The 144,179-nt window shown below is 43.2% G+C and overlaps 2 protein-coding genes across 3 annotated transcripts; one reads left to right on the plus strand and one right to left on the minus strand.

Moving 5' to 3' along the window:
* Positions 1–11,722: 11,722 nt before the first annotated feature.
* LOC121550383 (thyroid hormone receptor alpha-like) lies at positions 11,723–103,905 on the plus strand. Of its 2 annotated transcripts, XM_041862611.2 has the most exons (12): positions 11,723–11,999; positions 22,492–22,596; positions 58,888–59,315; positions 76,710–76,992; positions 90,118–90,179; positions 90,883–91,004; positions 92,653–92,800; positions 92,969–93,174; positions 98,156–98,302; positions 99,435–99,693; positions 100,084–100,328; positions 102,289–102,407. In XM_041862611.2, exons 4-12 carry the CDS (start codon positions 76,937–76,939, stop codon positions 102,319–102,321), a joined length of 1,278 nt encoding a protein of 425 aa, XP_041718545.1. In that variant the 5' UTR covers positions 11,723–11,999; positions 22,492–22,596; positions 58,888–59,315; positions 76,710–76,936; the 3' UTR covers positions 102,322–102,407. The 2 variants fall into 2 exon arrangements, with proteins under 2 accessions (XP_041718545.1, XP_041718544.1); XM_041862610.2 differs by lacking the exons at positions 22,492–22,596; positions 100,084–100,328 and adding an exon at positions 102,500–103,905 and having other exon boundaries at positions 102,289–102,415.
* A 16,945-nt stretch (positions 103,906–120,850) lies between these two features.
* LOC121550384 (prolactin-like) lies at positions 120,851–132,754 on the minus strand. Its single transcript, XM_041862612.2, has 7 exons — positions 132,655–132,754; positions 132,382–132,494; positions 131,221–131,328; positions 130,507–130,689; positions 129,154–130,340; positions 121,518–121,734; positions 120,851–120,963 (listed from the first exon to the last, which is right to left on the minus strand). The coding sequence occupies exons 1-5, from the start codon at positions 132,692–132,694 to the stop codon at positions 130,152–130,154; spliced, it is 633 nt and encodes a 210-aa protein (XP_041718546.1). The 5' UTR covers positions 132,695–132,754; the 3' UTR covers positions 120,851–120,963; positions 121,518–121,734; positions 129,154–130,151.
* Between the last annotated feature and the right edge of the window lie 11,425 nt (positions 132,755–144,179).

A 144,179-nucleotide genomic window follows, 5' to 3' on the forward strand; every position in this document is an offset into this window, starting at 1 on the left:
CCAGTTCGTTTTGTTTCGTCAAGCCTACCAGCGGTTTTCCCCTTGGTCCTGTCATTTTCAAGTTCCTGTTTTCCCGGTTTTGTCCATTCTGCCTGCCCTGAGACTGCCTGCCGTTCTGTACCTTTTGGACTCTGATCTGGATTACTGACCTCTGCCTCCCCTTGACCTGTCGTTTGCCTGCCCCCTGTTTTTGTAATAAACTTTTGTTACTTCGACACTGTCTGCATCTGGGGCTTCTCCTGAAACGTGATAGTACGAACTGGCCATGACTGACCCAGCAGACTCGGACCAGCTCCGCAACGCCATCTCCTCCCAAGGAGCCACCATTGGAAGGCAAGAGGAGTTGCTTCGTGGTCTCATGGAAGGGTTCCAGACCTTGGCCGAACACATTGCTGGAGCAATTCCGCGGCTTGTCTGTTAGGCAGCCTACCACAACGGAAACCTTCCAACCCCTCAGTAACCCGACAGTTAGCAGCGCTGCCTCCCCGGCCATCCCGGTTTCCCGAGAACCCCGCTTACCTCCCCCGGAACACTTCGCTGGAGAGTCGGGAACCTCTCTGGCATTTCTCGCTCAATGTTCCCTCATCATCGAGCTGCAGCCCCCCTCCTTTCCCTCAGACCGCTCTAAGATAGCGCACCTCATCACGCTGATGTCCGGGAGGGTTCTTGCCTGGGCTACAGCAGTGTGGGAACAACAGTCGGGGCGTATGCTTCAGTCTGGAGGAGTTCATGCAGGAGGTAAAGGTTTTCGATGCTCCATTGTCCGGAAGAGAGGCTGCCCGGAAGTTACTCCAGCTTTGGCAAGAATCCCGCAGTGTGGCAGACTATGCAGTGGATTTCTGCACGTTGGCAGTGGAGTGTGCCTGGAACCCGGAAACGCTGTTCGACACGACAAGTATCGGAGGAAGTTAAGGACGAGCTTGCAGCCCGGGAACTACCGACGGATCTCGACTCACTCATCGCCTTGACCATTCGGATCGATGGACGACTACGGGAATGAAGGAAGGAGAGGAAGTCCGATTCCACCTCGCCTCCGAGGCATCCCGGAAGTCCCCGACGGCTCCGTTGCCGAGAGAACCCGAGGCTACCCAAGTTCCCCCGAGAGTCTCCGAAGTCTGCCGATTCACCTCTTCCCGAGTCAATGCAAGGCTCACCGGTAGGAGCCTTGCATTGACTCACCGGTAGGAGCGAGTACTCTGGTGGGCCATATGGATAACTTTTCCTCTCCCCTTACTCGCACCCCCTTTCATGCTGTCGTGCTGTGGGGGAACCAGTCAATCTCTCCGGGTACTCGTCGACTCTGGGGCCGTTGAGCGCTTTATGGACGCTACCCTGGCATCTGAGCTGGGCATCCCCACTCAGCCCCTCTCCATTCCCATAGATGTTAGAACGCTGGATGGGCGCTCTATAGGCCGGGTCACCCACAATACCACCCCCATCAACCTACGAGTATCAGGGAACCACAGCGAGACGATCCAATTCCTGCTAATTAAGTCGTCTCAGGTTCCCGTGGTATTGGGTTTCTCTTGGCTCCAGCGACACAACCCCTTTATTGACTGGTCTACTGGTGCCCTCATGGGCTGGAGCCCGTTCTGCCACGCTCATTGCCTGAAGTCTGCGCAGCCTGCCCCGGGACGTCCTGGGGGCTCGGAAGTTGCCTCGAACCTCTCTGCCATTCCCGCGGAGTACCAGGACCTCTGGGAGGTGTTCAGTAATGCCCGGGCCACTTCGCTTCCGCCACACCGACCCATTACTGTGGAATCGACCTTGTCCCAGGCACCACTCCACCCCAAGGATGACTGTACTCGCTGTCGGGTCCGGAGACCAAGGCTATGGAGAACCTACATTGAGGACTCCCTAGCTGCCGGGTTCATCCGTCCTGCCTCCCCCTGCTTGCGCAGGGTTCTTCTTTGTGGAGAAGAAGGACAAAATCCTGTGCCCGTGCATCGACTACCAGGGCCTCAACGACATCATGGTGAAGAACCGCTACCCGCTACCACTCATCTCCTCTGCCTTCGAGCTGCTCCAGGGGGCCAACGTGTTCTCCAAGCTGGACCTATGGAACGCCTACCACCTGGTGCAGATACGGGAGGGGGACGAGTGGAAGACTGCCTTCAACATGGCCAGCGTTCACTACAAGTATTTGGTCATGCCATTTGGCCTTACCAATGCTCCAGCTGTGTTCCAGGCCCTGGTTAATGATGTTCTCCGCGACATGTTGAACCGGTTCGTCTTCGTCTACCTCGACGACATCCTCGTCTTCTCCCGCTTCGCCCAAGAACATGTGCTCCACGTCCGACAGGTCCTCCAACGCCTCTTGAAGAACCAGCTTTTTGTGAATTCCATCGCTCCACCATCCCCTTCCTGGGCTACATCATCGCTGCAGGAAGTGTACAGATGGATCCCGGGAAGGTGAGAGCGGTGGTGGATTGGCCCCAGCCTATGTCCAGAGTACAGCTGCAACGTGTCCTGGGATTCGTCAACTTTTATCGCCGCTTTATCTGATGTTACAGCACCCTGGCTTCCCCCCTGTCTGCACTCACCTCTCCCAAGGTTCCGTTCACATGGTCCCCAGCTGCTGACCGGGCCTTCCAGGACCTCAAACACTGTTTCACCACTGCTCCCATCTTGGTTCATCCTGACCCGTCCCGCCAGTTCGTGGTGGAGGCCGATGCTTCGGATGTCAGAGTGGGGGCGGTCCTGTCCCAGCGTTCGGCCCTGGACCTCAAGTTACATCCCTGCGCCTTCTTCTCCCATCGCCTCAACACCACGGAGAGGAATTACGATGTGGGGAATCATGAGCTTCTCGCGGTGAAGATGGTGTTGGAGGAGTGGAGGCACTGGCTGGAGGGGGCGGAACATCTGTTCATTGTGTGTCCACCCGAGATCTGCCCCTCCTGGTGGAGTCCCGCAAACTTACCCCCCGGTTTATCGGCCCTTTTCCCCATCTCCAAGTCATTAGCCCCTCTGCCGTTCGTCTTCTTTTGCCCTGTACCCTCCGTATACATCCCACTTTTCATGTGTATAGGATCAAACCCATGTCTCACAGCCCTTTGTCTCCTGTTTGGATTACTGACCTCTGCCTGCCCTTGACCTGTCAAATCAAATCAAATCAAATTTTATTGGTCACATGCGCCGAATACAACAGGTGCAGACATTACAGTGAAATGCTTACTTACAGCCCTTAACCAACAGTGCATTTATTTTAAACAAAAAAAGTAAGAATAAAACAACAACAAAAAAAGTGTTGAGAAAAAAAGAGCAGAAGTAAAATAAAGTGACAGTAGGGAGGCTATATATACAGTAAAATAAAGTGACAGTAGGGAGGCTATATATACAGGGGGGTACCGTTGCAGAGTCAATGTGCGGGGGCACCGGCTAGTTGAGGTAGTTGAGGTGATATGTACATGTGGGTAGAGTTAAAGTGACTATGCATAAATACTTAACAGAGTAGCAGCAGCGTAAAAAGGATGGGGTGGGGGGGAAGTGCAAATAGTCCGGGTAGCCATGATTAGCTGTTCAGGAGTCTTATGGCTTGGGGGTAGAAGCTGTTGAGAAGTCTTTTGGACCTAGACTTGGCACTCCGGTACCGCTGGCCGTGCGGTAGCAGAGAGAACAGTCTATGACTAGGGTGGCTGGAGTCTTTGACAATTTTGAGGGCCTTCCTCTGACACCGCCTGGTATAGAGGTCCTGGATGGCAGGGAGCTTTGCCCCAGTGATGTACTGGGCCGTACGCACTACCCTCTGTAGTGCCTTGCGGTCAGAGGCCAAGCAGTTGCCATACCAGGCGGTGATGCAACCAGTCAGGATGCTCTCGATGGTGCAGCAGTAGAATTTTTTGAGGATCTGAGGACCCATGCCAAATCTTTTTAGTCTCCTGAGGGGGGAATAGGCTTTGTCGTGCCCTCTTCACGACTGTCTTGGTGTGTTTGGACCATGATAGTTCGTTGGTGATGTGGACACAAAGGAACTTGAAGCTCTCAACCTGTTCCACTACAGCCCCGTCGATGAGAATGGGGGCGTGCTCAGTCCTCTTTTTTTTCCTGTAGTCCACAATCATCTCCTTTGTCTTGGTCACGTTGAGGGAGAGGTTGTTGTCCTGGCACCACACAGCCAGATCTCTGACCTCCTCCCTATAGGCTGTCTCATCGTTGTCGGTGATCAGGCCTACCACTGTTGTGTCGTCGGCAAACTTAATGATGGTGTTGGAGTCGTGCCTGGCCATGCCATGTGGTCCTCTGTAGCTCAGCTGGTAGAGCACGGCGCTTGTAACGCTAAGGTAGTGGGTTCGATCCCCGGGACCACCCATACACAAAAAAAAAAATGGATGCACGCATGACTGTAAGTCGCTTTGGATAAAAGCGTCTGCTAAATGGCATATTATTATTATATTATTATGCAGTCATGTGTGAACAGAGAGTACAGGAGGGGACTGAGCACGCACCCCTGAGGGGCCCCCGTGTTGAGGATCAGTGTGGCAGATGTGTTGTTACCTACCCTTACCACCTGGGGGCGGCCCGTCAGGAAGTCCAGGATCCAGTTGCAGAGGGAGGTGTTTAGTCCCAGGATCCTTAGCTTAGTGATGAGCTTAGAGGGCACTATGGTGTTGAATGCTGAGCTGTAGTCAATGAATAGCATTCTCACGTAGGTGTTCCTCTTGTCCAGGTGGGAAAGGGCAGTGTGGAGTGCGATAGAGATTGCATCATCTGTGGATCTGTTGGGGCAGTATGCAAATTGGAGTGGGTCTAGGGTTTCTGGGATTATGCTGTTGATGTGAGCCATGACCAGTCTTTCAAAGCACTTCATGGCTACAGACGTCAGTGCTACGGGTCGGTAGTCATTTAGGCAGGTTATCTTAGAGTTCTTGGGCACGGGGACTATGGTGGTCTGCTTGAAACATGTTGGTATTACAGACTCAGTCAGGGACATGTTGAAAATGTCAGTGAAGACACTTGCCAGTTGGTCAGCACATGCTCGGAGTACACGTCCTGGTAATCCGTCTGGCCCCTGCGGCCTTGTGAATGTTGACCTGCTTAAAAGTCTTACTCACATCGGCTACGGAGAGCGTGATCACATAGTCATCCGGAACAGCTGGTGCTCTCATGCATGCTTCAGTGTTGCTTGCCTCGAAGCGAGCATAGAAGTGGTTTAGCTCGTCTGGTAGGCTTGTGTCACTGGGCAGCTCGCGGCTGTGCTTCCCTTTGTAGTCTGTAATAGTTTTCAAGCCCTGCCACATCCGACGAGCGCAGAGCCAGTGTAGTATGATTCAATCTTAGACCTGTATTGACTCTTTGCCTGTTTGATGGTTCGTCGGAGGTCATAGCGGGATTTCTTATAAGCGTCCGGGTTTGAGTCCCGTTCCTTGAAAGCGGCAGCTCTACCCTTTAGCTCAGTGCGGATGTTTCCTGTAATCCATGGCTTCTGGTTGGGGTACGTACGGTCACTGTGGGAACGACACTGTCGACACTGTCTGCATCTGGGTCTTCTCCTGAAACGTGATCAAATCTAAATAAGTTCAGGAGTAATTTTGTCTCTTAACAAGTCACATAAGTTGGATAGAATCAGATAATAGTGTTTAACAAGGCACCTATTGGTAGAAGGGTAAAAAATAAATGGACATTGAATATACAGAACTAGTCTGTTTGGTAACTTCGCTAATAGACCAGACACTAACTAGAGGTAAGAGACAGAACTAGTCTGTTTGGTGGCATCGCTGGTGGACCAGACACTGACTGGAGGTAAGAGACAGAGCTAGTCTGTTTGGTAACATCGCTAACAGACCAGACACTAACTAAAGTCTATTAATCTAAAGTGGAAGTTGGGAGAGTTATATTTGAGTGTTTCAGTGAAACGTGAGGGAGGCCCCGGTCTCTCGCTTTCCCAGATGCTTAGTTAATTTCATTCCGATCTCCTTTGCATTTGTAGCCTTTTCTGTAGCCTGTCAACTATGTGTCTGTCTATCCCTGTTCTCTCCTCTCCGCACAGGCCATACAAACGCTTCACACGGCGAGGCTGCTGCCAATCTGGTGGACCCTGCGCGCACGACCCACGTGGAGTTCCAGGTCTCCGGTAGCCTCTGGAACAGCTGTTCTGCGGCCAACAAGGCAGAGTTCATCTCAGCCTATGCCACCCTCCAGTCCCTCGACTTCTTGGCGCTGAAGGAAACATGGATTACCACAGAAAACACTACTACTCCTACTGCTCTTTCCTCGTCTGATCATGTGTTCTCGCATACCCGAGAGCATCTGGTCAGCGCGGCGGTGGCACAGGAATCCTCATCTCTCCCAAGTGGACATTCTCTCTTTTCCCCCTGACCCATCTGTCTATCTCCTCATTTGAATTCCATGCTGTCACAGTCACTAGCCCATTCAAGCTTAACATCGTTGTCATTTATCGCCCTCCAGGTTCCCTTGGAGAGTTCATCAATGAGCTTGACGCCTTGATAAGTTCCTTTCCTGAGGATGGCTCACCCCTCACAGTTCTGGGTGACTTTAACCTCCCTACGTCTGCCTTTGAGTCATTTCTCTCTGCCTCCCTCTTTCCACTCCTTTCCTCTTTTGACCTCACCCTCACACCGTCCCCCCCTACTCAAGGCAGGCAATACGCTTGACCTCATCTTTACTAGATGCTGTTCTTCTACTAATCTCACTGCAACTCCCCTCCAAGTCTCCGACCACTACATCGTATCCTTTTCTCTCTCGCTCTCCTCCAACACTACTCACTCTGCCGTCGCAACCTTCGCTCTCTCTCTCCCGCTACTCTCTCCTCTTCCATCCTATCATCTCTTCCCTCTCCTAAATCCTTCTCCCTCCAATCTCCTGATTCTGCATCCTCAACGCTCCTCTCCTCCCTCTCTGAATCTTTTGACTCTCTATGTCCCCTATCCTCCCGGCTGGCTCGGTCCTCCCCTCCTGCTCCGTGGCTTGACGATTCATTGCGAGCTCACAGAACAGGGCTCCGGGCAGCCGAGCGGAAATGGAGGAAAACTAGACTCCCTGTGGACCTGTCATCTTTCCACTCCCTCCTCTCTACATTCTCTTCCTCCGTTTCTGCTGCTAAAGCCACTTTCTACCACTCTAGATTTCAAGCCTCTGCCTCTAACCCTAGGAAGCTCTTTGCCACCTTCTCCTCCCTGCTGAATCCTCCTCCTCCTCCCCCTCCCTCCTCCCTCTCCGTGGATGACTTCGTCAACCATTTTGAAAAGAAGGTTGATGACATCCGATCCTCATTTATTAAGTCAAATGACACCGCTGGTCCTGCTCACACTGCCCTACCCTATGCTTTGACTTCTTTCTCCCCTCTCTCGCCAGATGAAATCTTGCGACTTGTGATTGCCGGCCGCCCAACAACCTGCCCGCTTGACCCTATCCCCTCCTCTCTTCTCCAGACCATTTCCGGAGACCTTCTCCCTTACCTCACCTTGCTCATCAACTCATCCTTGTCCGCTGGCTATGTCCCTTTCATCTTCAAGAAAGCGAGAGTTGCACCACTCCTCAAAAAACCTACACTCAATCCCTCCGATGTCAACAACTACAGACCAGTATCCCTTCCTTCTTTTCTCTCCAAAACTCTTGAGCGTGCCGTCTATAGCCAACTCTCCTGCTATCTCTCTCAGAATTACCTTCTTGAACCAAACCAGTCAGGTTTCAAGACTGGTCATTCAACTGAGACTGCTCTTCTCTGTGTCACGGAGGCTCTCCGCACTGCTAAAAGTAACTCTCTCTCCTCTGCTCTCATCCTTCTAGACCTATCTGCTGCCTTTGATACTGTGAACCATCAGATCCTCCTCGCCACCCTCTCCGAGTTGGGAATCTCCTGCGCGGCTCACTTTTGGATTGCGTCCTACTTGACAGGTCGCTCCTACAAGGTGGCGTGGCGAGAATCTGTCTCCGCACCATGTGCTCTCACCACTGGTGTCCCCCAGGGCTCAGTTCTAGGCCCTCTCCTATTCTCTCTATACACCAAGTCACTTGGCTCTGTCATATCCTCACATGGTCTCTCCTATCATTGCTACGCAGACGACACACAATGAATCTTCTCCTTTCCCCCTTCTGATAACCAGGTGGCGAATCGCATATCTGCATGTCTGGCAGACATATCAGTGTGGATGTCGGATCACCACCTCAAGCTGAACCTCGGCAAGACGGAGCTGCTCTTCCTCCCGGGGAAGGACTGCCTGCTCCATGATCTCGCCATCACGGTTGACAACTCTGTTGTGTCCTCCTCCCAGAGTGCAAAGAACCTTGGCGTGACCCTGGACAACACCCTGTCATTCTCCGCTAACATCAAAGCGGTGACCCGATCCTGTAGGTTCATGCTCTACAACATTCGCAGAGCACGACCCTACCTTACACAGGAAGCGGCACAGGTCCTAATCCAGGCACTTGTCATCTCCCGTCTGGATTACTGCAACTCGCTGTTGGCTGGGCTCCCTGCCTGTGCCATTAAACCCCTACAACTCATCCAGAACGCTGCAGCCCGTCTGGTGTTCAACCTTCCCAAGTTCTCTCACGTCACCCCGCTCCTCCGCACACTCCACTGGCTTCCAGTTGAAGCTCGCATCTGCTACAAGACCATGGTGCTTGCCTACAGAGCTGTGAGGTGAACGGCACCTCCTTACCTTCAGGCGCTGATCAGTCCCTACACCCAAACAAGGGCATTGCGTTCTTTCACCTCTGGCCTGCTGGTCCCCCTACCTCTCCGGAAGCACAGTTCCCGCTCAGCCCAGTCAAAACTGTTCGCTGCTCTGGCACCCCAATGTTGGAACAAGCTCCCTCACGACGCCAGGACAGCGGAGTCACTGACCACCTTCCGGAGACACTTGAAACCCTACTTGTTGAACCCCCCCCAAAAAAATAAAAATAAAAATATATATATAAAACAAATTAAAATAAAAAATATACTCTAAAAATTAACAAATTAGATTTTTTTTTTTTTTTATGGTAAAGTGGTTGTCCCACTGGCTATCATAAGGTGAATGCACCAATTTGTAAGTCGTTCTGGATAAGAGCGTCTGCTAAATGACGTAAATGTAAATGTAAAATGAATATCCCTTTGAGCATGGTGAAGTTATTAATTACACTTTGGATGGTATATCAATACACCCAGTCACTACAAAGATACAGGTGTCCTTCCTTACTCAGTTGCCGGAGAGGAAGGAAACCGCTCAGGAATTTCACCATTATGCCAATGGTGACTTTAAAACCGTTACAGGGTTTAATGGCTGTGATAAGAGAACTGATGACTCAACAACATTGTAGTTACTCCACAATACTAAACTAAATGACAGAGTGAAAAGAAGGAAGCCTCTACAGAATAAAAATATTCCAAAACATGCATCTTGTTTGCAACAAGGCACTAAAGTAATAGTGCAAAAAATGTGGCAAAGAAATTAACTTTATATCCTAAATACAAAGTGTTATGTTTGGGGCAAATCCAATACAACACTGAGTACCACTCTAAATATTTTCTAGCTGCATAATGTTATGGGTATGCTTGTTATCGTTAAGGACTGGGGAGTTTTTCAGGATAAAAAAGAAATGGAATAAAGCTAAGCACAGGCAAAATCCATGAGGAAAACCTGGTTCAGTCTGCTTTCCACCAGACACTGGGAGATTAATTCACCTTTCAGCAGAACAATAACCTAAAGCACAAGGCCTAATCTACACTGGAGTTGCTTACCAAGAAACCAGTGAATATTCCTGAGTGGCCGAGTTACAGTTTTGACATATATCTACTTGAAAAGCTATGGCAAGGCCTGAATGGTTGTCTAGCAATGATCAGCAACCAATTTGACAGAGCCTGAAGAATTTTGAAAAGAATAATGGGCAAATGTTGTACAATCCAGGTGTGGAACGCTCTTAGAGACTTACCCAGAAATATTCTCAGCTGTAATCGCTGCCAAAGGTGCTTCTACAAAGTATTGACTCAGGGGTGTGAATACTTGTGTAAATGAGATATTTCTGTATTTCATTTTCAATAAAACATGTTTTCATTTTGTCATTATGGGGTCTTTTTTGTAGATAGGTGAGAAAAAGATGGCCAGAGCATTTTTTATCTGGTCCAACCAGCTACTAGCCGCATACCAACAGCTACAATGTCTCAGAACTTTCCAGCTGGGCAGTAAGTAAATTAAATCATGCTATAGGCATTTGTTTGTGTAATAACTGGGTATTTGTGATAGGTTCTTCAATGTTTCATAGTTCTCTGACTACATACTACACAAGACCCATACATTCCAATGAGTTCCACATTCAGCAACTTGTAAGAGAGGATACAGTTGAAGTCAAGACCTAGGCCAAGATTCAATCCGACAGCAGGTTGTCGACAATGCAGCTTTTAAAGGCAATGTTTCCGCGTTCACAGGGGGGTCTCATTCATGCTGCATATGTCGGCTCAATCGGAAATTGCCTTTAAACGCTGCATTGTCAACAACCAGCAGTCGATTGCTACAATGTTTAAATTGTTGTACTGTACACTATACATTGTCCCAAATGTTTGTGTAAAGGTAATCTCTTAATATCTGTAACTGAGATTAAACAAACATTTGGATATTGTCAAATTTAAACAAAGGACTGACACAAATAAACAAACAGTGGACCACACCCCAAACTTTAACAGCACAGTTTAGCCTACACATGACCTTCAGGGACAAAGCGCTAATCTGGACAGGTGTACACTGTAAGGGCATGATTTTATACAATTTTAAATGTTCCCCACTAATAAGGGTCCCTTTGGAAACACTGACCAACTTTTTGTTTCCTACCCTGTCATACTATTATTTAAAGGCAGTCAAAAACATGATTTTCCTGTGTTTTATATATATTTCCACAATTGTGAAAATGTTGATAATACCCTTTTAGTGTAAAAGCTGTTTGAAAAGACCACCTGAAAATTGCAGCCTGTTTTGGTGGGATGGAATTTTGGCCCACCCTGGTGACATCACCAGGCGATGAATTAGTTAATACACCAATAAAAAAGAGAGATCCAAATCTCTCTGCCAATAACAGCTAATTTTCAGTTTCCCCCTCCCCACTCAGACCACTCCCAAGTGTCACGTCTACTGCCTCTCCCCCTCTCCTGTGCTCGAGGTCACCAGTTCACTCATCCTTACGCACACCTGCCACCATCTTTACGTGCACCTGCACTTAATTATGGGACTCACCTGGACTCCATCACGTCATTGATTACCTCCCCTATATCTGTATCTCCTTCAGGGTCATTCCCCAGTTATCGTTGATGTTATGTTTCTCGTGTCCAGACACTGTTCTTGTTTTGTTCTATGTTTATTAATTATTAAACACTCACCCTGTACTTGCTTCTCGTCTCCCAGTGTCTGCGTTACACCAAGACAGTCCTAGCGAAATTCTTGCTTGAAAAATTGCTCTTTGCTCAGATGCTATTTTTGTTTCTTGTTGACCAGTTTAATAAAAAAATATTACAGGAATGTACTTAATTATTACCCAGAAATGATTTAATATTGAGATAAAAACGGCTGCATTGGACCTTTTGAAATAAAACATTTCGTGTCACTGTGCATAATTCAACAAACAGTTGTACTCTATAGGGTTGTCCTATAGCTATGGGGTTGAACTGCAGCTTTAACATTGCCCTGTAGAGAGCAGTAGACATTTTGATAAAACTCTGTTAGTTTCACACTGCACGCAGTCATACTGTAAAGGGGGAGGGGCCTATGTAGTATTGCTGTATGTTACATTTCCCGGTCGTGGCAGCTGAACGTGAACGTGCTAATATTTCGACAGTGGAAAACCCGAGTATTAAGCGCTCATTTACAGTTTCTGAAATCGTCTGCTCAACGCAGCATGCTTACAGATGGTTAACGTTTGACGTCTGATAAGTTCTAAACTGCGCTGTGCGTTAAATTCCTGACCGCGAGCTATCGTATGACTACCACCGGTAGCCAGGGAGGCTGGTTGGATTTGACACTTGTATCCGTCCGTGACTGTCACCGAGAAGGCACCTATTCGTCTGCGGCAAGGTGAGTGCTGCTGTCCTCATGTCAACTCGAGCTGTAAAGCCCATACGAATGGTGTCCGTTCATTACTAATGTTTCAATTCTTAGCAGCAAGGTCAGTCTGTACAGTCAGACATAATCTAGAATGCGAGGCAACACTTTGCTACCACAGTTTGGCCTCGTTTTGTAGACGTGAAAAGAGCGCTTAATCACTCGGTGGCTAGGCAACTTGCGTGGCTACTGTAACATTGTGAAACTGTTTTGTCACGGGGTGGCTAGGCAACTTGCGTGGCTACTGTAACATTGTGAAACTGTTTTGTCACAGGGGGCGTGTGATCCTGACATAGCCGTAATGAGAACATTAGTAGTGTAGTTATTTTTGATGCAGTGCCTTTCATATTAATGTCTTCCCAGTGAAATGTGTTTCTGGTTTGCGCGGTCAAAGTAAACATTCCTTTGGAATGACAGCCATAGCTTTGCCATTGGGGTTGTTGTGAACGTGGAAAGCCCTAGGTACTTATAGAATGATCATTTTAGCCTACATGAACTGGCGTCCCTATTTCCCCCAAATATAAAAATATTGGAACATTTAAAACTACACCAAATATATTCTGGTCACCTATTGATTAACCTCTTTAGGATCGGACCCTTTTTCAAAATGTTCGCCTAAAATGACATACCCAAATCATCTAACTGCCTGTGTGTAGCTCAGGACCTGAAGCAAGGATATGCATATTCTTGATACCATTTGAAAGGAAACACTTTGAAGTTTGTGGAAGTGTGAAATTAATGTAGGAGAATATAACACATTTGATCTGGTAAAAGATTATACAAACAAAAAAACATGCGTTTTCAAAAAATGTTTTGTGCCATCATCTTTGAAATGCAAGAGAAAGGCCACAATATATTGCAGTTAAGGCGCAATTTAGATTTTGGCCACTAGATGGCAGCAGTGTGTGCAAAGTTTCAGATAGATCCAGTGAAGCGTTGCAATACTGGACTATTTTGTATCAAGTCTGCCCAAATGTGCCAAATTGGTCAATTGATAAATTTTTCAAGTACATAACTATAGAGAACATACACAATTATATGGTAATACAAAATGAAGGTTTACACATTCTCTGGAATGTCATACATGATGGATCATTACTTATACACTAACTTTCACACATCTAGATGACCGGGTGGGGTGGGTGTGGAGCCAGAGACAGCAGGGGTTCAAACTGTAGAACCCAGTTCCTACATTTGAATATAAAAATTGATTTTATCAAACAAAACTGTGCTACATTTTATCTCTGGGACCCTTAGGATGACAAATCAGAGCAAGAATGTAAGTACATTATTTACCTTCAGAGGTGAATGTATCAAACCAGTTGCTGTGATAAGTTTTTTGTTGTTGTGCACTCTCCTCAAACAATAGCATGGTATTTTTTCACTGTAATAGTTACTGTAAATTGGACAGTGCAGTTAGATTAACAAAAATGTAAGCTTTCTGCCCATATAAGACATGTCTATGTCCTGTAACGTTTGCTGTTACTTACAACAGTCATGCTAATCACATTAGCGCACGTTAGCTCAACCGTCCGGTATACGGGACACCGATTCCGTAGAGGTTAAAACACACTGTTTTGAAGTAGCCTCAGCAGCACTCTGTAGGGTAGCACCATTGTGTAGCCGGAGGACAGCTAGCTTCTGCCCTCCTCTGGGTACATTGACTTCAATACAAAAATAGGAAGCTCTTGGTTCTCACCGACTTCCATAGTATTTATGACAACTTCCAGAGGACGTCCACCAATCTTCCAAAATTAAGGAGAAGCGAGAGTGAGAGAGAGAGCTATATTTGGTTGTATTTTTTTAAACTTTCACTTAGCTAGCTGAATGCAACTAGCTAGTTTAGCCTACTCAAACACCTGGCTCAAACAGAGAGGGATGTTATGTTAGCTAGCTGGCTATGGCTATCCAACACTGGAACTCTTCCAAGTCAAGGTTTTATTAATTTATTGCCACTGGGGCCCGCCAGTGTAACTGCTCAATTGCGTTCTGACTGTACAATGTACTGCATGATTGTAGCAGGTTTTCTAATGTGTTAGTTCCAGTAGCTATGTTGACTATGAGGTGACCACGATGTAGGCTGTGCGTAGCGGTTAGCACTCATGATATGGTTTGGCTTGAAAAGTTTTTTTTGCCTGGTCACAGACAGCTGATGTGTTGTGCACTGAAGTCCACAAGCGAAGGGAAAAGGTGAGAGGAGGAGAGCGCAAAGATAGCATCATCACTTTGCTCCTTCTAGAAACTATGTTTATATACAGTGGGGGAAAAAAGTATTTAGTCAGCCACCAATTGTGCAAGTTCTCCCACTTAAAAAGATGAGAGAGGCCTGTAATTTTCATCATAGGTACACATCAACTATGACAGACAAATTGAGAAAAAAAAATCCAGAAAAATCACATTGTAGGATTTTTAATGAATTTATTTGCAAATTATGGTGGAAAATAAGTATTGGGTCACCTACAAACAAGCAAGATTTCTGGCTCTCACAGACCTGTAACTTCTTCTTTAAGAGGCTCCTCTGTCCTCCACTCGTTACCTGTATTAATGGCACCTGTTTGAACTTGTTATCAGTATAAAAGACACCTGTCCACAACCTCAAACAGTCACACTCCAAACTCCACTATGGCCAAGACCAAAGAGCTGTCAAAGGACACCAGAAACAAAATTGTAGACCTGCACCAGGCTGGGAAGACTGAATCTGCAATAGGTAAGCAGCTTGGTTTGAAGAAATCAACTGTGGGAGCAATTATTAGGAAATGGAAGACATACAAGACCACTGATAATCTCCCTCGATCTGGGGCTCCACGCAAGATCTCACCCGTGGGGTCAAAATGATCACAAGAATGGTGAGCAAAAATCCCAGAACCACACGGGGGGACCTAGTGAATGACCTGCAGAGAGCTGGGACCAAAGTAACAAAGCCTACCATCAGTAACACACTACGCCGCCAGGGACTCAAATCCTGCAGTGCCAGACGTGTCCCCCCTGCTTAAGCCAGTACATGTCCAGGCCCGTCTGAAGTTTGCTAGAGTGCATTTGGATGATCCAGAAGAGGATTGGGAGAATGTCATATGGTCAGATGAAACCAAAATAGAACTTTTTGGTAAAAACTCAACTCGTCGTGATTGGAGGACAAAGAATGCTGAGTTGCATCCAAAGAACACCATACCTACTGTGAAGCATGGGGGTGGAAACATCATGGTTTGGGGCTGTTTTTCTGCAAAGGGACCAGGACGACTGATCCGTGTAAAGGAAAGAATGAATGGGGCCATGTATCGTGAGATTTTGAGTGAAAACCTACTTCCATCAGCAAGGGCATTGAAGATGAAACGTGGCTGGGTCTTTCAGCATGACAATGATCCCAAAAACACCGCCCGGGCAACGAAGGAGTGGCTTCGTAAGAAGCATTTCAAGGTCCTGGAGTGGCCTAGCCAGTCTCCAGATCTCAACCCCATAGAAAGTCTTTGGAGGGAGTTGAAAGTCCGTGTTGCCCAGCGACAGCCCCAAAACATCACTGCTCTAGAGGAGATCTGCATGGAGGAATGGGCCAAAATACCAGCAACAGTGTGTGAAAACCTTGTGAAGACTTACAGAAAACGTTTGACCTGTGTCATTGCCAACAAAGGGTATATAACAAAGTATTGAGAAACTTTTGTTATTGACCAAATACTAATTTTCCACCATAATTTGCAAATAAATTCATGAAAAATCCTACAATGTGATTTTCTGGAATTATTTTTCTCATTTTGTCTGTCATAGTTGACGTGTACCTATGATGAAAATTACAGGCCTCTCATCTTTTTAAGTGGGAGAACTTGCACAATTGGTGGCTGACTAAATACTTTTTTTCCCCCACTGTATATACTGCATTCTATTCTATAATATGTTTCTGTATCTTAGTCCATGCCGCTCTGTCATTGCTTGTCCAAATATGTATATATTCTTAAATCCCATTCCTTACTTTTTTGTGTTTATTGGGTATATGTTGTGTAATTGTTAGATATTACTGCACTGTCGGAGCTAGAAGCACAAGCATTTCGCTACACCCCGCTATAACATCTGCTAAACACGTGTATGTGACAAATACAATTTGATTTTATATAGTGTAGTGCCTATGTTATAAATAGTATTGGTTTCAAATCTATTTTAAAGTTACAATTATTTTTTATTTCTCATAGTCGTCCATTTGGGAGAGATTGACAGTTAAATCATCGTATACACCAGACCCTAAAAAGGGACATCGACCAATTTCAAATTTGTAACCATGGTGAATATAGGATCTTATAAATACTCCTTTCTGGCAGTTTTTAAAGGGAATGCCCCATTTTTAGACCAGAGCTGTGTTCGAATACTCATACTAACTACACTATTTGTGATGTAAATTGAGTGTATAGTATGCTTATTGGCCATAGAATGGATATAGTTAGTATGACAAAAGTTCCCAGATGTCGTACTACATTCGCCAAAATACGAAGTATACAAGCAGTGGACACTTTTCGTGCTTTTAGGGCCCATAATGCAATTCTTCAGAAAATGGGTGTGGCTTCACGTTTTCAGATTTGAAGAAAATGGCAGATAATATGCAGCCAAAGTCCAACGAGAGCGGATATATACAAATTCGTTGCTTTAACTAATTATGACAAATGTTGAGCAATGTAATAAAGTAATTACTTTTCAAATATGTTACCTTACACGTTATGTTGGCTGACAATTTGTTAGCTACGCTATCCTTACGAACCGCATATCATTACATCCAGTATGTACCGGTATGTTAGCTAGCTACCTAACGTTAGTTGGCTACTAATGCATCGAAACTTGCCAGTGTATTAACTATATGCTATCTAATTAACTACCCAACGTTTATTGACTTCATTATTCCTGCAATTGCGTTCTCAATGGACATTCGGGGGTGTTCGTAATTTTGCTCTGGCTATCTACTCCGATTTCAGAGCACTCTCGTCTGAGTGTACCTATGCCAGAGCTCAGAATAACTGTTGCATTTATGAACGCTCAACACCCTTTGATTATGGCCGGTGTCAGTAAACGTCGGTAAAAAAGCGTAATTAAATTGTTGCCAGCAGCACAGTTACAGTCACCAACGCTCTAGATAACATGAAAACAGCCTAACCAGCTCTGCTAGGGCGAGTAAAATGGTCAGAGTGAGGTGTTCTCTCATTTGTGTCTGGAAGTAGCTAGCAAGTTAGTCAGTTAGCTTGGGTGCTTGACTGCCGTTGTGAGGTCAGAACGCTCGGATCAACCCTACTCCTCGGCCAAATCGTCCAGTGTGCGCTCTGAATTTATAAACGGACAATCTGACAACGCTCTGAATTTACGAACGCCCAGAGCGCACTCTGGCATTCCAGATTTAATTTAATAACACACCCCAAGTCGTAAAATGTCTAGCTAGTAATTTGTTATGCCAACAAGTTAGCAATAGGTTGCTCAACTGAAAGGATACTGTTCGTTTACAGTATACTACAATGAACTAATAGTATATAGTATGTAGTATACAGTATGTTCTCCCCTGAAGGATACACTTAATCACGCCACTCCTTCTCATGGAGTTAAAATGGAATGGCTGGTGAAAGAAGCATGGTGAAAATAAACTCCCATTAGCTCATGCTTACACAGATCCAATGCTGTCCAGCTTCTCATGTACAGGGTGAAGACAGGGACAACTGATCCCAAATCTGTTGTTTTGCATGGAGAGTAATTGGAGTGGAAGAAATCTCTTGATTGGGTAAACCCTGTTTTCCCCGCTCTGCATTGGGTAAACCCTGTTTTCCCCGCTCTGCTCGGCTTGCCCTGCTATATATAGATTTTAAGCCGGTCATCAGAGTTAAAGGATAAGTTCACTATTTTACAACTTGATGTTAGATGGTTCCTCACCCAGAAAGTAGTCTATGGGCCAGGGGAAACTGTAATCCATAGTTCGGTTCTCTTTAAACAGCCACCAAATGTGAGTTATAGATCTGTCATTCTTATTGGAAGCTAGTCTAAGAAGCGGTAGATCTGTAATGTGAGCACTATATTTATTTTTGTGTCTTTTAACTTTCGGTTTTGTACACCAGTTTCAAACAGCTGAAAATACAGTATTTGTGGTTATTGGAAATACATTTCACATCGGTTTAGATGGTACAATGATTCTCTACACTACATTGCTTGTTTTGTCACATAAACTGAAATTAGGCGAACTATTCAAATTTGAGCAACCAGGAAATGGCAGAGCGATTTCTGCATATTGCACCTTTACAAGTGGCCATAAAAAAAATAGAAAAAACATGCTCACATGCCCCCATCACTTCCATTGATTTTTAGCTAGCGGTGGCTAAAGTTAGCTGCAGTTTTTAACTGCTGTTTAATGAATACTTAACCATGTATTTCAGTTTCTCCTGGCCCATGGACTACTTTCAGGGCGAGGAACCATCTAACAACAAGTTGTAACATTTTGTTTATTTATTTTGAAACAACTAATTGACCGATGTCTGTTCAATCACTTGATTTCCATTTAGTAATTTTTTTTGTGAGCTCAACGCACCATTTCTTTAGAGAGAAATCCTATCAAGCACGAGAGACATCAAATCAAGAACGAACTGTGGGATGCTGTAGGGAGTTGTAGTTTTCAATAGGCAAATAGTCAACCAAGTTTAGCGTAGAACATTTGGTAGTTAACTACAATGACCGGAATCCTTTGCTCCTATTCTTCCTGGCACCGCACACAGGCTGCATCAACTATGACAGACAAAATGAGAAAATCACATTGTAGGATTTTTAATGAATTTATTTGCAAATTATGGTGGAAAATAAGTATTTGGTCAATAACAAAAGTTTCTCAATACTTTGTTATATACCCTTTGTTGGCAATGACACAGGTCAAATGTTTTCTGTAAGTCTTCACAAGGTTTTCACACACTGTTGCTGGTATTTTGGCCCATTCCTCCATGCAGATCTCCTCTAGAGCAGTGATGTTTTGGGGCTGTTGCTGGGCAACACAGATTTTCAACTCCCTCCAAAGATTTTCTATGGGGTTGAGATCTGGAGACTGGCTAGGCCACTCCAGGACCTTGAAATGCTTCTTACGAAGCCACTCCTTCGTTGCCCGGGCAGTGTGTTTGGGGTCATTGTCATGCTGAAAGACCCAGCCACGTTTCATCTTCAATGCCCTTGCTGATGGAAGGAGGTTTTCACTCAAAATCTCACGATACATGGCCCCATTCATTCTTTCCTTTACACGGATCAGTCGTCCTGGTCCCTTTGCAGAAAAACAGCCCCAAAGCATGATGTTTCCACCCCCATGCTTCACAGTAGGTATGTGTTCTTTGGATGCAACTCAGCATTCTTATTTTCCACCATAATTTCCAAATAAATTCATTAAAAATCCTACAATGTGATTTTCTGGATTTTTTTCTCTCATTTTGTCTGTCATAGTTGACGTGTACCTATGATGAAAATTACAGGCCTCTCTCATCTTTTTAAGTGGGAGAACTTGCACAATTGGTGGCTGACTAAATACTTTTTTTCCCCACTGTATGTTAGCTTCATGAAATAGCTAAGAGAACATTCAATTTAGCCAAAGATTATAGGGTCCCTTAAGAAACACTTATCAACACTTTGGTTCCTACCCTGTCACAATAACTCCTCCCTGGCATTTTCATTTGTTGTCATGTCAAACACTGTAGTCAAAGTGCCCACTATTATATTATTAACTATAGAATTAGAATAATCATTTTATTGCCATGATTCCAACAGTTCACCCAAGTGTTTTGTGGTCCTCTGTAGCTCAGCTGGTAGAGCACGACGCTTGTAACGCCAGGGTAGTGGGTTCGATTCCCGGGACCACCCATACACAAAAATGTATGCATGCATGACTGTAAGTCGCTTTGGATAAAAGCGTCTGCTAAGTGGCATATTATTATTATTATTTATTATTATTATTTTGCTCGAAAGCAGAAGTCCAATTGCAACATTTGGTAAAAAATAAGGCCTCGATTGTTTTCCCATATCGTGCAGCCCTACGTGGCAGTGTGTAAATGATCTCAAATTAGTGCAAGAAATGCAGAAATTGATGAAAATGCTGTAAATTATTTTTGGTTGAATTGAACAGTATAAAACAATCAGAGTGGAGAAAGACCCATTGACATCACTTTGAATGTCTGTTGCCACCCTAGGGTCACACACTATTCATAAAGCAAATAATATTTTGAACTTTTATTATTAAAAAACATAAATACTGTCCAATTTGTTTGAAATACCGTGATATTATATTTTGGCCATATATACGTCCAGCCCTATGGCAACTCCCTCATTCACTCACTCACTACCATGTTATCTCCATAGGGCCCAGTCAGTGTACATATGCCGTAGCTTAATTTGACCCAGTTTTTCACAGGAGGACATTTTCATTATTTTGTGGATTATAATTAATGTACATTTTTTGTATGGGTTGTATGCGTGAGTTGCAAATATCTCTAACAATCTCCCCACATGAGTTTTCTTATGCGCATGATGTCAGAATTCGCTCTTTGTTCCAAAATGTATTGTTTTGCAACAGGACAGTTAACCCGCGCTGCCCTCAAACCAAGGCACACTGCCTGCTAATTATCTATAGGTTATGTTTCAACTTGTCAATTTTATATGATTTTCTAACAACCATTTGAAATTAGGTGCATTCAGCCTCACTAATTCACATAGAAGTAGCCCATTTCACTGTGGCGGACAATTTACGTTTGAGGCATGCTATGCTAATGTAGGCGAGGATTAGCTAGATGAGCCAGACAAACTTCTCTCTTCGATGAGAGCCCAAGCACTCCCCCAGTGTTTCCTCACTCCTATGCATTTTTCGGCTGGCGCCAGCATTGTCTTCATTGTTGTTTTCCTTACTAATAATTACTGTGTGCGTTCTTATTAAAGTAAGTGCCTTATTACCTTATACAGTTTATGTTTATCGTGTTATGTCATTTTCTATTGTAGCCGACCGTATTTATGTATGGAGCATAATGTATTCTGTGTGTATTCCTTTATAACCGTGGACACGCGAGGTACTGATTTCATAATCTTTTATGGTGTTATACTCAATTGTGCTTATGTAGTTAAATTCTTCTATTAGTTCTGTAAAACAGTGCTAATGGCATCAAAGAAGTATTAGCTTGTGTTGTATCCTTTGAAGCTGCCCTTATACATTGGCATGGCATGTTAATTTAGCTTGTTTAGCATAGCTCTGCCCTGCCCCCTTGTGGAGACCTTGTGGTGCCCTTGTGGAGCTCTTCAGTTATTATGTTACTTCATTGTATTATTGCTATATCCTGATTTTATTCTAATGACTAATAAATCCTCTTTATTCTGTACTTTCAGAAACCACACACAGTATTGATAATTGATAGTATAACTTGCCAACATCATAACTGGAACTGGACATCTTTCTTCCTGGAGATTGACAGCTTTTGCATGCTAGCAACATACTGTTTAGAGAGGGAGTAGGGAGGATGAGGGAGAGGAGAGGCTAAATATGATGGCTTGTGTTAGCTCACTCTTTACTCCGTTAGCGCTAGGACTAATGTAGCCTACATTTTCCGATTTGGATGAGAATTGTTATGCTGTTGCTTCTTTTGTGAATGTCTGAACATTGCATCCAAAAATAAGCTGACTCTCATTGAGGACATAACGTTGTAAAGACTGTTTGTGCAAAATGTTTCTGTGGAAAAAGTGCCCAGCTCAAACGCTCATTTTTGCGTCAATCGTAACTAGACGTTCTAATCACTGAAGGGACCACTGTAGAATGATCACACCTGTGTGTTCGTACACATCAAAGAGTTAAAGTGAAAATTACAAACTTTAGAAGCCTTTTTTAACCTTCAATACACTAAAAGTTTGCATTTTCTGCTGTGCAGAAAAATTGCTAAGACTACAGGATGATCAAATTAAGATATGGCATCTGTAGCTGTGCCTCTGTTCTCCACAGGGCTTGGTACAGCTGAGCCTGGCTGTCACTGCACTAGAGGGCTCAGTGGTGTAGCTGCATGGCTCTTCTCCTCTCCTCTTGTGGAGGATTAGTGGGCCCGTCTGTCGCAGATGGCTGACTTAGTATAGGCCTCCTCCTGGAGCTGTTCCTACAAACAGGCCCTCGGCTCTCTCTGCCTTGCTGCAGTCACAGTGATGTAACTCAGAGATGCACATATGCATCAGGCAGCACACACAAATTATCTTTGATATCATGTTTGGGTCATTTTGATGTTGATTTATATTTTCTGGTTACATTTTCTGAAGCCGAGCTTAACAAACGAGACAACCATTCAAATGATCTCTATGCAGCGTATAGCCTAGTAGATGGATGTTGATGTGATTTAATGGTAAAGGGATATTCCCAATCAGCAGATGCAGGACAAACAATACTGTGGCCCTGGACACAGATAATTAAGGGGCAAACCTCCACTAATGTCGCTGTATAATGTCTTCACTTCCTGTTTAGGGTGGGGTTAACACCTGATTGGTCAGCGGCAGGGCTGTACATTTCTCAACGCTTTAATGCATAGCATACCAGGCAGCCACTCTTGACTCCATTCCATGGAATAAGGTGAGTGTTGTTCACTTGACTCTTTTTATTTTTTCATGCCGCCGCTTCTGCAGCTGCCAAATTATTATACTGAAGCTGTAGCCTATGTTTTGTTTAAAAGTGTAGGGATCTTTTGAAGTTGCTGCACACAGGCGTTGGCTATACATTGAATTTGGCCAAAATTGTGGGTGTTTTTTCTTCTTTAAGAAAAAACACCTCAGATTTACTACCCAAAGATGAGGAAGGATAACTGTTTTGATGTGTGTGTGTGTGCAAGCACATTTGTGTGTGGAAATATGTTTACCACAGAATGACAGCAGTAAGCTACATCCCATCCTGTATTATGTTCTATTTGAGAGCCTGTTCTGGCAATGTACAAGATGTTGGACTCTGGGAAACGACATCACGCTCCCTCACACATGACAACCAGCTTCACCTGGAATGCTGGAGTGACAGCGCACATTTGACAGCGCACATTTGCATTCATTCTGTTAAATCTCTTAAAATAGAAATTCCACAAATTAACTTTTTAACAAGGCACACCTGTTAATTGAAATGCATTCCAGGTGACTACCTCATGAAGCTGGTTGAGAGAATGCCAAAAGCGTGCAAAGCTGTCATCAAGGCAAAGGGTGGCTACTTTGAAGAATCTAAAATCTAAAATATATTTTGATTTGTTTAACACTTTTTTGGTTACTACATGATTCCAACCCAACCCATTCTTTAACGCCCTGGAGTCGATGTCTGCGCCCCAATGGAAATCAAGTTAGTATGATAAAAAAATTCCCATTAAAATCTGTCAGTTTAAGCTAGAGATCAGTTTTTTTGCATTGGATGAGTCTCAATCCGGCGATGTCGCACTTCCGTATCTGCGATGAAAGGTGACAGAGCTAGAGCAGTGTTTGTCAGACCATGAGACATTCCGAAAATCAGTCTGCTCACAAAATCGTATCTAGCGTCCGAACGGTTTGGCCTTCAAACCTCTCTATGGAAACATGAGACTCTCACGAACACGACGGTGTTCTCCGTTTTGCTCTACGACCCCCACAAGCATCTTGGGACTTCTGTCTGTAGTTTCCAAACAGTTTGGGCTACACACTAATATGACCCCTCTGTTGAAAGGTGAGACTCGAACATGTACACTACCGTTCAAAAGTTTGGGGTCACTTAGAAATGTCCTTGTTTCGAAAGAAAAGCATTTTTTTGTCCATTAAAATAACATCAAATTGATCAGAAATACGGTGTAGACATTGTTAATGTTGTAAATGGCAGTAGCTGGAAACGGCTGATTTTTTTCATGGAATGAAAAATACATAGGCGTACAGAGCCCCATTATCAGAGACCATCAGTCCTGTGTTCCAATGGAACGTTGTGTTTGCTAATCCAAGTTTATCATTTTAAAAGGCTAATTGATCATTAGAAAACCCTTTTGCAATTATGTTAGCACAGCTGAAAACTGTTGTGCTGATTAGAGGCAATAAAACCTTCTTGAGACTAGTTGAGTATCTGGAGCATCAGCAATTGTGGGTTCGATTACAGGATCAAAATGGCCAGAAACAATAACTTTCTTCTGAAACTCGTCAGTCTATTCTTGTTCTGAGAAATGAAGGCTATTCCATGCGAGAAATTGCCAAGAAACTGAAGATCTCGTACAACGCTGTGTACTACTCCCTTCACAGAACAGCGCAAACTGGCTTGAAATAAATACATTTTGCCCTAATCGATGGATTTCACATGACTGGGTAGGGGCGCAGCCATGGGTGGGACTGGGAGGGTATAGACCCACCCACTGAGGAGCCAGGCCCAGCCAATCAAAATGAGTTTTTCCCCACAAAAGGGCTGTATTACAGACAGAAATACTCCTCAGTTTCATCAGATGTCTGGGTGGCTGGTCTCAGACAAATCCCTCAGGTGAAGAAGCCAGATGTGGAGGTCCTGGGCTGGTGTGGTTAAAAGTGGCCTGCAGTTGTGAGACTGGTTGGACGTACTGCCAAATTCTCCAAAACGACGTTGGAGGCGGCTTACGGTAGAGAAATGAACATTCAATTCTCTGGCAACAGCTCTGGTGGACATTCCTGCAGTCAGCATGTCAAAACCTGAGACATCTGTGGCAACAAAACTGAACATGGCCTTTTTATTGTTCCCAGCACTAGGTGCACCTGTGTAATGATCATGCTGTTTAATAAGCTTCTTGATATGCCACACCTGTCAGGTGGATGGATTATCTTGTTAACGGAGAAATGCTCACTAACAGGGATGTTAAGAAAATGTTGCCCAAAATTTGAGAGAAATAAGCTTATTGTGCTTATGGGATATTTCTGGCCTCTTTTTTTATTTCAGCTCATGAAACATGGTAACAACACATTACATGTTGCGATTTATGTTTTTGTTTAGTATATACAGTGCATTCGGAAAGTATTCAGACCCTTCCTTTTTCCACATTTTGTTACGTTACAGCCTTATTCAAAAATGTATTCAATACGTTTGTTTCCTCATCGTTTTTTTCCTCATCTACACACAATAAATACCCGATAATGACAAAGCAAAAACAGGTTTTTAGAAATTTTTGCAAATGTATTAAAGATAAAGAACTGAAATAGCACATTTACATAAGTATTCAGACTCTTTACTCAGTACTTTTGTTGAAGGACCTCGGAAGGCTACTGCAATGACTCGTGGCAGAACAGCTGCTTCATAAACTTATAATAATGTTAGCATTAGCTGGACTACAGTAGCTTGGTATCTAGCTTTTGTTGGAAGATTCAACATTGTGTGTGCAGACTAGGCTAATTAGGCAGCTGGTTTGTTAGCGACATCATTTCAGTGACTGGCTCAGCTGGCAAGCTAATGGACAAATTTATGCTAGCTTTCATGCCTATAGTCAAATTTCAGAAATACTGTTTATTGAAGCACAATAATCCTTAGCTAGGTGTAAAATGGGGTGACTAAGACTTCCTCAGCAACAAAACGTTATTGACATAGCCTATGTATTGTTTTAGCTTAGATTAATTCAGACTGTTTTGAGGGAGCATACGATGTCACCTAGGTAAAAAGGTCAAATGTTAGACTGCACATTTGTAGCTGAACCAGGGATACTTTAAGGAATCTGAGGCTGAATTTCTTTTGATCTATCCCATTACTCTTTGCAAGATACAAGACCGATCAGTGCAGGCAGAATCGTCACACTATCTGACGTAAGACCCCTTGGTTCGATTCCAGGCTGTATCACAACCGGCCGTGATTGGGAGTCCCATAGGGTGGCGCACAATTGGCCCAGCGTCGTCAGGGTTTGGCCGGTGTAGGCCGTCATTGTAAATAATAATTTGTTCTTAACTGACTTGCCTGGTTAAATAAAGGTCAAATAAAAAAAAAAAAAAAAAAATGACAATGTAACATAACATAAATACACTGAGTGTACAAAAACATTAAGAACTCCTGCTCTTTCCATGACAGACTGACCAGGTGAATCCAGGTAAAAGCTTTGATCCCTTATTGATGTCACTTGTTAAATCCACTTCAGTCAGTGTAGATGAAGGGGAGGAGACAGGTTAAAGATGGATTGTGTATGTGTGCCATTCAGAGGGTGAATGGGCAAAACTAAAAATGTAAGTGCCTTTGAACAGGGTATGGTAGTAGGTGCCAGGCGCACCGGTTGTGTCAAGAACTGCAATGCTGCTGGGTTTTTTACGCTCAACAATTTCCCGTGTGTATCAAGAATGGTCCACCACCCAAAGGACATCCAGCCAACTTGACACAACTGTGGGAAGCATTGGAGTCAACATGGGCCAGCATCCCTGTGGAATGTCTTTGACACCTTGTAGAGTCCATGCCCCGAATAATTGAGGCTGTTCTCAATATTAGGACGGTGTTCTTAATGTTTTGTACACTCAGTGTATATATTATATAGTAACAAATATAGAATGTATAATATTTCATATGTAGAAAAAGTATATAAATAATGTAAAATAAAAATACGAGGTAGTATATAGTTTAGGCGCTCGGAACAAGGTAGGCTGACCACACAACGTTATGTCTCTGCATGCTGGTTGAAGGTAGTTTCGCAAGCTATTGCTAACTAGCGTTAGCGCAATGACTAAGTCTATAGTTAGTCATTGCACTGATTCCAAGAGCTAGATGCTTGAATTGTCAGCTATAGGTTCCTGAGAACGTGACCCCTTGAACTCTAGGACTTTTTTTCTACATGGGAGCGATACTGTCTTTACATTGAAGTGGTTTGGTGGTGTAGAGGTAGCGTGAGTGGAGGGTTGTTTGTGGACAGTGTAGTTTTTCCTACGTTTTTGGTAGGAAGCCTCTAATGCAGGCGCGCCCCTTTTGTAGGCAAAATGTGTAGAATGGCAGGAAATTAGCTGTAAAACTGCATGTTGTGTGAGTATGGATGTGGGTTTGCAGATCCGCAAGCAACTGCGGCCCCTCATGATGAGTTTGCGCTTGAGTGCAGGCGGGTGTTTTCCAAGTGTGTGCGTACTGTGTGTGTGTTATTGTCGCCAAACATTGCTGCAGAGGAGGAACTAGGTTTGTTGCAACCCTCAACATCATTACAACATTCCTGCTGGTCATTTTGACTCACAGTTACACAGTAATATGGTATTCCATTATCCATACCTCATGGAGCTATGCACTCATATGGCTTGAATTACAGCATAGAGATGTGCCTTGAATTACAATGTATTCTTGGCCTATTTGGTACTAGTACCAGCCAATGATGTACACATATCGCTCATAAAGACATGATAATGATGGTACCAGCATACTAACGATCAACTCAGTCGAATGTGTGCTTGAACCAAAAGATTGACAAACCAACAGATTTAGCCTTTTTTTAGGGCGTCTGTTTATTTTCCTTTTCGAAAGGTGGGTGTGTTAATTGATTGTTGATGTGGTGGTTAGTTACCCCCATAGACAACAAAAAGCACTCTTGAACCTAATGAAAAAGCACCATTGAAAATAATCAATAATCCATCAATGTGATTGCAAAAAATCACTGGTGTGTAAAGTTGGCCTAAAAGCCACAAACCATAACTTTTCCTGCCATTTTAATGGTCACTTCAATTGATTCTGAGGAGTAGGTCTATAAACTATGCTTTATTGGCTTAGTACGAATATCTTACCCTACCATAACACCACATCTTTACGTTGTAGGCTATTACTCCAAAGTTTTTTTTGTCATCATTTGAGTCTTTGCAAGCAAACAATGCGTAGGCCTAGCTTTCAAATATGGTTTAAAAATAGCATGCCGATCTAATGTCAGTCCTTGCATCACTCGCTCCGTCTACAAATTTTGAGGGTAGTTATATTTCCCAGCAATGTAGCCTAGCTCATTCTGTTTCAAACCAAGTTGTGGGGGCTGCTGGCTGCAGTTGGACTGAAACACAGATTTCAGTCTTAAATATTTGGCTTCCTATTGGGAACATAAGCCCACCGACACAGTAATGAGGGTTCATCCATAGAGCCCTGTCCCTGTATGCATTCTTGCTGAATTAGAGAGTAGGTCTACATCACGTTGGACCTTTGCCCAATGCTTTGACAAGCAGATCAAATGGGGAGACCACCAAACAAGAGACCTCTTGTCACCCCCCACTCCCCCACTCGAAACACCCTCCATTATCTGCTTTCTTTATCAAACTGCATGATTGACTGGTCAGAGTGTCTATTACAACACAGAAGGCGAACCCACACGTTCCTTGTGACATTTCCTTTCTCTGTGACATCACCGACATGTCCATGTGCCCATCATTGTCTTACATCAGATATTGCACTGATCTGGCTTGTATCTCTCAAAGGGTAATGGGATAGATCAAAAGTAGTCCAACTACAATGGACTGCCATAATATATTCAAAAATATTACCTAGCTGACATCATCTGCTGAACCCCATTTCTGCCTCAAAACTGTCTGAATTAATCTAGGGTAAAACAATAAATATGTAAATGTTGAGGGTTTTTTTTTGTGAGGACATCTTAGTCGCCCCATTTTACATCTAGCTAATCAAGGATTATTGTGCTTCAATTAGCACTATTTCTAAAATTTTACTATGGACATAAATATGTCCAACAGCTGAGCCAGTCACTGAAATCATCTTTGACTGAAACGATGCTGCTAACCAACCAGCTACCTACTTAATGCTGCACACACAACTACTTAGTGCTGCACACGCAATGTTGAATCTTCCAACAAAAGCTAGCTAGCAAACTACTGTAGCTAGTAGTGCTAATGCTTACATTATTATGAGTTTTCATGAAGCAGCTGTTCTTCTGCCACAAGTCATTGCAGTAGTCTCCCAAGTTGCTCAACTGACCCAACGATATGATCGTGTAGAAACATGCTGATCTATGGACTGATTTCTGATAACAGTCAGTTCCTCTTAATTGTGGGGCTGCATGTCTACAACTTTAGGGTAATTTAAACATGCTAAGCAAGCTTTTTATGTCAATGTTGGAAGAGCTAGCTGACTAGCTAGCTAACTACAACAGTTAGCTACGCAGCTGATCAAGTCACTGCACTGGCGACCAACGTCCTTGCACAGAATTTGTGCAGGAGATAGCCACTTTCCAGCTTCAGTTTGTGAACGACAGTGTCCTATGCCATTTTCTATGCCAGGCGAAATCACGCCTCATTAGCTCATTGTTATGGATGCATCCAAATAAATGTCACTAGAAAACAGCTTCAACAAATTCAAATACAGCTACTGTTGTTATTCTGGCTGCTCTGTTTGACGTGACTGCAAGTTAGCCGTAGTTGGCTAGCTAGCAAGCAAGGGATGGCAATGGAACATTTAGAATGAACGACTGGGTCGGGTCCATAGATACAGAACAAAAAGACTGAATGACTGGGTCACGTCCAATAGAACGAACGACCAGCCGGCTTAGGTAGCAACCCTAGATTTGTGTCGTGACTATATCTTGTGGAAGGATGAAATAGTATGAATAAATTCATCAAAATAACGTTTTTTTATGAAAATATGTCAATCCTTATTTGACTATGTTGGTAACCCGTTGTATAAAAGTGATAATGCCCTTGAAGACGGTGTTTGGAGGATATATTGGCACGGATAACAACACCCGTGCCAATATATCCTCCAAACACCGGCTTCTCGGGCACTATCACTTAAAAAACGCACAGTATATCAGCACGGCAGAATTCAATGGCTATAGTTCATTCTTACATGTTTTGTTTGAGCTGCTTTTGAAAGCAAAAGTCGAATTGAAAACATTGGCATTGTTGAATTCGATTTTCATAATGGCAAGCTAGAGCTAATGGTTTTGTTAGCTAAACTAGCAAGTCTGTTAGTTTGGTTACCACGGCAACTACTGTAGCTCTAGTAAACTTGCTAGGTACTTCATTGGATGTTGAACACATATCTACCAATTTCTAGTGGCAAATGTGTTGACTTATAACCATGGTATAAAAGGGATAATCAACTCGGGTCTGTATGCGTTCTCTGGAAAATAATGCAACTACGTGGAAGGTCAGTTCCACTCCGCTAGCACATCGTGGAAACACCCACGTCGTTCTTTATTTTCCATAGAACGCAATAGCCCCTCGTTGATTATCCCTGCCTTATGTGCTTTTCTTTACTGTACTGTTCTCTACTGTTTTCTACTGTACTGTGATGTCTATGGTTGGTTCAGATTTGGACTGACCAAATGTAAACTACTTGTCAACTTCCATGGACGTCCAGTGTCGGTCGGTGCTCAATGGGTGAGGATGCTTGTTACAGTAAATGGAAAGATGGTAGATGGTAGGTGTCATGGTAGGTGTCAGTAAGAGCTGGGAGAGGTGACATTAACTGGAGAGAGAGAGAGAGAGAGAGAAGAGGGAGCGGCAGAGAGAGTGAGAGGGAGGGGTTGTCCAGCAGTTGAGCTGAACAGTTATGAGCTGAACATAACAGTAGGCCAGTGAAAGGGAGGACAGTAGCAGGTGACCCAACTGTGGGTTTGACTACTATGATTTCCCATTTCAGCCAATTCAATTGTAGTAATTCTGTTACTGAATTTTTGCTAATTCTGTTACTGGTTTGGTAACAGAATTACGAGTTTTAATCACTTCATAATTCATAAACAAACTTGATATCAGTAAAAACACTAACTAATTGGTAGGTCTACCTTTTACTTGTTACTTCTGTGAACTTTCATTATCCTCCCTCATGAGGGAGAGAAATGTGAAAATATCTTAAAGAGATTAGAAGGCACAAGGCAATGTTTCTTAAACTTACAGAAGGCAAATAATTTCTCCAAAACTAAATGTGTCAATATTAGTTGGCAGGGGTCTTTAATTCAACGTCTGTTTTACCAGGAATCAAAGCCTTTGCTTATTCCTAATGTGTATATGCCTCAATTTCTAAAACGATATAGACTCTTAGCTTTCAGACTCTTAGCTTTCAGACTCTTAGCTTTCAGACTCTTAGCTTTCATTTGACACCCAATTTGACATGCTCTTATAGTGTTGCACGGCATACCAAAACTTCAGTACATTTTCGATACTAGAACATGAGAAACAGTTCGGTACTAGAATTTTTTTTACTTTACCTTACTTTTGTCAAATGTGTCTCGCAGATCAAGTCTGTCAATCAGCGCTGCTGATGTCCCCCTTATAGCGCGAGGCGCGCACCATGCTTGCTCCACTCAGCCTGCCCTGGGAGTCTGAGCTGCATCATATTAGCTCCCCACTCATGCTGCACAGGAGTTAACACACTTGAATAATGCGACATGGCATGTAGAAATGTTGAAACCGTTAACTACTGTTTGCAAAACAATGTACGTATCGGCTAGAACACTTTACAATGCAAGAAGATACGGGTAGCTTCCAGCTTTGTAGGTTAACTTCCCTTGCTAGCTTACAGCTGAAGCTAACATCAATTCACTACCCTAGTACTTTGTTTGTGATTAATATGCAAACCATAATGCAAAATATGCCGATTTCAAAGCTGATTACCACCAAAACTTTATTCATTTACTTAATCGGTGTCTCACGTCTCTTCCAAAGATTATCTGTTGCCTCAGGGAATAGGGCTTCGACCGTCCTACAGGCCGCCCCCTCTTGCTTGACGTCATTACTGGTTAAAGAGAGCGCAATTTTTTTATCAAATAAGCTACTTCTATACAATTGTTGTTGATCAATACAATAAGTCCCAAATGGAAGGGAAACAGTTTTTGTCATCTGTAGTACCATGATTCCCTAATAATGCCGCCACCTTTACGCGCGAGAGAACCATAAGGTGTAGCGAACCTACTGGTCTAATTGGAAAAAGCATCTACTTATCTTATCCACAATTCTCCATGCACTGTAATTTACAACTTGATAAGAGCTAGGTAAATGAGTAATCCGTTTGGGTAAGGGAATTGTGTGTATATATACAGTGCCTTCAGAAAGTATTCAGACCCCTTGACTTTTTTCACATTTTGTTACGTTACAGCCTTATTCTTAAATGGATTAAATATTAACATTTCCTCATCAGTCTACACACTACCCAATAATGACAAAGTGAAAACAGGTTTTTTGGAGTCCACCTGTGGTAAATTCAATTGATTGGACATGATTTGGAAAGGCACACACCTGTCTAGATAAGGTCCCACAGTTGACAGTGCATGTCAGAGCAAAAACCAAGCCATGAGGTCGAAGGAATTGTCTGTAGAGCTCCGAGACAGGATTGTGTCGAGGCACAGATCTGGGGAAGGGTACTATTTCAAAGTCCCCAAGAACACAGTGGCCGCCATCATTCTTAAATGGAAGAAGTTTGGAACCACCAAGACACTTCCTAGAGCTGGCCGCCCGGCCAAACTGAGCAATCAGGGGAGAAGGACCTTGATCAGGGAAGTGACCAAGAACCCAATGGACACTCTGATACAGCTCCAGAGTTCCTCTGTGGAAATGGGAGAACCTTCAAGAAGGACAACCATCTCAGCAGCACTCCACCAATAAGGCCTTTACGGTAGAGTGGCCAGACGGAAGCCACTCCTCAGTAAAAGGCACATGACAGCCCGCTTGGAGTTTGCCAAAAGGCACCTAAAGGACTCTCAGACCATGAGAATCAAGATTCTCTGGTCTGATGAAACCAAGATTTAACTCTTAGGCTTGAATGCCAAGCGTCACGTCTGGAGGAAACCTGGCACCATCCCTACGGGGAAGCATTGTGGTGGCAGCATCATGCTGTGGGGATGTTTTTCAGTGGCAGGGACTGGGAAACTAGTCAGGATCGAGGGAAAGGATGAATGGAGCAAAGTACAGAGAGATGCTTGATGAAAACCTCAGTCTGGTTTTGAGAACACGAGTTGAGCAGTCAGTTGACGAATCTGCTGCATGAGCCGCTTTTGTACATTTTGTTCTAAATAAGATGTTCCATAGTATTTTCTGGAAAGTTTAGCAAATTACCAGAAATTAAATGATAGTTGATGACATGTTTCTGCAAAACGATGTATCTCTCTGTTGAAAATGCTTCCTCTCTCTCTCTCTTCCTTTCCCTCCCGGCAATGGTAGCCAAAATTGGATCCGCATGTCCCCCTGGCTACACACAAAGAACGGACAAATACTGCAATATCCTTGTGAACTAACTTCCTCCTCCCCCCAATTCCCTCGGGCTAGAGGAGATGAGACATAACTCTTTGTGAAGCTAAAACGTATCATAGATCATAAGGGGATTTTAAATACAAGAACGTTTTGTGGAAGCTAATCACAAACAATTAGTGGTCTGGCCATCTGGAGATCGTCCCTCGCTGCTTGGACTATTTTGATCTATGCTTTCAGGCACACTTTGTTACTTGGTCATATGCACTTAATTTAACTGTATTTTCTTCTTCTGGCCAGAAGTAATTTGTCATTATGGAGGCATGTAGTGTTTTTATCATATACAGTTATTTGGTCAGTGTGATGGGGTCAGTAAAATGGTTCTCCATGTAGTTGGGTGACAGAAAGTTGGTAGGTTATGCTATTTGTCGTTGCAGGCTGTATGTTTAGCTAAGTGTTTTTGACTCTGCTTTTTTTGTCCAGTTCAGACTCGTGAGACACGTCAAACCGACTCAAATGTACAGCTCAGGTTTGGGTTGTGGCACTGTCTTTTGGAACAACCATACCAATGTTTTACACTGTTCAGTTACCAATGGATAGGGCCTAAATCTAACCTGAAACACATTCGTCCCTTGAACATTGGTACAGTCTTTAGACTCCAATGCCAGGCAGTGTCATGCAGTGTCCATATGAATTTGACATTGGTTTTAATGTATCTAAGGCATCTGGTTTGAGACTGATTTCTTCATCCCACTCCAGCTTTTCATACCGCACCCGTCTGCTCCCGCTTACTTTCTGTCCGACTCCCACCTGCTCCTGCAAGAACTGGTCCCGAAACCAACCGCAGTCCCGCAATGTTATTTTAGGCATATGTGACACAGCTCACTTGCCAACCATGGTCCCAGCAATTTTGCACCCTATAGGCAAAATCAAAATGCGGAAAAATAACCTAAAAAATAGGTTCAATTACCAGAGATGATCAAGTGGCCCATTTATATTAGGCTTGGCTATATCAGTATTACTGGACTATATCAGGCAATGGGCTAGACATACAGTCGTTTGAAGAGAGCACATTTGGAGAGAGAGTGGACGGACACTTTCTCTTGAGCTACGTTTTGCATATAGCCTACCTTTTTAAGGAGTGTGACGACTTTCAGACGGAGACAAATATGGGTGATCAATATTTATTTCTATGCAATGTAGTCTATAGCCTAATCATATTTAGGAAGTTAATTTCATTGAAGAGATAACTGCCCTGTGTTTCTCCGCCCATGCATAGCCATAGCCTACTCTATTTCATTGAGACCACATGCGCACCTGAAGAATGATGAGAGCAGACACTTACACTTTCTCTTGAGCTACGTTTTGCGTATTGGATATAGCCCTAACTTTTAGGAGCAGGACGATTTGCAGGCAAAGACAAATGGTATGCGCGTTGCACATTTTCCTTTTCAATGATGATCAAATTGTTTGATTGCACCTCAACTCACGTTGGTTGAGCGCCCTCCACTTCTTTCCATTATCAATATTTATTTACAGACACTCTAGTAAACTATAGCCTAATCATATCTAAGTTAATTTCCTTGGAAAGATATCTGCCACGTGATTCTCTGTCCATGCATAGGCAGCCTACTTTATTTCATTGAGACCACACATTTATCTTGCACGTCCAACTAGGAGAGGAGAGGTAGGCTACTAAACTAGGCTACTAAACTTGAAGTAGTGAATTCTACAGTGTGTGAAATAATGCGACAAAGATGTGCTTTTAATACAATAGGTAGGCAAACTCATACAAAGCAGAAAGACGACAGTTTCCCCTCCCCCCCAAAAATCATCCCAAAGTTGTCTGTCTGACCACTCTCTCCCGCAGCATGAAAAATGACAACCATGCCGCGATCTCTGTTTGGACCCGCAGGTCCCGCGTGATGCCCTCTAGCGTGAACCCCATGGAGGTCCGAGGTTAGGACCCATTACTGTTGCCATCCAGACCGAGACTGTGGTGAGGAGCAGGAGGGACACACTCCAACACACGCGTGCGCACGCATACACACACTCCAACCCGTCTGCTTTTGTCTGGAGCAGGATTCTGTAAGCAGGATTCCTAGAGCATGTTTCTGTAAGCAGGATTCCTAGAGCAGGATTTTGTGTTTCACCCCTCGCTCAGGAACGGGGACACGGCGTGGTATCACCTTTCATTAACACCCCCCACAAGGGTCAACAGTATTTCTGTTCCTGTCCGATGGAGGTCATCCCAGGCGCTCATCTGTCTGGCTATCTGACCCACAGCGGCCATACCGCTGGCGTTGGTAGCCATGGAGATGTTGAGGTTCATTCCGTTGCCGTTGTACATGGTTGCCCCCCTGTTGGTCTGTTGCTGCTGGGTGAACTGGGGCGGAGACTGCTGCGTACTGAACATAGTTTCCTTCCATAGTCCCCTGCGGCGGCCAGCCGTTAATGTCAGGTGAGGCCTGGAAGGCGGCGTTGCCCTGGCTCTGCTGTTGCATCATGGGAGACTGGGTGTGGGCCATCCTGGGGGACAGCAGGGGACTCTTGGGCATGGTCTGACCCACAAACTCTCTGTCAGGCTGCTTGGACATACCTGAGTTTGGGAACTGAAAGGCACTGTTCTGCTGTATATAATGAGGGCTGACTACAACTGTCCTGCGCCCCCCATGCAGGGCTGGGGGAGAAGGGGCTGGTAGTAAGTCAACGTAAGGCTGTAATTGCACCCTATTCTTCCCTCCGAAACACGACCCCGCCAAGACACACTGCTCGCTTAACCCGGAAACCAGCCGCATCAATGTGTCGGAGGAAACACTGTACAGCTGGCAACCGAAGTCAGCGTGCATGCGCCCGGCCGCCACAAGGAGTCGCTAGAGCGCGATGGGACAAGGACATCCCAGCTGGCCAAACCCTCCCCTAACCTGGACGACTCTGGGCCAATTGTGCGCTGCCTCATGTGTCTCCTGGTCACGGCTGGCTGCGACACAGCCCGGGATCGAATCCGGATCTGTAGTGATGCCTCTAGCAATGCGATGCAGTGCCTTAGACCGCTGCGCCACTCGGGAGGCCGAATTGGTATCATTTACTTAAATCTTTTGAACTGAGAACTACAATAAAAACTAGCTAAATGGAATGGATGTCCTGTTCTGATTTTTTTAATCATTGTGGGAAATTAGAGTTGAATCAAGAGGCATTCAGACATGGCATTGTAAACATTTTCGTTTGGTAAGCTAGTTAGCATAATTACCTAGCTACTTCTGTGCAAATTACATTTTTGCTGTTACTAAAGAAACGTCTGGGAATGTGTTTATGGTTGAACTTTCTGAAAGGTTTCTTTCAAAAGTATTGCTCAAACCTGCGAGCATAGTGCAGAGAGAGACAGACAGTGCTACAGCCGCACTGAGGTATATATCCGTATGAACGGTCAGCAGAGCGTGTTGTAATGTTGTCACGATACCAGAAATGTTACTTCGATACCAATACCAGGTTTAGTATCACGAATCTCGATACTCAATACCAAAACGATACCACGGCAAACAAATAAGCCATGTTAATCAAAGTCACAGAATGGCAGTTCAATCGTTGGGCATCTTTTGAGTTCAATATCATTACATTAGAACATTTTTAAGTCAAAATTTTTCAGAGACTGCCATGTATGCATTAATGAATAATTTATACAATCATACAATCAATTTGACTTTGTTTTTACCAATCTAACTACATAGCATAATGGTAATCATTTATATGAATGGTAAATCACTGTCGATAAACTGGGTAAATTAAGATGTAGTCTAGGCCTATTCACAATACAGTTGAATGCATATTCAATAGGGGGTTTTACATGCATTGAGTTATTGATCTTGTTTTGGATGATTTCATGGGGCTACAGATGACAAACTTATTTTATTGTACTGATCAACAACATTTGCATAGAAGTGGCTTATTTTATAAAAGTGCCGTCTGTCTCTTTAACCAGTAATGATGTCATTCACGAGGCAATAGGGGGGCGGCCTGTCGACGCTATTTACAGACCGTCAGTTCGCTGAGGCAATAGACAATCTTTGGGAGAGCCGTGAGAGAGAGACTGATTCACTTTAAGTGAATTAATAAAGTTTTGGTGGCAATCTGCTTTGAACACTTTGAAGTGCGGCTTGCAGGCAGCCTAGCAGTTAAGACCATTGGGCCAGTAACCGACAAGGTTGCTGGTTCGAAACAATGAGCGGACTAGGTAAAATATCTGCCTCTGCCCTTGAGCAAAGCACTTAACCCTAATTGCGCCTGTAAATCGCTCTGGATAAAAAAAAGTTATAATAAAAAAGTCACTCTAGATTAGAGCGTCTGCTAACTGGCAAAAATGTAAATGATAATCAGCATATTTTGCGTTATGGTTGGTTATCACAAACAAAGTACTAGGGTAGTGAATTGATGTTAGTTTTAGATGTAAGCTACCAAAAAAAGTTAGCCTACAAAGCTGGAAGCTACCGGTATCTTCTTTTAATTGTAAAGTGTTCTAGCCTATATGGACGTTGTTTTGCAAACATTAATGAACAATTTCTACATACCATGTCGCATTATTCAAGTAGGTCTCCTGTAGCTCAGTTGGTAGAGCATGGCGCTTGCAACGCCAGGGTTGTGGGTTCGATTCCCACGGGGGGCCAGTATGAAAAATGTATGCACTCACGAACTGTAAGTCGCTCTGGATAAGAGCGTCTGCTAACTGACTGTAAATGTAAATGTTAACTTCTGTGCAGTATGAATGGGGAGAAAATGCAGCTCAGACTCCCGGGGCAGGCTAAATGGAGCAGGCACAGTGCTTTCGCACTATACGGGGGGCGTCGGCTGCGCTGATAGAGACACATTTGACAGAAGCACCAAAAGTTTTTTTTTGTAAATATAGTACCAAACCGTTATTCATGTTTTAGCCTCGAAAGAATACAGACGTTTCGGTATACCATGCAACACTAGCATGTTGTGGGTTGTGCTTAAAAAGGTCAGTACGGTGAAAAAAATGTAAATGTGATTAATGGGAGCAAAAAAAAATTACGCCGTTCAAATTTGTACGCGTTATTAACAGCCAACTTTGACAGCCCTAGTTGATATTGACAGGATCTAAACAAAGGTAGCGCTGCACTTGGATCAGCTTTCTCTAATAAAATCTTACTTTAACATTAGAATGTATGAAAAATGTATGCACTCACTTAACTGTAAGTCGCTCTGGATAAGAGCGTCTGCTAAATGACTAAAATGTAAATGTAATGAGCTTTTTTTTATCAAGTAGGCTTACTCTTGAAGGATCTCGTCTCCCTCACCTTCAATCACTGGTCTATTTCATCCATCCATGTAAAGACCTTATTTAATCCCATAAAGACATGAACCCAAACAGACGTGTTGACTGATCTCTTCACCAGGAAAAACCTCTTAACTCCCTCCACAGTCATTAAAGGTGCGTTCCCACTCCCTCCAAGTCCCTAGAGTGTGTTTCCGTTCAACACTGACCAAGGCTGCGTCCCAAATGGCACCCTATTGCCTATATAGTGCACTATAGGGCTCTGGTCAAAGGTCCCACTATGTAGGGAATATTGTGCCATTTGTGACGTAGACTAACAGTGTGGAGATCCTTTGTGGAGGACCTATGCTCCTCACATGGTAAACGGTTTTAAGTAAGTAAGTGTGTCCTGAACTAGGCTTAACTCTGAGCAGGACAGATCTTAGAGGAAAAAATGAATTGCAGTACCACAGAACTGACCTTCAATAGATAATGTGCTGTCCTGTCTCAATGTAATCTTGTCTCCATGTTACAGTTGATTTCCTTGTCTCTGGGTCGTTCTACCTCAAAAAGCACAAGAAAGAGGATTTCCACACCCACCATCTGATTGTTCTAAAATCGTTTGTGTTAGAAAGCGATAACATTTGCATTCCTGCAACATTATTCTGTTGAAATATAATTTAATCTCTGAGAAATTTAGATTAAGATTGCACCCAAATTGGCCATTTAAATTTATAGGATTCATATAATATTTAATAAATATAGTACCTAACATCCAATTTGGACAACTTTTTTTCTAACAATGAGTTAGACTAGAAATTGTAAAAGTCCACCCACGGACACCCCGCGTCAATCCCACCCCAACAACGATATATATATATATATATATATAGTATCAGTTCTCTATGTCTGACAAGTAGTATGGAGCTGCGGCTCAGAGTCATTTTTTTATTGAAGTTGATAGGTTCATGTCCCATCCAACATCCCGATATTACCAGGTTTTAATATGATAACTGGTGATCAATGGGCCCCACCCCAGTCGGTAATTCGACCATGCTTAGTACAAGTTTACTGTAGATAGCTGGCCACTAGACTAATTAAGTGACTGCTGATGCAAAATGTGGCAAAGCAATTCACTTTTTGTATTTACTACACAGTGTTATATTTGGGAAAAATCCAATACAACACATTGAGTACCACTCTGCATATTTTTAAGCATAGTGGTGGCTGCATCATGTTATGGGTATGCTTTTAATCGTTAAGGACTGGGGAGTTTTTCAGGATAAAAAAGAAACGGAATGACGATAAGCACAGGCAAAATCCTAGAGGAAAACCTGGTTCAGTCTGCTTTCTACCAGACACTGGGAAAGGAATTCACCTTTCAAGCAGTTCAATAACCTAAAACATAAGGCCAAATCTACACTGGAGTTGCTTACCAAGAAGACCAAGAATGTTCCTGAGTGGCTGAGTTAGTTTTGACTTAAATCTACTTGAAAATCTATGGCAAGATCTGAAAATTGTTGTCGAGCAATGATCAACAACCAATTTGCAAATGTTGCACAATCCAGGTGTGGAAAGCGCTTAGAGGCTTACCCAGAAAGACTCACAGCTGTAATCGCTGCCAAAGGTGCTTCTACAAAGTATTGACTCAGGGGTGTGAATACTTAAGTAATGAGATTTCTGTATTTAATTTTCAATAGATTTGCAAAGATTTCTAAAACATGTTTTCACTTTGTCATTATGGGTTAATATGTGTAGATGGCAGAGGGGGAAAACATATATTTAATCCATTTTGAATTCAGGCTGTAACACAACAAAATGTGTAATAAGTCAAGGGGTATGAATACTTTCTGAAGGCACTGTAATTGTATGTGTGGGTACAGAGATGAGATGATCATAACAAATCAGGTTAAACACTTATTGCACACAGAATCCATGGAACTTATTATGTGACTTGTTAAGCAAATTTTTACTCCTGAACTTATTTGCCATAACAAAGGGTTTGAATACTTATTGACTCAAGACATTTCAGCTTTTCATAAAAATAATAATAATTGACATTATAGGGTATAATGTGTAGGCCAGTGACACCAAATCTCAGTTTTATCCCCTTTAATTCAGTCTGTAAAACAACAAAGTGTGGAAAAAGTCAAGGGGTGTGAATACTTTCTGAAGGCACTGTATGTCTCTTATGCCTGGAACCAGCCCTGACCATGGAAACAAAGTCATGCCACCTCAGCAAAAGCCTTTATCATTTCTGTCATAGATGATTCAACGAGTCACGCTAGGTCTATAGGCTGTCTTCCTCTTTTTGGGCATGTTTATTTCAATTAAGGACACCAAGCAGAAATTTTGTTCTTAGTTACTAGTCAGTCAGTATGTGAGCAGTGGCGAAAGGGACTGTATCCCAGCTAACATGTTTTGGTTCCCAGAACGGTCTGGGAATGTACATTTCTTTGGTTGTGGGAATGTTCCCTGAACGGTTTCTAGTGATCTGGAGGCAGATGACCTCCACTTAAGAGATGAGTGCTGCATTAGATCACAGGTTAAAAGTCAAAAGGGTATTTTTACTGTGGAGACCAAGCCGTCTGTAACTTTCCTCAACAACCTACTGTACTGCAGATGCCAGCGTCAAAGGTAAGGAAGAGTCAGACAGCTCGTTATGTCTGGCCCGTACGATTTAAATGTATATGAAAATCGAATGTATATTGCTATGAAATCGACTTTGTTGCGGTTTCTCTATTAATTTTCTATTGAAAGTTGAGCAACATGGGTCAGTTAGGTTCAATGGTAAGAGAGTCTCGGTGAATCTGTGAGAGAAGAGTTGTCCTGATCATAAACCTTATCATTAGGTTATAATACGATGGTTATGATTTCTCTTTGCCATCGGATTTGGATGATTATAGAACGGTCTGTACAGGCATGCCAGGGTAACATTAAAAATGAATAGTGCACATTGCACAGTAAGTTGCAGGATCTAGGCTAACCTACATTACTTTTAGAAGTTGGATGAAGGTGATCTAAGCTCAGTTCTTCTCCCCCTGAGGTGAGGAACTCAGTGTGGGTAATCTGATCTTAGATCTGTGCCTACTACTAACATTGAAGATGTATCATCGATACATACACACACACACACACACACATACCATGCAAATGGACATGGAGACACCGATATGAACATGCATGAGGACACACACACTAGTGATGCATGGGCTGTTTGTTCCACACGCACCCACCCGCAATTGCTAATAACCCATCCGCAACAGCCCAACTATATGTATTTTACCCCCGTTTTCTCCCCAATTTTGTGGTATCTAATTGGTAGTTACAGTCTTGTCCCATCGCTGCAACTCCCTACGGACACGTGAGAGGCGAAGGTCGAGAGTCGTGCATCCTCCGAAACACAACCCAACCGAGCCGCACTGCTTCTTGACATAGTGCCCGCTTAACCCGGAAGCCAGCCGCACCAATGTGTCGGAGGAAACACTGTACACCTGGCGACCGAATCAGCGTGCACTGCGCCCGGCCCGCCACAGGAGTCGCTAGTGCGCGATGGGACAAGAACATCCCTGCCGGCCAAACCCTCCCCTACCCTGGACGACGCTGGGCCAATTGTGCGCCGCCCCATGTGTCTCCCGGCTGCGACAGAGCCTGGACTCGAACCAGGATCTCTAGTGGCACAGCTAGCACTGCGATGCAGTGCCTTAGACCACTGCGCCACTCGGGAGGCCCATATAAATTGAAAATTTGAGCCCCGCACCCGACCCTAACCCACAAATATAGAAAATGAGCTGTACAGTCAGATGGCAGAATTATTTTGGGACAGGCCTTTTTAGATATGCTTATGTTTCTGCTTATTTAGGGACCAGGGAGAAAATGCAATAAGTCAACAGCAACAAAAAGGAATGATTTTCCGTGTAAAATCACCAAATAACATCAGTTTCACCAGTGTTAAGGAAATTGAAATCTGTTAAAACGACCCAACATGTTTTAAGATTTCAGTTCGGCTTCAATGCATATTTTATGTGGTTGAAATACTATCAGCTTTTAGGATGCTGGTAAAGATAGCACCGCCACCACACATTAATTCTCTCAAGATGCTGAAAGAAAGAAGTCATATTTCTCTACTCCTGTTTCTGAGTCAAAATGTACATTTGGTGTATCATTTTACTGCAAGAAATGCTTAATTCTGCAGGAGTTAATATTATATTACGCTATGTGAGAGGTTATAGACCTACAGTCCAGATTTCAGTCAGGCTAATATTCCATTTAACCCATCGGAACAGTACAGTTCCCTTGACGTGCCATTTTGAAGTCCCCGTCTTGTGACTGTCGAATTTGTATAGCGCCTCACAATTATCACACATAACATACACACTGCTATCATCCTCTTTTACCACTTCACCAAATCCTTTCCAAACATTAGATGACTTTTCTGGCCCTCCCTTCTATTTATTGTCAACTCTCCATTTCGCAGCTTTTCTCTTATTTAACTAAACTCCGACGTTGTCCTTTATGCCTCAGTGGATCGACGTTAACTTTTTCTACCCAAGTTCCCAAAAGCATTTAGAAATTGGCGTGTATTTGGCACGCTGCAGTTAGTGCGTAGCCTAAGCTTTAGAGCCTAGCACCAAATAAAAAGAATGAAAGAAAACCTTAGCCTATAGAATTGCACAATAATTATACTTATGGGGATTTTTGTTATGCATTGTTTTCTCTTTATTCAACCCACCACACAATATTTCATGGCCCCAAACTCGCCTGCCCCGTGGATATACCTGTGTATCACTAACACACACGGGCACAGACACACGCATATGGACACACGCATGAACACACACACACACGTATGCTCCTTCTCCTACTCCTCCTTTTTCTTGTCCTCAGCTGTGATTTTGGCAATGCTCAGTTACCAGCATTGTGTAACTAAAGGGTAGCCGAAAATGACAACAGCCCTACCTCCTCCTCCTCTGGTTGATTTTGCCCGGCACCCACTTGGACTATCGCCACGGCAGCCAAGGTTAATCAGACGTACCGGGCCCCTCTGTGCCACCTGGGGCGACGTGTGTGTACTGTATGTCTCTGCGTCCGTGTGTGTGTCGTTTTTGTTTGTGTGTGTGTGTGTGTGTGTGCTGATGCTATGTATTGGCCATTGAGAGCTTTGACGCCACCGGTCAGCCATATTGGCACTCTCCAGTAGGAACAGTCCTCCATAGGAATGAATGGAATTCTACAGTATTTCAATTAAATGTTTCAAGGACACAATTACAAGTATTTGTTTTGTTGTGGTGGGGACAGTAACATTTAGTCATCTCAAAAAATTACTCTAAGGAAAATACCAAAATAATACCAAAAATAAAGTGTATCTATCTTACATAATATAATTTTAAAGGATCTATTAAGGCAGGGATCATCAACTACATTCAGCCGCAGGCCGATTTTGATTCTTGAGCGGATGGATGGTCGGGGGGCTGGAACATAATTACAAATAATTTGTAGTCCGCAAAGTGACTGCAAGAAGCCCAAACCGATATAATATTAGACTAAAACAAAATCATTTCAAACCGTACTTACATTTGTATACGATCACGTGTCTCTGTATTATGTTTGGAAATACTTGGGAACAGATTGCCTAACTTAAAATAACTTGCAGCTGGTGCTTTTACAGTCTATTATGGCCAGTAATAATATATACAGTTGTTCAGAAAACTTTGGGGGCCAAATAAAACCACCCGCGGGCCGCCAGTTGGGGAACCCTGCATTAAGGTGTCTGTAATAGAATAAATGTGGCAAAAACGAATGTAGACATTAATAAATGCATTTCTATAGGTAAAAGTACAATGGTGGGGCAGTATCAAGATGGCGGCATGGTGGCTTTACAACCCCCCCCCATTAGTCATCTAGTGTATATAAAAATCATTGGTGTGTCGCTCTGCGTCTCTCTCTCTGTGTGTGTGTGTGTGTCTCTCTTCTTTACCCATTTGCGTAACACACCCGAGGCCTCCGCCATTGAACTCTGTTATCGCCTCACCCATCTGCAAAGGCTTCGCACTGAGCAAACGCTTTTATCAGTGACCTCTAATCCACTCGCTGAGTTAGTGTGTGTGTGTGTACTCTCTGCATCTCTTAGTGCCCCGGAAAGGACATTATGTACTAGTGTTAACCCCACCCCCCCCATACATAGTGTCCAACACTTCACTCCCTGTACAGTAAATTCAGTGTAATTGTCCTTTTCTCCCTTTACACTACACCAGGGGTTCCCAAACTGTATTGCTTCGACACACCAATTGAAGTGTCTTTTGATTCGCGACCCACCATAATGGTTGAGTGGTGACAAAAACATACACAGACCAAGAATAAGTAGAAAATATCATCTTGGCAGCGAAGAGAAAATGTTGCAGTTTCAAAGCTAATCTCCTGCAATTCCACACATCCTGCCATGGAGCTGAAAGAAAATTGTGCAGTTCTTAAGCTAATTTCCTAAAGTTCAACACATTTTGACATAGGCTAATGCTGTGTTCTTATGCTCAAACATAACAATGGGGGCCTGATTGTCTAGCTTTTATTTTGTTTGTAAATTCTCAAAGATTATAGACTATTATTGGAGAATATATAGGTATATTGTCTTTTCTACATACTTTCTATTTTGTTTTAGTTCTTTAAGTCTACACTGAAAGTGTTTTCCCATACAGAACATTTAAATAAATAGTAATTTGCTATTCACAAACAATGTCATCCCGCGACGCACCTGGACCCCTGCCTGGGTTGAGACCCACACTACAAAATGAGACTCGCTCTCGCTCTCTTTCTATTTCTTTCTCTCTCTCTTTTTCTCACATTTTTTCTCTCTCTCTCTCCTTCTCTCTGTTTCTTGCACGTTACTGACTGGTAGTTTAAATAAACAATGCACCAATAAACATGTCATCCCCCGCGAATGATGCAGCACCCCCCTTGGGCCAATTCATTTTGTAAATGGCGGCTCTCTATGCGAAGACGCATCATTCACCAAAGTTTCGTACAAATCGGGCCAGTGGTGCCTGAGATATTGCGTGGGTTAGCTAGACTCATATTCCTGAGCATGTGTGCCAGATTTAATCACTCCGAGTCAAACAGATCAAGAGATATAAACATGTGCCCATTATAGCACCACCGTGTGGTCAATGTGAATCTTCTTGCATATGTTGAGTATTGACAGTGTTTGCAACGTGTACCAAATGTTGTTACAATATGAATACCTTTGACTGATTTTATATGCATTTATGTGCCAGACCACACGTGTTTATTGGTCAATATTGTATATTGGCCATGTTTTTTAGGTACTAGTCTGTAAAATATTGCGTTGAGAGACCTTTGTCCATAAATGCCACATATCAAGTTTCGTGCAGATCGGTCATTCGGTGCTAGAAGAGTAGTGTTTTTCACAAAATTCTAAATGGTGGAAAATTCATCATGGGGACCTTATGGGTCAAATTTGATCATTGTGAGGAGAGGGACCGATGTACCAAATTTCATCAGGCCAATCAGTGTAATTTTGTAAATGCCGGATCAAGACGCATGATTCACCCAAGTTTAGTCAAAATCGGGACAGTGCTGTCTGAGATATTGCATGTGACTAACGTACGAACGAACGGAGACAGATCCACACCCCTCCCCAATTTCATTGTGTGGGACAATTAACAAGTCCAGTGTTTTAATTAAGTGTTGGATCTGACGATCTACTAAGATAAACACTCTCTAAAGATTAGGCTATGCAGTAAAGTATATTCTCACTCAAATGTAGGCTTCTCTCTCCTCTCGCTCTCTCTACTCGTTCATCTCTCTACTCGTTCATCTCTCTACTCGTTCATCTCTCTCTCTCTCTCTCTCTCTCTCTTTTTTTTTTTTTTTTTTTTCGGGACACCTAAGTCCAAGCAATTTAATTATTTTGATTATACATTTTCGGGATGGAAAAACACCTTCAGTGTAAAATTAAAGACTAAAACCAAATATAATGTAGAAATGATATGGACCTATATATTTTTAAAATAAAATCATCTTTGAGAACTAACAATCACCAAGAAATAAAAGCTAAACAGTCAGGGGAATTGAAAATTCACAAAACAATGAATTTAACAGTATTGATTTTGTTATTAGGTTTGAACAAAATCACACAGCATTATCCATGGTAAAATGCATATAATTGCAGGAAATTATCTTTAAAACAGCTAATTGTTCTCTCAGCTACATGGCAGAATTAGTAGATTCCCTGGAAATTTGCTTTAAAACTGCAACATTTTCTCTAAGCTCCATGGCTAAATGTGTAGAATTGCAAGAAATGTACTTTAAAACTGCAAAAGTGCACACAAAAAAACTAAACAAAAACAAGATGAGGCCCAAAATGTTGTCTCCATGTTGTCAAAAATGAGCCACCCAAGCCCCTTTTTGATCCAGAAAAAACCCCTGTTGAACCCCAGGTGAATCTGGCTATGACCCCTTATTGATCTCACTTGTTAAATCCATTTCAATCAGATGAAGGGGAGGAGACCAGTTAAAGAAGGATTTTTAAGTCTTGAGACAATTGAGACTTGTGTATGTGTGTCATTCAGAGGGTGAATGGCCAAGACAAAAGAGTTAAGTGCCTTTTGAAGGGGGTATGGTAGTAGGTCCCAGGCGCACCGGTTTGCAAAATGGGGTGCCACTCAATATTACGAAGTTGTTCCTAATGTTTTGTACACTCAGTGTATATGGCAGTGATGTAGTTGAGTCACTAAACCTCGAGGTCGAGTCCCAAGTCCCCTGTGCTCGAGTCCGAGTAGTCATGAGTCCCTTTGGCAGAAGACAGAGTGCAAGTCAGTCACCAATGATAGTCACACCGCCACCAGATGGCAGTATATCAGCACGCCATCATAAAATAAAAAACGAATTTACTATTCATCACTACCTCACAAGTTCTACTCAAATGAATGGTAAGTCAGCTACTTTTTTGTATGCCTGGAAATTGCCAGGGACGATACTTAGGTGCCAATACGATATGTATTGCTATTCTCATGATTGTATATGTATTGCGATTCGATACTTAAATTTCGATGATCCAAACATTACTCACCATATGTCTGCTGCAGAAGGACATGAGAAAACAAGTTTTGATCAGTCATGGAAATAAAAGTGCTGAAAACAAATTGGTTCCCTATTTAAAAAAAGATGGCGAACAAGCTATGAATGAAAAATACTGGAGTTTTGGTGGAGGTACAGCCAACGAGCGCAAAAATAATATTGCGATATTGTCAAAACAATACAATATATAGTCAAAAAGAATATCCCCATATGTCACTTTTTCTTCTACCATCACTAATTTTTTGTAATCGCCCACTGATTTTTGTGTAGTTTTTTTTTTTTTTTTTTCAGTGTGAAAACTAAACGGGGACTTGGCTATGGGATGCAGAGGGGAAAGTGGGAGGGCAGAGCGAGATGACAGACAGCCTAATGTCCTATACTCAAGGGGAGAAAGAGACATAGCTAGACTGTTGTTTTACTATTAAACTCAATTCTAGTATTGTTTTCAATTTCGTAAAGCAGTTTGTGTTTATTAACCAGGCAAAGCTAAATAGTAGGCTGGTGACTGGTAGTTACGGGGAAGCAAGAGCGTCGCTTGCGCGATGTGTAGCCTATGATCGGAGGCAGAGCCAGAGCCCACAATCATTGCTTGCTCCCATGCAGCTCACCAGCTTATGCGGGCTGCGTGTGCTGGTTGTGGCGCGTCCATCCCACTGCTAGAGAACAGAACCCTCACTGCTCTGCGCACCCAGTGCTGCTAATATTCAGTGGAGGCTCCTCATGAGGAAGGGGAGGACCATCCTCCTCAGTAAATTTCATTAAAATGTAAATAGTGAAACATTTTTTAAAGTTATCCTTTTTAGATAAATATATATTCACGTCACCAAATAATTGATTAAAACACACTGTTTTGCAATGAAGGTCTACAGTAGCATCAACAGCACTCTCTGGGGTAGCACCTTGGTGTAGCCGGAGGACAGTTAGTTTCCCTCCTCCTCTGGGTACATTGACTTCAATACAAAACCTTGGAGCCCCCTTCCATAGACTTAAACAGTAATTATGACAACTTCCGGAGGACATCCTCCAACCTATCAGAGCACTTGCAGCATGAACTAACATTTTGTCCACCCAATCAAAGGATCAGAGAGTTAATCTATTAATGAAAATATTAGGTACAGCTAGCTAGCGCTGCAGTGCATATAATGTGGTGAGTAGTTGACTCAAAGAGAAAGACAATAGTTGAACAATTTTGAACAAATTAATTTCTTCAAAAACGAAGGAGAATCAAGAGAGAGAGCTAGGGGCCCGCCGGTGTAACTGCTAAACTGCTTGCTGTACACTACTGTATGATTGTAGCGGGTTTACTAACGCGTTAGTTCTAGTAGCTATGTTGACTATGATGTTAGCTAAGATGATGACAACGATGTAGGCTGTGTGTAGCGGTTAGCGGTTATGGTATGAAGGTTTAGCTTGGAAAGGTTTTTTCGCCTGGTCACAGACAGCTGATGTGTTGTGCACTGAAGTCCGCAAGTGAAGGGAAAAGGTACGAGGAGGAATTATACAACGAGCAAAGTGATCATGCTGTTTGTATGTGGCTGCTATGACGGTGAAGTGTGTTTGCGGGTGATCAGGGGTGTATTCATTCCTCCGATTCTGTTGAAACGATTCTTAAACGGAAGAAAATGGAACGAAACAGGGATAAACATACCTGAATATGTCCAATAGAAACTATTGTTTGCAACTGTTGGACTAATGATTACACCCTAGATCAGCTAGATGCAGGCAAGAGTGTGCAAGGCTGTATTGAATGTGTCACTGTCGGGTCACATTGATTACTAAAATGTTTCTCTCTACCTGTGCACCTACGTTGTAAACTTTCATTCATAGGCTAGGTTGTAGCAACCTCATGATGGGTATAGGGAAAATGTGTGTATCATGTTTGTAGCCTAAACCTATCGATGTTACATTGAGCTGGGAGAATGGAATATGACTGACAGTCATCCAATATGCTGTTGTAGAAATAAGGCCATGCTCATAAAAATTGAAAATCGTCCTCCCTCATCGACCGCCACTGTCTGCTTATCGTAGTAGCCTATCCAGTCCAAATGCAAATACAAAAAGTGCAAGTGCACAAGTCACGAGAAGGCGAGTCCAAATAGAGTCACCAATGGTCGAGTCCAAGTTGAGTCACCAGTCAGGAAACATTTCTGTTACCCCTTTTTTCTCTCCAATTGGTAGTTAATCTTGTCCCATCGCTGCAACTCCCGGCACACAATTGGCCCAGCGTCATCCGGGTTTGGGCGGTGTAGGCCATCATTGTAAATAAGAATTTGTTCTTAACTGACTTGCCTAGTTAAATAAAGGTAAAATAAAAATAAATAAATAAATAGACCGCTGTTCCACTCGGGAGGCCCCTTTTCAAATACTTTAGCTGGGCTTGTATGGTGCAATGGAAGAGAATAGTCGTAAAACTGTAAACCCCGCCCATACAGCACTCCAGGCAGGTTAAAGCAAACGCTTAAAGTATTTGAAAAATGTCCAATAGTATTTGAACCCTGTTCTGCTCTTCTCTGCTCTAGAGGTCTTCAATAAATTCACCTCATTAGCATGAAATAAATATGCTATAGGCTATGCAACACCGTGGTCGGTTCCACTTGGTTCTCTCAGCTGTAGTTACATAGTCCTGATGACAATCAAACAGGACCGGACCCAAGGGAAAAGTACATTTTGGGTCTCGGGTATTCAGGTTCGGGTGGACCCGTGAAGACCTCTGCTCTACTCTCCTCTCCTCTGCCCTCTATGCTCTCCTCTCCTCTGCCCTCTATGCTCTCCTCTCCTCTGCCCTCTATGCTCTCCTCTACTCTGCGCTAGTACTACTCTACTCTGCTCAAGTACTACTCTACTCCGCTCGCTCTGCTCTGTTCTACTCCACTCTCCTCTCCTCTGCTCAGCTCTATGCTGTCCTCTACTCTGCTCTAGTACAGCTCTGCTCTCTCTCTTCTGTTCTGCTCCGCTGGCTCGGCAGGTTTTTTTGTCCATCAGTCCTGCTCACTATGTTCCCCTTTTAGGAATGTTTGGACACATTCCAAGGGACCTAAATCAGGCCAGGAGCAGACCCTCGCCATCCTCAAGCCTCCCCTCTCCCACCTTATTGTTGTAGATGGGGGAGGGGGGGGTATAATATAAGTTATGTATAGGGAGAGTGCCTTTTTAGACAGAGGGTGGGGAAGGGAGACGGAGGGAGGGAGGGGGGGACGGGGGGACGGGGGTCGAGAGGGAAGATGTATCCATGTAGGTTATATGCAGAATTCCACCCTAGTCGTTGCTCAGGCAGGCCTCTGTGCTTTGACTGGCTGACTGGGTTAGGTTTAGGACTGATCGCTCCTTTCCTCATATACCCTCAGCTAACCCATACAGCAAGGGACCCTCAGGGGTGCTGCTGCACAGAATGCATAGTCACTCACTGTGCCATAGGCTACCTCTCGCTTCCTTTCTCCTCCTCCCTGTCCTTTCAGAGGTAAAGGAAGCTGTCAGTAACTACTGACACATATCTGATGTGACATCACAGCAACCAGTAGCATACTTCTATTTCCTCCCAGCAGCGTTCTGCTTAGCGTGGAAGCAGTTGTGTCAGGTTGGGGCATGTAGAGTGGACGTGCTGTTCTTTTGCTACTAGGCTACATTTGGTCAGTACACTGTACACGTGGCTGTTGAGTTTAAACCTGTATCACTAATCTCTAGGTTACACAATCAATGCACCAGCTGTGATCGTTACTTAAAGCCACAATCAAATGGGCCCATCAACAAATCTTCTTGGGTATGACACTACAAGCTTGGTACACCTGTATTTGGGGAGTTTCTCCAATATTAGAAAGGTGTTTTGTACACTGTGTAGATATACTCATGGCTAAAGAGTTTGTTTGTTGGGGATATAACTTCATAAATGTCTTATGAGCTTAGTTCAACTGTTGTACCCCATCAGAACCGAGAATATAAGCTTGTTTTACTACTATGTCTGTAGATGTAAACATACACAATATAGCCACAAAATATGGTTAAAACTATAATTTTGAAATAATGGATAGTCAGTCAGTCTATGAATTTGAGAGTGGTTAGATTTCTCCAGCCCCATCCCTCAGCTTTTTACTGAAAAAAGGGCGGGGATTATGCTTGGTTATTGTTTCAAATGCTGATTGCCGCTTTAAGACATGTTTACGTTTTCACTTCATATGGAACCAACCCACCAGATAAAGACTATAGTCGTTACTATTGTGTCTGGTTCCAGACTGACTCGACTTCCACAACACAGATTGATCATAGTTATTAATAGGCCCCGGAGTCATTACATGTCTCTCTCTCTCGCACTCACTCACACACACACACACACACACTCACTCACTCACTCACTCACACACACACACACACACACACACACACACACACACACACACACACACACACACACACACACACACACACACACACACACACACACACACACACACACACACACAGCGGCCCAGAAGAGGTGTTGTTAGTGTAGAGCCTTCTCACAGATGGGTATCTATTGCCACTCACTCTCTCTCTCTGAGGGAGAATCAGATATTCCAGCCCTTAGAGAACAGAGGTAACCAGATCACTACAGGGCGGAGGCCATTTTACACTCAACATTTTTATTTCATCATCGCTAAGCAATTGCTTATAAAATGCCTAGTTTTCCCTTTAGGTATCTGTTCACTGTATATACTTATTTTTGTCGGTCTTTAAAGAGGAATCCATTACAATTCTATTACAGGATCATTAGGTAAAGTTAAACTAATTGCGTGTATTTTTTATGATAAAAGTAAAGCACAAGACAATACAGAAGAAAACGGCGTCCAATCTCTGCTAAATCACAAACACTAGGTCACCAAGGCTCATATTGTCTAGTCAAGAGGAGCATCCGTTTTACAGTCTAGAGGTTACAATGACAGCTGTTTCACACTCTAGTCTGTGTGTGTGAAGTGTGTGTTTCATTAGTAGTATGTACAGGATACACATAGTATACACTGTCCAACGAAATGCTTACATGCAGGTTCCTTCTCAACAATACAACAACAATATGAAATAATAAAAATATAAGAATATGAACAAGTAAATAGCTCAATAGAATAGAATAAATATTTTAGCATAAGTATAATACAGGAAGGCACAATTTATAGAACAATATTTACATGTGTTTTCAGGGAACGTGTGTGTGTGTGTGTGTGTGTGTGTGTACGTCCCACCACATGACGTTCCTTCCTAACATCCGTAAGGGACTCTTCATTTAACATGATAAAATACATGACATACAGTGCCTTCAGAAAGTATTCTTACCTCTTGATTTATTCCACATTTTGTTGTTACAGCCTGAATTCAAAATTGATAAAATATGTATTTTTTACACAGAATACCCCATAGTGACAAAGTGAAAAAATGTTTTTAGAAATGTTAGCAAATGTATTGAAAATGAAATAGAGAAATATCCCGTTACATAAGTATTCACACCCCTGAGTCAATACTTCGTAGAAGCACCTTTGGCAGCGATTACAGCTGTGAGTCTTTTTGGGTATGTCTCTAGGAGCTTTGCACACCTGGATTGTACAATATTTGCTAATTATTCTTAAATCAATTCTTCAAGCTCTGTCAAATTGATTGTTGATCATTGCTAGACAGCCATTTTCAAGTCTTGCCATTAAATATCCAAGCAGATTTAAGTAAAAACTGTAACTGGGCCACTCAGGAACATTCAATGTCGTCTTGGTAAGCAACTCCAGTGTAGATTTGGCCTTGTGTTTGAGATTATTGTCCTGCTGAAAGCTGTTGTCTCCCAGTGTCTGTTGGAATGCAGACTGAACCAGGTTTCCCTCTAGGATTTTGCCTGTGTTTAGCTCCATTAAGTTTATTTTTTATCCTGAAAAACTCCCTAGTCCTTAACGATTACAAGCATACCCATAACATGATGCACCCTCCACTACGCTTGTAAATATGATGAGTGGTACTCAGTAATGTGTTGAATTGGATTAGCCCCAAACATAACCCTTTCTATTCAGATCAAAAAGTACATTTCTTTGCCACATTTGCAGTATTACTTAAGTGCCTTGTTGCAAACAGGATGCATTTTTTTGAATATTTTTATTCTGCACAGGCTTCCTTTTCACTCTGTCATTTAGGTTATTATTGTGGAGTAACTACAATGTTGATCCATCCTCAGTTTTCTCATATCACAATCATTAAACTCTGTAACATCTTATTTCCTCCTTGTCAGTGTGTCCTTGGTAGAAAGTTACATTTTAACTAATTTAATTAAAATGTTAGCAATCAGTGACTAACTAATTTAATTTATTGTTTATTATACGATTGCGCTCCCTCTGTCTCTCTTTCAAGCGTTAATTCATTCCGCGGCGCACGCCGCCAGGGAGTCAGTCTGAGTCAGCCTCTCCTTGTTTGTTCAATGGCTAAAAATCACAAGGCCGTTACCAAAGTAACGCGGGGAAAATATGTCCTTGCCTTGCCCATCATGACTGTATGGGCTGGCCTGGAAGAGTAGTGGAAATGTGTTCATGCTGTTCATAATGTCTCACAGAGGAGCTGGGTACAGTGGGTTTGACACTAGCTAGCTGGAACTGGAGGCCTGTAATTCACAAATAATGATAGAGCATGAAGTAGTCTTGAATGGCACATCTTCCCCCCAGAGTACTTATTTTTTGTATTTTTGTATTTATTTTTTACGATTGCTGGATACTCAATTCCACAGTAGAAGTGTTAGCTCTGCCAGTGGCAACTACTTACAGTGCCTATAGAAAGTCTACACCCTCCTTGGATTTCATCACATTTTATTGTGTTACAAAGTGGGATTCAAATGGATTTCATTGTCATTTTCTATCAACGATCTACACAAAATACTCTGTAAGAAAAAATCTGTAAAAAAAATCTCTCCAGAGATGTTCAATGGGGTCAAGTTCGGGCTCTGGCTGGGCCACTCATAGACATTCAGAGACTTGTCCCGAAGCCACTCCTGCGTTGTCTTGGCTGTGTGCTTAGGGTCATTGTACTGTTGGAAAGTGAACCTTCGCCTCAGTCTGAGGTCCTGAGTTCTCTGGAGCAGGTTTTCATCAAGGATCTCTCTGTACTTTGCTCCGTACATCTTTCCCTCGATCCTGACTAGTCTCCCAGTACCTAACGTTGAAAAACATTCCCACAGCATGATGCTGCCACCATCATGCTTCACTGTAGGGATGGTGCCAGATTTTCTCCAGACTTGACGCTTGGCATTCAGGCCAAAGAGTTCAATATTGGTTTCATCAGACCAGAGAATCTTGTTACTCATGGTCTGAGAGTCCTTTTGGCAAACTTCAAGCGGGCTGTCATGTGCCTTTTACTGAGGAGTGGCTTCCGTCTGGCCACTCTACCATAAAGGCATGATTGGCGGAGTGCTGCAGAGATGGTTGTCCTTCTGGAAGGTTCTCCCATCTCCACAGAGGAACTCTGGAGCTCTGTCAGAGTGACCATCGGGTTCATGGTCACCTCCCTGACCAAGGCCCTTCTCCCTGATTGCTCAGTTTGGCCAGGCGGCCAGCTCTAGGAAGTGTCTTGGTAGTTCCAAACTTCTTCCATTTAAGAATGATGGAGGCCATTGTGTTCTTGCGGACCTTCAATGCTGCAGAAATTTTTTGGTACCCTTCCCCAGATCTGTGCCTCGCCACAATCCTGTCTCGGAGCTCTATGGACAATTCCTTCGACCTCGTGGCTTGGTTTTTGCTCTGACATGCACTGTAAACTGTGGGACCTTATATAGACAGGTATGTGCCTTTTAAAAAATCCAATCAATAGAATTTACCACAGGTGTACTCCAATCAAGTTGTAGAAACATCTCAAGGATGATCAATGGAAACAGGATGCACCTGAGCTCAATTTCAAGTCTCATAGCAAAGGGTCTGAATACTTATGTAAATACGTTTTTACATTTGCAAAAATGTCTAAGAACCTGTTTTCGCTTTGTCATTATGGGGTATTGTGTGTAGATTGATGAGGACCATTTTTATTTAATCGAATAAGGCTGTAAAGTTAAAAGAAATGTGGAAAAAGGGAAGGGGTCTGAATACTTTCCGAATGCAATGTCTGATTTGTTATTGTTACCCATCTACCAATCACTGCCCTTATTTATTTACATTTACATTTACATTTTAGTCATTTAGCAGACGCTCTTATCCAGAGCGACTTACAGGAGCAATTAGGGTTAAGTGCCTTGCTCAAGGGCACATTTACGTCATTTAGCAGACGCTCTTATCCAGAGCGACTACAAATTGGTGCATTCACCCTATAGCCAGTGGGATAACCACTTTACAATTATACTTTTTTTTTTTTTTTTGGGGGGGGGGTAGAAGGATTACTTTATCCTATCCCAGGTGTTCCTTAAAGAGGTGGGGTTTCAAATGTCTCCGGAAGGTGGTGAGTGACTCCGCTGTCCTGGCGTCGTGAGGGAGCTTGTTCCACCATTGGGGTGCCAGAGCAGCGAACAGCTTTGACTGGGCTGAGCGGGAACTATGCTTCCGCAGAGGAAGGGGAGCCAGCAGGCCAGAGGTGGATGAACGCAATGCGCCTGGGTGTAGGGACTGATCAGAGCCTGAAGGTACGGAGGTGCCGTTCCCCTCACTGCTCCATAGGCAAGCACCATGGTCTTGTAACGGATGCGAGCTTCAACTGGAAGCCAGTGGAGTGTGCGGAGGAGGGGGGTGACGTGAGAGAACTTGGGAAGGTTGAACACCAGACGGGCTGCGGCATTCTGGATGAGTTGTAGGGGTTTAATGGCACAGGCAGGGAGCCCAGCCAACAGCGAATTGCAGTAATCCAGACGGGAGATGACAAGTGCCTGGATTAGGACCTGTGCCGCTTCCTGTGTAAGGCAGGGTCGTACTCTCCGAATGTTGTAGAGCATGAACCTGCAGGATCGGGTCACCGCCTTGATGTTAGCGGAGAACGACAGGGTGTTTTCCAGGGTCACGCCAAGGCTCTTCGCACTCTGGGAGGAGGACACAACGGAGTTGTCAACCGTGATGGCGAGATCATGGAACGGGCAGTCCTTCCCCGGGAGGAAGAGCAGCTCCGTCTTGCCAGGGTTCAGCTTGAGGTGGTGATCCGTCATCCATACTGATATGTCGGCCAGACATGCAGAGATGCGATTCGCCACCTGGTTATCAGAAGGGGGAAAGGAGAAGATTAGTTGTGTATCGTCAGCGTAGCAATGATAGGAGAGGCCATGTGAGGATATGACAGAGCCAAGTGACTTGGTGTATAGGGAGAAAAGGAGAGGGCCTAGAACTGAGCCCTGGGGGACACCAGTGGTGAGAGCACGTGGTGCGGAGACAGCTTCTCGCCACGCCACTTGGTAGGAGCGACCGGTCAGGTAGGGACGCAATCCAGGAGTGAGCCGCGCCGGAGATGCCCAGCTCGGAGAGGGTGGAGAGGAGGATCTGATGGTTCACTGTATCAAAGGAGCAGACAGGTCTAGAAGGACAAGAGCAGAGGAGAGAGAGTTAGCTTTAGCAGTGCGGAGAGCCTCCGTGACACAGAGAAGAGCAGTCTCAGTTGAATGACCAGTCCTGAAACCTGACTGGTTTGGATCAAGAAGGTCATTCTGAGAGAGATAGCAAGAGAGTTGGCTAAAGACGGCACGCTCAATAGTTTTGGAAAGAAAAGAAAGAAGGGATACTGGTCTGTAGTTGTTGACATCAGTGGGATCGAGTGTTGGTTTTTTGAGAAGGGGTGCAACTCTCGCTCTCTTGAAGACGGAAGGGACATGGCCAGCGGTCAAGGATGAGTTGATCAGCGAGGTGAGGTAGGGGAGAAGGTCACCGGAGATGGTCTGGAGAAGAGAGGAGGGGATGGGGTCAAGCGGGCAGGTTGTTGGGCGGCCTGCAGTCACTAGTCGCAAGATTTTATCTGGAGAGAGAGGGGAGAAAGAAGTCAAAGCATAGGGTAGGGCAGTGTGATTTATGAAGCTTTTGAAAAGCTCCCTGGTCTTTGTAGTTGAATCTGTGCTTTAAATGTAATACTTGACTAAAGGAACCTTACAGATGTATGTATTGGGGACAGGGGAAATCATGCCAACCGCTATTATTTCACACAGTGTCCATATACCCTATTATGTCATTTGTTAAGCCAAATTTTACTTCTGAACTAATTTAGGCTTTAGACTTTATTTTAGTTATTTAATTTGTATTAATTTGTAAACATTTGTAGAATTTTCTTTTCACTTTGACATTATCAAGTATTTTGTGTAGATCAATGACAAAACATTTCAATGAAATCTATTTAAATCCCACTTTGTAACGCAACGAAATGTGGAAAAAGTTCCAAGTGGTGTAGACTTTCTTTACGCACTACGTGTCAGAGGGGCTCCTGTATGCGTTACACACAAACACATTCTCATCATGTCTGCATGTACATACACTACCAGGCTATTTGAAGAATCTCAAATATAAAATATATGTCGATTTGTTTATCACTTTTCTGGTTACTACATGATTCCATATGTGTGTTATTTCATAGTTTTGATGTCTTCATTATTATTCTACAATGTAAAAAAATTGTACAAATAAAGAAAAACCCTTGAAAGAGTAGGTGTGTCCAAACTTTTGACTGGTACTGTATATATGTGCAGGATAGGCCAGTGTGTGGGAGGGATGTGTGTGCGTGTATTCGTGGGTGTGTGTTCATTTGAGCAACAACTATTAATTTCTCGATTTCAAACCTGTCATGCAGGTGTTAGCGGCTGCTAGAGCAGACAGGTATTGGAGTATAAACATTAACTTTACGATGTTCATATCCTGTTGTATAGCCATTTTAAACAAAAACCGCACCCTTTCGAACAGTGATTAATAAAGGCCAGTTGCTCTCCTTGCTCTAACAGGGTGAGAGAATAGATTCACTCATGTTTGGGACTATTCAAGGTTTTACATTTGAACTGTTAAGTGCACAGCTTTAGCCGACTTACATTGTGCCAGAAATTGAATAGGCTATTTCATACTTGCACTGTATCTATACTTGCACTGTATGAAAAAAATGTATGCACTCACTAACTGTAAGTCGCTCTGGATAAGAGCGTCTGCTAAATGACTAAAATGTCAATGTAAAATGTGTCTGAATCGAAGTCATTTGAGTTAGCAATTTATAGATTTTCTAATATGCTGTTCTCCCTACTTGAACATGTCCTCAAGTAATACCTTCCTAAAAATAACTCCACAATACCACAACAGCAAGGCAGACCCAACTCATAGACACACCAGTAAAATCAAGGCTTTGACTGTTTTTACAGTATCTACCCTGTCAGTTTGACTAGGCTGAATCGGTGTTCCGGAAACCAGTCTGATAATCTACCCTGTGTGTTTGAAAGTGTTTCGTACTCAGTTAGTCAGCTTCTCTGTGTTTATGTTGAACCCTTCTGTTCTGTGTGTGTGTGTCTTACAGGTGCAAGCAGACTGATCCACAGGAGAGCACCTTTTCGGGAGGTAGACAAGGACAGAGCAGTGGTGCACGTCTCGGAGGCTTTGAGACCCAGGGCTAGCCGAGCTAGCGTGTTTCCGCCAGAACCCAACGCGGAGAGAGCCTGAAAACAGTTTGGCTGGGGGGCAGCATCACATCATCAGACCCAGGAAAATGGCACGCCTGGGAGGCAGTCAAAACCAGAAAGCTGCGTGCTTGGGGGTCAGTCACTTACATTAAACAGCACAGCGGCAGGCCTGAATGGTTTCGGGACCCTGAAAGGAGCGCGCTGCCTTAGGGGCTGAGAGGGACTGAAAGGGGAGACTGTGCTGCATCATCTCCCACTAGGAGGCAAGGGCTGTAAGAAGAACAGTAAGACCCAGCAGAGCGAGGGTGAGAAGAACAATCCACAGGTGAGTTGTCTGGTTCCTTCCCACTTGGCCCCTTCTCTCTGCCTTATGATGGAGTGGGTGAAACAACAGGAGTAGTAAGAATTGGGCCTGGTTGGATAGCTCAGAGCTTCAGCTCTTTTATATCCATATCTGCACATTGAATTTGAGAAGGAGGGGCAAGGTTATCTCAAGGCTTAAGGTATAGATTTAGGGTGCTCTTAAGGTGCTCTTGAGTCAAGGAGTTGTTCTAAACGCGGTCGACTAATTTATTTCTCAACACGAGTAAGCTGAGTAACCCAGTACACTGCTTCTTGTGTGTTGTCTGGCTGTGGGGGTTAATCCACTGGAAGCTCTGTGTACCTTTTGATTGGCTAATCCTCCATGACCCGATAGGTGGCGTGAGGGTTTCTGGGAGATAGAGTCAAAGTAGAGACTGTGTCAGAGATCGAAGTGACTGATCCAACTGAACAGGGCCCATGTTCCAAAAGCATCTCGGACTAGGAGTGCTGATGGAGGATCAGGTCCTCCTTTTCCATATAATCTTATTCATTATGATCTAAAAGGTTAAACTGATCCTAGATCAGCACTCTGTATGAATACAGGACCTGGTCCGTGATCCAAGCCCTTTTCTGTATGCTTTTTAACACGACTGTGCTAGTGCACTCCAGATTGTTTGACTGTGGGGCTATGGCTATATCCCACTGCTGACACCATGCCTCCATTCTTTATTTGACATAAACAATGCATTTCCATATTCCTCATTGTGTGACAAAACGCTAGTTTCTTTGACCCTCGTCCTCAGGGATCTTACTTTATACAGTGGGGAGAACAAGTATTTGATACACTGCCGATTTTGCAGGTTTTCCTACTTACAAAGCATGTAGAGGTCTGTAATTTTTATCATAGGTACACTTCAACTGTGAGAGACGGAATCTAAAACAAAAATCCAGAAAATCACATTGTACGATTTTTAAGTAATTCATTTGCATTTTATTGCATGACATAAGTATTTGATCACCTACCAACCAGTAAGAATTCCGGCTCTCACAGACCTGTTAGTTTTTCTTTAAGAAGCCCTCCTGTTCTCCACTCATTACCTGAATTAACTGCACCTGTTTGAACTCGTTACCTGTATAAAAGACACCTGTCCACACACTCAATCAAACAAACTCCAACCTCTCCACAATGGCCAAGACCAGAGAGCTGTGTAAGGACATCAGGGATAAAATTGTAGACCTGCACAAGGCTGGGATGGGCTACAGGACAATAGGCAAGCAGCTTGGTGAGAAGGCAACAACTGTTGGCACAATTATTAGAATATGGAAGAAGTTCAAGATGACGGTCAATCACCCTCGGTCTGGGGCTCCATGCAAGATCTCACCTCGTGGGGCATCAACGATCATGAGGAAGGTGAGGGATCAGCCCAGAACTACACGGCAGGACCTGGTCAATGACCTGAAGAGAGCTGGGACCACAGTCTCAAGAAAACCATTAGGAACACACTACGCCGTCATGGATTAAAATCCTGCAGCGCACGCAAGGTCCCCCTGCTCAAGCCAGCGCATGTCCAGGCCCGTCTGAAGTTTGCCATTGACCATCTGGATGATCCAGAGGAGGAATGGGAGAAGGTCATGTGGTCTGATGAGACAAAAATAGAGCTTTTTGGTCTAAACTCCACTTGCCGTGTTTGGAGGAAGAAGAAGGATGAGTACAACCCCAAGAACACCATCCCAACCATGAAGCATGGAGGTGGAAACATCATTCTTTGGGGATGCTTTTCTGCAAAAGGGACAGGACGACTGCACCGTATTGAGGGGAGGATGATGGGGCCATGTATCGCGAGATCTTTGCCAACAACCTCCTTCCCTCAGTAAGAGCATTGAAGATGGGTCGTGGCTGGGTCTTCCAGCATGACAACGACCCGAAACACACAGCCAGGGCAACTAAGGAGTGGCACCGTAAGAAGCATCTCAAGGTCCTGGAGTGGCCTAGCCAGTCTCCAGACCTGAACCCAATAGAAAATCTTTGGAGGGAGCTGAAAGTCTGTATTGCCCAGCGACAGCCCCGAAACCTGAAGGATCTGGAGAAGGTCTGTATGGAGGAGTGGGCCAAAATCCCTGCTGCAGTGTGTGCAAACCTGGTCAAGACCTACAGGAAACGTATGATCTCTGTAATTGCAAACAAAGGTTTCTGTACCAAATATGAAGTTCTGCTTTTCTGATGTATCAAATACTTATGTCATGCAATAAAATGCAAAATTAATTACTTAAAAATCATACACAGTTGAAGTGTACCTATGATAAAAATGACAGACCTCTACATGCTTTGTAAGTAGGAAAACCTGCAAAATCGGCAGTGTATCAAATACTTGTTCTCCCCACTGTATCTCTCTCAGCATTCCCTACTCTCTCTGCTGTGAAAATGTCACTTGTAATAACTTCTATTGATAATCGTCTCACACATCATACTAACGACATAACACCTTCCCTGTTCATGCGCTTTGTGTTGCCATGGTAATGTCCTCCCTTCCCCTGGGAACAGCTGAGCAACAGGTTAATGTATAGAAACCAGAACCCCAGGTCGACCAATCAGAGAGGCTCCTGCCATGGGGGGTGGAGGCTGTGATTGGAGAAAACGCCTACTTAGAGCTCACCTTATGAAACTTGTGGAAAGCTATGTGTGTGTTCGTGTGCGTGCGAGCATGATTGCGTCTGTGTGTGCGCGTTTGTGTCCATTTGTCTGTGGGCGTATGTTAGGGTCATGTGTCTGTGTGTATGTTAGGGCCGGGACTATACCAGTATTGTGATACTTGTAGGTATCATACAGATCAATATGTTACCAGTCAGAGACGACACGCAGGTCAGCTGGAGAATCTGATGCTTGCCTATAGCCCTATAACTAGTGTTGTCACGATACCAGAATTTTGACTTGGATACCGATACCAGGTTTAGTATCACAATACTCAATACCAATACGATACCACACAAAAAAGAAGGCGCATTAGCCAAAGTCACAGAATGGCACTTCATCCAGACAGATAAACTCAGCTACTGCTCTATCATTGTGGTCCTCTGTAGCTCAGCTGGTAGAGCACAGCGCTTGTAACGCCAAGGTAGTGGGTTCGATCCCCGGGACCACCCATACACAAAAAAAAATAATGTATGCACGCATGACTGTAAGTCGCTTTGGATAAAAGCGTCTGCTAAATGGCATATTATATATTATATTATTATATTAAATTTCACATTTTTTATGTCAATTATTTTGAGAAAGCCATGTATGCATTAATTGAATCAATTATACAATAAATGTTACTTTGATTTTACCAATCTAACTACCAAACAGCAGAATGGTAATAATTGATTTGAATGGTAAGTCTCTATTGATAAACTGAGTAAATGAAGATGTAGCCTAGGTCTATTCACAAGACTTCACAATACAGCTCAATGCATATTATTCAGTAGGAGTGTGTGCATGCATTGAGTTTTATTGAGCTTGTTTTAGCTGATTTCATGGGGCTACAAATGACAAACACTCCCTTCCATTTAGGACTTATGTTATTGGAAACTTTTAAGAGAACATTATTTTATTGTACTGCGTAACAACATTTGCATAGAATAAGTGTGCGCTGTCTCTTTAAGAAATGAATGACGTTATTTGCCAGGCAGAATGTGGCTGTGGAATCTGACTTTGTGGGAAGCAAAGGAAGACGAAGAAGTTAATTCGTTTTTGGTGGCGAGGGAGACTCAGTGAATTATAACAGTCTGCTTTGAAATCAGCACGTTTTGCGTTATGATTTGCATATTATCACAAACAAAGTACTAGGGTGGTTAAGCTAGCAAGGAAAGTTAGCCTACAATTAAAGCCAGACGCTACCAGTATCGTCTTGCATTGTAAAAGTGTTCTAGCCTGTATGGACATTGTTTTGCGTACAGTAATGAACAGACTCAACATTTCTATATGCTGTGCTGCATTATTCAAGCGTGTAAACTTCTGTGCAGCATGCATGGGGACTGGGAAGCGAATGCAGCCCAGACAGCTCTAGCAATGAATGAGTAAGTGGATCAGGCTTTGCTCTTCACGCTATAAAGGGGCTACGCTGATACAGACTTGATCCTCTCAATCACTTGAGACACATTTGACAGAAGTACCGGATGTAACAGAGTTGTAACAGAGTTGGGTAGGGTGTTCTGGGGAATGAATGTGACAGCCTGCCTGGGGCCAGATGGAGATTGTTGTTGGGGTTGTGGGGGCCTTGTGGCTCGTGAAACTCCCCATCTCCTACCCTACCCAGGCTCCCTCCCTGGGCTTTAGATACACCGAGTGTTTTCTGGGTGGATGGAGGGAGTGATGGAGGGCGAGGCGCCAGCGAGGTGTAGACTGCTCCCAGATGGCCAGGCCTGCATCGGGTTTTGAGAGCAAAACATTCTCAACACTTCATAAATCCCACCTGGGGCCTACTGCTCTGCTCTGTTAGCCTCACGTGCCAGGCTTCAAGGCTCTGTCGACTTGTCAGACAGACAGATGGATGCATGGCGAACAAGAATTCACACCCACACACTATATCAAGTCAGAAACCAGCATGTACAGTATATCAAGTCTGAAAACAGCCCAAGCCATATTTTAATAGCAGGCCTGGTCTGCCTAGCACCAGCCAACAGGTCTGGCTTCTATTCCCTCCAAGCCCCAGTTCCATACCCATCGCACATGCTAAACTTCAGCTTCAAGTTAGGAAGTCTGCAGTTGATGTCCAGTTGTTGATGTGTCCACAGAACTAGAAGTATTCCACAATTGTAATGACGTGCAGAACCCCCCCCAACACGTACAAAATTGACAATGCCTTAAAGTCGGAATCCGTTGTGGTGAAACTGCCACGTCGGTTTGCGATATTACAACAACAAAGACTTTAATTGAAGCTAAACAACTAACACTGTTTTTATTCCCTCGGACATCGTTGTACACCATTGCACACACAATAGAACAGCATCGTATTTACTATGTCGCTGGATGCTCATCTCCTCTTCAAAAAAATTACAAAAACAATATCCAATGCACCTGTCCTTAATTCTCACTAATAAATACTGGTAGAAATTAATATATTGTCTGTTCTCTGTAAGGATTACCCCGTCTTCCTCCCAATGAATAGCAGTGATCCTCTGGTTGGGAACACTACCTTGGCCAACTGATTACAGCTTGTTACCGTCCCGACACACTGACGGCGTGAGGCGTGATGCCAGTCTGAAGTCTGGGGCTTCAACTTTAACCCATTTGGAATGCCTCAACCTTAATAAACAAACACAACAAGTTGTTGAGTACTCCCTTACAAACACACACACACATTCCACCTCTGCCTATCTGTTGGAATGAGATGTGGAAGTCAGACAAAGGGCAGTAGAGAATCTTAGACACGGTTAGGCTCACATGTCAACACTTTAGAACTGAGCGGGGGGATTGGGTGTTAGAGGTGTGTATGGGTCAAGTTTGACTGAGTGTTGTGGTTGTGTTTTTTCCGAGACCTGAGAGAGAGACCATGATTTTCACAAATAAATTCACTGTTAAAGTGTTTCTACACATGCACGGTTTGCTCCGAGGTTTGGTGTGCTTTCTGCTTCCCATACTGGAACTTGGGTGTGTCCCCACACACCTATCACCATATTCCTGCCATTATTGCCTTTGCAATATCCGTGTACACTTAGGGTCTTTCATGTCCATTGATTGTGTAGGGGGGCTCGGTTTTACAGGGGCCCTATAAAAGGCCAGTGCTGCCTTGCCTTTTGAAGTACATTGTTCGCAGTCATGCAAGATTATGTCTGTAAGGAAACCAGAGACCCTCCACCACCCCACCTCTGCCCTTCCTCTCCCAGTCACCTCCCCCTGGAGAACAATACAGGTATCTACTGTAGACCCTGTCTGCATCCCAAATGGCACCCTATTCCCTTTATAGTGCACTACTTTTGACTAAAGCCCTATGGACCCTGATCAAATGTAGTGCACTATAAAGGGAATAGGGTGCCATTTGGGATGCAGTCAGGGTCTAGATACCTGTATTGTTCTCCAGGGGGAGGTGACTGGGACACTTGAGATTTTTTTTTTTCTTACAGACATCATCTTGCATGACTGCGAACAATGTACTTCAAAAGGCGAGGCAACACTGGCACGCTCTCTCTCAAACACACGTACACACACACATAGTAGTAATAATAATAATAATAATAATAATATGCCATTTAGCAGACGCTTTTATCCAAAGCGACTTACAGTCATGTGTGCATACATTTTTACGTATGGGTGGTTCCGGGGATCGAACCCACTACCCTGGCGTTACAAGCGCCATGCTCTACCAATTGAGCTACAGAGGACACACACACATAGTACACACACACACACTCCGGTTGCAGCTAGGGGAAGAGGATTCCCTGTGCTGTGTGTTTGGGTGTGACGCAGCCAGGCAGGGGTTTTGGGCTTGCCCCATTCATAAAAGCAGCCAGGCATGCAGGCTGAGTGGACTGACTAGCCGCCATAAAACCAACCCCTTGGCCAGGGCAGCTGCCTGGGAGTCATTGCTCCTGTTGCGGAGTAGAGGAGCTCTGTGATGAGAATGCTCCATCAGCATTAACACTAGACTTCCCACTTGTGGCTCAACACACGCACGCATGCAAGTGCATGCAGGTATACACACACAACACACACATCCAATCACACACATGCACACTTGTTATTCTGAAAACTGGAAGCAGGCGTGTACCTGTGAGGACAGCAGAAGCAGCTGGTTGTAGTAGCGAGGTCTTTATGTTCTATGATTTCGATTGAATCGAGCCCATGTTTTTAGGCAGGCCAGCAAAACACAGAGCCAAAAACACCGCCTACACGCGATGTACAGTAGATGTAACATGAGACCGTTACTATAAAGATAGCTGGTGCTTAAGCCACAGACTTCCCACCATGAGCAGATTTTGGCTGCACCACATAAAGCTTTACATTACCATTCTACACCCCCCTCTCTAATATAGCTCAACATATGGAACATGACTGCCTTCTGGTTATAGAGAAGAAAGAGAAGGAGAAAAAAATACGAGAACTTCCATTTTTAATAAAGTGTTAATGAGATGAGATGTGACAGTGGTTCCACTCCCCCTCCCCGATCCTCGCTTAGGAGGCCATGGATCTACCGTTTTTACAATAAAGAGCCTTCCTCTCCTTCTGCTTCTTGTCCACTTCGCCACCTCCTTCTCCTCCTCCTCCTTATCTCATTTAACATTTACATTTTTGTCATTTGACAGATGCTCTTATCCAGAGCGACTAAATTAATGTTCCTTTCCCCACCGGGGTTTTGGACAAAGAGTTATTCTCCAAGCTAAGCAACCAGCAACAGTTAATAGGATAACATTGTATATCATTTTAGTCAGCTCACATCCATGGCTAATTACTTGTACGTATCCATTTGACTTGTTTGAAGATTAAATATTGCAATTATTGATCATGCCATCTTCAGAAATCAGCGATTCAGACAGCTTTCTGGGCACAGTCTTATCACAATTCTGTGAATAATTATCTTTATATCTGGCTCATTTGGTTGTGTGTTCCACATCACATATTATTGGGCATAATACAATTATATTTCATACCAGTATGGTAATGAGAAATTGATTCAATAAGACCCCATTGAGTTGTTTGGCGGCCATATTGGAAAAAGGCTTCTGTGGGGTTAATACGTGAATCCTGTGATAGCTCTGTATCCACAAATCTTTTTAAAAGCCTGTTCTAGCTGTGTGTGTGAAACGTGTTGCTTCCATCACCAAAGTTACAATCCAAAAACATATCTGCCCCACTACATGGAATTCTATGGCTAAGCTTCCAACATTCTAATGGCACAATATGGCCTCGTTTTAAACAATAGCTGTAGCTGGTGCTTTCAAAGTTGGTTATATTATATATCATTTGAAAGGTAATTTCATGACCTTTCAGAACCACTTGTCAAACAAAGATTCATGTATCAGGGTTTCCTTTAAGCGATGTTATACAGGCAATTCTTATATCTACCCTAGAGGTCAAATGTCAAGATTCTGTTGTCCTGAACATTCCAAAAATGTCTGATGGCTAGCTGTGAATGTAAGCTTTCCATTGATATATTAAAGGGTATATGTGAGGAATAACTTGTATACTGACATTGTTTGTCATAGGGTAAAATCCCTATGGGGAAACTGAATGGGATGGAGGGATGAATGAGAGTGATAACAGGTAGCTGTACTGCTATCACACATTTACCAACTCTAGGGACACAGACCTTCAAGAAAATCACTATGAGACATTGTCGGCCCAAGTGAGCCTGACGGACAGATTTGGGGGTCTGGCTCATGGACTATTTATCCATATGTGTGTACAAAATAATAATAATAACAATAGCATGTATACACAAGTGGTTATGACAAAAGTTAATTAAAAAGTTGTGTTATGGTAATGAGCAATTGCTAAATACATTTTTTTGTGCATAATATCTAATCAAATAATAATAATTATGAAATGGATATGTACAGATCCTAATCTCAGTGATCCAAGAGGAAATTTTTTGTGTCAAATGTCAGTTTCGTGAGAATGACCCGTGTGTATTAGAGGGAGACTTAGGTGCCCTGTTCAAAGGCCATTCCATTAAGCAATAACAAAAGAGAGACAGAGCTACATGGTCGGACAGAATACAATGTTGGAGGGAGGGAGAGAGAGAAAATGCAATTACGCAAGATAGAAGAAAAAAAAATAGAAAAAAATTAATCAGGTCAGAAAGATAAGCAGCCAGAAATTCTATGACATTTCTGCCTCGGTAATAATTAGTAGGCTAATTCCCTGCCCCGAGGCATGTACACAGAAATAATAGTAATTGTCTCCCCAATAAATCGTAATTGAGAGGAGCAAGAAATGTGCACAGAAGAGAGAAATGTAAAGGCTAGGGATTAATGAAAAGAAAATGAAAGAATTGAGATAAACAAACAATAGCCAGAAAGGCTAGTGTAGGAAAAGAAATGGTAGTGGAAGGAGAGAGTGCAAAAAGAGAGAGTAAAGGAGAGATTGAGGAGGTGAAAGAAAGGGGAAAGAAGGAGTGAAAGTCAGACACTCATCCAGTATAGCAGAAGTACTCCATAGTCCATTGGCTTTGTGCAGCTAGCCTATACAAAGCGATCTGTTATGCTAATGCTAGTAGACCTACACACACAGCCAAAGCTATCTGTTATGCTAATGCTAGTAGACCTACACACAGCCTAAGCTATCTGTTATGCTAATGCTAGTAGACCTACACACAGCCAAAGCATGCTAGCAAGCTAGCTGCAACATAATTATCTGGGTCATTCTACAAAAGTAGTTCAAATTGGGGGTTCAAATTGTAAATTTGTATCCTATTTTTCCCAAATATTCAGCGACCATGTCTTACAACATACAGTATGGCAGATAGACATCTACTACTCACACACTTTGTTTGTATTGCATATTTTTTATATTTTCTAATTAATCCAGTGCATTAACTTTTCAACTGTGCCTCCAAATCTTTTGAAATCTGAGCATATGCGCCTGCATTTCTACATCACAAACATTGTAACCGGGATATCCATAATTTTCCTGCCACTGCACTGTGAACCGCGGCAGATTTGAAGCTTGTTATTGGTTTAGTAAGGGTCCGGGACCAAGGCGATTTAAATGCGCGTTTGCAAAGAAATGCCCCTCGCTATTAGAATGTAGTAGGCAGACTGGGCAGGCACGTTCGTTCTCTGTTGAACAACATTTTCAAAAGAGCAGCACGGCAACTTCTAGTGCTGTTTTGTACAAAATAATTTGCTCTCACTTCTGTCTATGTCGCAGAATGCTTCCTTTTGTCAGCATGTGATGATACTAGTGATTGAATCCACCACTTCCATGAGCCCAGATCCATAGGCTACATTATTCACCTCGTTTGGTCATTGGCAATTTAGCACTAGGTTCATTAGGCTGTAATATCGAAAAGGCAGCGTTCAGCAGGAATTTTGGTAGGGTGACCTTATTTGTCTAGCTATGAACATGATTTTGCCCAAACAGATTTTGAACCCAAATGTGTAACTGATTTTAGTGGGGGGACAATACATTGAAAGATAATTTGGGTTGGATGTAGGTGCAGATTTAGGTCTTCAGGAGATTTTATTATCTGTTTAATTTACAGTGGGGAAAAAAAGTATTTAGTCAGCCACCAATTGTGCAAGTTCTACCACTTAAAAAGATGAGAGAGGCCTGTAATTTTCATCACAGGTACACGTCAACTATGACAGACAAAATGAGAAAGAAAAATCCAGAAAATCACATTGTAGGATTTTTAATGAATTTATTAGCAAATTATGGTGGAAAATAAGTATTTGGTCAATAACAAAAGTTTCTCAATACTTTGTTATATACCCTTTGTTGGCAATGACACAGGTCAAACGTTTTCTGTAAGTCTTCACAAGGTTTTCACACACTGTTGCTGGTATTTTGGCCCATTCCTCCATGCAGATCTCCTCTAGAGCAGTGATGTTTTTGGGGGCTGTCGCTGGGCACTGAACACAGACTTCAACTCCTCCAAAGATTTTCTATGGGGTTGAGATCTGGAGACTGGCTAGGCCACTCCAGGACCTTGAAATGCTTCTTCGAAGCCACTCTTCGTTGCCCGGGCGGTATGTTTGGGATCATTGTCATGCTGAAAGACCCAGCCACGTTTCATCTTCAATGCCCTTGCTGATGGAAGGAGGTTTTCACTCAAAATCTCACGATACATGGCCCCAATATTCTTTCCTTTACACGGATCAGTCGTCCTGGTCCCTTTGCAGAAAAAAGCCTCAATGCAGATGTTTCCACCCCCATGCTTCACAGTAGGTATAGTGTTCTTTGGATGCAACTCAGCATTCTTTGTCCTCCAAACACGACGAGTTGAGTTTTTACCAAAAAGTTCTATTTTGGTTTCATCTGACCAAATGCACATCCAAATGCACTCTAGCAAACTTCAGACGGGCCTGAGACATGTACTGGCTTAAGCAGGGGGACGCGCTGGCACTGCAGGATTTGAGTCCTGGCGGCGTAGTGTTAATGATGGTAGGCTTTGTTACTTTGGTCCCAGCTCTCTGCAGGTCATTCACTAGGACCCCCGTGTGGTTCTGGGATTTTTGCTCACCGTTCTTGTGATCATTATGACCCCACGGGGTGAGATCTTGCGTGGAGCCCCAGATCGAGGGAGATTATCAGTGGTCTTGTATGTCTTCCATTTCCTAATAATTGCTCCCACAGTTGATTTCTTCAAACCAAGCTGCTTACCTATTGCAGATTCAGTCTTCCCAGCCTGGTGCAGGTCTACAATTTTATTTCTGGTGTCCTTTGACAGCTCTTTGGTCTTGGCCATAGTGGAGTTTGGAGTGTGAATGTTTGAGGTTGTGGACAGGTGTCTTTTATACTGATAAGTTCAAACAGGTGCCATTAATACAGGTAACAAGTGGAGGACAGAGGAGCCTCTTAAAGAAGAAGTTACAGGTCTGTGAGAGCCAGAAATCTTGCTTGTTTGTAGGTGACCAAATACTTATTTTCCAACATAATTTGCAAATAAATTCATAAAAAATCCTACAATGTGATTTTCTGGATTTTTTTCCCTCAATTTGTCTGTCATAGTTGACGTGTACCTATGATGAAAATTACAGGCCTCTCTCATCTTTTTAAGTGGGAGAACTTGCACAATTGGTGGCTGACTAAATACTTTTTTCCCCCACTGTATTTGGTCTTTCACAATAGCTGATGTAAATCATTAGAACAATTCCCATCCCCTACAATGGGCTAAAATACAGTACCAGTCAAAAGATTGGACACACCTACTCATTCCAGGGTTTTTCTTTATTTTTTACTATTTTCTACATTGTAGAATAATAGTGAAGACATCAAAACTATGAAATAATACATATGGAATCATGTAGTAACCAAACAAGTGTTAAATAAATCAAAATATATTTTAGATTCTTCAAAGTAGCTACCCTTTGCCTTAATGACAGCTTTGCACACTCTTGGCATTCTCTCAACCAGCTTCATGAGGTAGTCACCTGGAATGCATTTCAGTTAACAGGTGTGCCTTGTTAAAAGTTAATTTGTAGAATTTCTTTCCTTCTTAATGTGTTTGAGCCAATCAGTTGTGTTGTGACAAGGTAGGGGTGGTATACAGAAGATAGCCCTATTTGGTAAAAGACCAAGTCCATATTATGGCAAGAACAGCTCAAATAAGCAAAGAGAAACAACAGTCTATCATTAATTTAAGACATGAATGTCAGTCAATCCAGAACATTTCAAGAACTTTGAAAGTTTCTTTAAGTGCAATTGTAAAAACCAACAAGCGCTATGATGAAACTGGCTCTCATGAGGACCGCCACAGGAAAGTAAGACCCAGAGTTACCTCTGCTGCAGAGGATAAGGTCATTAGAGTTAACTGCACCTCAGACTGCAGCCCAAATAAATGCTTCACAGAGTTCAAGTAACTCTCAACATCAACTGATCAGAAGAGTGCGTGAATCAGGCCTTCATGGTCGAATTGCTGCAAGGAAACCACTACTAAAGGACACCAATAAGAAGAAGAGACTTGCTTGGGCCAAGAAACACGAGCAATGGACATTAGACCGGTCAAAATGTGTCCTTTGGTCTGGAGTCCAAATTTGAGATTTTTGGTTCCAACCGCCGTGTCTTTGTGAAACGCGGTGTGGGTGAACGGATGATCTCTGCATGTTTATTTCCTACTTTAAAGCATGGAGGAGGAGGTGTTATGGTGTGGGGGTGCTTTGCTGGTGACACTGTCTGTGATTTATTTAGAATTCAAGGCACACTTAACCAGCATGGCTACCACAGCATTCTGCAGTGATACGCCATCCCATCTGGTTTGCGCTTAATGGGACTATCATTTGTTTTTCAACAGCACAATGACCCAACACATCTCCAGGCTGTGTTAGGGCTATTTTACCAAGAAGGAGAGTGATGGAGTGCTGCATCAGATGACCTGGCCTCCACAATCCCCCGACCTCAACCAAATTGAGATGGTTTGGGATGAGTCGGACCACAGAGTGAAGGAAAAGCAGCCAACAAGTGCTCAGCATATGTGGGAACTCCTTCAAGACTGTTGGAAAAGCATTCCAGGTGAAGCTGGTTGAGAGAATGCCAAGAGTGTGCAAAGCTGTCATCGAGGCAAAGGGTGGCTATTTGAAGAATCTCAAATCTGAAAAATATTTTGATTTGTTTTTTGGTTACTACGTGATTCCATATGTGTTATTCGCTTCAGGGAAAAAAAAGAGGACTGAGCACGCCCCCATTCTCATCGACGGGGCTGTAGAGGAACAGGTTGAGAGCTTCAAGTTCCTTGGTGTCCAAATCACCAACGAACTATCATGGTCCAAATACACCAAGACAGTCGTGAAGAGGGCACGACAAAGCCTATTCCCCCTCAGGAGACTGAAAAGATTTGGCATGGGTCCTCAGATCCTCAAAAAATTCTACAGCTGCACCATCGAGAGCTTCCTGACTGGTTGCATCACCGCCTGGTATGGCAACTGCTTGGCCTCCGACCGTAAGGCACTACAGAGGGTAGTGCGTATGGCCCAGTACATCACTGGGGCCAAGCTTCCTGCCATCCAGGACCTCTATACCAGGCGGTGTCAGAGGAAGGCCCTCAAAATTGTCAAAGACTCCAGCCACCCTAGTCATAGACTGTTCTCTCTGCTACCGCACGGCAAGCGGTACCGGAGTGCCATGTCTAGGTCCAAAAGACTTCTCAACAGCTTCTACCCCCAAGCCATAAGACTCCTGAACAGCTAATCATGGCTACCTGGACTATTTGCACTGCCCACCCCCACCACATCTTTTTACGCTGCTGCTACTCTGTTAATTATTTATGCATTGTCACTTTAACTCTACTCACATGTACATATTACTTCAACTACCTCAACTAGCCGGTGCCCCCGCACATTGACTCTGCACCGGTACCCCCCTGTATATATAGCCTCCATACTGTTATTTTATTTTACTTCTGCTCTTTTTTTCTCAACACTTTTTTGTTTTATTCTACTCTTTTACTTTTTTATTAAAAATAAATTCACTGTTGGTTAAGGGCTGTAAGTAAGCATTTCACTGTAATGTCTGCACCTGTTGTATTCGGCGCATGTGGCCAATAAAATGTGATTTGATTTGGTTATTTCATAGTTTTGATGTCTTCACTATTATTCTACAATGTAGAAAATAGTAAAAATTAAGAACAGCCCTTGAATGAGTAAGTGTACTAAAACTTTTGACCGGTAGTGTAGATGCAAAAGATCTTGTAGAGTAAAAAGATGGCAAGATTTTGCAAATAAGAATCAACCTCCTAAAGATTGATATTCATTAGAAATGTGGATTAATTTGAAGAAATCAAATATCACATGAACATATTCAATCCACAGGATTTGGGAAACAGCAGGATTTTTTACGGTCCTATTTTAAAGGGATAGTTCACCCAAATGAATTATATATTTACGTGTTTGTTTCTTATGGACAAGAAGAGACTGCAATCCATCCTATGGTTAGCCACTGCCACGAACCGTTAATATTAGTATTTTCTAACCAAAAAACTATATAATTCAATGTCCCGCAGTTAGCATACTCAAAAGTTCATGCCTAAATCATTTCAAAGTATCTTCAAACCAAGTGGTCAATTTTTTTGTGAGTATTCAACTTTAAAAGAGTCCTTAATACATCCGGTCTGTGATTTTTGTATATATTTTTTATTCCACCCTGGTCATGGGGCTAAGCCATGTGAAATGATGGAGAATTGCAGGAAATGAGCTTTAAAACAGAAATGAAATGTCCAGTTTGCAGCCGAACATGTAACATAGAGAAGACAAGCAAGGGGACCGTCGCATGTTTTGTCCCAATTCACCTTCATAACCTAGCCTGGTGGAAGCAACCTGATCGCTCTGTTTACCATTCTATCATGATATCTGAAGTGAAATAGAAAGGTGAATGCAGTGATCAGGTTAGTTCCACCATGCTATTCACCACCATTGAGGATAAGCATTATAAATCCAGGATTAGCCATGGGCTAGCCGCTCACTAAAGAAACTGTTCCTAGAAAAGCTCAAAGGAAAGGTTTCCTAGATAAATGGTCTGTTTCTAGAACATTCTCATACACGCATGACCTGCACTGTGTCACCAGGTTTTAGTCACACCTCCTGGTAACTGAGTTATTGCTATACTGAACAAAATTATAAACGCAACATGGAACAATTTCAACGATTTTACTGAGTTGCAGTTCATATAAGGAAATCAGTCAATTCATGGATTTCACAAGACTGGGCAGGGGCCCACCCACTTGAGAGCCAGGCCCACCCACTGGGGAGCCAGGCCCACACACTGGGGAGCCAGGCCCACACACTGGGGAGCTAGGCCCAGCCAATCAGAATTTGTTTTTCCCCACAAAAGGACTTTATTAGAGACAGAAATACTCCTCAGTTTCATCAGCTGTCTGGGTGGCTGGTCGTACTGCCAAATTCTCTAAAACAATGTTGGAGGCGTCTTATGGTAGAGAAATGAACATTACATTATCTGGCAACAGCTCTGGGGGACATTTCTGCAGTCAGCATTCCAATTGCACGTTCCCTCAACGTGAGACATTGTGTTGTGTGAGAAAACTGCACATTTTAGTGGCCTTCTTTTGTTCCCAGCACAAGGTGCACCTGTGTAATAATGATAATGCTGTTTAATCAGCTTCTTGATATTCCACACCTGTCAGGTGGATGGATTATCTTGGCAAAGGAGAAATGTTCACTAACAAGGAGTTGAACAAATTTGTGCACAAATTTTAGAGAAATTCTGGGATCTTTTATTTCAGCTCATGAAACATGGGACCAACACTTTACGTGTTGCGTTTATATTTTGGTTCAGTATATTTAACTAGAGGGGACAACAACAACAACAAAACTGTCATGAATTATTTATTGCTCTCCAAAACATTTAAAGGCCATACTTTCAGTTTAACCTCTACGGGATCGGTGTCCCATATACGGGACGGTTGAGCTAACGTGCGCTAATGTGATTAGCATGACTGTTGTAAGTAACAGCAAACCTTCCAGGACATAGACATGTCTGATATGGGCAGAAAGCTTAAATTCTTGTTAATCTAACTGCACTGTCCAATTTACAGTAGCTATTAAAGTGAAAAAAGACCATTGTATTGTTTGAGGAGAGTGCACAACAACAACAAAACTTATCATGGCAACTGGTTTGATACATTCACCTCTGAAGGTAAATAATGTACTTACATTCTTGCTCTGATTTGTCATCCTAAGGGTCCCAGAGTTAAAATGTAGCATAGTTTTGTTTGATAAAATCCATTTTTATATTCAAATGTAGGAACTAGGTTCTACAGTTTGAACCCCTGCTGTCTCTGGCTCCACACCCACCCCGTCCGGCCATCTAGATGTGTGAAAGTTAGTGTATAAGCTAATGATCCATCATGTATGACATTCCTGGGAGTGTGTAAACATTTTGTATTACCATATCGTTTATGTATGTTCTCTATAGTTATGTACTTGAAAATGTATCAATTGACCAATTCGGCACATTTGGGCAGACTTGATACAAAATAGTCCAGTATTGCAATGCTTCACTGGATCAATCTGAAACTTTGCACACACACTGCTGCCATCTATTGGCCAACATCTAAATTGCGCCTAAACTGCAATATTATATTGTGGCCTTTCTCTTGCATTTCAAAGATGATGGAACAAAAAAATTTTTTATTTGTATAATCTTTTACCAGATCTAATGTGTTATTATTTTCACATTTCCACAAACTTCAAAGTGTTTCCTTTCAAATGGTATCAAGAATATGCATATCCTTGCTTCAGGTCCTGAGCTACAGGCAGTTAGATTTGGGTATGTCATTTTAGGCGAAAATTGAAAAAAAGGGACCGATCCTTAACATTTACATTTACATTTTAGTCATTTTAGCAGACGCTCTTATCCAGAGCGACTTACAGTTAGTGATTAATTTTTTTTTTTTTATACTGGCCCCCCGTGGGAATCGAACCCACAACCCTGGCGTTGCAAACGCCATGCTCTATCAACTGAGCTACATCCCTGCCGGCCATTCCCTCCCCTACCCTGGACGACGCTGGGCCAATTGTGCGCCGTCCATGAGTCTTAAGAGGTTAACCTTAAGAGGTTAATGATTTCAGTTGAATTTATCAACATCTATTAATAAACCTTTTAGATGTAACAGCTATTATAATTTCATAAAGGTTACCAGTGGTGTCATAATGCATTTATGCACTACTATGTGTTGTTTTTATGTATGTTTATGTGTCTCTTTGTCTTTGCTAATCTTCAACATGGTTCCAACCTTTTCTAATTTCTCTGTTTGTCCCCTCACAGGTTCAAGCTGGGTCTCCTCTTCTCAGCACATCACGTGTTAACCTCTAGAACCGGGGGTGGGCCTGCCCCACCGATGTTCCACACAACCATCTCCGGGGAACGCTTCACCGCTGCCATCCATCGATGGCCGTCGTTTGACGGGGCCAACTGCGAATGCTGAGCAGGCTAGTGAGGTTGGGGCCCGCCCTCAGTCTCCGCTCATTGGCCGCTGGATGGAATTGAGGTGAATGGAGCCCATTTCCAACGTTGAGGACCCCAACTCACCAGAGGGAGATGAGAAACGGTCAGTCCATGTTCCTCCCTGTTCCATGTTGTGTACGAGGGGGATTTCTGTGTGTGTCTTGTCTGTGGGTTTGTAACAACAACGTCCATAACATTTCAGATACACAATACAGCACTTAGTTCATCCAAAAATATTTTTTTATGCTGCCTCTGGGGATTGCATAGCAGTATGTCATATGTAGAGAGGAAGAGTTAGAAGTTATATAATGCAATTTCATGTATAAATCTAGAGATGAGACGAAGCAAATGTCTCACCATTGTTGTTGTAAAGAGAGGTTTTACACACACACACACACAAACACAAACACTAGCACGCACGCGCACACACATGCCATCAACAGTAAATACAATGTAAACATGAGGGGAGGAATGTTGAGGGAGTTGTAGAGAATCACTGCCTCTGTCCCAACACGTGTGCTCACATGCGCAGCGCCTTCCTTCTCATTAAATGTGCAGCAAATTGGAGTCACATTTTTAAATGAGCACAGACCGCAGTGGAGAAATGCACACGTTCGATTTGAAATCTGTGTCGAATGTACTGTATTTTATATGTTAGTGAAGGGATGTATGGGTTATAGGTCTATACTGCAGAGGATGTGGTGGAGGTGTATGGTGTGTGTGTGTATGTTTGTGTGTGCATGCGTTCATGTGTGTGTGCACTGTGCAGGGATTAACAGAACAGAGTGTAGGATTAGGAGGAGGGGAAGGAGGAGGGGAGGCGGGCAGATGGAACAGCAGGAAAGCAGAGGACAACTCAGGACACATCAATATGTGACGCCAGCAGGGGATTGTCTCTGGTGTGTCGCTATTTATGTCTCTGTGTGTGTATGTCGCTGTGTGTGTGTGTGTGTGTGTATGTCGCTGTGTGTGTGTGTGTATGTCGCTGTGTGTGTGCGGAGGATGTCTGTGCACATGCACGTGTCCTTGTGTGTGCTGCCTCATGCATGCACCCCCCCCTCCCTCTATGTGATCTCTTGAGTCACTCAGCTCTTTGGTCTCACACACATACACGGGCACACACACAGCCCTGGGGCAATCACAGTGACACTGCTACTGTGTGTGCATCCGTGTGTTTATGCGTGTGTGTGTGTGTGCGCATTAGGATTAACTCTAGAGAGCAGCGTCTGAACATTCTCAGGGAGGTTTGGCGCCCACCACATCAATTCACTTACCAGCTTTAATTTAATAAGGAGTGTGAAAAAGGAGGAAGCATTTATGAATGCAAGTCAATTCAGGGGCCTTGCTTATCCACTCTGAAGATCAACAGCGGAACCAAAGAGAGTCCTCAAGCTGTTTCAAATTCAAATCTTTGTTATTCATTAACTTCAGGTACAAGTGGACATTGATTTTAGGATCGGTATCTACAGTAACTTCATGCATTGATCAATATACTCTTACAGTATCACTTTAGATCAGGGCTCTCCAACCCTGTTCCTGGAGAGCTACCCTCCTGTAGGTTTTCGCTCCAACCTCAGTTGTAAATAACCTGATTCAGTTTATCAACCTACTAATTATTATAAGCAGGTGCGCTAGATTAGGGTTGGAGCTAAAACCTGCAGGACGTTAGCTCTCCAGGAACAGGGTTGGAGAGCCCTTCTTTAATACATATGAATATTCGATAATACATTATCTAGATAAGTGAATTAAAATAATTACATTTCTCTGTACTCTGTGGCTTCCTAGACTGTGTCCTTACGTGTTCTGTAAAATGGGGGCAGTGTTTAACATGATGCACAGAATGTGTGTACACATACAGCATGTCCACAGAGATGACTGTAGATAAGATTTAACAACATTTCTCTATATGTATGTTGTTCCCCAACCTGATCTCAGAACATTTTGTATTATTCTGTACGTAAATCTGAGACACTCCATTTAGTATGATATGTTACTTTTCGTATGGTATGTATTAATTTGTGGATGTCCATCACCGATTTCGTATGATATGTTACGAATTACAATTCGTGTTATACATTATGTTAAGAATTTGAAAAACATTTTATATGTTATGAATATGCAAAACGTATGATATGTTACGAATTCTAGCTAGGTGGCTAGGCTAGGGATAAGGGTTATGTTTAGGAGTTAGGTTAAAGGGTAAGGTTAGGGGAAGGGTTAGCTAACATGGTAAGTAGTTTCAAAGTAGCTAAAAAGTAGTAAGTAGTTTCAAAGTTGCTAAAATGCTAAAGTTGTCTGAGATTCGAACTCGCAACCTTTGGGTTGCTAGACTTTCGCGTTATACGCCCGACCAGCCACCCTACTTTAGTTTTTGCCTTAAGTAACCATCTGTCTTATGTAACCATGCCAAACGTAAAATATCATACTAAATTGTGTATACGGATTTACATACAGAATAATACAAAATGCTCTGAGACCAGGTTGTGTTCCCACCAGACTATGTCCTGTCCTGTCCTGTCCTGCAACAACAAGCCTGTTTTATTATTCACAAGCTTTTTCCTGCATGGATGACGTCCTAGTACCGTGTGTGTGCACGTATACGCGTGCATGTGTGCACGTGCGTGCGCATTTATTGATGAATGTTTGGCCTGATGGGCTGCTCAGTGACTGAGAGAGTATTGTACTGTTTACGCACGTTAGTTTACTAGATGGTTAAAAGTACAAACTGTAAAATCACATTTGTTATCGCAAATCACAGTCACGGCCAGATAGTGACAACAGCTATAGTGACAACAGCTACTAGTCATATCAGTGATGACAGTGTGTGACATCACAGACTTGATTACCGAAAGCTATGCAGTCCAAGAACCCAGCCAAGTTGATGGGCAGAAACACACACACACACACCTGACTGCTGAGTGAATAGGCAGTTCAGGGACAGGACCAGATATAGAAGACCTCCTGAGGTAAAGAGGATCTGTGAAAAGAGACCAGCCAGCAGACCATTAACCTGACCTCAATGTAATGAAAGGTTCCATAAAGAGAAAAATTGTTCCTGTTCCCTGATGTGGTTTATATAAAGTATGCACTACATGACCACCTGCTCGTCGAACATCTCATTCCAAAATCATGGGCATTAATATGGAGTTGGTCCCCCCTTTGCTGCTATAACAGCCTCCACTCTTCTTGGAAGGCTTTCCACTAGATGTTGGAACAATGCTGCGGGGACTTGCTTTCCATTACTGAGGTCGGGCGCTGATATTGGGCAATTAGGCCTGGCTTGCAGTCGGCGTTCCAATTCATCCCAATGGTGTTCGATGGGGTTGAGGTCAGGGCTCTGTGCAGGCCAGTCAAGTTCTTCCACACCGATCTCGACAAACCATTTCTGTATGGACCTCGCTTTGTGCATGGGGGCATTGTCATGCTGAAACAGGAAAGGGCCTTCCACAAACTGTTGCCACAAAGTTGGAAGCACAGAATCGTCAAGAATGTAATTGTATGCTGTAGCGTTAATCTTTCCCTTCACTAAAACTAAGGGGCCTAGCCCGAACCATGAAAAACAGCCCCAGACCATTATTCCTTTACAGTTGGCACTATGCATTCGGGCAGGTAGCGTTCTCCTGCCATCCGCCAAACCCATATTCGTCCGTCGGACTACCAGGTGGTGAAGCATGATTCATCACTCCAGAGAACACGTTTCCACTGCTGCAGAGTCGGCGGCGAGCTTTACACCACTCCAGCCGACGCTTGGCATTGCACATGGTGATCTTAGGCTTGTGTGCAGTCTTAGGCCATGGAAACCCATTTCATGAAGCTCCCGACGAACAGTTATTGTGCTGACGTTGCTTCTAGAGGCAGTTTGGAACTCGGTAGTGAGTGTTGCAACCGAGGACAGATAATTTTTACGAGCTACGTGCTTCAGCACTCAGCTGTCCCATTCTGTGAGTTTGTGTGGCCTACCACTTCGCGGCTCAGCTGTTGTTGCTCCTAGACGTTACCACTTCACAATAACAGCACTTACAGTTGACCGGGGCAGCTCTAGCAGGGCAGACATTTGATGAACTGACTTGTTGGAAAGGTGGCATCCTATGACGGTGCCACGTTGAAAGTCACTGAGCTCTTCAGTAAGGCCATTCTACTGCCAATGTTTGTCTATGGAGATTGCATGGCTGTGTGCTCGATTTTATGCACCTTTCAGCAACTGGTGTGGCTGAAATAGCCTAATCCATTAATTTACTTTTTCCACATTTTGTTGTGCTACAGCCTGAATTAAAAAATTATAAAATGTAGATGTTCAAGAGTAAAAGTTTGCCTAACAGGTCACATAATGAGTTGCATGGACTCACTCTGTGTGCAATATTAGTGTTTAACATGATTTGTGAATGACTACTTCATTGCTGTAACCCACACATTCAATTATCTGTACGGTCTCTCAGTCGAGCAGTGAATTTCAAACACATATTCAACCACAAAGACCAGGGAGGTTTTCCAATGCCTCGCAAAGAAGGGCACCTATTGGTAGATTTAAAAAAAGAAAAAGCAGACATTGAATATCCCCTTGAGCATGGTGAAGTTATTAATTACACTATGGATGGTGTATCAATACACCCAGTCACTACAAAGATACAGGCGTCCTTTCTAACTCAGTTGCCGGTGAGGAAGTAAACAGCTCAAGGATTTCACCATGAGGCCAATGGTGACTTTAAAACAGTTTCAGAGTTTAATGGCTGGGATAGGAGAAAACTGAGGATGGATCAACAACATTGTAGTTAATCCACAATACTAACCTAATTGACAGTGAAAAGAAGGAAGCCGGCCTGTACAAAATGAAAATATTCCAAAACATGCACCCTGTTTGCAATAAGGCACTAAAGTAATACTGCAAAAAATGTGGCAAAGCAATTAACTTTTTCAAGCATAGTGGTGGCTGCATCATGTTATGGGTATGCTTGTAATCTTTAAGGACTGGGTAGTTTTTCAGGATAAAAAAGAAACTGAATGAAGCTAAGCACAGGCAAAATCCTAGAGAAAAACCTGATTCAGTCTGCTTTCCACCAGACAATAACCAGACAATAACCTAAAATCCAAGGCCAAATCTACACTGGAGTTATTACCAAGAAGACAGTGAATGTTCCTGAGTGGCCGAGTTACAGTATTGACTTAAATCTACTTGGAAAATCTATGGCAAGACCTGAAAATGGTTGTCTAGCAATGATCAACATCCAATATGACAGAGCTTGAAGCATCCCGGAGTCGCCTCTTCACTGTTGACGTTGAGACTGGTGTTTTGCGGCTACTATTTAATGAAGCTGCCAGTTGAGGACATGTGAGGCATCTGTTTCTCAAACTAGACACTCTAATGTATTTGTCCTCTTGCTCAGTTGTTTCTGGCCATTTTGATCCTGTAATCAAACCCACAATTGCTGATGCTCCAGATTCTCAACTAGTCTCAAGAAGGCCAGTTTTATTGCTCCTTTAATCAGCACAACCATTTTCAGCTGTGCTAACATAATTGCAAAAGGGTTTTCTAATTATCAATTAGCCTTTTAAAATGATAAACTTGGATTAGCAAACACAACGTGCCATTGGAACACAGGACTGATGGTTGCTGATAATATGGCCTCTGTATGCCTATGTAGATATTCCATAAAAAAACAGCTGTTTCCAGCTACAATAGCCATTTACAACATTAACAATGTCTGCACTGTATTTCTGATCAATTTGAGGTTATTTTAATGGACAAAAAAATTACCCAAAACTTTTGAAAGGTAGTGTGTGTGTGTGTTTATGTGTATATACAGTGGGGAAAAAAAGTATTTAGTCAGCCACCAATTGTGCAAGTTCTCCCACTTAAAAAGATGAGAGAGGCCTGTAATTTTCATCATAGGTACACGTCAACTATGACAGACAAAATGAGGAAAAAAAATCCAGAAAATCACATTGTAGGATTTTTAATGAATTTATTTGCAAATTATGGTGGAAAATAAGTATTTGGTCAATAACAAAAGTTTCTCAATACTTTGTTATATACCCTTTGTTGGCAATGACACAGGTCAAACGTTTTCTGTAAGTCTTCACAAGGTTTTCACACACTGTTGCTGGTATTTTGGCCCATTCCTCCATGCAGATCTCCTCTAGAGCAGTGATGTTTTGGGGCTGTCGCTGGGCAACACGGACTTTCAACTCCCTCCAAAGATTTTCTATGGGGTTGAGATCTGGAGACTCCAGGACCTTGAAATGCTTCTTACGAAGCCACTCCTTCGTTGCCCGGGCGGTGTGTTTGGGATCATTGTCATGCTGAAAGACCCAGCCACGTTTCATCTTCAATGCCCTTGCTGATGGAAGGAGGTTTTCACTCAAAATCTCACGATACATGGCCCCATTCATTCTTTCCTTTACACGGATCAGTCATCCTGGTCCCTTTGCAGAAAAACAGCCCCAAAGTATGATGTTTTCACTCCCATGCTTCACAGTAGGTATGGTGTTCTTTGGATGCAACTCAGCATTCTTTGTCCTCCAAACACGACGAGTTGAGTTTTTACCAAAAAGTTATATTTTGGTTTCATCTGACCATATGACATTCTCCCAATCCTCTTCTGGATGCACTCTAGCAAACTTCAGATGGGCCTGGACATGTACTGGCTTAAGCAGGGGGACACGTCTCGCACTGCAGGATTTGAGTCCCTGGCGGCGTAGTGTGTTACTGATGGTAGGCTTTGTTACTTTGGTCCCAGCTCTCTGCAGGTCATTCACTAGGTCCCCCCGTGTGGTTCTGGGATTTTTGCTCACCGTTCTTGTGATCATTTTGACCCCACGGGGTGAGATCTTGCGTGGAGCCCCAGATCGAGGGAGATTATCAGTGGTCTTGTATGTCTTCCATTTCCTAATAATTGCTCCCACAGTTGATTTCTTCAAACCAAGCTGCTTACCTATTGCAGATTCAGTCTTCCCAGCCTGGTGCAGGTCTACAATTTTGTTTCTGGTGTCCTTTGACAGCTCTTTGGTCTTGGCCATAGTGGAGTTTGGAGTGTGACTGTTTGAGGTTGTGGACAGGTGTCTTTTATACTGATAACAAGTTCAAACAGGTGCCATTAATACAGGTAACGAGTGGAGGACAGAGGAGCCTCTTAAAGAAGAAGTTACAGGTCTGTGAGAGCCAGAAATCTTGCTTGTTTGTAGGTGACCAAATACTTATTTTCCACCATAATTTGCAAATAAATTCATTAAAAATCCTACAATGTGATTTTCTGGATTTTTTTCCCTCAATTTGTCTGTCATAGTTGACGTGTACCTATGATGAAAATTACAGGCCTCTCTCATCTTTTTAAGTGGGAGAACTTGCACAATTGGTGGCTGACTAAATACTTTTTTTCCCCACTGTATACACACACACACACACACACACACAGTGGGGAGAACAAGTATTTGATACACTGCCGATTTTGCAGGTTTTCCTACTTACAAAGCATGTAGAGGTCTGTCATTTTTATCATAGGTACACTTCAACTGTGAGAGACGGAATCTAAAACAAAAATCCAGAAAATCACATTGTATGATTTTTAAATAATTAATTTGCATTTTATTGCATGACATAAGTATTTGATCACCTACCAACCAGTAAGAATTCCGGCTCTCACAGACCTGTTAGTTTTTCTTTAAGAAGCCCTCCTGTTCTCCACTCATTACCTGTATTAACTGCACCTGTTTGAACTCGTTACCTGTATAAAAGACACCTGTCTACACACTCAATCAAACAGACTCCAACCTCTCCACAATGGCCAAGACCAGAGAGCTGTGTAAGGACATCAGGGATAAAATTGTAGACCTGCACAAGGATGGGATGGGCTACAGGACAATAGGCAGGCAGCTTGGTGAGAAGGCAACAACTGTTGCCGCAATTATTAGAAAATGGAAAAAGTTCAAGATGACTGTCAATCACCCTCGGTCTGGGACTCCATGCAAGATCTCACCTCGTGGGGCATCAATGATCATGAGGAAGGTGAGGGATCAGCCCAGAACTACACGGCAGGACCTGGTCAATGACCTGAAGAGAGCTGGGACCACAGTCTCAAAGAAAACCATTAGTATCACACTACGCCGTCATGGATTAAAATCCTGCAGCGCACGCAAGGTCCCCCTGCTCAAGCCAGCGCATGTCCAGGCCCGTCTGAAGTTTGCCAATGACCATCTGGATGATCCAGAGGAGGAATGGGAGAAGGTCATGTGGACTGATGAGACAAAAATAGAGCTTTTTGGTCTAAACTCCACTCACCGTGTTTGGAGGAAGAAGAAGGATGAGTACAACCCCAAGAACACCATCCCAACCGTGAAGCATGGAGGTGGAAACATCATTCTTTGGGGATGCTTTTCTGCAAAGGGGACAGGATGACTGCACCGTATTGAGGGAAGGATGGATGGGGCCATGTATCGCGAGATCTTGGCCAACAACCTCCTTCCCTCAGTAAGAGCATTGAAGATGGGTCGTGGCTGGGTCTTCCAGCATGACAATGACGCAAAACACACAGCCAGGGCAACTATGGAGTGGCTCCGTAAGAAGCATCTCAAGGTCCTGGAGTGGCCTAGCCAGTCTCCAGACCTGAACCCAATAGAAAATCTTTGGAGGGAGCTGAAAGTTCGTATTGCCCAGCGACAGCCCCGAAACCTGAAGGATCTGGAGAAGGTCTGTATGGAGGAGTGGGCCAAAATCCCTGCTGCAGTGTGTGCAAACCTGGTCAAGACCTACAAGAAACGTATGATCTCTGTAATTGCAAACAAAGGTTTCTGTACCAAATATGAAGTTCTGCTTTTCTGATGTATCAAATACTTATGTCATGCAATAAAATACAAATTAATTACTTAAAAATCATACAATGAGATTTTCTGGATTTTTGTTTTAGATTCCGTCTCTCACAGTTGAAGTGTACCTATGATAAAAATGACAGACCTCTACATGCTTTGTAAGTAGGAAAACCTGCAAAATCGGCAGTGTATCAAATACTTGTTCTCCCCACTGTGTATATATATATTAAACAAAAATATAAATGCAACATGTAAAGTGTTGGTCCCATGTTTCATAAGCTGAAATAAAAGATCCCCGAAATCCCTGAAATTTCTCTCTGTTTGTTTACATCCCTGTTAGTGAGCATTTCTCTTTTGCCAACATAATCCATCCACATGACAGGTGTGGAATATCAAGAAGCTGATTAAACAGCATGACACAGGTGCACCTTGTGCTGGGGACAAAAAAAGGCCACTCTAAAATGTGCAGTTTTGTCACACAACACAATGCCACAGATATTTTAAGGGAGCGTGCATTTGGCATGCTGACTGCAGGAATGTCTACCAGAGCTGTTGCCAGAAAATTAAATGTTAATTTCTCTACCAGAAGAGAATTTGGCAGTACGTCCAACCGGCCTCACAACCGCAGACAACATTTATGGCGTTTTGTGGGCGAGCGGTTTGCTGACGTCAACGTTGTTAACAGAGTTCCCCATGGTGGTGGTGGGGTTATGGTGTGGGCAGGGAGGCATAAGCTACGGACAACAAAAACAATTGTATTTTATCGATGGCAATTTGAATGCACAGAGATACCGTGACGAGATCCTGAGGCCCATTGTCATACCATTCATTTTTTTGATTTTTTTATTTCACCTTTATTTAACCAGGTAAGCCAGTTGAGAACCAGTTCTCATTTACAACTGCGACCTGGCCAAGATAAAGCAAAGCAGTGCGATAAAAACAACAACACAGAGTTACATATGGGGTCAAAAATACAACAGAAAATATATATACAGTGTGTGCAAATGTAGCAAGTTATGGAGGTAAGGCAATAAATAGGCTATAGTGCAAAATAATCACAATTAGTATTAACACTGGAATGATAGATATGCAAGAGATGATGTGCAAATAGAGATGCTGGGGTGCAAATGAGCAAAATAAATAACAATATGGGGATGAGGTAGTTGGGTGGGCTAATTTCAGATGGGCTGTGTACAGGTGCAGTGATCGATAAGGTGCTCTGACAACTGATGCTTAAAGTTAGTGAGGGAGATAAGAGTCTCCAGCTTCAGAGATTTTTGCAATTCGTTCCAGTCATTGGCAGCAGAGAACTGGAAGGAATGGCGGCCAAAGGAGGTGTTGGCTTTGGTGATGACCAGTGAGATATACCTGCTGGAGCGCATACTACGGTGGGTGTTGCTATGGTGACCAATGAGCTAAGATAAGGCAGGGATTTGCCTAGCAGTGATTTATAGATGGCCTGGAGCCAGTGGGTTTGGCGACGAATATGTAGTGAGGACCAGCCAACAAGAGCGTACAGGTCACAGTGGTGGGTAGTATACGGGGCTTTGGTGACAAAACGGATGGCACTGTGATAGACTACATCCAATTTGCTGAGTAGAGTGTTGGAGGCTATTTTGTAAATGACATCACCGAAGTCGAGGATCGGTAGGATAGTCAGTTTTACGAGGGCATGTTTTGCAGCATGAGTGAAGGAGGCTTTGTTGCGAAATAGGAAGGCGATTCTAGATTTAACTTTGGATTGGAGATTCTTAATGTGAGTCTGGAAGGAGAGTTTACAGTCTAACCAGACACCTAGGTATTTGTAGTTGTCCACATACTCTAGGTCAGATCCGTCGAGAGTAGTGATTCTAGTCGGGTGGGCGGGTGCCAGCAGCGTTCGATTGAAGAGCATGCATTTAGTTTTACTAGTGTTTAAGAGCAGTTGGAGGCTACTGAAGGAGTGTTATATGGCATTGAAGCTCGCCACACCTCATGTTTCAGCATGATAATGCACGGCCCCATGTCACAAGGATCTGTACACAATTCCTGGAAGCTGAAAATGTCCCAGTTCTTCCATGGCCTGCATACTCACATTGAGCATGTTTGGGATGCTCTGGATTGACATGTACAACAGTGTGTTCTAGTTCCCGCCGATATCCAGCAACTTCGCACCGCCATTGAAGCGGAGTGGGACAACCTTCCACAGGCCACAATCAAAAGCCTGATCAACTAACTCTATGCAAAGGAGACGTGTCGAGCTGCATGAGGCAAATGGTGGTCACACCAGATACTGACTGGTTTTCTGATCTACGACCCCTAAAAAAAGGTGTCTGCGACCAACAGATGCATATCTGTATTCCCAGTTGTGAAATCCATAGATTAGGACCTAATGAATTTATTTAAAATGACTGATTTCCTTATATTAACTGTAGTATATGGAAAAAAACTGCTTGTTTCAGTTTGTGGTTTCTCTAAATTCAACCCGGCAATGAACTTAAACACATTTTGATATTATTGATTAATCAAACACATTTACCTATTTTATTTTCCTTTGTAACACCATTCAAAGACAATCGCTGGAATACTTCCCAGGTGTTACATAATAATGTCACAACATGTTAGCTGTGGGTTCCATTGTTTTCAACAATCTCCATGATTACATAAGCAAAGCCTCTGTGATTTAGGATTGAAGATCAAGTAATTCTGAAAGTAAGGAGGGGGAGGACTGAGGGATTTTGAGATGGGAAGGATAGAACAGAGCGAGACAGTGGTTTCTTCTAAAGCTCTGTCACAAGAGGTGATAGTTATCACTAATAGGATGTCATCGGGGGGAGGGGTCAACAGATGAAAGCGTGAGCGAGAGAGAGCGGGAGGGAAGGATAGAGAGACAGATGGAAAGAGTGAGAGAGGTTGGGAGAGTGAAAGCAAAGCTACGTACTCCCTGCCAGAAAAGGAGAGGGAGAGGGAAAGAGAGAGGGAGGGTGTGAGAGAGAGTAGTGAGAGAGATGAAGCACCCAGCCAACATCACAGCATCCCAGATACTGTACCGAGAGGATCGCTGTGGAAGGATATACTATACAGATCTCTCGGGGATATACAGACTACAGCTATGCATATTCTGCAACCCTACTGCATCAACAGGTTGGTGTCCATGCATATGACAGCCAAAGCCAAGTTGACCACAGTGTATTTGAAATGTAGGTGAATGTTGTTGCTTTAAGCGCACCTTTACTGTGAAAGGAATGGAAAACAATCTGAGAGAGAGAGAGAGAGGCAATGTATCTTGATGTTATATAAAGAAAAACCTGTCATTTAGATGAAGCACAATTTAAGAGGATACTTGACGGAGGTTGATCTGTAAAACTGTCATACATGGATGAATGATTGTGTCAAGGAAATTAGTCTCCTTGTGATGCCTGTGAGTGTGTGTGCACGAGCGTGGATAAGTGAATGTCCTGGCGCGGACCCCTCCACATAACCCAGAACCCTTGAGGCTAGGTGAATGAAAGAGCCAAAAACGAATGCTGTTGTTAGGGAGTGACTGTGTATCATATTGACAATGTCAGAGAGGATATGCATAGAGAAAGACACAGGGACTCCTCCAGGACAGAGAAATAGCTCTCTGATTCCATGAAAACATGTCCTTATGAAACCAGCCTGATTCCACAATAGCTTCCATTCTGACAAGTGAAGTGAAAGGAAGCGTGAGTGCAGCGGTCAGCCTGCTTGACCAGGCTGAATAAAACGGTTCCTCCTAAGGGGAGCAGCAGCACACGTCAATGACGTTGATGTTCAAATAAAACAGAAATACCCAAATAGATGTGTTGTAACATTGGGTATCAACTGATGGTAATGTGTGTAGTGTGTGCTAGGAAACCTCCATTTTCTAAGCGGAAGTGACCTTTGTGATTTAATTGCACATATTTCTCTTTCTAGCTCTCCCCTCTGTTTCTAATGTCTGTCTGTCTCTCTTTCTCTAACATACTCTCTCTCCCTCAGTACCTCTCCCTCATGTCTTTTCAGGCAGTAGTCCAGATGTTGGGTCACTAAGATGGTCATGTCATGTGGTTTTAAGAAAAATACGTGTTAAGAAAGTATTTACTAAAATAAACTGAAGTAAAAAATGAATAAATAAAACAATGAACCAGGTTACTGTGAGCCTAGTAACAGAATAATATGTTGTTCGGGGGATGGGAGGTAGTTGGCAATGAAATGGTAATCAGTTTGCGAAGAGATTTGTACGGCTGCCTTGCTTTGTAGTTGTTTTGGTTGATTGTTTTGATCGTGTTTTTGGGTGTGGTGGGATTTTTGGTTTAAGGGCAGTTAGGTTGGGGATTGATTGGTGGGTGGTGGCTTCTATTTTGGAATGTTAAAGGAAATGTGCTGGTTGTATGTTCGAATTAAAAAGTTAAAATATATGTCTCTCTCTCTCCCTCCCTCTCTCCAGGTGGCCCGATGGCCCGAAAAGGAAGAGAAAGAACAGCACAAGTTCAGTGAAGAGCATGTCTGGTAAGTTTGTGTACAAGCCATTGGCCACCATTCCTCAGTTAAGGACAAGTCAATGCTCATTTACACATTTTTGTATCATTTAGCTGTTCCATGCACTTACTCTCTAGCCACATGCTTTGGATACCCTTCTATACAGCATTTTTATGAGGGGGGAGCATTAAACACACAACAGCATTCCTAAGTGGTCAGTGAAAATCATTTGAAAAATATTTATTTTCCCATTAACCCATATGCTGTATTACAGTATGTGGAGTATCTGCCAAATAATTGCTTTCAGTGTTGTTTTAGACTAAGACGCGCGCACACGTTTCATGAGATGAATTGGAGAGAGAAACCATTTATTTTAAGTAGATCATTTGAAAAGAGTTAGACGTGTCAGGAATAAATATGTTTGAGCTGTGTAGTCTTGGCACTGCCATGCGGTAAATGTGGTTCTCTACTCTTTAGACTTTAGGTGGTGAGTGACTAGGATTTCCCCTGGAGTGCTATTAGGTCAGGGTGGTGTGTGTATATGTGGGTGTGTGTATATGTGTGCATGTGTGTGTGCCCACACAGGACACACACAGACCTAATGAAACACACGCATACACACTTCTCCTGTACATGTGCTTTTGTTGCTCCCATGTTAACACTTCTCTCTCCTCCTCCTCTTCTTCCGTTCTCCTCCTCTTCCTCCTCTTCTTTTTCTCCATCTCTCCCTCAGCACTGAGCCTCTCTGTCCCAGGATACATCCCCAGCTACTTGGAGAAGGATGAGCCGTGTGTGGTATGTGGAGACAAGGCCACCGGCTACCATTACCGCTGCATCACCTGCGAGGGCTGCAAGGTGAGAGACATGGTCCATGACTGGCCTGTAGGACTTCAAGAACTGTTTTTGTAACATTTTATGTGATCTAGGCATTCCACAGTAACTACTAGGGAATAACCAGATTTTACTTTCTATATGCATTAAAAGAGTTAGTGTTATTTCTGATTTCTAAGAAAATACTGTGTAAATTAATAATTTCATTTAATTATCGCAAAACTATCGACATATCTTTATACTAGTGACATTTAAAATATATATACAGTTGCGTCCAAATACACTACATGACCAAAAGTATGTGGACACCTGCAAAATCATGCCCATTTAATATGGAGTTGGTCCCCCCTTTGCTGCTATAACAGCCTCTACTCTTCTGGGAAGACTTTCCACTATATGTTGGAACATTGCTGTGGGGACTTGGTTTCCATTCAGCCACAAGAGCATTAGTGAGGTCGGACACTAATGTTGGGCGATTAGGTCTGGCTGCAGTCGACGTTCCAATTCATCCCAAAGGAGTTTGATGGGGTTGAGGTCAGGGCTCTGTGCAGGCCAGTCAAGTTCTTCCACACCGATCTCGACAAAAAATGTCTGCATGGACCTCGCTTTGTGCACGGGGACATTGTCATGCTGAAACAGGAAAGGACCTTCCACAAACTGTTGCCACAAAGTTGGAAGCACAGAATCGTCTAGAATGTAATTGTATGCTGTAGCGTTAAGATTTCCCCTCACTGGAACTAAGGGGCCTAGACCGAACCATGAAAAACAGCCCCTGACCATTATTCCTCCTCCACCAAACTTTACAGTTGGCACTATGCATTGGGGCAGGTAGCGTTCTCCTGGCATCCGCCGAACCCAGATTCTTCCGTCTGACTGCCAGATGGTGAAGCATGACTCATCACTCCAGAGAACGTGTTTCCACTGCTCCAGAGACCAACGGCGGCGAGCTTTACACCCCTCCAGCCGACGCTTGGCATTGCGCATGGTGATCTTAGACTTGTGTGCGGCTGCTTGGCCATGGAAACCCATTTCATGACACTCCCGACGAACAGTTCTTGTGCTGACGTTGCTTCCAGAGGCAGTTTGGAAGTCTCAGCACATGGTGATCCCGTTCTGTAAGCTTATGTGGCCTACCACTTCGCTGCTGAGATGTTGTTGCTCCTAGACGTTTCCACTTCACAATAACAGCACTTACAGTTGACCGGGGCTGCTCTAGTAGGGCAGAAATTTGATGAACTGACTTGTTGGAAAGGTGGCATCCTATGACGGTGCCATGTTTAAAGTCACTGAGCTCTTCAGTAAGGCCATTCTACTGCCAATGTTTGTCTACTGCATGGCTGTGTGCTCGATTTTATACACCTGTCAGCAACGGGTGTGGCTGAAATAGCCAAATCCACTAATTTGAAGGGGTGTCCACATACTTTTGTATATATAGTGTATATTGTCAACCTTGCACTCTTCTTAAATAATTCCCTATTTCTTCTCAAATAAGTTGAAATTGAAAAAATAATTTTGGTCTCCACACATTGTTATTGGACTTTCAACATTGCAGAACCAAATGTATTTGTGTAAACTTAGTGCCTAAGCTAACAAACTAGCTGTGGTTGCTACAATGTCATGATGTTGATAACGTACTTTGAAATAACTACGTTGATGCAACCGACGTCCACAGGGTTTCTTCAGGCGCACTATCCAGAAGAACCTTCACCCGGCTTACTCCTGTAAGTACGATGGCTGCTGCATCATCGACAAGATCACAAGGAACCAGTGCCAACTGTGTCGCTTCAGGAAGTGCATCGCAGTTGGCATGGCCATGGACCGTGAGTGTCCCCCACACACACACACTCCATGAGTGTGGAACCATGAGTGTCAACCATATATTTCACAATATATCACGCTTACCTGCTCACTGCTTTACGCTCCCATTACCTCTACATTTAGTACTGAAATACAGTAGGTTCACAAACCAACTATGTTTGTGTCTTTAGTGGTGCTGGACGACTCTAAGCGGGTAGCTAAGCGGCGACTGATTGAGGAGAACCGGGAGAAGAGGAAGAAGGACGAGATCGTGAAGACCCTGCAGACGCGTCCGGAGCCCGACAGCTCGGAGTGGGAGCTGATCCGCCATGTGACAGAAGCCCACCGCCACACCAACGCGCAGGGCTCCCACTGGAAACAGAAACGCAAGTTCCTGGTGAGATGCTAGGCTAATCTAAAGTTGGCTATAGGCTAAAATAGAATAGGCTAGGGCTAAGTTAAGCTAATCAACAACAGGTAGATTTGTGTGTGTACTCGATTTACTCAGTAAATAAAAAATCTTTATAAAATAATGGTCCATTCACCAATTCGTGAATGGGGGTTTGACTCACTGACGGAATTGCACAAGTCTAATTTAACTCCTCTCCGTACTCGTTGTTTTACATCAGATAGCGCGACGACTCGTCTGTACTGATTGGTGGAGGACTGCGTGTCACATAGGAATGCTTCCTCCTGTCAGGAGACGTTGCACCGTACTAACCGTAGGAATGCCATTCAGAAAGGCACTTCATGAATCTGCCTTGTTACCTTAGCAACCAATTCTACGTCGCCCCCTCTGAGAGGAAAGTGTTTCCTGCGTACACACGTGTCTCCGTAGCGATGTCTCCGAATGGATTGATCCAGTGCATATCTGAGATGTCGATAACCACAGCCTCGAAAACAAGCATAACAGACAGAGTACTGGTACAATCTCTTTTTCTCTCATTCACTCACTCAGTACCTCACTCACGATCTCACTCAGTACATCACCTCACTCAGTCACTCAGAACATCACCTCACTCACTCACTCAGTACCTCACTCACGATCTCACTCAGTACATCACCTCACTCAGTCACTCAGAACATCACCTCACTCACTCACTCAGCACCTCACTCACGATCTCACTCAGTACATCACCTCACTCAGTCACTCACTCACTCAGAACATCACCTCACTCACTCACTCACTCACTCACTCACTCACTCACTCACTCACTCACTCACTCAGTACATCACCACACACACACACACACACAACGGTCTGCACTTATGAATGCATACATCACTGGAGCCTGGATAACATAATAACTGTAAATCAAATGTAACATTACTGTTCAGTTAGAAATCCACTATAGATAATAGGACAGATGTCCTGGCAAACCTTCTGGCAGCAGATCAGATGATAGAGCAGTACTGGCTCCTGATCACAGAGCTCATCTGTCCAAGCTGATCTGAATACAGCCGTAACCAGCCCTGTCCAACACTGTCTGTATCCACCCACAACCACATTGTAAATATAAGTGTATTATGTGGTTAAATTGTGTAATACTTTAACCTCTGGGCCAAAATCTATAATTGTACAAAAACATTTAACCAGATTTGTCGACATTGACAACAAGACCTGGGTTCAAATACTATTTAGGGTATTTCAATTACTAATATATATATATATATATATATATATATATATATATATTGTGATGTCACGAGAGGCTGTGTCCTGGAGGGACGTTACATCCCCCTGAGATGGCTGCAAACCCAGACAGCTATGGCTCCATCTGCTGGTATGGTCGGGAACTCCAACCCTCTATGGCCAATCTTCCCACGCAGCTGAAACCAATCAGGAGCTGATGAGCTGAAGGTTTGTTGAAGGGAAGAGACACGGTCTCCAAGCTGGGCTCTCGGGAGGACAAGGGTGCTGCACGTCCACTTCCAGGAGGAATATAAGGATTTGGAGATACTTACCTTTGGGAAATACTCACCTTTGGATATATGCACCTGTGGAAATACGTGTGGGACATTTGGAAGGACGTTTTGCTGGGTTGGCCACTAGCTGCAACGTGGAATACAGTAGGACTGGGGAAAAGTTCTTTGAGCGAGGGAGAGTTATGATTTTGGATGTGGAAGAGACATCCCTGAACTGTTACCCCTTAAAGAGCCACCAGAGAACAGAATTGTGTTATACTTTCGTTAGTTTCCCAAGACCTTTAATAAAATCCTTGTTTTGGTTGAACCTGGTCTCCTTGCACTACTTGAGCAATCCCGCTGAAAGCTGTGTAGCCTCTCGTGACGTCACAGATGGTGGAGAATACAGGCACGCTCAAGCGTTAATAGTGCATGTCAGAGGAGGATACCGAAGGTTTGATCACCCAGTTTTCCAAGTTGGCCGTAGGCTCCCCGCCGACTGAAATGGAGGACATATTGAAAGCCCTTGTTGCTGGCCAGCAAGCCCAGATGCAAGCAAACGTGGCTCTCTTGGAGGAGCAAAAGAAAGCCAACCTTCTGAAGGCAGAGGAATTGCAGTTGCAGAGACAGAGGGTGGTCCAAAATACCCGCCCAATAAAGGCAAGTGACTTTATATCTAAGATGGGAGCTACCGATGACATTGAGGCATACCTGCATGCATTTGAGGCCACGGCCACTAGGGAAGCCTGGCCCAAGCAACAGTGGGTTGGTCTGTTAGCCCCCCTTTCTAACCGGGAAGCGCTGAATGCTGTCCGGGACCTGGGCCCTGACCAGGTTACTGACTATGATGCCCTGAAGTCTGAGATCCTCAGCAGATATGGACTCACAAAGTTTGGTATGGCCCAGCGCTTTCACAGTTGGACCTTCCAACCAGACCAACCTCCTCGGGCGCAGATGCATGAACTTGTCCGAATCGCAAGGAAATGGCTGGATCCGCAGAGGAATACAGCAGCGGCGGTGGTGGAGGCCGTTGTGGTGGATCGTTACCTACGCGCCCTGCCTTATGAGGCAAAACGGTTCATCAGTCAACAGGCCTTGACCACGGCGGATCTGACCGTGGAAGCTGTGGAAAAGTACCAGGCCACAGCGGAGATGCTGAATGCTTCCCGAAGAGACCCCAGGAGTGCGGCCCCACCACAAATGGGGAAAACCCGTCCAAAGGACCCCAAGGTCTCGAACCCCGCCGCGTCAGGACTTATCCCGGCTCCAGGGGGAGCCAGAAACCAGGCGGGTCCAAGAAGAGTACACCAGGATGGGGAACCTCGACAGTGTTACCGGTGTGGGGAGATGGGACATATCTCCTGGCAGTGTGGGAAACCAGCCGATGAACCTATGCCCACTGCGGAGTCCTCCAGCTCAGCACCCACACACCGTTTTGCCTCGCTCTTGGGAGTCGTAGATGGCGGCCCAGATCGACCCCCCACCTGCCCGGTAACTGTGAATCACCATGATGTGGAGGCCTTACTGGATTCTGGTAGCCGGGCCACCCTGGTGCGTAAGGATTTGGTGGGCCCAACGTGTCTGACCCCGGGGAAAGTCCTCCCAGTTTCCTGTGTCCATGGGGACACCAGAGAATACCCCATTACTGAACTTACAATGACCAGCACACGGGGAACCATACACACGACGGCGGGGGTGGTTGATTCCCTCCCGTCCCTGTCCTAATTGGACGAGACTGCCCAGCCTTTTACCCACTCTGGAGAGAGTCTCAGGAGAGGATAACCCGAGTACCTCGGAAACGGAGAGGCAAGACTCATCCTGGGAAGGCTCCGGTGCAATCCTCCGAGTTACTCACTCCCGCCCGGGCTCTGATAGGGATGGCAGGTGCCCAGACCGACACAGAGACGGAGCTACAGAATCTGGACAAAGAACTGTCTGGTCTGAAGGGGACCGCTGAGAGGTATCGTTTGTTAAAGCAACAGTTAGACATGAAGACAGAAGAGTTAGATATCCTCCAGGTTAAACTCCAACAGAGCTCCTTCCCTAAGCAACAGGAGGAGCTGGAGAGGCTGCGCAGGACCATCGAGGAGTGTGAGGAGACCCTGCGCAGTAGTAAGGAGGTCCAGAAGAAGGCAGAGGAGAAGTACAAGGTGTTGGAGAACAAGATGAAGAATGCGGAGGCAGAGAGAGAGAAGGAACTGAAAGCTGCTCAACAGAAGCTAAACTCTGCTAAAACCAAGGCTGATGCGTTCAGTAAGAAACTCAAGGAGAGACAACAGGAGGCTGAGTCCCTGGTCCTAGAGTTGGAGGAGTTGAAGAGAGAGCCGTCTGGCAAGCACCACGGCAATGCGGACGCCCTCTCCCGGCGTGATGCCTTCTTCGCTGCCTTTACCCCGACGAGGACGTCGGTCCCGAGGGGAGGGGGATGTGTGATGTCACGAGAGGCTGTGTCCTGGAGGGACGTTACATCCCCTGAGATGGCTGCAAACCCAGACAGCTATGGCTCCATCTGCTGGTATGGTCGGGAACTCCAACCCTCTATGGCCAATCTTCCCACGCAGCTGAAACCAATCAGGAGCTGATGAGCTGAAGGTTTGTTGAAGGGAAGAGACACGGTCTCCAAGCTGGGCTCGGGAGGACAAAGGGTGCTGCACGTCCACTTCCAGGAGGAATATAAGGATTTGGAGATACTTACCTTTGGGAAATACTCACCTTTGGATATATGCACCTGTGGAAATACGTGTGGGACATTTGGAAGGACGTTTTGCTGGGTTGGCCACTAGCTGCAACGTGGAATACAGTAGGACTGGGGAAAAGTTCTTTGAGCGAGGGAGAGTTATGATTTTGGATGTGGAAGAGACATCCCTGAACTGTTACCCCTTAAAGAGCCACCAGAGAACAGAATTGTGTTATACTTTCGTTAGTTTCCCAAGACCTTTAATAAAATCCTTGTTTTGGTTGAACCTGGTCTCCTTGCACTACTTGAGCAATCCCGCTGAAAGCTGTGTAGCCTCTCGTGACGTCACAATATATATTTGAAAATACACTTGGAAAGTTGGACATGTGTTTGAAAGTACTCAAATACACAGACACATTTATTTTCAAGTACAAATATTTAAATATTCCATGCATTTGAACCCAAGTCTGTTTGGTCCTAGGGGTTTTTGAAATAATGTATTTGGAAACAAGTATTTGAAAGTAGTTTCAAAGTAGTAGGCTATTTATAGGAAATCATTTAAAAATAGTTTCAAATACTTAAAATAGAAGTCGTTTATTTCGGCCACATTATTTGAAAATACTCAAATACACAGAAAAGAAGTACTGTATATAAATACAAAATCCTTAAATGCGCATATATTTGAACCCAGGTCTGGTGACAACCCATTGAATATTAAACCAGAAGTGGATGTTGGTTGATCTGACTGTGTTTGCCCAGTGGGACTATTCATTAGACGCCATCTTTGTGTCCCCAGCCTGAGGACATAGGACAGTCCCCCGTGGCTCCCACCCCAGACGGAGACAAGGTAGACCTGGAGGCCTTCAGCGAGTTCACCAAGATCATCACCCCCGCCATCACACGCGTCGTCGACTTTGCCAAAAAACTGCCCATGTTCTCAGAGGTGGGTTTAAAGCACTGTGTGTAGTGTGTGCGCCTGTATGTTTGTGTGTGTGTGTAAGTTCCTGTGTGTATCTGTCTCTGTCCTGTGTCCTCATTTGTCCCTGTGAGTCTCTAATAATGCTGCACTCTCTCTCTCTCACACTCACACACACACACACACACACACACAGTACTCAGACTAGGGTACACAGGACTCGCAGATTCACCAGTTATGTAATCTGTAGCTGGACGATCATTACAAATAAACATCAACTCAGTCTCACTGGCCAGCAGAGGAATAATGTAGCTAACTGTTGTGGTGATGGTAGCTGCTAGAATTACTGGATATTTAGTAACATGAACTCTTTCAGTTTGTTCCCAGGCTGTGTGTATAATGTACTTATGCCCTATAGTTGCCTTGTGAGGACTGCTGTGTGTGTGTGTGTGTGTGTGTGTGTGTGTGTGTGTGTGTGTGTGTGTGTGTGTGTGTGTGTGTCATGCCCTTTAGTGCTCTCTACCTCAGACTATAGGTTTCCTCTCAGGCCCCTCACTGCCATGGGACGACCTGATTGTGTTTGTGGTGTACACTAACTGTCTCCCCTCCTCCCTGTCTCCCATCCTCCCTCCTCCCTGTCTCCCCTCCTCCCTCTCTCCCCTCCTCCCTCTCTCCCCTCCTCCCTGTCTCCCCTCCTCCCTCTCTCCCCTCCTCCCTGTCTCCCCTCCTCCCTCTCTCCCCTCCTCCCTCTCTCCCCTCCTCCCTGTCTCCCCTCCTCCCTGTCTCCCCTCCTCCCTCTCTCCCCTCCTCCCTCTCTCCCCTCCTCCCTGTCTCCCTGTCTCCCCTCCTCCCTCTCTCCCCGTCTCCCCTCCTCCCCGTCTCCCCTCCTTCCCGTCTCCCCTCCTCCCTCTCTCCCCGTCTCCCCTCCTCCCCGTCTCCCCTCCTCCCCGTCTCCCTCTCTCCCCTCCTCCCCTCTTCCCCTCCTCCCCTCTTCCCCATCTCCCCTCCTTCCCGTCTCCCCTCCTCCCCGTCTCCCCTCCTTCCCGTCTCCCCTCCTTCCCGTCTCCCCTCCTCCCTGTCTCCCCTCCTCCCTGTCTCCCCTCCTCCCTGTCTCCCCTCCTCCCTCACTCTACCTTTCCCTCTCCTCTCCTCCTTCCAGCTGCCTTGTGAGGACCAGATCATCCTATTGAAAGGCTGCTGTATGGAGATCATGTCGCTGCGCGCCGCCGTGCGCTACGACCCCGAGAGCGAGACGCTTACCCTGAGCGGCGAGATGGCGGTGAAGAGGGAGCAGCTGAAGAATGGCGGGCTGGGCGTGGTGTCGGACGCCATCTTTGATTTGGGCAAGAGCCTGGCGCAGTTTAACCTGGATGACTCGGAGGTGGCCCTGCTGCAGGCCGTGCTTCTCATGAGCTCAGGTGAGGAGCCAGGAGGCTGTGAAAGGTTATAACTCTATGAACCGACATAACAGCTCCATGAACAGACATAACACCTCTATGAACATACATAACAGCTATGAAAAGATATGTGCTTTGAACAGACATAACACCTCTATGAACAAATGTAACTGCTCTATTAACAGACATAACAGTCAATCGATGGAAGGACGTCAGAGGATCATAACCACTTCATGAATAAACATAACCACTTTAAGAACATACATAACCACTTTATGAACAAACAACAGCTGCATGAACACACTGAAGGTCTCCCTATGTTTGTAACATTTTATGAACAAGCTTCAATATCTCTACCATTTCTCTATGATTATTGGTCTCTGAAGGTATGTATTTATGCGTTCCTCTCAGATCGCTCGGGCCTGACGTCGGTAGATAAGATCGAGAAGTGCCAGGAGATGTACCTGCTTGCCTTCGAGCACTACATCAACCACCGCAATCACAACATTCCCCACTTCTGGCCCAAGCTGCTGATGAAGGTGACAGACCTGAGGATGATCGGGGCGTGCCACGCCAGCCGCTTCCTCCACATGAAGGTGGAGTGTCCCAACGAACTCTTCCCTCCACTCTTCCTGGAGGTCTTCGAGGACCAGGAAGTATGAACTGACCCCTGACTTCTGACCTGGAAGAGATAGAAGAGAGAGGGGGGAATTATGAGGGGAAAAGAAAAGGGGTTAAAAATTGGCCTCTTTCTTTGTTTTGTGAAACACAATATCACCACCACCACCAGCAGCAGCAGCATGGATAGTCACCAAGAAAAAAGTTACAGAGAAAAACAAAAAGGCTTTCTTTTGCGTAGCAGTTTTGATGATTCGTTTCTGTCCCCTCCTGGCTGCACTTGGGGCTCTTGTGGCTACTGGGCCCCTCTCTGAGTTGTGGTTCTCTGGCTGCGGGGCCCCCCTCTCTGAGTTGTGGTTCTCTTGCTGCGGGGCTCCTCTCTGAGTTGTGGTTCTCTTGCTGCGGGGCCCCTCTCTGAGTTGATGGTCTATGGCAGCGCTGTGAGTCTCTATCTGACAGAGAAGCTAGCAGCCCTGAGCGGTGTTCTGCTCCTGTGTTGTAATGTACACCTGGTGAACATATATGCAAACCCAAGCCCCCGAGGTCTGCTTGGAGTACCGGTACTGGTGGAGCTCTGTGTTAGTGGAGGGAAATCACTCTGAGAGGCAGATGGTTGACAGACACACACACACACTTACATTCACAGACAATCACACACCTTTACAAAATCAAACCTCACACATACAGCCACTGATGTACATCTACATTCACATAACACACACACACACTACTATAGACAAACATATTCATACATGGACTGACGTAGCTTTTCAGAGCCGCCCATCACTCGAGGAGGGCAGACAGCTGCTGTATTTTGTCCCACAATCGAGCTTCCATCAGGGGCTCCACCCTCCACCTGCTCCCCTCTTCACCGGCCTCCTCACCAGCCTCCACTGGGACAGTTACCAAGTGAACCCCCACACTTCTCTCTTTTGGACTCTTCCCTTCCACCCCTGATGTGCAGCCCAAACTCCTCCTAGCCAAGACGTGTACTCGTGAACCTACCTCCCTATACCTTACATACCTCCCTTACACAGAGTTACACATATACCTCCCTTTAAGACAATGCAAACACACATACCGATTTATGAATACAAACAATATCCAATATGTTGTGCAAAGGTGCAAGTGTACCTACATTTATTTACACAACCCTTTACCGTAATACATACATGTACTGTATACCTATCTTACCGCATGTATACAGTACACCGGTCTACCTGCATGCACATATACCTCTGTACCTGCATATATACCCACTGGTTTACCTCCATATACTTCTCATCATATACATACCTCTCTTATCCCATATGCATGCATATATATATATATATATATATATATATATATATATACATACACACACACATACCTGTCTACCTGAAAACAGCCATACCTCTTTAACCACATATATACAGTAAACATAACCGTCTACCTGTGTATATGTGTACCTCTCCAATACATACCTCTCTCTTTGTGTACACACACAAAACAATAGTTTGCTGTTCTTTTACCTCGTATGACAATTGATCCTCACCTAGGTTGTGTCATTCCACCCATCCCAAACCTCCACTACATCTCCCGTTTGGGCTGCACTGCACTTCCTGGTTGCAGACTGTGCGTGTCTCCTCTATGGTGCCCTGCCCTGCCCATCACACAGGACTCCCGCCCCCTCTAATGTGGGATTGGTTGAGGGACAGGGGGGGTGTCACTAACCTCGCCGTGGGCTACACCACAGGCCCTGCCTCCATACCGACAGATTCTACCTCACCTCTCATGTCAGTGCAGCTGCCCACCTGAGTGCATAACACATACACTTCCACAGTTGCCAATATGGACCTGTTTGGTCCCCTACTCCACCGTTCAGTATGGTTCTATAGCCCCTGAAATGTGAGAGGCCGCAGATCAACGTACATAGTAGTCTTTTTCTTTGACACTTTTCTTTTATCACACAGGACCAAGTCTCATACTGGATTCCCCTATCTATCTTTGTTCAAGACAGGACAAACAACGAATCCACTGGTGGTATAAAGATGCTGTGTCTGATGACAAACGCAAAGGAAACTTTCTTTCAGAGGAAAAGACAGACAGGATACCTTGGAAGCCAACTGAGCTCGATGGAGGGGTGAGGCCAAAGCGTTGTTATTGTAGACGTTGTTGTTGTTGTGGTGGTAAACAAACACGAACAATACTCTAATCTCTATCTCAGTTCAGCAGTATTCACCTGTGGATGGATACCCTGGTTCTCAATGTGGCAGGTCCAGAGACAAGACAAGACTGAGAGGCCTAGCCGATGCAACCTGCCACATAATGTACTTTTTACAGCACCATTCACATTAGCAACCCCCTTTCTCCTAAAGTGTGAAAAATGGTTGCCCCAGAGAGCCATAAAGCCTTTGAGATGACTCTCTAACTGTCCTCCCCGCACATCCAATCCTACACCCAGCCAGCTCTGAGCTTTCTTTACATGTCCCCCTCCCCTCTCCTTCAAAGCCATTGACAGGTTTTTGTTTTGCACTAAAGTGATATCTCCCCCTGTATTTTCCATATATATGCCCTCTGTTGCTATACAAGCCAGATCACCACCTAATACAATACCTCTCCTTTCCTGCAGTCTTACCCTAATGCCGAGCTTCTGCCAGGTGCCTAACATTCTGTCACCACACACACACTCTCAGTATTACCACAAGGGGGTTTAAAGGAACCTAGAAGCTCTTAACTGTATGGAAAATAGGATGTCATTCAAACACATGCGCAGAGATGTGATATGGCTCACTTGAAAAAGAGATGCCGATCTCAATGTGACTGTCCTGCTTAAATAAAGGATACATAAAATATATGCAGCATAATGATAATCAGCTCTTTATCACTGTGAACGAGCCAGGCTTTGACCAGACAGTTGGTTTGGATAAGGTGTAGAATAGGGTTGGCTTTAGCTGTGAACGACATTGAAATGTTCCCCAGAGGGGTCGTGATTTAACAACATGTAGAAGAAGGGAGCTTTTCCACACAGCCAGTGGTCCCTAGACTACTGACAATCTCAGACAGAATCCGACTCACCAGCACAGCAGATAGTTCCTCCGGCTCTAGCTGGCCATCCTCGTGTTAGGACAGTGTGGATACAATCAACCGACAAATGTTAGCTTAGGTATGTCCTTCCACGCTACCCCCAAACCTCCCATTCTCCACACTGTTCCTATTGCACCACCTTAACTAACCACACTACTAAGCCAGGGATATCATCTACATTCTAGAACTCAACACATTTCTTCCCGTACACAAATTCATTTATTTAAATGGAGAATTTTCCATCGAACATGCTTCTTAGTCCAGGACTAGTCTTAATCTGGGTCCAGGAAACTAGCCCCAATGTCCCCCCTCCCCATTATGACAATCTCATGCTTTGCCCTCACTCGCTTTAACCTCCCCATAACTTCTTCCTCCCCACAACATGGCTGTCTCGCTCCCCTCAACATCCAATCGAACCCCAACCAAAAGTAGCACTTAGAGAACTTAGAGAGGAAGGAAATCCCAGGTACATGAATGATACAGTGAGGGAAAAAAGTATTTGATCCCCTGCTGATTTTATAAGTTTGCCCACTGAAAAAGACATGATCATTCTATAATTTTAATGGTAGGTTTATTTGAACAGTGAGAGACAGAATAACAACAAAAAAATCCAGAAAAACCCATGTAAAAAATGTCATAAATTGATTTGCATTTTAATGAGGGAAATAAGTATTTGACCCCTCTGCAAAACATGACTTAGTACTTGGTGGCAAAACCCTTGTTGGCAATCACAGAGGTCAGACGTTTCTTGTAGTTGGACACCAGGTTTGCACACATCTCAGGAAGGATTTTGTCCCACTCCTCTTTGCAGATCTTCTCCAAGTCATTAAGGTTTCGAGGCTGACGTTTGGCAACTCGAACCTTCAGCTCCCTCCACAGATTTTCTATGGGATTAAGGTCTGGAGACTGGCTAGGCCACTCCAGGACCTTAATGTGCTTCTTCTTGAGCCACTCCTTTGTTGCCTTGGCCGTGTGTTTTGGGTCATTGTCATGCTGGAATACCCATTCACGACCAAACACGGCGAGTTGAGTTGATACCAAAGAGCTCCATTTTGGTCTCATCTGACCACAACACTTTCATCCAGTTCTCCTCTGAATCATTCAGATGTTCATTGGCAAACTTCAGACGTGCCTGTATATGTGCTTTCTTGAGCAGGGGGACCTTGCGGGCGCTGCAGGATTTCAGTCCATGGCGTAGTGTGTTACCAATTGTTTTCTTGGTGACTATGGTCCCAGCTGCCTTGAGATCATTGACAAGATCCTCCCGTGTAGTTCTGGGCTTATTCCTCACCATTCTCATGATCATTGCAACTCCACGAGGTGAGATCTTGCATGGAGCCCCAGGCCGAGGGAGATTGACAGTTCTTTTGTGTTTCTTCTATTTGCGAATAATCGCACCAACTGTTGTCACCTTCTCACCAAGCTGCTTGGCGATGGTCTTGTAGCCCATTCCAGCCTTGTGTAGGTCTACAATCTTGTCCCTGACATCCTTGGAGAGCTCTTTGGTCTTGGCCATGGTGGAGAGTTTGGAATCTGATTGATTGATTGCTTCTGTGGACAGGTGTCTTTTATGCAGGTAACAAGCTGAGATTAGGAGCACTCCCTTTAAGAGTGTGCTCCTAATCTCAGCTCGTTACCTATATAAAAGACACCTGGGAGCCAGAAATCTTTCGGATTGAGAGGGGGTCAAATACTTATTTCCCTCATTAAAATGCAAATCAATTTATAACATTTTTGACATGCGTTTTTCTGGATTTTTTGTTGTTGTTATTCTGTCTCTCACTGTTCAAATAAACCTACCATTAAAATTATAGACTGATCATTTCTTTGTCAGTGGGCAAACGTACAAAATCAGCAGGGGATCAAATTTTTCCTTCACTGTATGTCTTCATGAGGAATGTAAAAAAAGACAATGAACTGGAGATATTGAGAAGTCTCAGACTGAAAATGTTGTGCACTAATAAGTGTTGTTCTGCATATTTGTGAACTGGATGGATGGATGTTGGATAATGTCACACTTTCGGGTTGAAATGCTGTTTGTCTGACAGATTGGTTTGAATAAAGTTTTTTTTTTTTTTTTTTTTTTTTTTAGAGACTCCGTTAGGACTGAAAGCCCATTATCGGAGGGAAAGAAAATACGATTTGGAACTTAATTCACGACTTGGATAACTATGTTGAGGTTTTTTGTTGTTGTTATGATTATTGTTGTTCATTTGTTGTTTAGCATTTGATTTAATTGCTAAGTTAATATCTGTGTTGTCGGAGCTTGACTGATATGATATGATGCTTTACTGTGTAGAACAAACAGCGGTAGACACTTTCTGAACATCTGTGCAGTGTAGGGCTGCGTCCCAAACTGCCCCCTATTTCTGACGCCCCAAACTGCCCCTTATTTCTGACGCAGACCAGGTCTTCATGAAACTTCACTTTGATCTCAGCTGGTTTGTATTGTTCGCTCCAGGTGGAAGACGCCCCTAACTCACTGATCTGGGTTCTGTTTATACTCTGCCCAATCTTAACCTTGATCTATAAATTGGTTAAAGTAAAACTGACCAGATGAGAGCTTGGTGGAAACGTCACCCAATGAATTTGCCGTCTGTCTGTCTTAATGTAAACAGGAATATTATATACGTTTTTTAAGAAAAAGTGTCACTGTAAAAATAGAAACAAACTAGAAAAATGACAAAACAGAAACCAAAAAAATAGATTTAAACAACTGTTCATACCTCAGACACTGAAGTTGAAACAGAATGAAAAGGAGCTGTGGGCCTCCCGAGTGACGCAGTGGTTTAAGGCACTAGCTGTGCCACTAGAGATCCTGGTTCGAGTCCAGGCTCTGTTGCAGCCGGCGCACAATTGGCCCAGGTTAGGGGAGGGTTTGGCCGGCTCCTGTGTTGGGCCGGGCGCAATGCATGCGCCAGGTGTACGGTGTTTCGTCCGACACATTGGTGTGGCTGGCTTCCGGGTTAAGCGGGGATTGTGTCAAGAAGCAGTGCTGCTCGATTGGGTTGTGTTTCGGAGGAAACACGGCTCTCGACCTTCACCTCTCCCGAGTCCGTACGGGAGTTGAAGCGATGGGACACTACTGTAACTACCAATTGGATACCACGAAATTGGGGAGAACATTTTTTTGGGGGGGTAATTTTTTTTGGGTTTAAATAAAAATAAGGAGCTGTGGTTCGCATGCATGGATAGCCAGCCTCCGTATCGTGCACTAACATTGTTTGTGTGACAGCAATTGTATATAAAACGACACCATCTTCAATTCAAGCACGATATTTGAATCTTTTCACATTCACTCTGACATCATGCAGTTTCTCACAATCACTTCCTCCGATAGGCTCAGATAGACTCACAGGATCAGGAGATGTTTAGGTGAGGTTCCCTCCCTATAGTATGTATTGGCAAATCATACAGACATTGCTGCTCTGCAAAATGCGATTGTGGTTTTTGTGCTCAGTCACTCACCAATCGATTATTTTTGTTAGATGTTTCATAGGTTATGACAAAAAAACATACATGAGAGATGGTGCCATCCCAGAGCTCTATGTATTTGTATTGTTAAAAAGTTAAACTTACAAATATTGTTAATGTCCAGTTTCTTACTTGGTGACGTTTCCTTTCTCAAGCTGCTCTTGAGCCAATAATGTTTATGAAATTAGCCATTGAACTATGTCCAAACAATCTTAAACGGTGTGCTTTCCCTTCTTCCAGCTTACCTTCATGAACACTGATCTGAAAGGACCAGAAAGCAGTATGGTGGAAACTCGTCAATTTCCAGTGGTGATCATTAGTCAAGTACAATATATAGAATGGGAGATTGTGGGTTAGCTGGGAGCGAACACAGTATATGCAGAGGGAAAAGTCCATTAACTACTCCTGTGTTTCTCAATCCTGGTCTTTGACTTGACAAGCCAAGGGTATTGCCCCAATGTTGCTCACAAGCAAATAACCCTCCTATTGAGGTTTCAGTTTAACAGTTATCTGTACTTCCCACCAGTTGAATGGTGTAGAGCATGTCTGATTGGAGATGGATGGTAAAGTTTCTATACTCAACTCAAGGACCGTGATTGGGGAAACACTTCTATGCACCATATTGGTTCTGGTAAAAAATAAAAACGTCTGAAATTGTTAACGTTCGCTCAGGTCTAACTCAATGTTACATAGAGTGGTGAACGGAGGCTACAGAATGTTGTGTTTGTGGGAGGTGGTTGTGACCACTTGTGACATGACATAAATGTGATTTCATTGGCTTTTGATCCCCCCCCCCCCCCCCACCCCCAGCACATTGTATTCAAACATGTCATATTTCGCACCAAAAGGTGAAAAATAGTCTAAATATTAGCGATGATGCAATAATGATTTAAATTCCCCAGCTAGAGCCAAAATGGCGCATTTGAAGTCCATTCTGAATGTCACGTTGGAAACCGTAGAAGGCATGACTGAAATATGGTGACACAGGCATTTGGAAGGCCCCATCAGCAATGTTATCATGAATAGACACACCAGCTATCTAAAGTATAGGCAAATCTCTTTTCAGAGAAGTTATCCTAAAAAGAGCCAAGAAAAATAAGACAATTGGAGCCTGCACACAGACACATGCACAGGTGCATACTTTCACATGGAATCATTGCGTAGTGGAAAGCAGGATGAGGAGGTGGTTGAACTCAGGTATAGAAGAAAACAATGACCTTTTTACTTTAATAAATGATTATTGTTTAGACTTAAACCATTGTTCATTTCATGTTTCTTTGACTCTGGGTTTGTGCCTTGTCTTGGGCATCTAGATGTGAGAAGTGGGAGTGGCTGTGACCGTGTTGCATGCGGATCAATCTAGTGTTGTGATTGGCTCAAGCTGGGGTAAACAAAACATTTTATACTATTTTGTCATATTGATGCAATAAGCTCTGTCTCACTGCAGTATAAGACATCAAAACCCTTGTCCATAAATGTCAATTTATTATGGTTAAATAGGCATTAATTCTGAATTTTTAAGTTAAGGTTTTTATTTTTAGTTATTTAACCTTTATTTAGCTAGGCAAGTCAGTTGAGAACAAATTCTTATTTACAATGACGGCCTACCAAAAGGCAAAAGGCCTCCTGCGGGGGACGGGGGCTGGGATAAAAAATAAAAAATATAGGACAAAACACACATCATGACAAGAGAGACCTAAGAAAACAACATAGCATGGCAGCAACACATGTCAACACAGCATGGTAGCAACACCACATGACAACAACATGGTAGCAACACAACATGGCAGCAGCACAACATGGTAGCAGCACAAAACATGGTACAAACATTATTGGGCACAGACAACAGCACAAAGGCAAGAAGGTAGAGACAACAATCCATCACGCGAAGCACCCACAACTGAATGTTGACAATGGCGCTTGAGGGGATGGCTGCCGTTTTATGGGCTCTTAACCAACCGTGGTATTTTGTTAGTTTTTTCGCATTGTTTATAACTTATTTTGTACATAATGTTGCTGCTACCGTCTCTTATGACCGAAAAGAGCTTCTTGACATCAGAACATAAGGAAAGTATTGGAAACAATAGAACACTATGAGAAATCTGGGAAACCAGGCCTGCTATTCATAGCTGACTTTGAAAAGGCATTTGATAAAGTACGACTGGAGTTTATATATAAATGCCTGGAGCATTTCAATTTTGGAGAATCTCTTTTAAAATGGGTTAAAATCATGTATAGTAAACTGTCAAGAGGAGTGACACAAGGTTGTCCACTATCAGCATATCTACTTATTATGGCCATCGAAATGTTAGCTATTAAAATCAGATCCAACAATAATATCAAGGGATTAGAAATCCAGGGCTTATAAACAAAGGTGTCATTGTACGCTGATGATTCATGTTTTCTTTTAAATCCACAACTTCAATCATTAGATCATTTGTTTAGGTACTGTCCATTTGTAGCTTGTTTTTGGTCACAGGAATGGCTGAAGGATTGCAATATTTACCTGGAGCTAACCCTGCAGATAGCACTACTGGGTGATCTGAAAATTCATAATCGATCAATAATATAATACTTTAAGCAAAAATCTTTATTTTAAATGTACAATCTGTAGAAACAATGAGAATTGAAAGGTTCAGAACATCACAGTACAGTTGAAACATATATGGCAAATAGAAATCCAATATGGATGGTGTTAAGAGATAGATGGGAGGTGTTGAATGGAGCTGAAGGGTGGGACTAATAACAACTAACATCAACTAATAACAACAAGATAACTAATGTAAAGCATACTGTGTCCATAATAAGTATATAGGTTATAGGTTGAGAGCTTTTGTGAAAGAGCACAGTTAGAAAGACATGGCATATAGAAGCAAATCGGATGGACATCATGAAAATGATCGGAGAGGTTGAGGGTAGAGGAAGTTCAGGAATAAAAACAAACAAAATATAATTATTGTAAAATTGACTGTGTCCATAAAATACTTTAAACTCTCCGTGTGTGTGTGTGTGTGTTAGAAACCTCATCTTCATTCACATTACTGTGCTATTCACAACTGTGGAACCAAAACCATATACTGTCCTATGTATCATACAGCACATTATTGTACAGACACAACCTATATATACATGTATATATATATATATGGCGCTTTCTTTTGACATATTAAAAGTCCTCGTCTTTTCTTTTAGGCAGATGTTTTCTGAGCAGTATGAAAGCCAACTCAAAGTTATACAACTGATGGACCTAACAGTTAAATCAACAAGTGGCAAAGGAATGTTAACAGAATGATGACAAGTAGCTATCACTCCACTACTGCAAAATAAATGACCACCACATCTAAAAGTTCGGTTCAGGTATTCAGGGGCACTCAATACTACGTCTGTAGAAGTCACTCTTTGCTTCACTGGCTGCATTTATTAGCAGCACAATTCTAATTATTTGGTCTTTTGACCAATCAGATCAGACCTTTTGCCACTAATTGCGCAAAAGATCAAAATTGGTCTGACTGTTAATTGAAAAGCCTGCATTCATAGTCTTAGATTTCAGTCTACTGACAGGGAACAACAGATTTGTTTTCACATAAGTGATCATGAGAGGGGGCAGGGACTCTGCATCATGGGACATGCTATTAGTGTAATTTATTTAACGTTTATTTAGGCAGTGTGGAGTCCCATTGAGACCAAGGTGTATTTAACAAGGGAGCCCTGCATTACAAGCAATTACACAATCAAGGCAGCATAGGAAATACACAAAGAAAATACAAAAAAACAATTATAAAAACAACCACATTCCTCAGTGAAGAGGTCCTCAACCCCCCAAAATCTCCTTTATAATAAAGCATTGCATGCATCTATCATCGCATATACACAGTAAGATACAATTCCTAATGTGATGAGTAGACCTAGAGTCAGTAACAGTAGTCACTACAGTGCCAAATAAATGAATTAAATTCACAACAGTTTGGGCCTACGACAAGAGGGGAGATGCAGATTGTACAACATGACGTCTATCTAGCCTGGTGGAGGAAATTATAGTATAAAAAATATAGATATATTGCAGAGGCACAGACTCACCCAATGATAAAGTAAATGAAGGTTGGGCTGGGATTCTAGGAATATGTTCTCTCGCAATGGATGGCAGATGCGCTCCGCTGGTCGCTCAATATTCAGAGATTTGATAGCCCAACTACAGACAGATTAGAGTCTTCTCGTTTCAGCCGTAGCCATTTGATTTCCAAACGGTGTTTTTCCAGCAATTGTATTTTGAAATATAAGGCCAATTTTAGCTGCTGTTCACTGACAGCCACAACTCCACAATCAGCGGATTGATTTTAAGCGCTGGGTAGGCCTATGCTCTGCCCTTGTGATTAAAACAATTCACAGCAATTTTTTTAAAAGAAGCTATTGATCCTCTGTGGCTACATTATCCTCTTTAGTGTAGTATTTTGAATTATTTGATTTAGGCCTATGTACAAACAGGACTCATTATTTAATTTTGGCAATTTACCTGCTGCAGCACCTTCTGCACCCGCACTTCCTGGTCATGTTCCTAACGAAGGCACAAAATGGGAGAAACTATTTCAAAATCGAGGTAGCCTGCTAGAATGACTTTTCGAATAAGAGTTCTAATTTTGGTTTTCCCTTAGAAAAAAATGTTGATAGTGAATGCAACCATAGGGTGTACATTCAGTACCCCTCAGTTAACAGGCTTTTTAATGTATCTTATTTTCAAGCTTTATTTCAAGCATTTAGAAATGACAAGGGTATACCGAGGTGGAGAAGGGAGGAAGTTGGAAGGGACAACTCGGAGGTTGAACCCCGGTCTCCGGCGGGGATTAGCATGTGTGGGGAGTGTTACCACTACACCATATATCTGCCACTTAACTGGGCTTTTGATACGTGCAAGATGGCTGATAAATCATCAAGTTTGGACAGATAATCTCTTCATATGGTATTATTGCTTGAGAAAAGCATCTATTATAACTATGGAAGTTGAAGCACAGTAGTGGTAGTTCTCGTCTTGTTTTTTCCTCAATTTTGATGGCTGCTCGTTGACACTTTTTCTCTTTAAAAAACGCAATTTGTAGCTCAAGTGAAATCACCGGATGTTAGCCTCAATGTGTCTCGCTCCCCCAGAAACACAACCTCATGCAGTCATCATCAGGGTTTCTCAGCCTTGGTCCTACGACTATTGTCCCATAAGTGTTAAAGTTATATAAACGTTACTGATGTTAAACCATGTGGCTATGTTGTGCCACAGTTCTTAGTCAAATAATAACTTTCAGGGGTTTTGTCAGATAGAATAAAATGTAAAATTGTACAGTACCAGTCAAAAGTTTGGACATACCTACTCATTCCAGGGTTTGTCTTTATTTTTACTATTTTCTACATTGTAGAATAATAGTGAAGACATCAAAACTATGAAATAACACATATGGAATCATGTTTTAACCAAAGAAGTGTTAAACAAATCAAAATATATTTTATATTTGAGATTCTTCAAAGGAGCCACCCTTTGCCTTGATGACAGCTTTGCACACTCTTGGCATTCTCTCAACCAGCTTCATGAGGTAGTCAACCAGCTTCATGAGGTAATGCATTTCAATTAACAGGTGTGCCTTGTTAAAAGTTAATTTGTCGAATTGATTTCCTTCTTAATGCGTTTGAGCCAATCAGTTGAGTTGTGACAAGGTGGGGGTATACAGAAGGTGGTCCTCTGTAGCTCAGCTGGTAGAGCACGGCGCTTGTAACGCCAGGGTAGTGGGTTCGAACCCCGGGACCACCCATACACAAAAATGTATGCACGCATGACTGTAAGTCGCTTTGGATAAAAGCGTCTGCTAAATGGCATATTATTATTATTATAGCCCTATTTGGTAAAAACCAAGTCCATATTATGTCAAGAACAGCTCAAATAAGCAAAGAGAAACGACAGTCCATCATTACTTTAAGACATGAAGGTCAGTCAATCCTGAAAATTTCAAGAACTTTGAAAGTTTCTTCAAGTGCAGTCGCAAAAACCATCAAGCGCTATGATGAAACTGGCTCTCATGAGGACCGCCACAGGAAAGGAAGACCCAGAGTTACCTCTGCTGCAGAGGATAACTTCATTCGAGTTACCAGCCTCAGAAATTGCAGCCCACATAAATGCTTCACAGAGTTCAAGTAACAGACACATCTCAACATCAACTGTTCAGAGGAGACTGTGAAGCAGGCCTTCATGGTCGAATTGCTGCAAAGAAACCCCTACTAAAGGACACCAATAAAAAGAAAATACTTGCTTGGGCCAAGAAACACGAGCAATGGACATTAGACCAGTGGAAATGTGAGATTTTTGGTTCCAACCGCCGTGTCTTTATGAGACGCAGAGTAGGTGAACGGATTATCTCTGCATGTGTTTCCCACTGTGAAGCATGGAGGAGGCAGTGTGATGGTGTGGGGATGCTTTGCTGGTGACACTGTCAGTGATTTATTTAGAATTCAAGGCACACTTAACCAGCATGGCTACCACAGCATTCTGCAGCAATACGCCATCCCATCTGGTTTGGGCTTAGTGGGACTATCATTTGTTTATCAACAGGACAATGACCCAACACACCTCAAGGCTGTGTAAGGGCTATTTGAACAAGAAGGAGAGTGATGGAGTGCTGCATCAGATGACCTGGTCTCCACAGTCACTCGACCTCAACCCAATTGAGATGATTTGGGATGAGTTGGACTGCAGAGTGAAGGAACATTAGCCAACAAGTGCTCAGCATATGTCGGAACTCCTTCAAGACTGTTGGAAAAGCATTCCAGGTGAAGTTGGTTGAGAGAATGCCAAGAGTGTGCAAAGCTGTCATCAAGGCAAAGGGTGGCTACTTTGAAGAATCTAAAATCTAAAATATATTTCAATTTGTTTAACACTTCTTTGGTTACTACATGATTCCATGTGTTATTTCATAGTTTTGATGTCTTCATTATTATTCTACAATGTAGAAAATAGTACAAATAAAGAAAAACCCTTGAATGTGTCCAAACCTTTGACTGGTACTGTATATATAATTGAATTGTACAAACATTGTACTACTATGACACAAACACACACAAGACAATTCCGGAAATGCACTGTGATTCCTGTCACCAGCTGCTCAAGCCAGTGTTCTGTTCACGTAGCATATGTTATAATGATGGATGGTGTTATGTTATGTCCGATATGTGTTGGGCTGACTGGTCCAAGCAATCAACCAGCGCAGTTGTAAAAAATGTGGTTTTGAGATTGTGTTCATTGTTTTAAAAGAATATATTTTTATGGTAGTTGTTGCTAGTCTATTCGCAATATTTTTATCTAATAAATACATATTCTCTCTTTCTCTGTCTTTATCTGTCTTGTTACAGGGTCTGTTTTGAACTTGAACCTGAATAAGTACAGTACCGTGAACTCAGCGTGAGTTTGCTTTAGATTGTTGTGGAGGAGATGACGTCATAAAGGCAGTCTTCCTCTCCACCAATCCCAGCCTGTCTTTCCCACCTCGCTCCCTGCCCTCGTTCACTGTGCAACAGATAGACAGTCAGAGCTTCAAAACAGAGCTGCTCTCTCGGCTCCCTCCACGTCAGACAGATTGCAAACATCTCTGAGTTCACAGAGTAACACACACACACACACACACACACACACACAGGCTGACAGACTCACTCAGACATCCATTACAGATTTTTCTGCTCAGGAGAGGAGAGTGCTTCAGCACAACAGAAAGGCACAAAAATAGCACACACACACACACTTTCACTCTCACATACACACACATCAAATTGCATTACATTAAAGAAGGACACTATTTAGTGCTCAAACCCACATTTAGAAACCTTGCAGATACTGATATATATATATATATATATATATATATATATATATATACTGGTATATATATACTGGTATATGAGACTGTAGTTAAAATGAAACCAGTGCTTGTGAGTAATGTGAAGTGTGCCTGGGCATAGGTTAATCCAAGCACGAGTTCCTTCACTCTGTGAATCTAAATAGTCTGCCGTCCACGCGTCATACAGTACATACAACAATACCGCCCCAACCCCCTCTACACACACATTCATGCAAAGCAGTGTTACATAACCAGTAGCGGTTCGTGGGTACAATCACTGGGGAAGCCGAGCCATATTACAACCTATGTGTTGTGATAATTGCGTTGTTTGCTGTATAGCCTGTTAATTCATATGCCTTGCGACCGTGATATATAGGCCTAAAGGCCGAGACAATAAGAAGACACAGTGGCAGAATAAATTCAACCACACCTTTTTTTAAATCACAAAACTGGAGAGCAACCTCTGTCCAGTGAAGTCCATAAAGCAAATTGCATGTAACAAACAGTTACATGACCTACAGCATGGTAAAGCAAGTTAATGTTTCCGACATTTTCGGACCACTAAACAAATAGATTTAGAACCACAGAGAGTTACTGCAAGTCACAAAGAAAGCAGGAGCTGCCTCTTCCTCTGCCTATTCCAGCACCATTTCAACTTGAACATACAGTGACAACTAAAAGATATCAAAAACAATTTAGTCCAATCAAGGTAAGCTGAATATGATGTGGCTGTCCATGGTTCTGATTTCTGTGTGTGTATGTGTGTGTGTGTGTGTGTGTGTGTGTGTGGACATGTTTAACTATTCTTGTGGGGACCAGAAGTCCCCACAAGAATAGTAAACAAACAAAAATGTGACCAACTGGGGACATTTTGTTAGTCCCCACAAGGTCAAATGCTATTTCTAGGGGGTTGAGGTTAGAATTAGTGTTAGGGTTAGGGTTCGGAGCTAGGTTTAGGGTTAAGGTTAGGTTTTTGGGTTAGGGTAAGAGTATGGGTAAGGTTTAGGGGTTAGGTAAAATTGTGTGTCCCCACAAGGTTAGCTGTACTAGATTGTGTGTGTGTGTGTGTGTGTGTGTGTGTGTGTGTGTGTACGCGTTCGTGCAAGTAGAAAAACATGTTGACTCACCCTACTTGTAGAGAAACGCCAATGCCATCCTCTACTCTTTCATGTTGACGAAACGGTCTATCACTCTGTCTGGCATACAGTACACACTTAAATTTTTTGTTGTCCAAGTCTACCTGGCTAAAATGCTTGCTCGCTAGCCTAACTTCCATTCATTTGCAACATTAACTAGTTAACATTAGCCTTCTACAACTAGCTACATATTGAACTTTCATCCTCTAAGGCCAGGGGCACAATAATGTATGAATTAATGGTTGGATCAGAATCGCCGTTATAATCATTGGCCAGGACGGAGAATTAAGTAAAACCATAAGTACAAATCCCTATCTCCATCCATGGCTAATTTAGGAAAGGGACAATTTTAGCTAGCTAGCTAGCTAGCCACCAGAGGACAACAACACAACGAGATGCAACAATTCAAGTTGTTCTGTCAATTATATATGCTCTCAATGGGATTTGATAGGAGTGATGCAAAAATCCAAGCTGGCTTCCCCTGACACTTTCTTTTGGTGCGCCAGGACCATTCACAGTTGAGCTCGCTCAGTTTAGCTCACCGCTGATTGGCTAGTTTTTTATATTTTTTTGTCAAGGGAGGCCAGATGCTTGCTGGCTTCACTTGCCTTCAATGCTACGGGCGGCAACAATGCCATACTTGTTTTGGACCAGACAGCATCAGATAGATGGCCTACACGTAGAGAGACAGAGGGGCGCTGTTTCACTCGCTCGGATGATTTCTCCTGTGAGATAGATTCAGCCTCTTGCGAATTGAAGGAAAATTGTGAAACACCGAGAGACGAACGATAAAACATTTTCTTTTTTTTCTTCTTCCCCTTGACATCCATGAATACACGCCACTGTACATAAGCATGTTAACCTCTCGTTCACTAGCCTAGATGTGTCCTCAGCTCAACTGAGGGTCAGACGAGGACAGGGGGAGGGAGAAGGGGGATCTCTGGGAGCACGCACACATTCACCCTGCCTGTCAGAAACACACACACACAAATAGAGCTTTCCCCAGGTTTAATAAGAGACTTGCTAAAGACTTTGGCGGGAAGAAGTTGGGGATTTGATGGAAAGAGGAGGGGGGAGGATCGAGGGAGTGGGGGAAAGTAGAAAGGCATTAGTGTATTTTAAGTCAGGAGGGAAAGCAAACTGAATGGAGAGACCGTGAGAAAGTGAGACCATCGAACATGAATCTATACATATGAAAACGGATTAATCAAATGAGCAATAAACAATAATACTAGCACTGAGTGACATAGTTAAAAAGAGGATCTATCTATGGAAGGTCATTAGGAATTTCAGTTTTCAGCAGTGGTCTGATGCTAGTTGGGGAATGAAACTTTGTGGTGTAGGGAGCAGTAGAGAATGTAGGGAATTTTACGGGTGAGAACAACATTGTGGTTTCAGTTGGTCTTGTATGTGATAGGGATAAGGGGTTGTAAAGTCAACCCCAGACAGAATAAGAGAGCTGATCAGGATCATTTGTATTATTATTATTATCTAAAAGGCTATACTGATCCTAGATCAGCACTCCTCCTCTGAGACGCTTTGTGAATAAAGGTCCAGTTTTACCCTATTCCCAACAGTATGCAGGCATTACAGGATTATCAGCAGAGCCAGCCCCAGACCAGTTGATAGACAGAGAACACCAAATGTTGTCCGGCCTGATATACTGCTGCTCACATAAAGGTTATAGTGAACTCAATCCCCCTGCTGGTCAATAGCAGAACCTCTACACAACGGTTTCAGTATTGTCAGTATACCTGGTATTTACTGAAAAAATACAATTTGAAAAAATAACGACAAAACTAAATAAGAAATTGGTCACAAATAAGAAATACTATTTGTACTTTCTGGTTACTTCTAACAAACAATTCTATCAAAACTGTTTATTACTTTTAAAAAAACATCTAAATAACAGTTTGACTATGTTCAGTTCGCGCGAACTATTCAATCTGAGATACAGTTGAAGTCGGAAGTTTACATACACCTTAGCCAAATACATTTAAACTCGGTTTTTCACAATTCCTGACATTTAATCCTAGTAAAAATTCCCTGTTTTAGGTCAGTTAGGATTACCACTTTATTTTAAGAATGTGAAATGTCAGAATAATAGTAGAGAGAATGATTGATTTATTTCAGCTTTTATTTCTTTCATCACATTCCCAGTGGGTCAGAAGTTTACATACACTCAATTAGTGTTTGGTAGCATTGCCTTTAAATTGTTTAACTTGGGTCAAACGTTTCGGGTAGCCTTCCACAAACTTCCCACAATAAGTTGGGTGAATTTTGGCCCATTCCTCCTGACAGAGCTGGTGTAACTGAGTCAGGTTTGTAGGCCTCCTTGCTCTGCCCACAAATTTTCTATAGGATTGAGGTCAGGGCTTTGTGATGGCCACTTCAATACCTTGACTTTGTTGTCCTTAAGCCATTTTGCCACAACTTTGGAAGTATGCTTGGGGTCATTGTCCATTTGGAAGACCCATTTGCGACCAAGCTTTAACTTCCTGACTGATGTCTTGAGATGTTGCTTCAATATATCCACATAATTTTCCTTCCTCATGATGCCATCTATTTTGTGAAGTGCACCAGTCCCTCCTGCAGCAAGCACCCCCACAGCATGATGCTGCCACCCCCGTGCTTCACGGTTGGGATGGTGTTCTTCGGCTTGCAAGCACCCCCTTTTTTCCCTTCGGCTTGCAAGCTACCCCCTTTTTCCTCCAAACATAACGATGGTCATTATGGCCAAACAGTTCTATTTTTGTTTCATCAGACCAGAGGACATTTCTCCAAAAAGTAAGATCTTTGTCCCCATGTGCAGTTGCAAACCGTAGTCTGGCTTTTCTATGGCGGTTTTGGAGCAGTGGCTTCTTCCTTGCTGAGCGGCCTTTCAGGTTATGTCGATATAGGACTCATTTTACTGTGGATATAGATACTTTTGTACCTGTTTCCCCCAGCATCTTCACAAGGTCCTTTGCTGTTGTTCTGGGATTGATTTGCACTTTTCGCACCAAACTACGTTCATCTCTAGGAGACCGAACACGTCTCCTTCCTGAGCGGTATGACGGCTGCGTGGTCCCATGCGTACTATTGTTTGTACAGATGAATGTGGTACCTTCAGGCATTTGGAAATTGCTCCCAAGGATGAACCAGACTTGTGGAGGTCTACCATTTTTTTTCTGAGGTCTTGGCTGATTTATTTTGATTTTCCCATGATGTCAAGCAAAGAGGCACTGAGTTTGAAGGTCGGCCTTGAAATACATCCACAGGTACACCTCCAATTGACTCAAATTATGTCAATTAGCCTATCAGAAGCTTCTAAAGGCATGACATCATTTTCTGGAATTTTCCAAGCTGTTTAAAGGCACAGTCAACTTAGTGTATGTAAACGTCTGATGCATTGGAATTGTGATACAGTGAATTATAAATGAAATAATCTGTCTGTAAACAATTGTTGGAAAAATTACTTGTGTCATGCATAAAGTAGATGTCCTAACCGACTTGCCAAAACGATAGTTTGTTAACAAGAAATGTGTGGAGTGGTTGAAAAACGAATTTTAATGACTCCAACCTAAGTGTATGTAAACTTCTTACTTCAACTGTATATTATGCAGCTGCTCTTTGACCCTCACCAGGACAAACTGATGAATGTCCCAAACGTACTTTCTGCTCTCTGCTCGTCTCCTCCCCTTCATCTGCACTGTATGGAAAATACTTGACGGGAGACAACAATATGGTGGAAGCTCATCATTAGGCTAGTCCAAAATGGCACCCTATTCCGTTGACCCGAGCCCTATGGCACTGTATCATGAAAAGAGAGATAACAATCACAGGTGTCGTTTGAGATCAAGTACACTGACCAGTGTTTGTCTTAATCAGTAAAAGGTGAGCTTCTGTGCCAACGAGAACCGATACGTACACAGCACTGACTTTGCATAATGATTCAGTAATAGGAAAACATGTCAATGATGTGCAGATACAAAAATAAATGCATTTCTGTTTTTCTTCAATCATATTTCATAGCCTACATACAATAAAACACATCAAAATTGTACATTTAATATACAGTACATAGGTTAACCATTTAAATAATACATAAGTCTCTACTAACTAAAAAGTAACCAAATAAACTTCACATTCTGGCAGTGTTTACCATTCTGGCAGTGTTTACATCGTAGACTGTAAAAAACTGTGAATTGGATAGATCATTCATTTGGTGTGTCACATGATCTGTGTTACCGTCAGTGGGAAGCTGTGGAATAATATGATAGAACAGATGGGATTGGGAGGACTGTCTGTCATACAAACGATTGGTCAGGGGTCTCAGTTTATTCCTCATGCCCTGTGCGTGTGTGTAAGAATATAGCATGATCTCAGTAAGACTGTAGGCCTCATTATGTAAACCATCACACAGTTTCTCATAAATGTGCAAAAAAAACATGCTACAGCAAAATGATATCTATTTCTCATTTAGACACTCAAATGGAACAGGAGGAAAAGTAAACCTGACAACATAACCATTCAATGGTTCTCTAGAAATCACCTTGACGAGTAAATGCAAGCTTCACAGCACAGAGGCTAGAAAAGACTGGCAGTGTGACTGACTGAAGGAATTGGGTCAAGTTTGGATGGAGAGAAGGAAGGTGCTGAGAGACGGAGGGGGAGTTGTAGGGATGGTAGCAGCATTGTTCCTGAGTGTGAGGATTCACTTGTATACAATGCCTGTCTGAATAGAAATCAAAGGACAAGTCATGCTTGAGCCAGCCTTGCAAGACAAGGAGGGCAGTGAGGTGAATGTATCTGTGTACATTTACAGGTACATACTTTCCAGGTGTCCTGAATACATACAGTACATACTTTCACGAGTCTTTTTATCTGTACATACTTGTAAGGTATGAGTACAGGGGAAAGAAACCCCCTCCGCCCAAACTGTCATTGGTTCCAGAACTTTCCTTCAGCCGCCAGCGTCTCGTTGAGGCGACACAGCTGGCGCAGGAAGCCGTCGTTAGGTCCGATCTCTCTCTTCTGTCGTACCATGGAAAGGGCGGAGCGAACGTCCATCCTGTGGCGCAGCATCAGGTAGGCGATGACCAGCGTTGGGGAGCGGCTGTAGCCCTCTCTGCAGTGGACGTACACTTTACCTGAGGGACGTGGAGATTGTTTAGAGGTCAGAGAAAACGGGACACAATATAGCATCAACTATTGGGATACAAAATTGCAACAAATAAGGACAAAATATTACATCAAATACTTGGATAAAATATTGCATCAAAATGTATTTCATTAAATATTTCTAAGTTGAGACAATTCTGCATTTGAATTCAACTCAATTTCCAGTTTCTAAATGTACGATGCCAAATATCTATTAAAATATAATTGATTCTTCTGAAGCCGACTCTCCATCCATCCCTGGTGTGACTACGTGTTGAAACTGAATCATCCCATTAGACCACAAAAGCCCATTTTCATCATCTTAGCGCGATGATGTCATGGACTGTGATGTATTGTATTTATTCCACTGATCTCATCCAGAGGCTCACACCAAAACAATGAACTGTTACCTTACCCTTCCCATCTTTGTTTTACCTTAAAGGCAAAAGAAAAAGAGGTGGCTAAACGCTATGTAGCTATACGCTAGTGTTTTGTTCCGTCGGCTCACTAACTCAGGTGTGCATTTTCCCTTGTTTTATCTTACTCTTCCCATCTTCTCGATGAAGTCCGCCCCCTCCTCGAAGTAGACGCTGAGGTCAAAGTGGTCTGTGTCACTGGCGGCCATGCCATAGTATGTGATGCCCGTGCCAGCCTAGAACTCTGCGTTGGTGTTGACGTGCATGAAGGAGTTGCCTTCCGCTGCATTCAGGATGTGGGTGATGCCTAGCTTCTTCAGACGCATCGTGTTCATGGCCACAAACCTAAAAAACAAAGTACTATAGGTGTCATAACTGTTACAAACCTAGAGTGGTATTGTATACAGGCATATACAGGGCCTTCAGAAAGTATTCATACGCCTTGACTTATTTCACATTTTGCCTGAATTCAAAATGGTTTAAATATATCTTTTTCTCACCCATCTACACAGAATACCCCATAATGACAAAATGAAAACATGTTTTTAAATGTTTGCTAATTTATTTGAAATGAAATACAGAAATATCTAATTTACATAAGTATTCACACCGCTGAGTCAATACATGTTAGAATCACCTTAGGCAGCGATTACAGCTGTGCGTCTTTCTGGGTAAGTCTCTAAGAGCTTTGCACACCTGGATTCTACAATATTTGCCTATTATTATTTTCTAAATTCTTCAAGCTCTGTCAAATTGGTTGTTGATCACTGATAGACAACCATTTTCAGGTCTTGACATAGATTTTCAAGTAGATTTAAGACAAAACTCAACTCGGCCACTCAGGAACATTCACTGTCTTCTTGGTAAGCAAGTTCAGTGAAGATTTGGCCTTGTGTTTTATGTTACTGTCCTGCTGAAAGGTGAATTCATCTCCCAGTGTCTGGTGCAAAGCAGACTGAACCAGCTTTTCCTCTAGGATTTTGCCTGTGCTTAGCTCCATTCCATTTATTTTTTATCCTGAAAAACACCTTAACATTTACAAGCATACCCATAACATGATGCAGCCACCACTATGCTTGAAAATATGGAGAGTGGTACTCAGTAATATGTTGTATTAGATTTGCCCCAAACATAACACTTTGTATTCAAGTTAATTGCTTTTCCAAATTTTTTGCAGTATTACTTTAGTGCCTTGTTGCAAACAGGATGCATGTTTTGGAATATTTTTTATTCTGTAAAGGCTTTCTTCTTTTCACTGTCAATTAGTATTGTGGAGTGACTACAATGTTGTTGATGCATCCTCAGATTTCCAACTTGTGTAATGTTTATGTCCAATGGCCGATGAGCGCCGATACATTTTATCTATAATTTCTCTTCATGTTTTCTCTTCATATGACAAGGATTGAAAAGGATTTTCCAGTAGATTGTCGACTTGATTCATGATGATGACTACTAGCTTGCTAGCTAAGATTTTGAAAGTATGATGTTGACATGATCAGTCCAATCAAAGCTACAGTAGATATAACGTGATTTGACGTCATATTATCTGTGACCAATGACCTTGAGCCTTCTTGGATGGGCACTTCTAATGTAACTCTATGGCAGCACCCAAGGAGCTTGAATTTTTGAGCTCTCCCCGTAGATTTTGCGGTGACGTAGTGTCCCCATGAGTGACAGAACACTGAGCCAATCACGGCACAACTAGAGAACATTACCAACCCCTACACTCCGTATTTTCCACTGGCTGCCCCACCACCACAGAAGGCACTGAGCTAGGCTGAAACACCTGCATTTTGGAGCTGCCTTACTCAAGAAAGCAAAAAGAGACCATGTTCGTATGCGGCTTTATTAACTCAAAGATAAAAAATATTTTACATTGTTTACAAACTGATATGTGACATGTGGCATATTGGCAGACTAAATAGCCTTGGTTTCTCAAATGACTGCCTCACCTGGTTCACCAACTACTTCTCAGATAGAGTTCAATGTGTCAAATCGGAGGGCCTGTTGTCTGGACCTATGGCAGTCTCTATGGGGGTGCCACAGGGTTCAATTATTGGGCCGACTCTTTTCTCTGTGTATATCAATGACGTCGCTCTTGCTGCTGGTGACTCTGATCCACCTCTACGCAGACGACACCATTTTGTATACATCTGGCCCTTCATTGGACACTGTGTTAACAAACCTCCAAACGAGCTTCAATTCCATACAACACTCCTTCAGTAGCCTCCAACTGCTCTTAAACACTAGTAAAACTAAATGCATGCTCTTCAACCGAACGCTGCTTGCACCCGCCCACCCGACTAGAATCACTACTCGACGGGTCTGACCTAGAGTATGTGGACAACTACAAATATCTAGGTGTCTGGTTAGACTGTAAACTCTCCTTCCAGACTCACATTAAGAATCTCCAATCCAAAGTTAAATCTAGAATCGGTTTCCTATTTCGCAACAAAGCCTCCTTCACTCATGCTGCCAAACATGCCCTCGTAAAGCTGACTATCCTACCGATCCTTGACTTCGGCGATGTCATTTACAAAATAGCCTCCAACACTCTACTCAGCAAATTGGATGTTGTCTATCACAGTGCCATCCGTTTTGTCTCCAAAGCCCCATATAATACCCACCACTGTGACCTGTACGCTCTTGTTGGCTGGTCCTCACTACATATTCGTCGCCAAACCCACTGGCTCCAGGCCATCTATAAATCACTGCTAGGCAAATCCCCGCCTTATCTTAGCTCATTGGTCACCATAGCAACACCCACCCGTAGTCTGCGCTCCAGCGGGTATATCTCACTGGTCATCCCCAAAGCCAACACCTCTTTGGCCGCAATTCCTTCCAGTTCTCTGCTGCCAATGACTGGAACAAATTGCAAAAATCTCTGAAGCTGGAGACACTTATCTCCCTCACTAACTTTAAGCATCAGTTGTCAGAGCACCTTACCGATCACTGCACCTGTACACAGCCCATCTGAAATTAGCCCGCCCAACTACCTCATCCCTATATTGTTATTTATTTTGCTCATTTGTACCCCAGTATCTCTATTTGCACATCATCTCTTGCACATCTATCATTCCAGTGTTAATACTAATTGTAATTATTTTGCACTATAGCCTATTTTATTGCCTTACCTCCATAACTTGCTAAATTTGCACACTGTATATTATATGTATTTCTGTTGTATTTTTGACTTTGTTTTGTTTTACCCCATATGTAACTCTGTGTTGTTGTTTTTAATCGCACTGCTTTGCTTTATCTTGGCCAGGTCGCAGTTGTAAATGAGAACTTGTTCTCAACTGGTTTACCTGGTTAAATAAAGGTAAAATAAAATAAATAAAAATGTATTAATGCCAAAATAACATGCAAAAAAGGTGGGGTTCTGCATTCTGAGCAAAGATCACTCGTATAAACGTTAGTTCTGAAACCTCCCGAAAAAGACCTGCGTGTGTTTAGGTAAAAGTATTCTCTCCTACTGCCCCATCCTTCCACTTCAATCCTTCTCTTGAAGATACCAGGACAGTCAATAATATATGAAACACCGTTAGGGAGAAGGAGGCTAGGTTAGCAGCGAGATCCTGTACTTTTAGTCCCATCTACAGCTTTGCCTATAGTATGTACATAAAGATCCTATGGGCAGAATGACGATGAAAAGTTCCATGACTTCTTATAATGTAACACATTTAGTCCCCTTAAGGCAACGTTCCATTAATAAGGTGCCTTTAGTTATTTTGGGTGGGGCTGTTTTTGTTGTTCCTTATTCCACAACCAACGTATATCCAATCAAGCTGGTAATTGAACACTTTTTCTCTCCATTTGTCTCATGTTAGACAGGTCAGATGTGTTTTACATCCATCCTTAAACCATATAATAACAACATAAGTGTCTGTGTCTGTGCGTCACAGATTGCTCACCCAAATAGAATCAGTCTATTCAAGGGGTGGGGGTGGGGGGAAGTGTGTATGGTAGATTGAGGTACAGAGCGTGCATGCCCTCAGTTATTTTAATTTTGCCTTATAGTTTAGTTAGGGAATAAGTGTGTCAGCCTATTTTAAACTAGTTTGTCTGTTCCATCATAGACTATTTTATCTGTTATGCTAATATTTAATTAATCTAATCAGTTTTGTTTCAGTATGGCTTTTGTCAATAAATGTCTAATTTAAAAACCAGGATGATAAAAGCAAACAAATAAAATAAAACCATTATTTTCACAACATAGGCTACTGTAGTCCTATTGGCCAGCAGATGTAACTACACTGAGTGTACAACATTTACATTACATTTTAGTCATTTAGCAGACGCTCTTATCCAGAGCGACTTACAGGAGCAATTAGGGTTAAGTGCCTTGCTCAAGGGCACATTTACGTCATTTAGCAGACGCTCTTATCCAGAGCGACTCACCAATTGGTGCGTTCACCCTATAGCCAGTGGGATAACCACTTTACAATTTACAAAACATTAGGAACCTTTCTAATATTGAGTTGCACCACCTTTTGCCCTCAGAACAGCCTCAATTCGTTGGGCAAGGTGACGAAAGTGTTCGACAGAGATGCTGGCCCATGTTGACTCCAATGCTTCCCACTGTTGTGTCAAGTTGGCTGTATGTCATTTGGGTGGTGGACCATTCTTGATACACACGGGAAACTGTTGAGCATGAAAAACCCAGCAGCGTTGCAATTCTTGACACACTCAAACCGGTGCGCCTGGCACCTAAATTTACTACCATAACCTGTTCAAAGGTACTTCAATCTTTTGTCTTGCCCATTCACCCTCTGAATGGCACACATACACAATCCATTTCTCAATTGTCTCAGGGCTTAAAAATCCTTCTTTAACCTGTCTCCTCCCCTTCATCTACACTGATTGAAGTGGATTTAACAAGTGACATCAATAAGGGATCATAGCTTTCACCTGGATTAAACTGGTCAGTCTATTTACTACTACAAACCAATGCTGGCATTAAGATTGCACTCAATTAGCTGTATAAGGCCATAACTAAACAGGAAAACGCTCATCCAGAGGCAGCACTCCTAGTGGCCGGGGACTTTAATGCAGGGAAACTTAAATCCGTTCTACATAATTTCTACCAGCATGTTAAATGTGCAACCAGAGGAAAAAAAACTCTAGACCACCTTTACTCCACACACAGAGACGCATACAAAGCTCTCCCTCGCCCTCCATTTGGCAAATCTGACCATAACTCTATCCTCCTGATTCCTGCTTATAAGCAAAAACTAAAGCAGGAAGCACCAGTGACTCGGTTAATAAAAAAGTGGTCAGATGACGCAGACGCTAAGCTACAGGACTGTTTTGCAAGCACAGACTGGAACATGTTCCGGGATTCTTCAGATAGCATTGAGGAGTACACCACATCAGTCACTGGCTTCATCAATAAGTGCATCGATGATGTCGTCCACACAGTGACCGTACGTACCCCAACCAGAAGCCATGGAATACAGGCAACATCCGCACTGAGCTAAAGGGTAGAGCTGCCGCTTTCAAGGAGCGGGACTCTAACTCAGACGCTTATAAGAAATCCCGCTATGCCCTCCGACGAACCATCAAACAGGCAGAGTCAATACAGGACTAAGATTGAATCGTACTACACCGGCTCTGATGTGGCAGGGCTTGAAAACTATTACAGACTACAAAGGGAAGCACAGCCGTGAGCTTCCCAGTGACACAAACCTACCAGATGAGCTAAACCACTTCTATGCTCACTTCGAGGCAAGCAACACTGAAGCAAGCATGAGAGCACCAGCTGTTCCGGATGACTATGTGATCACGCTCTCCGTAGCCGATGTGAGTAAGACTTTTAAGCAGGTCAACATTCACAAGGCCGCAGGGCCAGACGGATTACCAGGACGTGTACTCCGAGCATGTGCTGACCAACTGGCAAGTGTCTTCACTGACATTTTCAACATGTCCCTGACTGAGTCTGTAATACCAACATGTTTCAAGCAGACCACCATAGTCCCCGTGCCCAACGACACTAAGATAACCTGCCTAAATGACTACCGACCCGTAGCACTGACGTCTGTAGCCATGAAGTGCTTTGAAAGGCTGGTCATGGCTCACATCAACACCATTATCCCATTATCCCAGAAACCCTAGACCCCCTCCAATTTGCACACCGCCCCAACAGATCCACAGATGGTGCAATCTCTATTGCACTCCACACTGCCCTTTCCCACCTGGACAAGAGGAACACCTACGTGAGAATGCTATTCATTGACTACAGCTCAGCATTCAACACCATAGTGCCCTCAAAGCTCATCACTAAGCTAAGGATCCTGGGACTAAACACCTCCTTCTGCAACTGGATCCTGGACTTCCTGACGGGCCGCCCCCAGGTGGTAAGGGTAGGTAACAACACATCTGCCATGCTGATCCTCAACACGGGGGCCCCTCAGGGGTGCGTGCTCAGTCCCCTCCTGTACTCCCTGTTCACCCATGACTGCATGGCCAGGCACGACTCCAACACCATCATTACGTTTGCCGACGACACAACAGTGGTAGGCCTGATCACTGACAACGATGAGACAGCCTATATGGAGGAGATCAGAGACCTGGCCGTGTGGTGCCAGGATAACAACCTCTCCCTCAACGTGACCAAGACAAAGGAGATGATTGTGGACTACAGGAAAAAAAAGTGGACTGAGCACGCCCCCATTCTCATCGACAGGACTGTAGTGGAACAGGTTGAGAGCTTCAAGTTCCTTGGTGTCCACATCACCAACAAACTATCATGGTCCAAACACACCAAGACAGTCGTGAAGAGGGCACGACAAAGCCTATTCCCCCTCAGGAGACTGAAAAGATTTGGCATGGGTCCTCAGATCCTCAAAAAGTTCTACAGCTGCACCATCGAGAGCATCCTGACTGGTTGCATCACCGCCTGGTATGGCAACTGCTCGGCCTCCGACCGCAAGGCACTACAGAGGGTAGTGCGTATGGCCCAGTACATCCCTGGGGCCAAGCTTCCTGCCATCCAGGACCTCTATACCAGGCGGTGTCAGAGGAAGGCCCTCGAAATTGTCAAAGACTCCAGCCACCCTAGTCATAGACTGTTCTCTCTGCTACCGCACGGCAAGCGGTACCGGAGTACCAAGTCTAGGTCCAAAAGGCTTCTCAACAGCTTCTACCCCCAAGCCATAAGACTCCTGAACAGCTAATCATGGCTACCCGGACTATTTGCACCCCCACCTTATCTTTTTACGCTGCTGCTACTCTGTTAATTATTATGCATAGTCACTTTAACTCTACCCACATGTACATATTACCTCAACTACCTCAACTAGCCGGTGCCCCCGCACATTGACTGCACCGGTACCCCCCTGTATATAGCCTCCCTACTGTTATTTTATTTTACTTCTGCTCTTTTTTTCTCAACACTTTTTTTTTTGTTGTTGTTTTATTTTACTTTTTTATTAAGAAATAAATGCATTGTTGGTTAAGGGCTGTAAGTAAGCATTTCACGGTAATGTCTACACCTGTTGTATTCGGCGCATGTGGCAAATACATTTTGATTTGATTTGATTTAAAGAGCAGGTGTTCCTAATGTTTTGTACAATCAGTGTATATGACTTAGGCCAGTGGATGCACTTAGGCTATACTCCATTTTAATATCATAATACTGGTACTTCATATTTAGCTTCAGATAAGTGTTGCCAAGGCTAAAGTTGATCGAATAGCCTTATACCCATCCATAAAGTTTAGAATGAACATTTCATTGACACATTAATTCAAGCAAATGAAACTCACGCATTTTCAACATATATCCTGGTGAACACCTCGTCGACATGGTGTGTTGGCATGCTGTAGTAACCGTCACTGTTGGCACACAGATCATTGAGCTGCTGCACTGACACTTCATAGTCTGACATGTTGACTCACGCTGGCACGGTAGGCTGCTTGGTTGCGCTCTGATTTTGCTTCGTGTTCTTCTTGACTAGAGCAGAGCTGTCAAATGTGGCGAACAGGTGTCGGTTTACAGAGCGGCTAGGAGAGGAGTCAGGTTTTCACCCGGCTGTTGCATTGCTCTCTCTCACCGAGAAAGGCTCCGAGGGTCTGGGTGTTTTGAAAGCCCACTCTCTCTCATCATATACCTACAGTATGTTACCATACAGTAATACAGGAATAACAATGTAACACAGTGCCCGCAAAATTCTGAACCCGGTTTCACAATTTAAAGAGATCTACAACTCTGGTTGGACTGCAAGTATTCATGTTTTATAATGCAATGAAGATTTTCTTGGTATTTAATGAAACAGTACATTGTGTATAGTATAAGGGAAGTTCTATAAGTGACTTGAGAAAATCATATTCTAAAGTGCAAATGTTATCATGATGGTCATTGGTCAACTATCAACATAGCCCTCTGTATCTACTAAGATTGACTTGGAGGGATGCTTTTGTTATCTATATAAATAATTGAAGAGGATTATTCAATGATTATAAGTGCCAATATTAGGTTGAATATTGTTGATTAAATGCATTACAGAACATAAACAATAATAAAACCTCTTGAATTGTATATTACACTGGTAAAATGTGGTTCAGATGACAGGTGTTGAATATAATATATAGTCTATGAATAGTCCAAAGGTAATCTAGATGACAGAGAGCATTAGTCATGTCACAAAATCAAACTTAACAAACCAATCCCCTGAATTGTCCTTCAAACGGCTACCCCATTTTGTCTCCGTCTGTATCAGTTTGAAAATAGAACAATCCACAACCAAAATGGCTGCCATTTTCTCCTAACATGTTTCGGGTCGCATTTTGGTAGCCCGGCATCGAAGGACCTTGAGGAAACTGTCAATTTTGTGGGAGTCCCTGCGGAAGCAGGACATGAGGAAGTGGAAGTTGATGAGGCGGGAGGTCTTGTCATTGCCGAGGTCTCCACCCTTGAAGGGGATTGAAGAAATGTACTGGGATGACGGGCCCATCTATGGAGATAGAGAAAGAGAGACATTTGTTTGTAAAGCAGAAGATGGTGCAAAAAGGTTGTCACCTTGCACACAATGTTCAATTGTTGAACTAAAACCACTAGTATATGTAGAGTTTGGTATGCTTCACATAAACACACACAGATACACAGCGTCAGTCACCCACCTTGTTAACCAGTATGTCCAGTCCGTCTCCCAGGCTCTTGGAGTAGTCCTGCAGTTCCCTGATCTTACTGCTGATGTCGCCGTTGGAGGGGTGCGGCAGAGTGGGCGCCTCGGAGGAGAGCAGCAGCAGGGGATCGTTCCAGGCCAGGAGGAGGGAGCGAGCCAGGGAGATCAGCTCATTCTCCTGAGGAACACAATGGGTAAAGTCATGAAGGAAAGATAGATATATCCTGCACATTGTAGAATGCTCCTGAAGTTTTGAGTGCAACTTTCCAACAAAAATGTTTTTAATCAGGCTTGACGAAGTGGGGGTAGGGACTGGGATTGGGGGTTTAGTCAAGGAAGGCCTTGTGCAGCTTGTTGAATGCACTGCTTTTTTAGAACGGGATGAGTGCTAACATAGATATACCATAGGGAGGAGACAAACCCAGAGAGAGAGGAGAGGAAGGGTACATCTGAGTTATGGGGCTTCCTCTCCTAGTCTCCCTTCATCTCCACAACTTCACTAATCTAAGACTGCTGGATGCACATTGCTCACACCTCTCCAATCCTCTCAGATCTGTGCCTAGGGGCTAGAGGTTGTTGCAGGACAGGGCTGTAGATTTGATTAATGAAATACTCAAGCAGGTGGATTGGGAAAAGAGAGAAGGGGGAGAGATTATAACTAGTAGAGAGATTAAAGAGATGAGTGAGGAGACCACAGAGCTTTACCGACCGATACTCTGAGTGCTTGCTCCTTGTCCTTGGGTGTCTGTAGTGAGGAGGTGTGACACATAGAGGGGCGTGGCATCATCACTCGTCCCATGGGTGGAAAGTGAGAGTCCTGAGAGAGAGAGAGAGAGAGAGAGAGAGAGAGAGAGAGAATGGCACAAAAGTGGTTATAATAAGGTTAACTCAAGTTGAACATACTCTGACACATAATACTCTGAACATACTCATTTAATGATACATACAGTACATCTTGAACACAAACAGACCAGGTACACACACATACGCACACAGACCCACGTACACATGCATTGTTGTCCTATGGTTATTTTCAATAAAACCTTCCCACAACTTTCTGGGAATGGTGCAGGATAGTTGTTTGGCTTTGGAACATTCTCAGCACATTTAAGGAACTTGACAACAAAAACGTTATTTTCATTTCATTACTTTAACAGAACGTTTCCTAAAAGTTCAAACATTGTTACATTTATTAAAATGTTTGTAATGTTCTATCGTTCTTCAACTGGTTTGGCACTGAGAATATTCTCAAATAGTTCAGAGAACATTAAGAAATAACGTTCTTCTGTGGGAATTTCAGTTCTTCAGCATAACGTTTCCTACAGGTTTCCTCATGGTTCTATTTAAAATCATGTTCAGGTGTGTTGGCCGCGCCCACTAATTGGCCACACCTGATCTTAATGAGTGCTTGTTTCCTTTAGAAATGGGGTCTGCGTGAACAGACTAAAATGTATTTGCATGATGAATGCCTAAGCAAATGAATTTCCATGTGTCCTATCTGTGCTTGGAGTTCAAAAAAGTTTACCCAAAATAATCTAGCAGTGTTATTAAAAGTGTTATTGAAATATTCAGTGAAAGTTTTAAGGAAGTTATTAAAAAACCTCCCAATAACCTATAATTTCCGTTCTCAGAGCGTTAATAAAACCTCCCAGGAAAACTTTCAAGGAACCAGAGTAAAACGTTCTCAGAACCTAAAGATAAATGTTCCCAGAACAGGCAAAATTGTCACTTTTGTTCTCAGAACATTTAAAAAGCGTTCAGTTTTACTGGTCAGGAAACGTATGGCTTCGTTCCCACAACCAATGTGAAAACAAAAACATACGTTCCCACAACTTCCAAGGAACCAAATGCTGGGATGGTGGTTACTGACCAGGTCCTTGGTGAGGGAAGTGCTGAGTGAGTGAAGCTTGTCTGATCGCTGGGAAGCTCTCTCCATTAGGTCACTGAGGCCAATGGCATGGCAGGACACAACTAGACACATAACTAGAGGAGGGAGAGAGGGAGAGAGGGAGAGAGGGAGAGAGGGAGAGAGGGAGAGAGGGAGAGAGCGAGAGAGCGAGAGAGTGAGTGAGATTTGGCTTCAGTCAACTTGCCTCCATCAAAAACTCTCACACACGGACTAAACACACACATTTCATCTCACCTGCTAAATGGAGTTTGGTACCCTGGGATCGGCGAGCCATCTTTCTTTCTTTCTTTCTTTCTTAATTTCTTTCTTTCTTTTCTCTTCTCTCCTTGTCTTCTTGTCCTTCCTCTCCTGCTTTTTGGCTGCCGTTCCTTCTCGTTCCCCTTATATAGTGCCCTTGTCTTTTTCATTTGTGAATGCATAAGTCTGTGCGTATTGTTCAGAACTAGTTCTCTCCTGATCACTAATGAGAAACATTGTTTGGGGGTCTGTCCCTTAGGTATGTGCTCATTAATACCCATGGTATTTTTTAAGGTGAGATAGTGAGGTGGACAAAAGCTGTCGGAAAAGGAGAGGGGGGCTTGGGGGGTGGTTGAAGGGCAATTAGATTCCATTAATAAGATTTATGAATGAAATCATTGATTCGTCCTACAAGGTGGGATCTACTGTATTTGCGTCACTTGAAGATACAGTATACGATGGAAGTTTAGTTACTAATCGTTTCTGTCAAAAATTCTATACAGCCTCTTTAACTGTCATGTGTTGAGCGAACACCATTTCTTGTCTTTTTCCTGTTGTTAGCTGTTTATTTGATAGTGTTGTTAGTGTGCTGTTGGCTCTTTGATAGTGTTGTTAGTGCACTGTTGGCTCTTTGATAGTGTTAGTGTGCTGTTGGCTCTTTCTTCCCTTTAGTTTGGCCACTGTGACCAATGTTCACGGCACCCTGTAAGTATATTCAGCAGCTAAAAGCATTTGCTAAATGACCATCTTTCTTATCATATCGTTATTGCACTGTACCATTCTCTCTCACTTAAAACACTTTCAATGAGCCTTGGGTAGGCCACACTGCCACCCAGTTGGTATTCCACACAAGGCATCTTTCCACATGGCCTGGACTGGGGTGATCTAGTGGTTAATACCACTGCTATCAGCACGTGTATGCTCGTGACTGCATTTGGTAGGTTTGAATCCAGGAATCACTACTACCAGCTCCTCTATTCCCTTCTATATACTGTCTTCTCTCTAGAATTAAGTATCTGAAAAAATATTAATATTTTAAATATGAAGTAATACATATTTTCTTAGGAAAAACAGAGGGGAAAGTAACCTTTCCATTGTCCTCTCCTCTGTCCAAAGGCAGGCTACTATGTATGCAGATGTAACACCATCCATCTCTGCCACTGATGACCTGAGATACAAATCATCAGTTCTTAAAAACAACACCACGGTCTGTCCAGGGCCACAGAGGTTTCAGCAGAGCAGCGTGACTGGGTGATGTCCTTTACACTGGCAGTACTTTGTACTCTCATTTTACTATCCCAATCGTTTCTTCTTTGTAATCCCTTCCAGAGGATGTTGATGTACAAGTCAAAACATTGAGTATGTTCTAAGAATGTGAGAGAATGTTAGATGTCATGGGTGGGATCTGAACCCCAGTCTCCCACTCGGGAACGAACATCTTAACCATTAGTGCAGTGGTATTCAAAACTTTTCAGCAGGACCCAATTTTTTCCACCAGAATTTCTTGCGACCCCATTTCTCGCGACCTTATTTCTATTACAGCAGACTGTCATTCATATTCCATTCACCCAGCTCAATGTAACATCGATAGGTATAGACTACTACATGATACTAGAATTTTCCCTATACCCATCATGAGGTTGCTACAATGTAGGTTTACAACGTAGGTGCACACAGGTCATGAGTAATCAAGGTGACCGACAGTGACACATTCAATACCACCTTGCACACTCTTGCCTGCATCTAGATGATCTAGGGTGTAATCATTAGTCCAACAGTTACAAACAAGAGTTTCTATTGGACAAATTCAGTTATGTTTATCCCCGTTTCGTCCGTTTAAGAAACGTTTTTCAACAGAATCGGCAGAGTGAATACACCCCTGATCACACGCAAACCCAGTTCACTTTCATAGCAGCCATACACAAACAGCATGATCACTGCTAGTTGTATTCCTTCTCGCATCTACACACTCTCCTCCTCTCACATTTTCCCTTCATTTGTGGACTTCAGTGCACAACACATCAGCTGTCTCTCTCTCTCTTGCTTATCCTTCATTTTTGAAGAAATGAATTTGTTCAAAACTGTTCAACTATTGTCATTCTCTCTCTTTGAGTCAACTATTCACCACATTGTATGCACTGCAGTGATAGCTATCTGTAGCTTATGCTTTCTGTGCTAGATTAATTCTCTGGACCTTTGATTGGGTGGACAACATGTCAGTTCATGCTGCAAGAGCTTGGATAGGTTGGAGGACGTCCTCCGGAAGTTGTCTTAATTACTGTGTAAGTCTATGGAAGGGGGTGAGAACCATGAGCCTCCTAGGTTTTGTATTGAAGTCAATGTACACAGAGGAGGACGTACCCAGCTTCTTCATGTTTGTTGAGTAAGACCCACCAATCACTACTGACTTACACAAACTTTCCCACGGTGATGTAACACAAACTCCTCTCAACAATCCTCAGATTGTGCAGGCCTATGGTCTGGTGGTCTAGGCACATACAGTTGAAGTTGGAAGTTTACATACACTTACAGTGAGGGAAAAAAGTATTTGATCCCCTGCTGATTTTGTAAGTTTGTCCACTGACAAAGACATGATCAGTCTATAATTTTAATGGTAGGTTTATTTGAACAGTGAGAGACAGAATAACAACAAAAAAATCCAGAAAAACCCATGTCAAAAATGTTATAAATTGATTTGCATTTTAATGAGGGAAATAAGTATTTGACCCCTCTGCAAAATATGACTTAGTACTTGGTGGCAAAACCCTTGTTGGCGATCACAGAGGTCAGACGTTTCTTGTAGTTGGCCACCAGGTTTGCACACATCTCAGGAGGGATTTTGTTCCACTCCACTTTGCAGATCTTCTCCAAGTCATTAAGGTTTCGAGGCTGACGTTTGGCAACTCGAACCTTCAGCTCCCTCCACAGATTTTCTATGGGATTAAAGTCTGGAGACTGGCTAGGCCACTCCAGGACCTTAATGTGCTTCTTCTTGAGCCACTCCTTTGTTGCCTTGGCCGTGTGTTTTGGGTCATTGTCATGCTGGAATACCCATCCACGACCCATTTTCAATGCCCTGGCTGAGGGAAGGAGGTCCTCATCCAAGATTTGACGGTACATGGCCCCGTCCATCGTCCCTTTGATGAGGTGAAGTTGTCCTGTCCCCTTAGCAGAAACCCCCCCCCCAATGCATAATGTTTCCACCTCCATGTTTGACGGTGGGGATGGTGTTCTTGGGGTCATAGGCAGCATTCCTCCTCCTCCAAACACGGCGAGTTGAGGTGATGCCAAAGAGCTCGATTTTGGTCTCATCTGACCACAACACTTTCACCCAGTTCTCCTCTGAATCATTCAGATGTTCATTGGCAAACTTCAGACGGGCCTGTATATGTGCTTTTTTGAGCAGGGGGACCTTGCGGGCACTGCAGGATTTCAGTCCTTCACGGTGTAGTGTGTTACCAATTGTTTTCTTGGTGACTATGGTCCCAGCTGCCTTGAGATCATTGACAAGATCCTCCCGTGTAGTTCTGGGCTGATTCCTTACCATTCTCATGAGCATTGCAACTCCACGAGGTGAGATCTTGCATGGAGCCCCAGGCCGAGGGAGATTGACAGTTCTTTTGTGTTTCTTCCATTTGCGAATAATCGGCACCAACTGTTGTCACCTTCTCAACAAGCTGCTTGGCGATGGTCTTGTAGCCCATTCCAGCCTTGTGTAGGTCTACAATCTTGTCCCTGACATCCTTGGAGAGCTCTTTGGTCTTGGCCATGGTGGAGAGTTTGGAATCTGATTAATTGATTCCTTCTGTGGACAGGTGTCTTTTATACAGGTAACAAGCTGAGATTAGGAGCACGCCCTTTAAGAGTGTGCTCCTAATCTCAGCTCGTTACCTGTATAAAAGACACCTGGGAGCCAGAAATCTTTCTGATTGAGGGGGGGTCAAATACTTATTTCCCTCATTAAAATGCAAATCAATTTATAACATTTTTTACATGCATTTTTCTGGATTTTTTAAATTTATTCTGTCTCTCACTGTTCAAATAAACCTACCATTAAAATGATCGACTGATCATTTCTTTGTCAGTGGGCAAACGTACAAAATCAGCAGGGGATCAAATACTTTTTTCCCTCACTGTAGGTTGGAGTCATTAAAACTTGTTTTTCAACCACTCCACACATTTCTTGTTAACAAACTATAGTTTTGGCAAGTCGGTTAGGACATCTACTTTGTGCATGACACAAGTAATTTTTCCAACAATTGTTTACAGACAGATTATTTCACTTATGATTCACTGTATCACAATTCCAGTGGGTCAGAAGTTTACATACACTAAGTTGACTGTGCCTTTAAACAGCTTGGAAAATTCCCAAAAATGATGTCATGGCTTTAGAAGCTTCTGATAGGCTAATTGACATAATTTGAGTCAATTGGAGGTATACCTGTGGATGTATTTCAAGGCCGACCTTCAAATTCAGTGCCTCTTTGCTTGACATCATGGGAAAATCAGAAGAAATCAGCCAAGACTTCAGAAAAAAATGGTAGACCTCCACAAGTCCTGTTCATCCTTGGGAGCAATTTCCAAATGCCTGAAGGTACCATGTTCATCTTTACAAACAATAGTACGCAAGTATAAACACCATGGGACCACGCAGCCGTCATACCGCTCAGGAAGGAGACGCGTTCTGTCTCCTAGAGATTAACATACTTTGGTGTGAAAAGTGCAAATCAATCCCAGAACAACAGCAAAGGACCTTGTGAAGATGCTGGAGGAAACAGGTACAAAAGTATCTATATTCACAGTAAAACAAGTCCCATATCGACATAACCTGAAAGGCCGCTCAGCAAGGAAGAAGCCACTGCTCCAAAACCGCCATAAAAAAGCCAGACTACGGTTTGCAACTGCACATGGGTACAAAGATTGTACTTTTTGGATAAATGTCCTCTGGTCTGATGAAACAAAAATAGAACTGTTTGGCCATAATGACCATCGTTATGTTTGGAGGAAAAGGGGGTGGCTTGCAAGCCGAAGTACACCATCCCAACCGTGAAGCAGGTGGGTAGCAGCATCATGCTGTGGGGGTGCTTTGCTGCAGGGGGGACTGGTGCACTTTACAAAATAGATGGCATCATGAGGAAGGAAAATTATGTGGATATATTGAAGCAACATCTCAAGACATCAGTCAGGAAGTTAAAGCTTGGTCGCAAATGTGTTTTCCAAATGGACAATGACCCCAAATATACTTCCAAAGTTGTGGCAAAATGGCTTAAGGACAACCCTTCCCACTTTGTCTCCTAATCTGTCAAAATTCTAAATCTAATTAGTCTGATTAAAAGCAAAAATGCCCTTAAAAGTTTATATATTTAAACATTCCTCTGTTTGTTCACTACTGAGAGGGACTTAAAAATAGAGAGCCGATCAATGAAATGACATTCAATGCAAATTGTTTTGATTAGGAGGACTGATTTGGGACCTTATCTTTGGCAAACATTTAAAGGGGCGATCTACAGTTCAAACAATAACAAAGCCGCCACCCTGTCACTGGATTTAGTAAACAGTTGAGGAATGGGGCTGGAGAATTGTAACCACTCTCAAATTCAGACAGAGCTATGGATGCAAGGAATGGCCATCAACCATGTTTTGAAGCTAAACAGTATTTGTTTACAATTACATTGCTTACAAACAATAGAGTAAAACAAGCTTATATTTTGGGTTCTGATGGGGTATGACAGTTGAACTAAGCTCATGAGGCATTTATACTGCAGATTTTAAACCTTGGTTACACCTTGCACTAACGTGGGTTTCGTGATCGGATCAATATGATCCAATCACTATCTGATCAAGCTTTGTTGCGTCAACACAAGGTATTAAAATATTAGTTCAGTATGTCTGTATTGTGACCAGATCTCCTGGTGCCTCCTTGTATGCAAATTATTTGACAGATATTCTTTCAAAAGAATAGGAATGTATTTATTTTTAGACAATTATTGATGCCATAAGTCAATGGTTGTACCTGTCAATGATTTTAGAGGCCGATATAATAATGATTTAAATGGTTTGACCATCCAGACCAGTTTACACTTGATATCCAGATCCAATGCGTGTCTGACTACCTCCGGAGGTGGTCAGGAAGATCACAATCAGATCACAATGCATCTTCTAATTGTCTACACCTGTTTAGAAAGGATGCATGTTAGCACCAGGGATAAATGGGGCTTTAGTGATTTAACCTGAGATGACATCAAGTAAAAGTCCTGTTGATTTTTTACATACTAATTCAATGTTAGCTCCTACTGGAGCACAGGGGCCTTAACAGTAGTTGTCCATCACCCGTTTGGGGCCATTTTCTTTTACACCATTCCAGGTGGTTCTTGCCTTGCCTTCTTCAACTCTTCTTCATTAGTATTTTTTCATGTTTTCCCCCAGCCAACACTTTTTGGTTCAACTCACTCGCCTGATGAGTCCCTTTCCCTGAGTCCTGAAGACTTGTGTTCGCTCCCTAAGTGAATGCCTAGGCTTTAGCTCAACGGGCTAGCAAAGTCTTGTTGCACACAGATGACCTGGGTTCAAACCTAGTTGCTCACACAGGTATCCTAGATGACCCCATATGTGTTTAAAATGTAAGCCCAGACCATTATCTTTACAGGGCGAACCTCATAATTCCAATTGTGCAACTGTGTACCATCACTGACCTTACACACATTCTATCAGCATCAATGATGCCAATGTGTCAGTCAATGAGTAACATTACTGCTGTAAAGCACACCCCAGCTAGCACATAACATTCTGAGAACCATATGTTTCTTAGAGCTTGGTGAGAGTGTGGTTTTCCTATGGTTATTTTACATACAACCTTCCCATAACGTTTCCTACAGGTTTCCTCATGGTTCTATTTAAAATCATGTTCTCAGAACATTCAGAGAACGTTAAGAAACAACGCTCTTCTGTGGGAATTCCAGTCCTTCAGCATAACGTTTCCCCATGGTTCTATTTAAAGTTATGTTATCAGAACATTAAGAAAACTTTCCATAAATCCAAAAGAAAACATTAGTAACGTTCAAAGAACGTTTAAAAAATGTTATTTCAAAACATATACATTCTGTTCTCAGCATCAACAAAACTCTCTCTATCCTCTATCTTGTTCAGTGTGTTCAGGTGTGTTGGCTGCACCTGATCTTAATCAGTGCTTGTTTCATTTGAAATAGGGTCTGCTTGAATAGACTAAAATGAACAGCTTTGTATGAGATAAAAAAACATTGCATGTTTCTCTGGTGGAGTAGTGGATTAATTTAATGGATAGAGAGCCAAAGAGCGTAGGTTCAAATCTCACTGACGCCATGCCACAATTAAAAAGAAAATTTGTTTGCATGATTAATGCCTAAGCAAATGAATTTCCATGTGTCTTATCTGTGCTTGGAGTTCAAAACAGTTAAACTATGCTAGAAGTGTTATTAAAAGTCTTATTGAAACATGTTCTCAGAAGGTTGGTCCTCTGTAGCTCAGCTGGTAGAGCACAGCGCTTGTAACGCCAAGGTAGTGGGTTCGATCCCCGGGACCACCCATACACAAAAATGTATGCACGCATGACTGTAAGTCGCTTTGGATAAAAGCGTCTGCTAAATGGCATATTATTATTATTATTATAAGGTTATTTACAGTGCCTTCAGAAAGTATTCATACCCCTTGACTTATTCCACATTTTGTTGTGTTACAGCCTGAATTCAAAATTGATTAAAAAACACAATACCCCATAATGACAAAGTTAAAAAATGTTTCTAGACATCTTTGCTAATTTATTGAAAATGAAATACAGAAATATCTCATTTACATAAGTATTCACACCCCTGAGTCAATACATGTTAGAATCACCTTTGGCAGTGATTACAGCTGTGAGTCTTTCTGGGTAAGTCTCTAAGAGCTTTGCACTCCAGGATTCACATTATTTGCACATTATTATTTTTTACATTCTTCAAGCTCTGTCAAATTGGTTGTTGATCATTTCTAGACAGCCATGTTCAAGTCTTGCCATAGATTTTCAAGCCGATTTAAGCCAAAACTGTAACTCGGCCACTCGAACATTCAATGTCGTTTTGGTGAGCAACTCCAGTGTATATTCGGCCTTGTGTTTTAGGTTATTGTCCTGCTGAAAGGAGAATTTGTCTCCCAGTGTCTGTTGGATAGCAGGCTGAACCAGGTTTTCCTCTAGGATTTTGCCTGTGCTTAGCTCTATTCTGATTATTTTTATCGTAACAAACTCCCTAGTCTTTGCCGATGACAAGCATACCCATAACATGATGCAGCCACCACCATGCTTAAAAATATGAAGTGGTACTCAGTGATGTGTTGTGTTGGATTTGCCCCAAACAAAACGCTATCACAGCCATTAAACTCTGTAACTGTTTTAAAATCACTATTGTGAAATCCCTGAGCGGTTTCCTTCCTCTGGCAACTGAGTTCGGAAGGACGCCTGTGTCTTTATAGTGACAGTGTATTGAAACACCATCCAAAGTGTAATTAATAACTTCACCATGCTCAAATGGATATTCAATGTCTGCTTTTTTTTACCCATCTACCAATAGGTGACCTTCTTTGCGACGCATTGGAAAACCTCCCTGGTCTTTGTGGTTGAATCTGTGTTCAAAATTCACTGCTTGACTGAGGGACCTTACAGATAATTGCATGAGTGGGGTATAGAGATGAGGTAGTCATAAAAAAATCGTTGTTAGGCACATGTTTACTCCTGAACTTATTTAGGCTTGCCATAACAAAGGGGTTGAATACTTATTGACTCAAGACATTTCAGCTTTTCATTTTTAATTAATTGGACATTATGGGGTATTGTGTATAGGCCAGTGACACAAAATCTCAATTTAATCCATTTTAAATTCAGGCTGTAACACAACAAAATGTGGAAAAAGTCAAGGGGTGTGAATATTTTCTGAAGGCACTGTAATTACCTTCAAATGACCTATAATTTATGTTCTCAGAACATTGAACGCCCACACCAGTAGAATCCAATTTTTTCGAGCTGAAAGACGATGGCCAGAGCTTAACCATGATGTTGCACAACAATGTAAGTCAATAAGTTATCGTTTTATTCAAAGTATGATATATTTGTGCTTGAAGTGCCAAATCCGGATGTGTGACTTCGGATGTTTCCGTGAGTCTTATATGTCTTTTCCTGTGAGATGACGTGCAAATTCTTTTCAGCCTACGTTTCGTTTCAGGGCTGGGTTTTATTAAAATGTTACCACCCACCAGCATGTTTATTAATAAGAAACACCTGCTGCAAAGTTCTTCCTATTCGCGAGTTGTCTGAGAGCCATACAGCTTTTCTCTGTAGCCTACACTTGAGTCTGCACTAGATAAAACAGCCACAAAGTCAGAACTGACTATATCGTACACATTCATGAAAACAAAAATACGCTTTTTGTCTTAATTTAAGGTTAGGCTAAGATTAGCAGTTAAGGTAAGAGTTAGGTTTAAAGAAGATAAAATGTAGAAATAGACAGGGTTTATGAATATGTGGCTGTGTTAACTAGTAACGACCCTACACTTGGTCGCATTTTTTTAGTATGGCCCGGCATTTTTTTAGCATGGCCCGGTGATCCCAAAGAGAATAATCCACCTAGAAGGGGCACCGGGCCATGCAAAATGAACTCGCCCATTGCTTCAATACACGCTCCAAACCATTGAATAGTTAGACTATCCATATTACCGGAGCTTACATTCTTTATATTTATATGTTGAGTTCGTGACCGCAATTTAAATAATGCATTGATATATAGCTAGCTTGCTTCCTGAAATGATAACAGCGAGAACAAAGAATATAGCTATTTGATAATGTCCGTGTGCATGTCCAAATATTAATAACGTCTGGAATCCTACGCGGTTTCACTGGAATTATCAAACGGCAAGAGTCAGATAAACGTCAACCCTCAACATGTCAACAGCTAGTATAGGCTCAGTTTAGCTGAGACTCATCTCTTGACAAGTAGGCTGGTAGTTTTTTTCTGAAATAAGAATTTTCAGTATGCCTGACTTGACTGAAATGGTGCCCACATAACTTTCATTAGCATGCTAGCGAGTTACACTGACAGCTGTCAGTCAGTGTCCTATTTGCTGTTATTTCTCAGCTACATGTGGAAATCACCACAACGTTCCCACCCCCAATTCCTGAATATGCGTCAGTCTTCGAAGTGGAATCTAAATGAGAATTTTCGCTCTAGGACAGGAATTACTCGAAATAGGTGTGGCAACTTCCTCTGAGGTGGGCCTTTAATAAAACCTTCCAGGAAAACATTTAGAGAACCATAGAAAAACATTCTCAGAACCTCCCTGCAACTTAAAAATGAATGTTCCCAAAACAGATCATTTAAGAAACGTCTTGTTTTAACGGTCAGGAAATGTATGGCTTCGTTCCCAGAACCAATGTGAAACCAAAAACAAATGTTCCCACAACATCCAAGGAACCAAATGTGCTAGCTGGGACTGTAACTGAAACCATACACCACCTACCACCACCTATGTGTATCAGTGCTCTAAGCCCAGGGACGAATCCTAACTGAAGGTCCTTGCATGTGTCTAGAATTTTCATCCCAATCACTCATTGACATCAATACATGATCTTCAGTACATGATTTACATGTGGCCTGGGGTGGTCTAGTGGTTAGGGCTGCTGCCTTTAGCACACACATATACAGTGTGTGTTTCGAATATGACCTACTGGCAAAAATTATATTTCTCTTTGTCTCTTTCCCATATAAAATAAGTCAGGATGTGACCCTATGCATGGACTGGGCTTGAGTTGTGCAGGACTGTTTGTTACACCTTGTTGAGCCAGCAGAGGCTGCTCTTCTCTCCAGACAGAGAGAGACCCAGGCTAGAATTCATGTGTTTGGTATTAGGGCTACACTTCACTGAAGGGCTCCTGTGTCCTCAAGAAATGCTCTCTGGTCTCCCAGGGTAACCATAACACTGCCTTTATTGGTGAATAAATGAGAACTCATAGAAAGCCGTCAAGCCAGAGCATTGCTTCTTATGAATATAGACCAGTGTGTGTGCATGCGTGTGAGTGTTTTGCATGATAATTAATGTATGCTAGCTAAGTATGTTTATGTGTGTGCCCTGTATAAGCATGTGACTTTATTCCTTGTGTGTGTGTGTGTGTGCGTGCGTGCAGGCGTCTACGTGCGTTTAGAGTAGACTGTTCAGTGTATCATTTACATGTTGCTCTCCAGGGTGGTGTTTATGGGATAAATACAAGGCCCTATATATGGGTTTTCAGTACACAAATATAACATGTGTGGAACAACCGGTCTCACCGCATGGACTTTGACCCTATAGATTACCCATGGGCCTCTTCTTCTGGCTGACACCCTCCCCCTACGTCCTCCTTTCACTGTGGCTGTTTCTTATTACACACACGACACACACACTTGAAACACTCCTCCTCTCCCCCTTCGTATGACCTACACATCTGACTTTAAATGGAACTTCCTTCCCCTTAGAGGTGCTCCTGG

Source organism: Coregonus clupeaformis, chromosome 35 (genome assembly GCF_020615455.1).
Source record: "Coregonus clupeaformis isolate EN_2021a chromosome 35, ASM2061545v1, whole genome shotgun sequence".
NCBI classification, from domain to species: Eukaryota; Metazoa; Chordata; class Actinopteri; order Salmoniformes; family Salmonidae; genus Coregonus; species Coregonus clupeaformis.

What these genes read in the sequence shown, in the direction of transcription:
- LOC121550383 (XM_041862610.2), top strand. Translation starts at nt 76,937, where the DNA reads ATGGAGCCCATTTCCAACGTTGAGGACCCCAACTCACCAGAGGGAGAT. An exon ending in TTCAGTGAAGAGCATGTCTG is followed by an intron (nt 90,180 to 90,882) that starts GTAAGTTTGTGT and finishes TCTCTCCCTCAG; the next exon opens with CACTGAGCCTCTCTGTCCCA. An exon ending in AACAGAAACGCAAGTTCCTG is followed by an intron (nt 93,175 to 98,155) that starts GTGAGATGCTAG and finishes TTGTGTCCCCAG; the next exon opens with CCTGAGGACATAGGACAGTC.
- LOC121550384 (XM_041862612.2), bottom strand. Translation starts at nt 132,694, where the DNA reads ATGGCTCGCCGATCCCAGGGTACCAAACTCCATTTAGCAG. An exon ending in TACCAAACTCCATTTAGCAG is followed by an intron (nt 132,495 to 132,654) that starts GTGAGATGAAAT and finishes TCCCTCCTCTAG; the next exon opens with TTATGTGTCTAGTTGTGTCC. An exon ending in TGGACATACTGGTTAACAAG is followed by an intron (nt 130,341 to 130,506) that starts GTGGGTGACTGA and finishes CTATCTCCATAG; the next exon opens with ATGGGCCCGTCATCCCAGTA.